Source organism: Nymphaea colorata, chromosome 3, assembly GCF_008831285.2.
Source record: "Nymphaea colorata isolate Beijing-Zhang1983 chromosome 3, ASM883128v2, whole genome shotgun sequence".
NCBI lineage: Eukaryota > Viridiplantae > Streptophyta > Magnoliopsida > Nymphaeales > Nymphaeaceae > Nymphaea > Nymphaea colorata.
Genome location: NC_045140.1, coordinates 14,917,788 through 15,058,460, shown reverse-complemented (window position 1 = coordinate 15,058,460; position 140,673 = coordinate 14,917,788). Strand labels below are relative to the sequence as shown.

General features: G+C 39.6%; 12 protein-coding genes across 29 annotated transcripts in view; 6 read left to right on the top strand and 6 right to left on the bottom strand.

Annotated features, from left to right (window-relative positions):
• The window catches only part of LOC116251352 (probable xyloglucan endotransglucosylase/hydrolase protein 6), a 3,350-nt gene extending 1,157 nt beyond the window's left edge, over positions 1 to 2,193 (top strand). The window contains exons 3-4 of the mRNA XM_031625566.2: positions 394 to 590; positions 1,521 to 2,193. Coding sequence (XP_031481426.1) covers positions 394 to 590; positions 1,521 to 1,911 — 588 coding nt within the window. The 3' untranslated portion in view covers positions 1,912 to 2,193. The remainder of the gene's footprint in view (positions 1 to 393; positions 591 to 1,520) is intronic.
• A 5,731-nt stretch (positions 2,194 to 7,924) lies between these two features.
• Positions 7,925 to 10,573, bottom strand: LOC116250783 (uncharacterized). The gene has a single exon (XM_031624715.2). The coding sequence runs from the start codon at positions 10,210 to 10,212 to the stop codon at positions 8,311 to 8,313; it is 1,902 nt and encodes a 633-aa protein (XP_031480575.1). The 5' UTR covers positions 10,213 to 10,573; the 3' UTR covers positions 7,925 to 8,310.
• Positions 10,574 to 11,686: 1,113 nt separating this feature from the next.
• On the top strand, positions 11,687 to 15,700 carry LOC116250802 (uncharacterized). Of its 3 annotated transcripts, none has more exons than XM_031624739.2 (9): positions 11,689 to 12,019; positions 12,125 to 12,359; positions 12,523 to 12,587; positions 12,746 to 12,810; positions 13,015 to 13,101; positions 13,491 to 13,621; positions 13,939 to 14,044; positions 14,316 to 14,569; positions 14,869 to 15,700. In XM_031624739.2, exons 1-9 carry the CDS (start codon positions 11,796 to 11,798, stop codon positions 15,316 to 15,318), a joined length of 1,617 nt encoding a protein of 538 aa, XP_031480599.1. In that variant the 5' UTR covers positions 11,689 to 11,795; the 3' UTR covers positions 15,319 to 15,700. The 3 variants fall into 3 exon arrangements, with proteins under 3 accessions (XP_049933066.1, XP_031480599.1, XP_031480600.1); XM_031624740.2 differs by having other exon boundaries at positions 11,882 to 12,019; positions 12,093 to 12,359; XM_050077109.1 differs by lacking the exons at positions 13,939 to 14,044; positions 14,316 to 14,569 and having other exon boundaries at positions 11,687 to 12,019.
• Positions 15,701 to 16,036: 336 nt separating this feature from the next.
• Positions 16,037 to 44,788, bottom strand: LOC116250801 (uncharacterized). Of its 2 annotated transcripts, XM_031624736.2 has the most exons (15): positions 44,053 to 44,768; positions 41,683 to 42,043; positions 40,758 to 40,841; positions 40,552 to 40,639; positions 40,122 to 40,188; positions 39,609 to 39,651; positions 39,197 to 39,368; positions 38,978 to 39,076; positions 35,685 to 35,753; positions 34,211 to 34,349; positions 19,032 to 19,230; positions 18,201 to 18,361; positions 18,032 to 18,071; positions 16,702 to 16,906; positions 16,037 to 16,255 (listed from the first exon to the last, which is right to left on the bottom strand). In XM_031624736.2, the coding sequence occupies exons 1-14, from the start codon at positions 44,185 to 44,187 to the stop codon at positions 16,746 to 16,748; spliced, it is 1,818 nt and encodes a 605-aa protein (XP_031480596.1). In that variant the 5' UTR covers positions 44,188 to 44,768; the 3' UTR covers positions 16,037 to 16,255; positions 16,702 to 16,745. The 2 variants fall into 2 exon arrangements, with proteins under 2 accessions (XP_031480596.1, XP_031480597.1); XM_031624737.2 differs by lacking the exons at positions 16,037 to 16,255; positions 18,201 to 18,361 and having other exon boundaries at positions 16,798 to 16,906; positions 44,053 to 44,788.
• Positions 44,789 to 52,879: 8,091 nt separating this feature from the next.
• LOC116251138 (RING-H2 finger protein ATL43-like) lies at positions 52,880 to 55,627 on the bottom strand. Its single transcript, XM_031625225.2, has one exon. The coding sequence runs from the start codon at positions 54,879 to 54,881 to the stop codon at positions 53,376 to 53,378; it is 1,506 nt and encodes a 501-aa protein (XP_031481085.1). The 5' UTR covers positions 54,882 to 55,627; the 3' UTR covers positions 52,880 to 53,375.
• Positions 55,628 to 67,967: 12,340 nt separating this feature from the next.
• LOC116249522 (ABC transporter I family member 17) lies at positions 67,968 to 74,157 on the top strand. Of its 4 annotated transcripts, none has more exons than XM_050076482.1 (6): positions 67,968 to 68,136; positions 68,246 to 68,384; positions 68,862 to 68,910; positions 68,996 to 69,319; positions 73,230 to 73,417; positions 73,569 to 74,157. In XM_050076482.1, exons 1-6 carry the CDS (start codon positions 68,102 to 68,104, stop codon positions 73,821 to 73,823), a joined length of 990 nt encoding a protein of 329 aa, XP_049932439.1. In that variant the 5' UTR covers positions 67,968 to 68,101; the 3' UTR covers positions 73,824 to 74,157. The 4 variants fall into 4 exon arrangements, with proteins under 4 accessions (XP_049932439.1, XP_049932438.1, XP_031478495.1 ...); XM_050076481.1 differs by having other exon boundaries at positions 67,969 to 68,136; positions 68,993 to 69,319; XM_031622635.2 differs by having other exon boundaries at positions 68,054 to 68,398.
• A 7,025-nt stretch (positions 74,158 to 81,182) lies between these two features.
• Positions 81,183 to 95,130, top strand: LOC116250073 (villin-4-like). Of its 2 annotated transcripts, XM_031623442.2 has the most exons (25): positions 81,183 to 81,948; positions 82,071 to 82,132; positions 83,631 to 83,752; positions 84,866 to 84,965; positions 86,917 to 86,985; positions 87,092 to 87,328; positions 87,431 to 87,608; positions 87,746 to 87,878; positions 88,028 to 88,190; positions 88,286 to 88,433; positions 88,526 to 88,626; positions 88,743 to 88,898; positions 89,536 to 89,604; positions 89,736 to 89,804; positions 89,892 to 90,029; positions 90,713 to 90,841; positions 92,170 to 92,317; positions 92,459 to 92,469; positions 92,611 to 92,751; positions 92,864 to 92,989; positions 93,138 to 93,203; positions 93,837 to 94,158; positions 94,243 to 94,454; positions 94,533 to 94,720; positions 94,805 to 95,130. In XM_031623442.2, exons 3-24 carry the CDS (start codon positions 83,697 to 83,699, stop codon positions 94,644 to 94,646), a joined length of 2,886 nt encoding a protein of 961 aa, XP_031479302.1. In that variant the 5' UTR covers positions 81,183 to 81,948; positions 82,071 to 82,132; positions 83,631 to 83,696; the 3' UTR covers positions 94,647 to 94,720; positions 94,805 to 95,130. The 2 variants fall into 2 exon arrangements, with proteins under 2 accessions (XP_031479302.1, XP_031479303.1); XM_031623443.1 differs by lacking the exons at positions 81,183 to 81,948; positions 82,071 to 82,132 and adding an exon at positions 82,173 to 82,356.
• A 508-nt stretch (positions 95,131 to 95,638) lies between these two features.
• Positions 95,639 to 105,052, bottom strand: LOC116250888 (protein OSB2, chloroplastic-like). Of its 4 annotated transcripts, none has more exons than XM_031624865.2 (10): positions 104,327 to 105,050; positions 102,812 to 102,950; positions 99,862 to 99,958; positions 99,067 to 99,161; positions 98,814 to 98,949; positions 97,500 to 97,588; positions 97,265 to 97,400; positions 96,850 to 96,938; positions 96,202 to 96,358; positions 95,639 to 96,119 (listed from the first exon to the last, which is right to left on the bottom strand). In XM_031624865.2, the coding sequence occupies exons 1-9, from the start codon at positions 104,830 to 104,832 to the stop codon at positions 96,233 to 96,235; spliced, it is 1,413 nt and encodes a 470-aa protein (XP_031480725.1). In that variant the 5' UTR covers positions 104,833 to 105,050; the 3' UTR covers positions 95,639 to 96,119; positions 96,202 to 96,232. The 4 variants fall into 4 exon arrangements, with proteins under 4 accessions (XP_031480725.1, XP_031480726.1, XP_031480724.1 ...); XM_031624866.2 differs by having other exon boundaries at positions 95,639 to 96,071; XM_031624864.2 differs by having other exon boundaries at positions 96,212 to 96,358; positions 104,327 to 105,049.
• Positions 105,053 to 106,597: 1,545 nt separating this feature from the next.
• LOC116251538 (uncharacterized) lies at positions 106,598 to 113,096 on the bottom strand. Its single transcript, XM_031625865.2, has 4 exons — positions 112,978 to 113,096; positions 110,046 to 110,469; positions 107,458 to 109,967; positions 106,598 to 107,031 (listed from the first exon to the last, which is right to left on the bottom strand). Exons 2-4 carry the CDS (start codon positions 110,410 to 110,412, stop codon positions 106,939 to 106,941), a joined length of 2,970 nt encoding a protein of 989 aa, XP_031481725.1. The 5' UTR covers positions 110,413 to 110,469; positions 112,978 to 113,096; the 3' UTR covers positions 106,598 to 106,938.
• A 4,184-nt stretch (positions 113,097 to 117,280) lies between these two features.
• Positions 117,281 to 121,903, top strand: LOC116250944 (E3 ubiquitin-protein ligase CSU1). 4 transcript variants are annotated; one of them, XM_031624950.2, is made up of 4 exons: positions 117,298 to 117,433; positions 117,814 to 117,965; positions 119,553 to 119,849; positions 120,888 to 121,903. In XM_031624950.2, exons 3-4 carry the CDS (start codon positions 119,611 to 119,613, stop codon positions 121,558 to 121,560), a joined length of 912 nt encoding a protein of 303 aa, XP_031480810.1. In that variant the 5' UTR covers positions 117,298 to 117,433; positions 117,814 to 117,965; positions 119,553 to 119,610; the 3' UTR covers positions 121,561 to 121,903. The 4 variants fall into 4 exon arrangements, with proteins under 4 accessions (XP_031480809.1, XP_031480810.1, XP_031480808.1 ...); XM_031624946.2 differs by lacking the exons at positions 117,298 to 117,433; positions 117,814 to 117,965 and adding exons at positions 118,193 to 118,332; positions 118,418 to 118,504; XM_031624949.2 differs by lacking the exon at positions 117,814 to 117,965 and having other exon boundaries at positions 117,281 to 117,433.
• Positions 121,904 to 122,318: 415 nt separating this feature from the next.
• Positions 122,319 to 128,977, bottom strand: LOC116249703 (nuclear intron maturase 3, mitochondrial). Of its 5 annotated transcripts, none has more exons than XM_050076509.1 (3): positions 128,774 to 128,977; positions 123,096 to 125,695; positions 122,319 to 122,988 (listed from the first exon to the last, which is right to left on the bottom strand). In XM_050076509.1, exons 1-2 carry the CDS (start codon positions 128,883 to 128,885, stop codon positions 123,357 to 123,359), a joined length of 2,451 nt encoding a protein of 816 aa, XP_049932466.1. In that variant the 5' UTR covers positions 128,886 to 128,977; the 3' UTR covers positions 122,319 to 122,988; positions 123,096 to 123,356. The 5 variants fall into 5 exon arrangements, with proteins under 5 accessions (XP_049932466.1, XP_031478775.1, XP_031478777.1 ...); XM_031622915.2 differs by having other exon boundaries at positions 123,096 to 125,692; XM_031622917.2 differs by having other exon boundaries at positions 128,597 to 128,890.
• A 7,629-nt stretch (positions 128,978 to 136,606) lies between these two features.
• LOC116249788 (uncharacterized) lies at positions 136,607 to 139,591 on the top strand. Its single transcript, XM_031623053.1, has 2 exons — positions 136,607 to 136,899; positions 138,720 to 139,591. The coding sequence occupies exons 1-2, from the start codon at positions 136,818 to 136,820 to the stop codon at positions 138,905 to 138,907; spliced, it is 270 nt and encodes an 89-aa protein (XP_031478913.1). The 5' UTR covers positions 136,607 to 136,817; the 3' UTR covers positions 138,908 to 139,591.
• Positions 139,592 to 140,673: the final 1,082 nt, after the last annotated feature.

Sequence of the window (140,673 nt, the reverse complement as noted above, 5' to 3'; positions counted from 1 at the left end):
TCTTTTTTTCCCAACACCCAGAATGAAAACGGTATTCGTGTTCTCTCATATTGATTTCTGGCTACAATGGAATTATCCGAGTCTTTGACAAACTCCAAAACTACCACTGTGGTCCTTGTTCATCTTAAAGCAACGTTTTCTGCTCCCACCTACTCTACGGGAACATTCATTTTTAATGTTAGAATTCCTCATGATTCCTTCTGACCACTAGGACATTTTGCATTGATCCGCCACCAAACTAAACTGCTAATAAATGCCAGAAAACACAAGCTACCTTGGATCTTCTTCTTTCTTCTTCATCTTCTTCTATTCCATATTAATGTCTTTGTGTTTAAAATGATTAAAACACCCATATCTCTCTCTCTCTCTCTCTCTCTCTCTCTCTCTGTGCAGATGAGCTCAGACAAGTTCGACACCAGGGATGAGTTAGACTTTGAGTTCTTGGGGAACAGGACCGGCCAACCAATCACGGTGCAGACAAACGTGTATGCCAATGGCTTCGGCAACAGGGAGCAACGAGTCAACCTCTGGTTCGACCCTTCTCTTGATTTCCACAACTACACCATCTTCTGGAATCGCGCCCACGCCATGTGAGTCTCACTCTCTCTCTCTCTCTCGACAGTAAGGGCATACGTAGTACAGACAGGTGACATTACTCGTATTATAACTTCCACACCTAACTCCATCCTGTATTCCACAGCATCTCTCTCTCTCTCTCTCTCTCCATGTCCATCCCCAATGCCCCATGCATAGAAAAGAACAATGGACTCGGAGTACAATTTTATTAGTCCATTTGCGTGTGAGTGTAAAGAAATTAGAAGTTTCGGGATTTTCTAGATCTTTTGATTCCAGAAATTTCATGATATTAGAAATAAATTAGGATAGTGCTTTCTAGTTCGGGACTTGGCGTCGAATTATTAAAAGGGCGTTTGAATCGCTGCGGAACAGGAACTCCACCATTCCTCAGCGCGTCTTTAATTTGAAGGTCGGTGTTAAAGTTAAATGGAAACGGGACCTTCATTTCTTAATTGATCTGGATGACTCACACTGTTGAGGTCAGAAGTTCCACATTCAGTTTTCATGCGGGCATTTTCCAAAACATTTTGTGAACATTTATCCAGTTTTTTCTCAGATGCCATAAACACTACAGAAAATAGAGTCCGACTTAACATGATCTGGCCAAATCGAGTTCAGGTTCGGATTTGATTTTTCAAAACCAGACCCAGTCGGACTAGCTTATAATCCAATTTTTACATGTAAATTGGGTTTAATCGGGCTTTCAGACTGAGAATCCGGGTCAGAAAATTTTCACCCTCTCACTTATTATACTCTAGCATGACCTATCTATTTCTGGGAGTTATTAGTAATAAAGGCCGTAGCAAGTAGTGCAAAAGTAAATACAAGATTAAGTTCGTCGTGGTGGTTCTAACTTTACTTCTTTAGACATATATAATTTCCTCACGTAAATGACCGTAATACCCTTAATTTCTGATTGATGAACATCCATGATCTTCTTCCAGATTCTTGGTCGATGACGTTCCGATCCGGGTGTACAAGAACAACATGGACCGAGGCGTTCCATACCCGATCTCGCAGCCCATGCGTGTCGTGTCGACACTATGGAATGCCGATAACTGGGCGACACGAGGCGGGCTCGAGAAGATCGACTGGAAAAATGCACCCTTCCACACCTACTACCGAGATTTTGACATTGAGGGGTGCGTGGTTCCCGGACCGGCTGGGTGCGCCCAGAACCCAAGGAACTGGTGGGACGAACCAACTTACCTCCGGCTAAACCCAGTGCAGGCTAGAAAATATAGATGGGTCCGCCTCAACTACATGATCTATGACTACTGCAGAGACACCTCAAGGTACCCGGTTCCACCGCCGGAGTGCACCGCTGGGATATGAGACGAAAACAAATGTACCCGCTTCTACCTTGCCATGAATGAAACTCACCAGGCTCTGAGTTATACATGGAATGGAAGATCTTGGCTGTTCAATACTATAGTTGGAGAAGTATTTGTTTATTATAGAGTAGGTGAATGAAATAAATGGGTTTCTTTAGTGCACTACGTAGGCAGGTTGCTGGATGAGGGCCGTAGTCAGGGGCCTGACCATGTACCACGTCCTGGGGAGATCTTACCTTACTATGAAAATAAAATCTCTCTCTCTCGAGTTTTTTCTGTTAAATCTGATCCCAGGTAAAACGGTACCGATGAACCTGTTTGTATGATGGCTTTGCCTTGTATGGTAAATGTTCCTCCTGCCAATCGCAAAAGGATTGGCAATAATTGTTGGGTGGGCTCGCCCCACTAATGGAGAAAAGCAAAAGAGACAAGAGAGCCACAAAATCTAAACTCGGTCCCGATAAATATCTTCTGGAGCGGACAGGACAGAACAAAAACTTGGTCCATGTTGTACCCCTGACAAACCCATACCCCGGTGTGCATTACAGGCACCTTCTTTCTACTTATCATCTTTTTCATGCTCCTCCAGCAATAACTAAGCACTCCAGCTACTAAAACCCTTGGGGGGTCCATCCTGCTCCGCCACTAAACACAGGTAACCTTCAAGGTTCTCATTGCCAATTAGGGCCCTGTATGAGCCACGTCGGGCCAAGAGTTTGGACATTTGTAGCTATATCTGAACTCATTTTTAACGGAACCAACCCCATGCATTTGCCCTGAAGCCAACACAAACTTCAATGATTCTTCATTGCCAATAACTAGTCTAATATTTTATTAAATTTAAACAAACATTGCATAACATCCGGATCACAGCTTCAGATATCCCTTGTCAAGCATCCGTGAGTTGGAAAATGTATAAGCCCCTTCCAAGTTGGTTCCCAATTTTTGACACTAATTTTTTTTTTTTAATATAAATAATAGCAGATGTCATGATCAACACCAAATCAAATCAAATCTTTATTTATTTCAAAAATAAAAACAATTGGACTCAAACAACTAAAATAAACACAAGTCCAAAACCGACGCAGTGTCCAGATTGTCAATGCTGGTCCATCACAAGACTGAGGTCGTCACTCCATGAACCATAATCTATCAAGAACCACCTGTAAAGATGGAAAGAAATGTCAGAATTTATCTGAATTTGAAAAAATCCAACTATGAATGAAACATGGCCCAACAAAATAATATTTGATTTTGTAAAACAAATTCATATAATGGTCTTATGAACCACAACCATAAGGCTTCAAATCTTAACACATATTAGAGTTACGTCACAGAGGAGTGTGCGAAAATAGTGAGCTCACGCGCACCACTACTTCCCGAGACGAAACCAAACACTGGGTAAAAAACAAGTTCGCACTCGCATATACCAATGCATACACAATCCACATTTCGCCTACGAAATTCGAATGTGAGAGTTTAACATTACTAGACATGTCCAGTACCACTCACAGAAATCACCCTCTCGTTTGGTTTCCTAGACATAAGTAATAAGTCATTTTCTAACTTAATTTAATGGCAAACAAGCAAAGTCGAATAGATAGAAAACAACACAAGGAATATCACTTCAAGAAATCTGAATAATAAAAATATAATCATTTTTCAGAAGCAAGAGAAATATATTTTAAATTCTTAGAACGTGACTTTCATCCTCTAATTTCCAACTTTATTTTCAGAACCCTTTATTTGAAATTTTAAACAAAACTAAGGGCAACAAGAAGAATAACAGTTCGTTTTTCCAACAAAATTGCAAACAAATTTATAAAAAACTCCTTTTAGGCTACAAATACTTTGATTTTTTTTTTTTTTGTCGGAAGGAACGGTAGGTATAAGAGACAACTATTCTGTAGTCAGTTCTTCAGCCGTCACAGAAGTGGTTATTCAAAAATTCATATCTCTTTATCGGTTTTTTCAAAAATTATGAAATTTTACAAGAATAATCTTTAAAATCAGACGAATCCAACGAGCTCTTACTCGACATTTTTCAACACCGGAGCTGACAGCGCTGGTTGCCGAAAAATGATTCAGATTCTGGTTTCTCAGGAAAGCGTTCCAACAACAGGCAGTCACTCAAAAATCTGCATCTCCTCAACTACTCACCCAAAAATTATGAAATTTTACGGGAGTAATCTTCAGAACCAGATAAATCCAGCAAGCCCTTACTCGTTATTTTCTTACACCGGAGCTGACACCGATGTAGTTTTCAAACTTTCTGTCGCAGAAAACGCTCCAGCGATAGGAAGTTATTCAAAAATCCATATCTTTTTATCGGCTGATCTTTTACAGGTAGATTCTTCAGAAGCAGACGAATCCAACGAGCCCTTACTTGAAATTTTTTGGCACTGGAGTTGATAGCGCCGAGTGCCGGAATCCGGCGCAGTTTCAGACTTCACTGGAACAAATCCCCTGACTCCTGCCATCTTCGATTCCTTCTTCGTTTCAAGTCCAATCGCATCAAACTTGGTAGGAAGAACCACATGTCCAAATCCACTGCACCGATCTCTGCAACCACCTTCCTTGCAGTTTTTTTTTCAACATTCCGACCTTTCTAATCATGTGCAGCTGCTCACTGTTGCTCAGCTTGTCATCAAGGGACAAATGAATATTTCAGGATTCTTTTCACCCAGATCAGATTGGGTTCTGTTATGTGTTATTATACAAACATACCAAAACACAAGAACTGCATGTTTTTAGCATTGTCAAGTATCCCCATGCGTGTCTAATATTGCTAACTACAATATGAATGAAAATCATAGAATACGAAGCAGCCCTGTATTATGCTGGCTTCAACCGTACACTGATTTACATAGGTCTAGAGTAAGGTCAAAACAAGACCGTCTCCTTTTTCCGTTTATGTTATGAATGACATATTAACAGAATGCCCGGAATCTTTACAAATGTAGGGCAGAGACATGATAACCAAGAGTTTGTCCTCCTCTACCCTGCGTATACTAATTCACTCGAGTAGCAGTTCTGCAGCTCTTACTATGACCAGGCCCATTCATGAAGGAACCTGTCACCGTAGTGATTCATGTCTTTCCAACGTGCAAGAATGTTCTCACTCCGTCGAGCTACCAAAACACACATTCCACTATTTAAATACACAGTCGCATATTCTTATATATATGTATATACTATTTATCTATGCATACACATGCATACCAATATATAGATGCATGTATGTATACACACAGACCTTCATAAGAGCAAAAGTTTTCTTTGCTGAATTTACAGTTAAGTGCTACATGCTACATAAATATCAGTTTATATACTTCTTAAATTTTAGATCTCATCACGTCACATTACATGTTCAGTCACCCTCTGTCATAGGGCTAACCATACAACATGCTTCCGTAGAAATTCTAATTATAATCTAAATTCGAGGAGTAATTTCATAATCATATTCAACCATTCATTTTACTGTAATGCATACAAACAAATTCAGTCTGACAACCTGCTTTCTACTCTAGGCCTGCTCATATACACATTATATATTTACCGTTATACATTTATAGTCCATAATCATACCATACATGAAATACATGCTGCATACATAACTGAATGTTCTCATACCTTTGAAAATGTGAGATAAATTTTCACCAGCAACCTCTATGCTTCAGGTTCTTTTTGAGCAGCCAACAACTTTAATATCAACTAGAAAGAGGGCAAAAAAATGAGGACGTCCCTCTAGGAATTCTTCAACCTCTCTCATGAAAAGGAATAGCTCGTCCGTTTTTTTTTTCCTCTTTCAATTAATATATCAGTTACTCCTCCAGCCACCTCCAGCCAGGTTTATCCTTAACCCATTCGATTCTTTCCATCGCTGCACCCTTGGCAGTTTCAGCTATTTCCTAATTTTCAACAATCATTTAATCTACTATTTATAACCCCCCCCCCCCCCCCCCCCCCGCCCCACCATTCTAACGTTTTCACTAATTAAAGAAAAGAAAGGAAAATCGTGGGCATTACAGATTTTGCTTCCACCATGCTCGATTGCCCACGAAGCGCTCCGTGTCTCACCGCGGTAACCTCATATCAAAAGAGTGTCCAACCGAATCTCCTTTTCTTCACTCCAGGCTAAATATTTTGACTGCAGTGGAAAAAGTCCTAGATGTGTTTGGCAGCTCACAGTATGGCGAGGAAAACCCTTGGCAATCAAACATGGCCTGGGACAGTTCTAAAAAATAAGCTTGTTTTCGTGTGTAACCACCATTTGAGCATACTAAAATTTGAATAAGAGACCTTTACTAAGAAACAGTTGCCCACCATCTTTGATCAGTTGAGTGCACCGAACAGAACGCGTTGCTCGCAAAAGTCTCATAAGCACAAACATCTGAACATAGGTAAAAGAAAAGCAACGTTGTCAACAGGACGCCCACGTCAAGGGCAGAGAAGCTATAAGAATAACGCGTCTACAAGAACGGAGCCAAGCAGAACCGATCAATCGCGCATAGCGAAACTAGAAAAGTTCAAAAATGCTTTACAGGTAAATAACAACATTGAAAATTTTCAGCGTGGAAAGTCATCAATCACAGAGGCAAACACGATTCAGGGAACGGGAGACCCCAACTTTCAATACGACCAAGAAACCAGCTAAGAGGAACCGAAAGTGACCATAGTGAACCAACACTGACACAAGCAGTTGCTATTTAATGTTCCACGAGCCTGTGCAGCCAGACAAAAGATTAAAAGAACAACGTAATTTACATAAATAATCATGTGATTCGACAACCAATACTCTGCTGAAGATAGAGCACCAAAACCCTCCAGTTCAAACAACTAACATGAACATGAAGCATTTATGCACAATCTGAAATAATAAAGAAGATCGTACATGTGAGAAAGAATACATCAAAGAGACTTGCCATCAGACTTGGAAGAACTAAAACAGACTACAAAAGAAACCGTGTTCATCAATAAACAAAGATTTGAGAGATGACAGTTTAACGACGAACTAGCCGGATGGCTGGTTACACTACCATTAGGTTTGGATTTGAACCCCAGGCTTTAGCTGCCACCAATCCCATCGGGTATGTGTGTGTACGCACGAGATGGAAAAAAAGTGCGAGAGAGATTCTAATAACTGGAGAACCGCGTGCATGACCATGCAATGGAAGCGCAACAAGAAAATAAAACATCCGTTTGGTTGGACGATGCATCCGCTGACAAGAACGCCATTAACAAGTTCGTGAGGAATTTGCTCTCAAACATTATGAACCTCTCGGCGTTCACTTGAGCTGTTCCAGGGAAACAGTTTCGGCCTTTCAGGCAAAATCCTTTCTTTTTCAGCGTCAAAGCATATGAGAAGGTTTTCCAGTTAAATTTGCCAAACCTGGTACTCGAAGTATCCTCTGAAATCTGCTGGATTAAATCTTCAGCCATAAAATGATAAATCTAGTACATAGCACACTCTAGCACCTCACAAAATTTCATAGTTTCGAGTATCGAGACATCTATCACGTTTCTGCATAAAAATGTAGAACAAGAACAATCTGCACCAGCACACATTCATTATTCTGCAAAGAGGAATAATACTAACGAAACTGAGAAAAGCTTGATATAAGCGCTTAAAATAGCAAGTAGATGACATGTCATCCTTGGAATTTGAGTCGCCATGGTAAAAAACAACATGAAGAATACAGGTATGAAATGGCGGGGATTCAAGAGAGATGACAGGGGAGACCATATGAAACCTGAGGTTTCCATGGCCTGTCCCCCTCAACATTTCTTCTAGCATTTGGAGGCCGGAAAAGTCTACACGAGCTTCTGGCAATTCAAATAATACGGTTAACAGTTTCAAACTGTGAACTAAGTGCAGAACCATAGAACATTTAAAATTGTGTTTCATAAAAGACAATTTTGTCCTGAGAAAGGGTGTCTGCAAAAGAGCACCAAAACAAGTAAGACAATGAACTTGCAACAGACTCTAAATAAGAGTTTGCGAGACAATGTCCTGAAGCGAACCAGAATCTAACTATTGATTCATAATCATCTAAAAGATTAAAATTTTGTCAAAAAAGGAGTTTGTCCAATTTGACCGTCACGGTGGCGACAGTGCCATAAAAACAACAAGAGAAATTGGTAAAAGGGTAATCCCAACGATTGCACCTGATAAAAGAATAACGAACAACGGATCCATCTGCATCACAATCATCATTTTACCTCTATCACAACAACAGAAAAAAGTCAGGCCTTCCCACATCTCATGCAATGCAAATGAAGGGAAAAAAGGGATAAACAGACAAACCCTTAACAGGAGAAGGATGGATTTGGTGGAACAGGAGAAACTAACCGTGCTACTCATTCCTATATTATTCAAATAATTGTCGTGATAATTTCTCTATAACTTCCATATTCGTTTGACGGATGGTGAAACACTCTTCGGAACCTTCCGACTCTTCTTCAGTGAACTAGACCGCTGCTTTACTTTCTTAGATTTGGGAGACTCCTTTACTACACGGATCGGTCCAGGAGGTATTCCTTTCTTGAGTGCACTGCCTCTTGGAGTCGCTGATGGAGGCAAGCGCAAGCTCTGAGGCGGCAAGGGGCTGTGCGGCTTCCAGATGAGGTTATTCTTCATGGCAAACCTCACCTTCTTCGCACTTTTATCCCCACTCTTCCCAGTGGCACTCGTGCTAATTCCTTGTGAAACTGGGCTACCATTCACATCCTCACCAACGCTCTTGCTTCTTTTTCTCTTCTTTGACAATGCACCGACCAACGAATCAGGTGAGCTTGACAAGCTTCCTTGCTCACTCAGATGAGGAATCTGTCCGACCACTCCATTAACACTTTTTCCTCTCTTTCTCTTCTTTGAAGTTGCATGCGCTTGTGAATTGGGCGTAGCCAGCTCAGTTGGCGTATCCAAACTCATCCCAACTTCTGCTGCTACTTTCTCAAACTGCTTTTGCAAATTGGATATGACGGTTTTATCGAGTTGTATGGTATGACACGCGAGTTCTCTATCATCATTCTGCTCTGAGCTTAGCTTTCCATCATTTGATTCACGAACACAGTTTGAATGCAATCCTAATGAATCCTCCATCTCATTGGAAGCAACCCTTTCTGAATCAGCAGAACAAGCAGAAATTTTTGATTTTTTGCTCGCTGCATTCCATTTCTTGTCAGATGACTTTGTTTTGTTCGCCTTCTTAGCCTTCTTCTTGGTTGACTTCTTTGTGTTCTTCTCCTGAACTGTTTCACACACGACCCCGGTCTCATTGGGCAATGTCGATGCATCAGACTCCCGATTTCCACCAACAGAATCAGCCTCAGGATTGGTTTCTAATCTATCTACACCACCATTTTCATGCCCTGGATCTCTCTCACAAACGTGTTCTTTCTTCGCAGGTGGAGCCTCGGTATGAACTTCCACGCCCTCCGCTGACTTCTCCAACCTCGCAAACGCCTCGTGCAGATCAAACAATGTCTTACGATTGTTCTGAAGGGTTCGTTCAGACGATGCTGACTCAAGAAGCCACTTTGAAAGCCCTATTTTCATTGCAATTGCACCGTACTTCGCTACCTCCGCATTAGCACCCACACCATCGTCCCCACCTCCGTCCTGTTTCGCCTTCAAAAGAGTCGTTGCGCTGTGCAACAGGCAGTCGAAGACGTCAGACTTGATTTTCTTCACTAAGACCTTATCGTGCGACTTTTCTGTTACTCGAAGGAAAGGCCTGAGCAAAACCTCAACGATCTCCAACTGCAGCGGCAAGAACCCCTCAAGTTCCTGCAGGAAAATTTCCGCGATATGGTAATTGACGCCGTTGGCCGCGTAGTCGTCATTCGATAATAAGGATTTCTCCTCCAAGATCCCCATCATCCTCCCAACGACTTGTGCATCCCACTGATTCTTCTTCAACAGCGCGAAAAAGCCGCGCATGAACCGGCGGATCAACATGTAAAACTTGTCAAGGCGGAGAAAGTCGATCCCGCTCCACTCACGGCGGATAGTGACGATGAACCACTCGAAGTATCGAGCAGCGAGGGGGAGGCTGGGAGCCGCGACGATCGAGGCAAGCCGATCAGCGAGCTCGATCTGGAACGCTTGCTTGTCCGCGTGCCAGAAGCAGTAGAAGAGGCCCTTCCATATTCGCTTCATCTCCTCCTCGGAAACGTCCTCCTGCGACTCGAGCCATGAGCGGAGGACGCGGACCGCCTTGCCCCTGGTCGTCCTGTCACTAGAGGCCAGACGCTTTGCGATGGCGGCCCCCGTCAGCGCCGGATCGACCGCGTCCATCGCGGCGGCGGAGGAAGAAAAAGTCAAGCGGGCAGCACGGGGCAGAGGCACGGGCGGGCACCGAAGGGGCGAGCTCGAAGGCGGAGGGAGGGAAAGGTCAGGCGGTCAGGCAGGGGGAGAGTCAGAGGCGGGCACCGAAGGGAAGTACACGGCGGCGGAGACGCGGAGGGAGGAGCGGTAGCCCGGCTAGCGGCGGCGGGACGGGAAGAACGGAGGGAGCTAATCCATCCCGACGAAGCGCGAAGCGTCCGGCGAAGAGAGAGAGAAAGAGAGAGAGAGAACAGTCGGCGAGTGTGAGAGAGAGGCGGTGGGTTTCTAGGGTTAGGGTTCCACGAGCGCAAGAGGGATGGTGTTCTTCTTTTTACGCAAAATTAACGCAAATGCCACGTCTATACGCCTAAATTAACAATAGTCCGCGGTGCCTTAGAAAATCACGTTCGTGCCATCGCGAGAGCCCCACTCTTTCATCGTGAATCGTGATCCAATTACTCGGTGAACCGTTTTGAGCGGTCGTTTTTCTGGTAACCAGAATCTTGCGAAAGAAAAACGATGAATTTTTTTGTATGTCCCCAAAAGGGGAAGGAAATCCCCGTGATACTCATAAAATTACTCTTTAAAATTGAGAAGTGCAGAAAACTCCTCTTTAGAAAACACAATAAAGAAAAGGCAATAAATGTTAGAAAATACAAGTCTAACATATATTATTTCCCGATAACTAAGGTGGAGTCACACCGAACCTTATGGAAATAATGCTGTGTTGTTCGGAGTGCAGTGTTCAAAAAAATGTGTTTCGAAAAAGGACAATGCAGTGTCTTGTTATTAAACGCCCCACTAAATTTCTAACTGAAATGAGTTATGAGTTTTGAATTCTTGACATCGTTTTTTGTGACTGCCGACTTTAGCTGGCAATCTTAGATCCACTTAAAGATATAGTTTAAAATACAAGAAATGCATGCATTTTGGTACCATCACACGACATTCGTAATGATAACGCCGAAACTTTTAAAACAACCAATATTTTATACATGTCATTCCTTTCTTGCGGAAGCATCTTGCTTTTTCAGTTGATTCTCTTACCAGAAATTACTGCCATGGTTGATTTAACATTTCCAATAATCATCTTCATCTTAAGATTTATGCTTCTAGAGTTCAGAAAGAAGCAGACAAAGAAGAAGCAAGAATGAAATGGTAGAAAACTTGAAACTTAAATTAACAGTTTCACATTTTGCATTTTCATTCTATCACCCGCTACTATCATGTGAAGAGACGGTGGAAAAGAAGTTCTATTTTTTTCATTTTGAGGACGGAGTTTGTTGCCATAATACTTGGAAATCAGACTCAAATTTTAGTTACAATATTGAATAATTGCATTTTTCTTTATGTAAACATTGCGGTTTGATGGACAAAATACCAACGTCCCGTTTTCATACGTTGGTAAAGAGCGGTAAAGGGTATAAACGAAAATGTGGCCGAAGAACAGCGCTGAAATGTTTTTGCCTTCTGAGTTCGGGGGAGCGCAATCGCAGAGATAAAGAGGCGCCGGAAACGAGCGGTCCGCTTGGCGTCTTTTTGGCTGCCCAGCGATGTGCTCCTCCATCCCTGGACTGAGCGTCCCAGTTCCGACGGTCTCCAGGAGGAAGGAAAGACTTTCTCGAGAGGCCAAATCCCAACCCTCAATCGGTCATATGAAAGAATCCAAACTCTACCGTCTCCGTCATCGAAACAGTCGCTTCGAAACCTTCGCTGTCTTTGCACACTCGACACCCAGGCTTGCCATCAGAGCAATTTCGGCGTCTTTTAGTCTCAGGTGCGCCAAGGACCCTTGGATCACTTCTCCCCGTTTTCCCTCGAATTAATTTTTTAAATGTCGCATCGAGCAGGTGATATTCGATTCATGGGTATCTGTTTCCAGGTTGAGTTCTTCCTTCCTCTGGTGGACGTTGAGTGCCGGAGTTATTGCCTTCGCTCTCTTCAGTCAGGAGTTCTCCGGGAGGGCCGTTGTTGATGAGCTTCCCCATCGTCCGCCGCGATACCCATGTGAAGATGTTTCTGGATACTACTCACAAGTAGAGCTTGCAGAAGGCGTTAAGATGATGGAGCAACTGAACCTTCTTATATCTGACCATCATCCTCTAACATACAAAGAGGTGCTAATTCGACTCTACAAAATGTGGTCTTGCAGTTTCTTATGAATTTATGGAGAAGAAGCGGAAGAAATGGAGCTTCCTTGAACTCCCTTTTTTTCTATTTGCTAGTGTGTGAATTCCTCTTCATGAACCGGGATGAAATGCTGAATTGGGTTTCAAACAGGTTTGGGATGCACTCGAGATTCTTGATGCGGCTGATGTGGAAAACCCAGATGCGTCCTCCGACATGTACAATTACCCTTCTTTATGTCGCTCTGCTGTCTCGTTGGTCATTGGCAGTTCTTTCTCTGTCCTTTTTTTGTGTTTCTCGACATTTTCCGTTGGAGATAAGAAACGCTGGATCGATACGTTCACTCTTTGATATTTCTTATCTTTTGCATCACCAGAGTTGAAATCTATTCCTTGAGAGCTGTCCCAAAGTCTTTGGCAGGAAAACTTGAAGGATGGAACAGTCAGTGTTTCTCCTTGTATAATATTCCCCCTGATCTTTTGCTTTTCTTTTCTGCTCTTTTCTATTCAGTGGTTCTTACATCACCTTGTGAAAACCTGTGCTTGATTAGTCATTACTGAAGTTTGAGCTTGAAATTTTTTTCATGCATTTGTCGATACGATTCGTCTTCATTTTGTTAGACTATTGCTTTGCTTCCTGTTGCAGGAGAACACCTGTGGCCTCGTTCTTATGGTTTAGCACGTGGTCCTTCATTAACTGATCTGCATAATTTACGCCCTGCAGATGTAAATGGTATGACGATCATATTAAATGTTCTTATAGGAGCTTTACAATTATTAGTAGGAAGACAAACTGTGTTGTTTTCATCATTTTTGCGCTAAATATTTTCCATTAACTCTGTTAGGAGTACAATTATTATCTTTCCCAGTTCCCACCTCATAAGTTATATTAAAAAACAAGGTAGTTTCCTTCGTTGGTGCAGGTAAGATAGTTTATGAGATCGCAATGAATCTTTGATTCTATCATGAATTCGACCCTCTAATTCTTGTCTAATTTTCTTATTGATGATTGTTTGTCTTTTCTTTTTCCTGCTTGTATAATTCGTGTCTAAAAATGCATAGCAGAGAAAACCAATTTCATTTCTCTTTCTGTTCGGTCAAGCTTCAATGTTGTTTCCGCAGTTAATTCATCAAGAGGAAACAAGTTCTACGGGGAGTGCTTGCATGAAGATAATTCCTGTTTGAGACCTGCAAATAGTGAGGCTGCTCCAGATACAGAAGCAGACAAAGAGAGATGGGCACCACCAGTGCAGGTTATAAATTATTATCTTATGCCTCGACAAGTATGTTCCTGAAACCATGTGTTTTATTTTTCCTGAGGACTTCTATGCAGATGGCCTTCATAACGGTTGTGTACTCTTAGCTCAGATAGAATGAGATGTCGACCTTAAGTATTTCCAAATGCTATATAATTGTCACTGTTGCGTCACAAAAATGCATACTGAATGACCTGAAGTTTATTATCGGCAAAAAAGACTGAACAACTATTTTCAGTCACTTTGACTACATCATGCGTCATGGATGATGCAACAGGCATTACTCATAGTAAAAAATTTTACATGATATACAGGTCCGCGGTGATATAGCAAGGTCACTAATGTACATGGCAGTACGTTACGGACTACATCAACCTATTGGCAGCCCGACCCTTCAACTTTCTGATTCACCAAGCATCGGTAAATGAGTTTCTTAGTTAAAAGAAACCTAGATCATGAGATGGACAAGTGAATTGTCCAAACAATCATTTCAATGAAGTGAATTCTGCTATAATTTGGTCCTCAGCGCTAGCTATATAGAATCAGGTTATTCTCTAAGAAAGCAGCATCAGTCCATTCTGTTTTGAGAATAAACATGGAACTGTTTAGCGTCAATATATGTATTAATTGTATCTTGCTCTATTGTGTAAACGTACCTTAATCGCCGATCCCCTGATACCATTTCCAACAGATGGTGCAAGAATGGGGCTTCTTTCTTCACTACTCAAATGGAACGAAGCAGATCCTCCATCAAAATCCGAGCGGCTGCGGAATAACAGAATTTGCAGTCTTTACCAGCATAACAGGAATCCTTTCATTGATCATCCTGAATATGCTAATATGATATGGAAGACTCCTGCAAGGGCAAACTCTGTTATTGTCTCCTCATCGAAAGGATGGATAAATGAATTCCATTACAGAAACAAAGGGAAAGACCTGAATGAGGTTAGTCCTAACATAGGATGAACTACAACATTCTTCTGCTTTTCTAGTGGGTCCGGTGCTTTTCAACATCACCATTTAATCCAATGAATTGTGGGTTATGGTGCTAGTCAGCCACATCTCTTTAGCCCCTTTGCCGTCAGACTTCCAACTTCACCAACATTTGGTGTGTCCTTCTCTATCGGCCCATCTGATGCTTCTCCTGCACCTTACCTTGTTCAATTTTCTGTCAAACAAGTTGATCAGCCAGCCTTGTTAATCAAGTTTTTCCCATCTAACCCTTTTTTCCCCCTGTTATTCAGTTTGTTGAAGTTGTTGTGAGCTCACTGATCGACGCTTCTCGTCTGAAACTGGTGCTTTACAATGGAGCTAATGGGAAGATGTACAAGTCAATACCACTGACAGGTGAAGCTTTCAGCATAACCAGTGAGGGATCGGAATTCCTGATCTACACTGCCCCTCTCAGCTTGCAGAACGGACCTGCCGATGGGATCGCACTGGTTTCATGCAGAGATGATGGCACCGACGAAGTCATCCAATTTCTTTCCTATGAGGGTGTCACAACAGCAATTGATGGACCTGCGGTAGGCACTCGGTCGTTGGAGATAGGCGTCAGAGAAACTGAAGACTCATCCAAGCTAGGTTCATTGGGATTAACAGGAAATGGTTTGAGGACATTTCAGTGGAAAAGATTCACAACCAATGGGTCGCCCGGCCGGCTGAACCCTGGTCAGGATCTTGGCGACCCATAGGCGTCAATTCAGAACGCATGAGATGTTCCATCACATACTTGAACACAGCAACGTGTGCACCGCCCAAGAAGGAAAGTACCTTTCCTTATTTCGGCTGCGTTATTCCATGACGAATATATGCCAAATTACAAGCCGCGGTCGATGTCCAACACCGCGAATTCCTGTGGGACCAGACCAGATATGTTACTCATTCAGAACTGGGCGGAGAGGACCATGGCTCCGAGTATGCAGCTATTATGTAATTACATTTCGATACATAAACTTACTCGAGGAATGCCTATTCAGTTTTTTTCTTCTTAGAAATTAATGGCATGGTAACGCGCAGGGCTTATCTGGGTTTTGCTGACTGCATATCATTCCCTAATATAATGTTGAACAACCATTCTCTGTTTTAATTGCCTAATTGCATATGTTTGAGAGCACGACGTGTTTACCTCACAATGATCTTTTTCACTTGAACCTCATACCTTTTGCCTACGAATTTCCGTCCCTTGCATTGTTCTTCATAACAGATTGAGATTCAAAAATAATGCCTTTTATCGTTGCCTTCACGTCTGCATACCAGAGAAGAAAACCGTCATGGCCATTACTAACTTTTTCAAGTGGGTTTTCAAAATAATGACGTAATGACAATTCAATAAAATTATCATTTTTACAAGAGATAATCAAATGTCACAGAGCTTGGGGGTCTCACGCAAAGATATGGCTAGAGTTTGCCTTGCAAATGAAAATGCCATTTTCATATTAAATGAGTTCTCTGGTTAACGTAATAGTGTGTTTTGTTTTTTCCTTTTACAGAAGTACATCTCAGCCACCAAGCTTTACAAAGATGAGACCATACAAAACTCAAGACAAAATTGACAGAGTTTGAATCTAAGGCTGAGACCCAATCCAGCGTCTGCACTTTGATACCGTTGGTCACCAGCTGTTCTTCTACCTGTAAATGATGTCAAAATTAACACCCCTGTACCCATATAGCACACAACACAACCCACAGAAAACACAACGTTTAAACTTTAAACTTTAAAGCAGTGTAATTAAAACAGCCTGAATCTTTAAAGCAATTTAATAAAAATCAGTCTGAATCAAAAACCGAATTCTTAAGCATACTGCAGCTTCTGAACCTCATTTATTATGAAAAAATTGGACGAAAAATGCAAGCCCTCTGTAACCCCTCAACGGACTAAAATTTTCAAGGATGTACCAAAAGGCAATTTAAAATCCAGTATCCGTATCGAGAAACATTTAGATAAATACATAAAATCCAAACCTCCACAACAACGGTGCTTGATACAGTCATATTGTTTTGACAGAGGAAGCATAGAAAAACAGAAATACCACATGGAACGTGAAATACAACAATAAAAAGGAATATTTGCTTACCAATCAGTAATATCTATCGGCTGAAAATCTTCCAAATTTAGTTTTCATTGTTCATCGTCACTGTCCTGCTCATATATCTCATACTCGTGATCATCATCAATATGAGCCCTGTTTCCAATTTGGTCATCATCACCGCCAACCTCAAATGGAAATCCATTCAAGAGTTCCTGGAAGTAGTTTGCAGCATGGACTGCTGCTCCCATATCTGGGTTTACATAGGAAGCCACAAATTGTGAAGTATGAAAAACAGTTAGCGTTATCTAAATGACAATAAAAATCAAACCCCTAAACTAAAAGTCCGAACAAATGACGTGATGGAAGCTAGAGATCCAAGTCTCATGTTCCAAGAGGTTTAACGCCCTTCCAGGGCTCTAAGTCAAACAACTAAGGAATGTAACAGATGAAACAATCGCTTTGCTTCATTGCCTGTGGTTCTAGAACTCAAGATAGCATAAGATGACAACGGGAGGCAAGTGGAACCGCTCCAATCAGCAGAATAAGATGGTACCGTGGTAGTTGAAATCAACCTTTGTAAAAATAAATGCACGTCAACTCTTAGACAGGCAAATCTTTTACTTCAGCAGTATCAAAGGACTATACACCAAGATTGCCACATTTAAACCGTGAAACTCTCAGATGAAGCCAAGCAACCAGTTGGTTGCTCAACTACATGGCATCATCCTTCTATACTTAGCTAAAATATTCAAGCAAGGGTAGCTTACAAGTGGATTTGTGCATTTCACCTGAAAGTCAAGCGGTGGTAATCTCATGTAAGACTTTTTGGACAAAAACCTTCAGTTATAGCATCAATTAACTTCCTTTTCGTTTTAGGGATATTTAGGTTCTGAGACAGCAGGAGAGAAATCCTAACCTCAAAAGCAACAAAAATTAGATTACTTCTTACTATTAGTTGTATTAACTTAAACTGTTCCAACTAACTAGAGTTCTCAATGAACACTTAACTTACAGAGGTAACACAAAAAATAGACAGATATCATAACAAACAGAAACGCCAACAGAACACTTTTTAACCTCTTAAGTAATCTAAAAATAGAATGAAACTAGGTGCTGCCAAAAAGGTGAATTGACGAGGCAAACACTGATTGAACTGAGAAAATGAATGACCAAAAATGTCCATTGATGGTATTGCCTGGTATCAAAGACCAACCTGGCAATCACAGTTATGTTCAGGCAAGGTTATTCCTAGGTGGTGCTTCTCCCAGGAAAATAAAAGCAGAGTGCACAAACTATAACAAGGAAGAAGGCAGCAATCAACTACTAGATAAAATTTCAGTAATAAACTTGGAATTGCATTTTTTTTGAAGGATACATGGATGCTGCGATAAGGAGGGACCTCCGTGTTCACCACCCTGTTGAAAAGAAAGGGTTTGTCAACTCATATTAGTAAATAAATAGAAAGTTCATATGGGGGAAAGATCCAGATTATCCCAACGTCAAGAGAACAATGTACACTAAAACTTATACTCCCTAGTCCCTACCATGACTAGTGACCCATCCACATTATATCCTTCTTCCTCTTCTTCTTCTTCCTCTTCCTCTTCCTCTGCTTCTTCATCACCCAGTTCACCTTTATCATCACCATATATGAGATCCATATCTCCTGTCAATTCTTTTATTCCAAAAGTATCACCTTTAGGATCTGCAAGACATCTCTACTTAGTGGAGTGAAGGAGGATCCTCACCAATTTAGTGCAAAGGAAGTATACATTCTGGTCACTGCAATACATGATCTAAATAAAAGTGGGTCAAGGACTCAAGATACATATTCTAGGACAAGTTCATACAGCAACATTTCAGGGGATCAAGTAGCATTTGCATACCAGTGTTGTAAAACTTTCCTGCCGGTGCATATCAGCCGATACATATTAAACCGTTTGAATTCAAAGATAAGAATGTAAGGTGATACAGGCCAACATGTGATGATATGTACCAGCTGATACAAGTCTCAACACTGTTATTTACAAGACAGGACCATGAGGACATCTAGGCTGGTAATTTGAGCAAGAAAATTCTCCAAGTCACAGGGAAAACCAACATAGCAACTCGGTGCTATTAAGCCATCAAATAACGCATGAGATGACCCCTTCCATAAAAGGACAAGTTTTGAATATCAGAAATAAAATGTCTTCATTGTTCTATGGTATATCTCAGGGTGGACTTCTTAATCACGATTTACAAAACTCTCTCATGTTTATGATCTGATTTTAATTATCTAAGCTCTCATTTTATAGAAAAAATTCTGTCAGTGCCTATATGCACCATGACAGAGAAAAATAACAATAAGTAATGCAAGCAATATCGCCCTGTACCTCCATCAGCAGGTTGAAGATCCTCATCATCAGACAAACCACCTTCAAGATTTCCTAATTTTTTGCAATTCTCAAGGCGCTTAGAGACATCCTTCAGCAAATTTTTTGCCTCTGGACTAGGATGTATAGAAAGAAACCTTATATGAACAGACAACCTTAGCCGACGGAATCTGTTTCGAGAGAACCATCCTGTCCATCGCTGCATAGAAGAAATTGTGCTTCCATAAGAATCTTAATGGGAGGACTTTCTGATGAAAATACATAAAAACTGTAAATTGAGAAAAAAAAAGTCTATTTTTTATGACAAGTACTCGATATTTATGTACTTAACATGAATACTAACAGATAGCAAGGTAAGTTCTACTCTTCAACTTAAGAAGTTTCACATAAAAGATAAATGAATTACTCTTAGTCAATCATGAACATATTAACACTTCCTTACACAAACCTCTAGGAAGAAGAAAAATTAGAATAAAATAAGTAGATACTGTTGGCTATGATGTTCCAGAAGCACCATATGAATCACTGAGAAAGATTTCATGAAGCAACAACATTAGGCAAAACCATCATGGACTTAAATGAAGGCCATAATTGGTGATAAGAAAGATGATCGAGAATCATGCCATAATTCTACTACAGAAATGAATGGAATCTATAGCCAAACATTGTTGAGCTAAACTTCGATGACAATGATGGTGAAGCCCAATAGTTGTGCAAATAGAACCGCTTGATCCTGAATTACAAGTAATTTCCTGTGGGCATTTGTTAAATGATTGGTGTACTGCTGCACAAATGGCCTGCAGGTGGGCTCATTTTTCAAAGACAACCTGCCATGGTTGAAAAGCAGAAAGAAAAAAGCCAATGAAGGATTTCAACGTTCAAGTTGAGAGAAGGAACTTTTCTTCAGTATCAGAATGTAAAACAAAAAAAAAATGCAAGAGTGCAGCCTTTTCAGATTGCATACTAAGTCACATGGGTACCGGTATGGTTCGGCTACAAAGACAGGTACAAAACGGCAACTTTAGAAAATATGGGTACAGAGGTATGGCTGGATATATACATATGTATATATGCAAAATAACACAAAAAAAATTAAAATGAAAGCAACATTTAAATAAATAAAGTGATATAAATAAAAATATTACATGTTAAAAACTCTAAAAAAGAATGAAAACTGAGTTGGAAAAAATTAGAACAAGTCAAAATAAGCAGTTTTAATTTTACACAAGCATGCCCAAGTAACTACTTTGAGTACGGGTTGGCGACACAGGTACATGTACTGAAGTATCCATGTGATTTAGATTGCATATAATGTATCTAAGGGCATATTTATCGTGCTTGCATTCCACTGTTCAAGTGGGACCCCAGTCCATATTTTGGAAAAAGTCTGGAATGGCAACAAACACGAGAATGTAATCCTGGATTTTAGATGCAAAACATGGATTCCTTTCCATGAATTTCAATCCACCCGTGAGGGGTGCGATTGAAATCCCTGGAAATCTTTTTTCCTGTTAGGGATTGTTGATGCAATCTCTATCTCTCTCTCTTCTTCGGCTTCTGTCTTCTTTTCACTGTTGCGAACCTGTTGGAGATGTAAGTCTTTGTCTATCAAGAGCAAGCCTACCAGGCCAGCTTCATCCGGTTATCCCCCAGCGGCGAGTAAGCATCAGCTGGGTTCTCCCCCAATGCCTTTACGACGGTGAAGATCTTCCTGTCAGGGTAAAGAATCGGTAGGGAGTGGGTAATGAGCAGCAAGCATACCCCAATCATGCTGGCCACCAGGATGGCTAAGATGACCACAGACCACCTTCGAGGGGTGACAGCAAGGGTGTGTCCTTTGTTGTCTCTGGAGTTGCAACCCTATAAATGTGATATGTATATATAGTTTTGAAAATATCGCAATATTTGTGATGCTGATATATATATATATATATATATATATATATATATAGTTTCGAAAATATGGCGATATTTGTGATGCTGATACACATCTATGTGACACGGATACGGCAATTTGGGTCACGTACCAGTGTCGACACTCCGACACACGGATCCCGACACTTGGACACGGCAGGATACGTTTTGGATCGGATCTGGGTTAGACCCGATCTGAACCACTTTCATAACCCAATTTGCCCTCGATTTCGTTTTACGCTTTACCCTCGACGGTCGACCTTTACCATCGACTCCTTACGGCAACGAGCTCCGGCGATCGACGGCGACATCCAGTGGCGTCCGGCGGCAGACATGTAATTGTTTTTGTTTTCTTTTTGATATTAGAAGTTTGGGTTTCATGCTTCATTTGGGTTTTTCTTGCCGATTTGGGGATGTTTTCGTTTGAAGATTGGACGGTTAATCCGTCGATCTTGATCCTATTCTTCAATGTTATGTGCGATATTTTCTTTTTTCGTTTGATTTGGGGATTTGGGGATTTTGCCGATTTGGGGATTTTGCCTCAGTGCTTGTGGTGACCGTTGCCAACAGTCACTAGAATGTGTCGAATGTTGCCTGCTCTCATTGAGGACTGTTTTACATTATCCAGAAATAAATCTGCATGTTTATACTTTGTTGTATTGTTTTATTTCATGTTATGTTTGTTTGAGACTTTCTTTCTTATGACTTATGAGATTGTAAGAGTGAATTATTAATTTAATGTTTTTTTATTATCATTTTTAATTTTTTAAAATATAATATTCACCGTGTCCGCGTACCCGTACCCATACCGTACCCCTACCCGTGTGACATAGATACACATATATGTTTACAACAACAATGAGATTTGAAGTAAAGACATATATACATTGTATATAAGCATAAATAAAGTTTACTAAACAAATAAATACCAAAACATACAAAAAAAAAATACAAAAAAATACGAGTGCCATATCATCCCCTACATGCCATATCACTTTTTTTCCATTTTTTTATGCCAAACAGTCTTTTTTTTTTTTTATTTGTTGCAAATCTACTTATCTTTTGATGTTTGTGTTATTATTTTCCCACTTATTTTATTTTTTTCTATTTTTAATTTTTAATTTTTTTTAATAAATAACATTTTCCCCCTTTTTTCCTGTATTTTTCAAGCCCACCATATTATACCCAAGAAAAACTTTGCCGTTTAAAACTCCGAGACGTTATTTGCAACTACGAGCGGGACCACGATTTTTGGCAAAACTATTGTGCTTACTTACAAAATCAAATGAGGCCATAAGAAAAAAATTGCATGTTCATTGGCTTTGCTCATGACACGCCATTGAAAGTTGCGAGTGCTTTGTGGGCTACCCTGCATTGTTGGCATCCTCCAAGGGATACCTCATCCTGTAACAGCTTTGTCAGTTTCTTTCCCATGATGCACATTTTGGTCGTCAGTTGCTTTTGCACATTGATTGGTGGTCAGCTTAGACCAGCCTAAAATTAGATAAGATAAGAGGAAGATAGACTTGCTACATGAGCTACACAACTCTCAATAGCTAGAACGGGTCAGCAGGGTCCTTTTCGTCATGAAGTACAGAAAGCACCTCGAAGAGACTAGATGAAGTCAAAGAAAGCAAGCACAGAATACAGTTGCCCTATACATCACTTGACTTTGCAAGCGAACCTTAATGCAGATGCATAGGTGACAACGGATGTGTTCAGAAATTTGACGCCTAAAGCTCACAAGCATATGCATTGGAGAAAAGAAGGAAAAGAAACACTACCCTTTTGGCGTCTTGCATTTCTTAGGATCCAATTCAAAAAAGGTATTCAGTAAACCTTTAAATCTGCTGCCAAAGGTTTACTTGGTGGTGGAAAAACAAAAATGTTCAAAACCTCTAGCATTCATTTCAAGTCATATTTAGTCTTTTCCTGGACATCTGTTGTGGAATGGTTGTGTTTCCTGTATGTGGAACCTACGACATATATACCCAGTTTGTGTGAGAATCTTCACTAAAACATCACCGAATCACGTCTCTCCGTCTGAAAATAAGGAGGATGGAGAATAGAGAATAGAAGAAGGCAATGAAGGTAAGAGAACCGGCGGCCAATGCAGCCACACTATGCTTGATCTCTATTATTAAAACATAAACCTAATTAGGTTACAACAAAAAGAGGAATAAAACATGAAGTAATTACAAGAGGTGCCACCACTTAGACGTGAAGACATAAAAACGAAGTGGATCGGGTCTGAACAGACCCGATCCAGACCCGATCCCTTTTACATTGATGCGTACAGACTTAACAACCCCCCTCAAGTTGTGCATGAGATTTGATCATGCACAACTTGTTTTTCAAATCCCAAAAATGCTGCCCTGTAAGACCTTTGGTAAAAAGATCCGCTATTTGTTCACTGGTGGATATATAAGAAGGCAATATCTCGGCTTCTTCAACCTTCTGACGAATGAAGTGTTGATCAATCTCAATGTGCTTGGTACGATTATGCAAAATGGGGTTGAAGGCAATTTTGATGGCGCTTTGATTGTCGCATAGCAATGAGGACTGAACAATAGGTAGATGAAGCTCTCCAAGCAAATGTCGTAACCATGATGCCTCAGCTGTCCCTGCAGCCATTGCTCTATACTCTGCCTCAGTGCTAGATCGTGCAACGGCACGCTGCTTTTTACTGCTCCAACAAATGAGATTAGAATCAAGAAAAAGGCAGAAACCTGAAACTGAGCGTCGGTCATCAGGATCTCCTGCCCAGTCTGCATCAGTATAAGTATATATGCTATGTCCAAGAGAAACATTGGGACACTTTGTATAGATCAATCCATCCCCAAGAGTAGCTTTGAGATACCGTAAGATCTGCTTAGTAGCATCCATATGTCCTTCTGTGGGTGCATGCATAAATTGAGAGATCTGATTTACAGCATAGACTATGTCTGGGCGCGTAAAGGTAAGGTATTGTAACATACCAACAATGCTGCGATAGAAGGTAGGATTTGAATAGGCAGCAGTTCCATCAAAGGCAGCCAATTTAGTGTTTAGAACACTAGGAGTAGTTATGGGTTTGCAATTAATCATACCTGCCCTGTCCAAAATATCAAGAGTATACTTATGCTGAGTAAGAGTCAATCGATCATTTGCTCTATCAAGTTCAACACCTAAGAAGTACCGAAGTTCGCCGAGATCTTTCATCTTGAATTCTTGCTGCAACAGATCCTTAACATAAGATATATGAGAAGAAGAATTCCCAGTTATAACAATATCATCTACATAGATAAGTAACCAAGTGGTAGCTTCTTCGGTATGATACATAAACAAGGAATGATCTAGAGAGCTTCGTAGAAAACCAGCTTGTTGTATATGATGAGAAAACCGATCGAACCATGATCTAGAAGCTTGCTTCAGCCCATATAAAGACTTGTGTAACTTACAAACCCATTTTTGAGGATCATGAGTATTGTAGCCGGGAGGTTGCTCCATGTATACCTCTTCCTTAAGAATCCCATGTAGAAAAACATTTTTGACATCTAACTGATAAAGAGGCCACCCATATGAGACTGCAAGAGAAATAATCACACGTATTGTGCCCATCTTGATAACCGGACTGAATGTTTCATCATAATCTTCCCCATATTGTTGTGTGAAACCACGGGCCACAAGACGTGCTTTATGTCGATCAATGCTACCGTCTGGCTTATATTTCAGTTTGTAGACCCATTTGGAGCCCACAACATTCTTATCAGTTGGACGAGGGACAATCTGCCAAGTCTGACACTCATGCAATGCTGCCATTTCCTCATTCATAGCTTCAACCCAACATTTTTCCTTACTTGCATGGTGATAGGATTTTGGTTCGACCTTCTTGCTGACTTTTGTCATAAACAATTGAAAATCTAAAGAAAAGTTGTTATAACTTACCCACCGATCAATGGGATGTCGCACACGTTGGGACTGACGTGGGGCTGCATTAGGAGCTGATCGCCTAGAGTACACAAGGCCTGAGAACCGACTATGTATAGGTGAATCATGGGGTTGTGAGGATGAGGGCATGCTGTCCAAGGAATCTCTCACAAGTGTCTCAGCCTCATTAACATCTTGCTCCTTGTGCTCAATCAAACGGTCAGTCCCTTGTCTTAGGATTTCAGCATGCAGCCAAGTATCATAAATCTCATTTTTATCCTTGAGTGTCATGCAAGTAGCCTTGGGATCTTGTAACCTGTTTTCATCGAAAACAACATGCCGTGAAATATGAACACGCCCAGTTTTAGGGTTGTAACATCTATAACCCTTGTAGTTTTCTGCATACCCTACGAATCTGCACAAAATAGCACGATCTTGTAAACATCAACATGCACATAGCAAACACATCCAAAAACACGCAATTCCTCATAGCGAGGCTGCTCTTGATGTAATAAAAAATATGGGGATTTGCCATCAAGCAAAGCCAATGGCAGTCGATTTATAACATGCACAGCCGTATGAAAAGCCTCAGTCCACAATGTCATGGGTAAGTCTGTGTCATGCATCATGCTGAGCGCGCTTTCAACAATATGTCTATGTTTCCGTTCAGCAATTCCATTTTGCTGAGGAGTATGTGAGCATGAAATCTGTCTAGTGATCTCATTATCTAGTAGATACTCAGTAAATTCATTAGAAATAAATTCACCACCACCATCACATTGAAAATGCACAATATTACTGGAGTATTTATTTCGAACCAAGGCATGGAATTGAGTAAACAAACGGAAAACTTCAGATTTGTGTTTCATGAAGTGTATCCAAGTATGTCGAGAATATGAATCTATAAAAATGACATAGTACCTACTCCCAGAAGAAGAGGGAATTGGAGCATGCCCCCAAACATCAGAATATATGGTGTCAAAAATCCTTGAAGCTCTTTTATTAATTGACTGAAAAGGAAGAGCATGGCTCTTACAAAGATGACAACTCGAGCACATGTTGGACTCACTGACTGAACTCAGACTGGACTTATCTAAGAGTCCGTCTGCAACAAGACTTCGAACAAAAGACTGACTACAATGAGCTAACCGACCATGCCAAATGGATGGCTTATTATATTCTGCGACATTGACTTCATTATGACTTGAAGAATATGAATCTGGAGGGTGAGGTTTGGACAGCTTTGGAGCTTCTTCAAGGACATACATATCTCCTTTGCGAGTGCCCTCAGCGAATGTCTTCTTGATTTGAGCATCCTTGACATAAACAGAAGATTGTGTGAATTCAACAGAGGAGTGAGTATCATCAATAAGTTTGGACACTGAGATAATATTTTTCTTGACACTTGGAACAACAAGGACATTCTTTAATGGAATGGAAGAAAAACCCATGGATATTTATGCATTTCCAATGTGCGATATTGTGTGATGGGAACCATCTCCCGTGACTACTGAGCCTTGATCTAAATAAGGGGAAACACTAGAGAGATTACCTGTGTCACCAGTAACGTGGGCTGCTGCTCCAGAGTCCACATACCACTCTCCTTGCTCATTTTGCTTCAAGTTAAGTTTGGATAAGGCTGTCATTAGAAGTTGCTGCACGTCTACTGAAACCTTTGAAGTTGGATTTGATCCAGACGAGGATGGAGCTGACCCCGCTACTGTCCTATTCTCGCGCCTGACCTGACTATTCTTGTTCTGAGGATTGTGCCAACATTCTGATTTTACATGCCCCTTCTTGTTGCAATAGAAGCATGTCGGGATTCTCCTAGATGTGGCAGAGGTAGTATTCATGCCTGGCGGTGTTTGGAGAATCCCTCTTCCCATGCCTGTCTGAGGAGTCCAAGAACGAGTGCGATTTCCTTGCAGTGCATGAGTTCCTGTGATCAATACATTGTGGCTATTGGAAGGAACCAGATTATGTCGTTGAACTCGACTAGCTTCATGTTGAAAAAGCTTGGCCTTTAGATCTTCAAAAGATGAGAGAACAGGTAAGACTTCCAAGGCTGTGCAAAAAATATCAAATTCCGTTCCCAGTCCACTCAAGGCTTGTTGGACTTTGTCTTTGTCGCTGACGGGATGTCCAATTGCAGCAAGCTGATCACTAACACTCTTGATTTCATTCAAATACTCCAAAACTGTACGCGTCCCACGCTTGATAGGAGGCAGATCACGAAGAACACAGATCATGCAAAAGATCAGGAAAGAAGATCAAGTCAAACAAAAGTCAAGAGCAGATTAAGATTCTTTGAAAGAAATAAGAGTTTATCTTAATCCCTTTTTTTCCTTGCTGTGAAGATCTAGCTTATCACGTTCCTGTTTCTTTGCTCCCATCTTCTATATATAGAGTTGTACCGTGGTTCTGAAATATGAATGAAAAACAGACTTTTCCCTTCTCGTGGATGTAGGCTTAAAACTGCCGAAGCACGTAAATCCCTCTTCTCTCTCTCTTCTGTTTTTATCTAGCTTTCTTTGCTCTTGGATACAATGGTTTTCAACATGGTATCAGAGCAGGTTCTTGAGAGAGAGTGCTTCATAGTGTTTATTGTTCCTAAAGAACGCTAGTCACCAGAAGTATCACTCTGATCAGAGGATTGTTCGTTAGTCTTCTAAGTCTGATTGAAGACAAATTACAGAAGAAACCAGAGCTTCGCCTGAGAACAGCAATCCTTCTGGCAAGGTTCTGCCTTTACGGTAACAGTTTTTTTCCTAAATCTCAGAATTGGGGATTTTCTGTTAATTGGGGATTTTCTATGCTTCGGTGATGTATTCTCATCATCGTCTGGATTAACTTCACCATTCATTGATTCTCGTTGGAGGAAGAGAATTTCTGTTTAAAAAGAAAAACAGAGACCACGCGAGGAAGTTCGTTTAATCATTCTCTGGCGACGTCGGTATTTTTTGGGATTTTCAGTTGTCGAGCAGAGTCCTCTTGAATCCTCCCAGGTCCTTTGGTAGTCATCTGTGACTAACGACTGAAATTTATCACCCATGCCCAAAGTTGTTTGCGCTCGGTGTTTTTTTGGATCTTGTTCAGTTTGATCTCTTGTGTATTTAATTTTTTGCCCTGCTATTTGAGGAGTCGGTGTGCTTTTTTCTCTGTCTTCATGGAAGAATCTAATCAAAGCAGCAATGTCAAAGAAAATCCAAGAAACAACGATCATAACGTCAACACGTTGAAGATTACATCTACTCTTCTCAATGGCAAAAATTACTTAAGCTGGGCAAAAGCTGCTCGTCTGTTTCTTAGTGGACGATCAAAACTTGGATTCATCAATGGTTCTATAAAACAACCTGATAAAGATGATCCAAAATACCAAGAGTGGGAGTCAGAAAACGACATGATTATGTCGTGGTTAATCAATTCTATGGAGCAGTTCGAAGTCAGATTTGTATGGAGAACAAAACAATCTGGCTCGTATTTATGAAATTCAAATGGAAATTTCTAAGCTTACTATGGGAGATAAGCCAATTCAACTTTATCTTGGTCAGCTACGAAGTCTCTATGATGAACTCTTACAATACCGACCAGCCACCTTTGATCCTGATGTTTATAAACATAGATTTGAAGAAGATAAGATCTTCAAAGTTCTTGCTGGTCTACCTGATGATTACGAAGCAGTTCGAAGTCAGATTTTGATGACGTCTCCTCTTCCAACATTTAACAATGTTTGTCAGACCATACAAAGAGAGGTAGCCCGTCGAAAAGTTATGAACGTGTCCTCAAAAATTAGTAGTGAAGAAAGTCTTGAGAAAATGGCATGTTATGTTAACAATAAAAAGGGAGACTCCAAACTACTCAATGATAGCAACAATGGCCAGAGAATCCGAAGCAGATTCAAATGCAATCACTGCAAGAAGATTGGACACACACGTGATAGATGTTGGGAGTTAATTGGTCGTCCAACGAAAGAGAAATCATCATCCAAACAATCAGATCTAGCCAACTTTGTGACCAAGGAAGATCTTGAAAAATTCTTTCAAAAGTTTTCAAAGACGAATCTGGTTTCATCTCAACCAGTTGAATCTGAAGGTAAGAATCATGCTCTTATTTCTGTTTCTGCTGCTTCAACTTGGATTGTTGACTCTGGGGCCACCGATCACATGACTGGAAATTCTTTTAAGATTACTAGTTTAGACAAAGAACAAAAACAACACGTCTTTACTGCAGATGGGTCTCCTATAGCAGTTGAAGGAGTTGGTAGAACTACTTTTCTTGAAAAAAATATTAAATCTAGTGTTCTCTATGTTCCTAAGATATCTGCCAGTCTAATGTCTGTGAGCAAATTGACAAAAACTCATAATTGTTTGGCTATTTTTTCTTCAAAGGAGGTGATTTTTCAGGATCGAAACTCGAAGAAAGTGATTGGTAGAGGACGCGAGAATGGAGGTCTCTATATGATAGATACGTGTGATGCTAGTTTCCTTACTTACAGAGAAAAAGAATCTGAGTACCAAAAGTGGCATGCTCGCCTTGGACATGTCTCTGATAGGAGTTTAAAGCAGCTGGTTCCTAATCTCACCATTGAAAGCAGGGCATGCGATGCTTGTGAGTTTTCCAAATCAACAAGGTTGCCGTTCCAACCTAACAGTGAGAGATCTTCTAATTTTTTCAGTTTAGTACATTCTGATGTGTGGGGGCCTGCCCCTGAGGATTCTTATGCTGGTTTTAAGTATTATGTTTCATTTATTGATGATAAGTCTAGAATGACATGGATCTATTTTCTCAAAAATAAAAGTGAAGTTCCCACATTGTTTGAGGAATTTTATAACATGGTTCTCACTCAATATGGTTCTAAGATCCAAAAGCTTCGATCAGACAATGGAGGAGAATATGTTAATGACATTCTAAAAAATTTCTTGAAAGAAAAAGGCATCCAACCTCAGTATACATGTGCAGGAACCCCTCAACAAAATGGAGTTGCAGAACGAAAAAATCGTCAGTTACTCAATATTGGTCGATCTATTATGATGCATATGAATGTTCCTTCACGTTTTTGGACTGATGCTATTGCTACAGCTTGCTATTTAAGCAATAGAACTCCAAATTCGAGTATAGATGATAAAATTCCTATTGAATTTCTTTTAGGAAGGACAGTTTCAATTCAACATCTCAAAGTTTTTGGGTGCAAATGTTATGTGCATGTTCAAGAAAATTTTAGGAACAAGTTTCAGAAACGAGCTACAAAATGTATTTTTCTAGGTTATTCTAGTAGAAAAAGAGGATACAAGTGTTATGATCCTATTTCTCGGAAACTTCTTGTTGCTCGTGATGTTAAGTTTTTTGAGCAGGAGCCATACTTTGGTGTCTCAATTCAGGGGGAGCAAGTAAGTAATGAAGATTTGCAGCACAGTGAGCAGGTTCAGCCTCTTGTTGATGTTTTTAACAACACCTCTGTTGTTGATCACCAGTCTATAGAATCTAACCCCATAGATCATAGAGAGGGATCTATCATGGAAGAACCTGAACAAATATTCCTAGAGATCAATGTATCTGAATCAACCCAAAGCCAAGGTCCTGAGCTACCTATTCGTCGTTCCACTCGTAATACCAGACCACCAATAAAACTGAGTGACTACTACACCTACTTGACTGCAGGCAAAGTTCATTCAATAGAAAAATATGTAACATTTCAGACCCTATCTCTTCCGTACCAAACCTATGTGTTAAACACTTACTCCCAAACCGAACCAAAAACCTTTGATGAGGCAAACAGGGACAGTAGGTGGAGAGAAGCTATGAAAGAAGAACTTACTGCGTTGCACAAAAATCAAACTTGGGATCTTGTTCCTCTCCCTGAAGGAAAGAAATTGGTTGGATGCAAGTGGGTGTATAAACTAAAGTTTAAAAGTGATGGGACAGTGGAACGGTTCAAGGCTCGTCTAGTTGGAAAGGGTTTCATGCAAACAGAAGGAATAGATTACAATGAAACATTCTCTCCAGTTGCCAAAATGAACACCATCAGGATTTTACTTTCTGTTGCAGCTAATAAAAGGTGGGAATTAATGCAGCTTGATGTGAAAAACGCTTTCTTGCATGGAGAACTTCATGAAGAAGTTTATATGGAAGTTCCGCAGGGTGTTCCAAACCCAAGTGGGTATGTCTGTAAGTTAAAAAAGGCTTTATATGGGTTAAAACAGTCTCCTCGTGCTTGGTTCTCTCGCTTAAGCGATGTTCTTACTCAAATTGGTTTTAAAAGAAGTTCAGCAGATTATACCATGTTCACCTATACTAGAGGATTGAAAATTGTTATCTTACTTGTTTATGTAGATGACATTATTTTGACAGGAGATGACACAGAATTCATGGCGCAAGTCAAACAACTCCTTAATAAGCAGTTCGAAATCAAAGATCTAGGTGTTTTAAGGTATTTTTTGGGTATTGAAGTTGCGCACTCTGACAAAGGTATTTTTATTTGCCAACGGAAATATATTCTTGACCTATTAAAAGAGACAGGATACATTGGAGCTAAGGCTGCTGACACTCCTTTGGAACTAAACTGCAAACTGCGTAAAGAAGATGGAGACATTGTTGAGAATATTCAAGGTTTTCAGCAACTTGTTGGTAAACTCATATATTTAACTGTGACCAGACCTGATATTGCTTATGCTGTTAGTTTAATAAGTCAGTTCATGCATAAACCAAGATCCACACATGTTGAAGCTGCCCATAGAGTGTTGAGGTATCTAAAAGGGACTCCAGGAAAAGGAATACTCATGAAACGTGATCAACAACTAGAAGTAATCGGATACGCCGATGTTGATTGGGCAGGAGATCCAAATGATCGCAGATCTACGTCTGGTTACTGCACATTTGTTGGAGGAAATTTGGTAACATGGAAAAGCAAAAAACAAACCGTTGTAGCCAGATCAAGTGCTGAAGCTGAATACAAAGCAATGGCAGCTTGCACTTGTGAACTTATGTGGGTCAAAGCAGTACTAAAAGACATGAACATTGAAATAAAGAAAGCTATGAGCTTATTGTGCGACAATATGGCTGCAATATATATTGGAGCTAATCCTGTCTTTCATGAGCGCACCAAACATATTGAAGTTGATTGCCACTTTATTAGAGAGAAAGTTCAAGATGGTACCATCACTACTCCGCACGTTAAAAGCGAAAGGCAACTAGCTGATATCTTCACTAAGAATCTTGCAAAGGACAAACATCTTTACATATCAAACAAGTTGGGGCAGATTGATATCTGCTCACCAACTTGAGGGGGAGATTGTTGGAAATTTCTAGAAGGGAATCTAGTGCGCCAAGATAGGAGGCAGATCACGAAGAACACAGATCATGCAAAAGATCAGGAAAGAAGATCAAGTCAAACAAAAGTCAAGAGCAGATTAAGATTCTTTGAAAGAAATAAGAGTTTATCTTAATCCCTTTTTTTCCTTGCTGTGAAGATCTAGCTTATCACGTTCCTGTTTCTTTGCTCCCATCTTCTATATATAGAGTTGTACCGTGGTTCTGAAATATGAATGAAAAACAGACTTTTCCCTTCTCGTGGATGTAGGCTTAAAACTGCCGAACCACGTAAATCCCTCTTCTCTCTCTCTTCTGTTTTTATCTAGCTTTCTTTGCTCTTGGATACAATGGTTTTCAACCTGTACGCATCAATGTAAAAGGGATCGGGTCTGGATCGGGTCTGTTCAGACCCGATCCACTTCGTTTTTATGTCTTCACGTCTAAGTGGTGGCACCTCTTCTAATTACTTCATGTTTTATTCCTCTTTTTGTTGTAACCTAATTAGGTTTATGTTTTAATAATAGAGATCAAGCATAGTGTGGCTGCATTGGCCGCCGGTTCTCTTACCTTCATTGCCTTCTTAATTGTAGAAAACGTGCTTCCGAGACTTGAGAATATGTTGTAGCAAGGGTAGACCACAACTCTAGGGCAGTTAAATCATCATCAATACCTCCCAATACCTCCTCTGACAAGGTAGAAGTGATATAAGCAACAAGAGACTGGTCGTGAGCCAGCCAAACTTCATATTCGGGATTGCTCTCAGGAAGAGTTTCATATTCAAAACTGATTTCACTTCCAGCCGAGGCCCCAACACCTTTATCTCCCACGACTGTCTTCTTTATTTCACGGTTAGCATACTTTGGAGGTGCTGGAGTAGTCCCATCGATGTGCCCATACAGTCTATGGCTCTTAATAAATGGGACAATTTGGCGTTTCCAAGTCAAATAATTACTATGGTTCAGTTTTTGAGAGATGAGTTGTGAGAGAAAACTAGAGGATAGAAGAGAGGGAGCCGGCTGGTCCATGATTGAAAAAGAGGATTAGAACACGATTTGGGCAGAATTTTAGAGGTCACGATAGAAATTAGGGCAAACCGTGTGACTTAGGGCAAAAAACAGAATTTAGGGCAACAGAAATTAGGGCAAATCGTGGGATTAAGGGCAGAAACAGAGTTTGAGGATAACCACGGTAGAAAATAAGATTTAGGGCAGAATACTCCAAGCACGGCAGAAAATAAGATTTAGGGCAGAATACTCCAAGAAGAAATCACTCACCGGAGGACGATGTAACCTGGCTCTGATACCATGTGAGAATCTTCACTAAAACATCACCGAATCACGTCTCTCCGTCTGAAAATAAGGAGGATGGAGAATAGAGAATAGAAGAAGGCAATGAAGGTAAGAGAACCGGCGGCCAATGCAGCCACACTATGCTTGATCTCTATTATTAAAACATAAACCTAATTAGGTTACAACAAAAAGAGGAATAAAACATGAAGTAATTAGAAGAGGTGCCACCACTTAGACGTGAAGACATAAAAACGAAGTGGATCGGGTCTGAGGTGCCACCACTTAGACGTGAAGACATAAAAACGAAGTGGATCGGGTCTGAACAGACCCGATCCAGACCCGATCCCTTTTACATTGATGCGTACAGACTTAACAGTTTGTACTCTCCTTCTCTGTACACACCCATGCAGACTCACACATACACAAACAGAGCACTTACCATGCACTAAAATCAAACATAAGCAAATCAAATAAACATAAAATATTTCATGTGCCTGTATTTACATATTTAAGAATGACAGTCACCATGAATACAAATTAAATTAATGACTGCAAGCATGTCAGAGCACTTACCAGGCACCAGAATCACATATAAGCAAAAGGAACACAAAATATTTCATGTGCCTGTATTTACATAGTTAAGAATGGCAATCATCATGAATGCAATTTAAATTGGTGATTGCAAGATAACTAAATTGATTGTACATGTCAGAAAGCAGTAGATACAATGAATTTCAAATGCAAAAGCAGTTAACTCACATTGCAACTGCTTTGTTTGGTAGGTTTTCTAATCTCTTGCTGAATATACTCATCATCAAGTTCATACAGCTGAAGACTAGAGAAACTTTTAGAAGGAAAAACTCGAAACGTGCACATATCCTTCCATGTTTGCTTTCCCCTGGGAAGAAAAAATATTTCAACATTTAACCACATAACTTGACAGAAGCAAACAAAAGTAAAAATGATGGAAACTATTCAAACATCAGATTCGCATTGAACAAAGAAGACAAGCCTAGTGGACTAGTAGTGACTTCCAAAAATAATTTGTGATCACGTTTAGTGCTTGTTGACCATGGATCTCCCCGAACTACAAATCTTTCAAGTTAGGCAAAGCATAACCTAATTCATAATTGTGGCACATGCAAATTACTTCAGCAAGCTGTATGTGTGCATCTCTCCCTCCCCCAATGAAAAGAGAGGGGGTAATACACTGCCACAATTCTACAAGCTTGTTGCAAGGAATCACCTTTTAAGTCCTTCAATTAAGATCAAAATGTAGAGGCAGCGTGCAGCAGGGGGGGGGGTTTAGGCGAGACAAAGTACTTGACTGTTAGAAAGCATGCAATTTTGGGCATGCCATAAACATTCCCCCCTAAAAGTGCAACTATATCCTAACTTAGATCACCATGTATTGAACTCATATCATGATATATGTACTCAGTGTGGGGATGATCTACAATGAACGCACTCCATGAAGGAGATGATCTACAACATAGGCACTTACAAAAAGACAAGCCATTTGACTACATCAGTTGGCCTTTTTGTATCTGGGAATTGTGCCTTGTATGCAAATCTTAGATCGGTATGTATTACCTGTGGAACAATTTAGCATATATTGACAATATACTAATAGAGGATTATTCAACAAAACTAGCTAAGGAGACAAAAGCATTTTAGCCTTTTGTACATCTGAATGAAAACTTCATAGCGTTAGATTCAAAAAGCTACAAACAAGGTCCTGCTTCTAAGCTTCTTAAGTGTAACAACAATTAATTTGGTAAAATGAAATACCAGGGTTAGATGGGCTGGCTCAACCTTGGGCCAAACTAGGCTAAGCTTAAGAAAACTATTTAAGCTGAAAATATGTCCAATAGTTTGAACCCAAGACCTACACACACACACACACGTGCCACTGTGTGTGTGCATGTATTTCATACATGTAATACTGTTAAATGGGCAAATCATTTATTTCAGCCAGTTCTCCCTTCAGCTCAAATTCAACTCATCGAATAAACAAGTCAAGCTCGAGCCAATCTTAAACAAGTCAAGCTCCAGTTTAGTCCAAGAAGCTTGAAAGGTTGTGCAATCCTAAATGTCATACTTTTCCGGTGAAAGTAAGTTGTTCAAATTGAATTCCACACAAATATGCATGTAAATGCATGCAGAATCAGACCTTGTAAAATAGTGCATACAGTACCAGAACAGGAGGAACAAAAATCGCAGTTAAACTTACTCTCCATCTGCTCCAATAATCTCGAAGCTCCGCAACTCTTTAGGAACTCTGAACTCAATACTTTGATATCTGCATGAAGATCTAATCAAATGAGTATATAATCCTTTCTCATTAGTGAACTAATGATATCTAAGTTCAAACCAATGATCTGTAGATAATTTCATTAAACAAAATTTCAGGGTCAAGAAGGTCCAATATGAAAAGAACAAAAAGACATAAAGAGGTAAACTTTTTTGCCGTTTTGGTATGCTGGTGCAGAAACAAGTCCAGAGATTAACTGAATCATAGTGTTAGTCACTTTAGACACTAATTTCATGGTTATTGTGATTCCCCAGAAACCTTTTGTTCCCTTTCATCCATTAGCAGCAGTATAACTGTATAACTCAGAAGTGAAAATACACTCAGCTGGATGAAGTATCAACGCAATTGGTGGTGGAAACCCACTTAAGTAGCCAACAGTCTTTCACCATCTGAGCCAGGATGGACATCATTGCAGCTCAATTGACTCATACAAGACTGACAATGGCCAAGAACCAACCTAATATGCAATGAAGTGAACTGCAAACAGGCTTCACGTACACCGCCCTTGTCAGATATCACTTTCCCACAAGCTCAATTGACCATAAGGGTCTCCTAAAAATTTCATCAGCACACATGAGAAGAAAGATGTGTAAGACCATACCTAGAAAAGGAGTCAGTGCCCATGTAATCAGAAAAAGAATCATTAAAACACTAGTGAAGTCTTCCTATTGACAAAAAAGGTCTTCCTATTGACAAAAAAGGAACCTTAGAGGAAAAGTCATGAAGCTGGTCCAATTATGCTGATTAACGAAATTAATGAAAACCTCAACCTTTTAATCTCCACATCAACTAAAAGGATAGGAAGAGACCCTGAGGAAGATTTCAATGTATATGATGTGAAAGGAAACCAATAACAGCCTTCATAAAATAGAATGTCCATATCAATTGATAATTTCTTTGAAGATGAAAGGATCAGAATTCTGGAAATGCAGAAAAGCAATGCAGAACACAATTGTCCCGTAAAGATATGTCCAATGGCATAGAAGGTCCAATTTTTGAAAATTACCACTGGGATCCTGGCAAGTCAATGAAGGTGATTCTTTTTAGGCTTATATTTGATACTCTTCTCTTCAATGTTGTAAAAAGGGTATCGTAAGCCGTATCGGTCTGGCTTTAAGATACGCTGTATCGCAAAATATCGTAACGTATCGTAACCATATTTTTTTTTAATAAATCAGAAAAAATAGGAAAAAAAATTCAAAAAATTCATAAAAAATCAGTAAAAACAAGAATAATATGTTCTTCATAAAAAACACATAGATTTATAAGTCATAAGGTCCATAAGTCTATGAGATACCACATCAAAAAACAAGTCTTAAATGTTATGTATTACATCACAAGATGATAATGAAATTGTGAAAATGTTCAATGTCAATACATATATCAATGAAAGCACTCTCGACTCTCATTCATAATCTTCATCATATTCATTCTCATCTTCATCTCCATCTTCTTCTTCATTTTCATCTTCACGATTTAAAAAAAAAACTCTTTCCTCCCAACGAGAATCAGCCACCCACGCACAAATCCATGGTTAATCGATGATTTAACGATGGAAATCGATAATTTCCCTCCACGACGGCACAATCTCTAGGTTAAAAATGAAGAAGGGTCGGGATTTTATAAAAAAAACTACGAAAAGGAGGGTTCTAGCCCCCATTTTTTGAAATCAGCCCGTATCGTAGATATGGGGCATGTATTGTATCGTATTTTGTAAAAGATACGTATTGTATCTTACGTATCGGCCCTGTATCGTACGTATCATACAACACTGCTTCTCTTAGATGAAATACTTCTCAAGAAGCCCAATAGAAAAAATGAAGCATTTATACATCTCAAAACTCAAGTAACTAAGGGAAGTGGACAGATCCTGATGCAAGATGAAAGCATAACCAAATTTTGTAATTGAACCCAATTAGAATTTTTAGTATTTGTAAAATGATCAAGATCCGCAGTCCATCCCTTTCTATATATAAGGGGACATTGGATCATTTTGTAGACCGTCAAGAAGTTGAAAGAAATGAAGTGTGTTGTTAGTTTTCTTCTATTCTTCTTGTTTGATTCATCAATTGCTTGAGTTGCTTGAGTTTTAGTTAGTTTAAGTTTAGTTTTAGTTTAGTTGTGAGTGCAGTTGGATTAAGATTCTTTAATCTTGATTCTTATTGCATTAATTGGTATCAGAGCAAGGCTTTTACGAACATGAAAGACCAAGTTCAGCAAACCTTGATGCTGACCGTAGCAAGGCAGGAATCTGATTTATCTTTCATTAGACAGGATCTTGCTATTGTAACCAGGAAGATAGCCGAGATCTGAGGAATGCTCTGTTCTATTTTGCAGAACACACAAGATCTTCATGGACATCCTCTCGCGTTGGGTCAACCGTTGTCTTTTTCAACACATAAGCAGACGACTCCGCCACTTCACCATCGGACAGCGGTGAACCCAGCCATGGTTGAGGATGAGCGTCTGAAGGAGTGGCTGAGGCTGGCCGCTGCATAGCCGTCAGGTAAAGGATTCGGGAGCTCATCCGACGGCAGGGGAACAACTTCTGTTTCGTCTGCCTCTTGTGCAGAAAGGCAAGAGATTTCCCCGCCTGAGGCTTCCCCACCAATGGGTCTACCGTCCACTAGTGGGCAGGGAGTGGTGGATGCCGTCACCATTAAGGGAGCCAGAGAATCTGACGCCCTGCCTGCCGCCGGTGGAGGCGGTAGGCCAGCCACTAGCAACAAGGGAACTTTGCCGCCCACGAGTGCCCCATTCTTCAGTTCGCCCGAACGAGAGCAGGTGATTGCAGCTCTTCTCGAGCTGCCGACAAGGAGCCCCGTCGTTGTTGTGGGAAGGCATCTAGAGGAGAAGCGTTCACCAGCGTGCACAATTCCAGCCAAGAAAGACGTCAAAATCCCGCCTGCAGCAAAGGAATGGCCCCTTCTCCACCTGTCGCTTGTGGGCAAGGCCTAAACATGTTGTTAGTTTTCTTCTGTTCTTCTTGTTCGATTGATCATTTGCTTGAGTTTTAGTTAGTTTAAGTTTAGTTTTAGTTTAGTTGTGAATGTAGTTGGATTAAGATTCTTTAATCTTGATTCTTATTGCATTAGATCCAAACTACATATAAGTTTATCACCAACCAAACAAATGCATGTATTAAAAAGTAGACATAGTACAGTATTAAAAAGTAGACATAGTACAGCCTAACACAATAATTAAAATCTTACATCTGTGATTCTGAATCCTTCCTTGGATCGTATCCTTTTCTAATCCAGAACCCCCGGAAGGGTCCGGTAGCAAAGTAATATGCAGATCTGAGAAGAAGCCTGCAGTAATGCCAGTTACAATTGGCAGTTAACATTAATAGCAAGTCCAAAACAGAACCATCAGGATTTAATAAAGAAACATCAGAGATGGCACAAAAATAATAACTAGTTAACACGTACCTCTTCATCTGATCATTAGACACCTTGAGGCCTTTCTCGAGAAATCGGACATGCAAAGAGCGCCTAGGCCAGATAGGGCGCTCATTGAACAAATCTGTTATGGCTGAAAGCCAATCCCAGTCAGTAGAATACTTTGAGATTTTTTCCATGCAGTTGATGGGACCGGGGATATGTGTAAATTTTAAGTTGAACAAGAATTCAAAACTTATATCTGAACAGTCATCACATAACACCTTTGTGTGCTTACAATGAACATCCAAAGGACCTAAATTCTCATTCTCAGCACAATATGACTTTGAACCATTGTATGACAGAGAAATTCAGCTAATAGCAGAACTCACAAGATCTAAGGATAGACTGCCTGAGAAATAGTAAAGAAGCAAATTTGTGAAAATAAAGGCTATCAGGATATCTTTTATATCAAAATCAAGAGCGAAACATGGCCCAATATCCATCTGCAAAAAAGTTCAACTTCTAGTCAGACACAACTGTAAAATCCGCCAAACCATGTCCATGAAAGGAGACAAAGATGTATCTGGACAAAGCATTGTTTGTCCACAAGCAGTGACAAATCAGCAGATTGAAGATGATTTGAAGAAAACGGTAAAAGACTAGGAAAGATAAAGTAGGAGGTAGTTGTTGCTCTCAAACAATATAAAAGTAGCACGACTTGACAATCAATAAGCTAGCAGTGCATGAATATCACTAGAAATGAAACCTCCTGCACAATTAAGAAACAATTATGAATTGCAATGTACATGGATTAACATGTTACGTCAGCAAAATGACTGCATAAACACAATTTTTTTTCTAATCTATCTAATTATGACTGAATGGCAATGAATGCAAGGACAAGCATGTACGTGGCTCATCCGCAAATGATCATATATCAGCAAAAAGGTAGCATAATGTATCAAACAAGTACCTCCCAGTGGTGCTGCATTGCCCTCTCCTGTTTTAGTTTTGAATTTTCACTGCCCAGTGGCCTTAACCTGGGAAAAGAAAAATCAGTAAGAACGGGAAATACAAGACAACAATGAGATTTCTCTGAAAAAAGCGCACCAAGTCTACGCCAGTTGGCTGGAGAAGAAAGATGTGACACACGACACAGTACCAGGAGAATTAAAAACAGACTAATTCAACCCACAGATACAAAAGACAGGATAAAGAAAACCAGATGGTTATCCAAACTGGAAAAAAAAAGGTAAGGACACAAAGAATCATTAATTTCCTTCTGATCTCCTTTCTTGCAACAACTGAAAAGAGATATGAAAAAAGGAAATAGAAAAAGGATATATAGAGAAAACACTTGAATCATCCTAAACTCCTTTGGAAACAGGCATTATAAGGCTTACACAAGATTCTCAGGGATGTCCTTCTGTGAGAACAGTGGAGGTACCAACATCATTAGGTCCTGGTCTATATCCATAAAGCCATCCTTATCTACAAAACAGTAGAACCTCTTTGTATGATGAGATAGAAATATAGAAGTAATGTAACCACAATTTATGCTTTCAAAGACTTGGGTAAACAGAATCCATAAGGAATGTGACACAAATACCGAATTGTGACTGCACCAAATGCCTCTTCTTTCTCTTTGCAGCATGTGCATGAACAGGAAGAACGTGTTGGTAATCTACCATACCTGGAAGAACCAAAAAAATTAGAAAATGTATCACTACATAGAAACCCTTACCTTTGCCCTAATTAACAATAATTCTCATCAAAGCATAAATAAAGTTGGGTGTCGGGCCAGACCCGGGCCGCAAAATGAGGCCTCATGCCAGCCCGATAACTTTTCGAGCTATGCCAAGTAGGGCCAACAATATTTATTATATTTTTATATATTTTTCACTATAAATATTACATTTATATATTAAATGTATATATTTTATATATGGTTTCATTATGATCAGGTTGGGACGGACCAAGCCAGGCTTGGGTTTTGATGTTTGGGCCCAGCCTTGGGCCACAGGCACAGACTGTGGGCCGGCCCAATGCCAAGCCTAAGTCACATGGGTACTTCAATAACGTCCCTATAACGTGTTGTTTCACCGACAATGCAAAGCGGGTACTAGATACACCTGAGCCCTCTTAAAGCGAAACTGATCCAGACTACTTAGTTTACAGTTTTACTTGATTTAGTTTATTCTAACTCAGTTTTCATTCTTTTATTTGAGAGATATTGTGCATTAGCATGTACTTGTTTTTATTTATACCACTTGTTTATTTAAATGTTGCTTTCATTTTGAAATTTTTGTAGTTTCTTATATATATATATACACCCTCCTGCTGTATCCCCATACCTACATTTCTTAAAGTTGCCGTGCTGATACCTGCATCTCCATACCCGTATCTGTACCCATGTGACTTAGTGCTCAGCCTAAGCAATAAACTTACTTTATCACTCATATACAAAAGATATGATCATTAAATGAAATAAAGCAGTTATTGAAGACTTGGTAGCAAAGTTTGTTGAACTTCACCATCAAAATGGTATGCATTAACCACCCTAGCTACGATATCTGCACACAGTTGTGACGAAACGGTTGGTTCATCATATCTTGCATGCTTATCCTCATTAGCAGCTGTAGGTTCAGTTTCAGATACGACAGGGGTCTTGCCACTATCCTTTCCTTCATTGGCATGTTCCAAATTGGTGACTTCAGCTTGCATAGACTCTGAAAAATCTTTTGCAGAATCAACAGTTTGAGCATCAGCAGATTTGTTTCTAGATAGCCTAAGCAGAAGACCTTTGCAGTGACGCAACTCTCCAAATGCAGGATGTGAATAAGGGTCTTCAGGTCGAAAATGGAGCTCCAAGTAATTAGAGACTGAACTTCGAGCCTGGAAGAAAAAAAGCATGTTAGTACACCAAGCCTAGTGTTCCACATTAGGAATAGCCAGATTATAGTGACATGTGTCACTGATCAGTTTACAAGCAACATAAAGAACTAACTCACTGCCAGCTTTTGGACGTTTAGCAAGAAGTCGGGCACACACACACACACATATATATATATATGAAAGTTTGAATCTGCTGGATATTGGAGTTGGATGTTGTTTGATGGCTACACACACACACACACACATATATATATATGAAAGTTTGAATTTGTTGGATGTTTGAGTTGGATGTTGTTTGATGGCTAAAAATTAAAAATGTATTGCTAAAAGACGGTTGCCTCGGGAGCATTAACGATAATTTATGCTACAAATTGTTCATAGTGATTTAAACAATGGTTTATGCCTTTATGGTATTGTTAGCGATAAATTTTTATTTTTTAATCATCTGGCAATGGCCAGCATGTAGCATGAATCCTTATGGTATTCATGTAGCATTTGAATACGTGGAACTAAATACCCGGGTATCAGCATCGGGTAGTTTAGTACCGGGTACTTTTTTTGTGGAACTTTTGTTCCATCTTCCATATACCTATATTTGTTTGATTTCATTTTTGTTCCAAGTATTTTTAACACCATGTTTGTTTGTGCATGGAACTTAAGTAACATATATTTCCAACAATACTCAGCAACAACAAATTAAAAAAGGGTAGATGTGAAAAATCATTTCTAAAATTATGCTAAAAAGCAAACCGCCGCATCCGGCATTTAAAGTTGCATATCCTTGTACATGAAGAAAATGAAACAAAGTGTCAAGTTCTTTACTATTATTTATTAACTTAACTTGGGTAACTGAGAGCTGAAATGTAAATGAAGGTCATTAGATAAATTGTTGGTGCTTAAGCGAGCCGAAGGGAAACACTTTTAAAATAAAATATAATGAGTCTGAAGTTAAAAAAAGAAATCCTTAATTAATTTAGTTTCAATTTTATCATTGTTTTTAAATTTTTTTATGATGTTCTAGAACATGAAAATGCACATGAAAATATAATTTTGAAATGGTGCAAATTTGAGGTAAAGATTTTTGGAGATGGAAACCCTTTTCATAGATTTGTTAATTTGTTTATTCTTGTATTTTCTATTTTTATCTAAAAAACTATGCCACAACAGCGTCGACTACAACAGGGAAATTGGGTGTCCCAAATCCCCGATTGTGTTGTAGGGAACGGATGAGATTTAGGGCTTTGAAATGTCCAATATAAGCGGAGAATGAAGGGGAATGGAAGAGGAGAGGATGAGGCCATTTATTCTGTTGCAGGCCGTGCGCAAGGAGCTTCCTCAGCTCTGCCTTGCTACGGATGAGAGAAAGAAAAGAGGGAAGATTCCTCTGTACCCTAACAGCAAGCACTCCAACGGGAAAAAAAAAATTGCCCAGGAATAAAGTTCCACCTATCTTGGTGGAACTTTATTGCTGGGAGTAAACTTCCGTATCTGCAGAAGAAATCCCGGGTTTTTAGTTCCGCGTTTGTTTTATGGTGGGACTTTTGTTCCACCTCTACAATAGAGTTCCACCACTTCAGAGGGGCGCTATATATGTAACGAGAAATATGAAATTTTACTAAATAGTCCCAACAAGGCAAAAAAAGAAAAAATGAAGTACCGAATAGCAGAACGAACCGAAACATAGAAGGAAAATCAAGCGCGACAGCAAATTGACCAAAAGGGAAAACAACAATTGAAGCAATTACAAAACATATAGATCTAAGGAAAGGAAAGCAATAGAGTTGAGCTTCAATGCCTTCTCACCAAGTTCATCGGCCAACGCAAGCATAAGGTTTATAATCCAGAAGAATAAGAACCCGAAGACCGGAAATGACTCAAGGAATGACTCAAGGAGAAACGTAGACACCAAAAAATCCATAAACACAAGGGGGAATTCCACGGAATTCATGGATGGTAGAAAATGAGAATAAAACAAAACAAACTGAGAGAGAAGCAAGAAACCCTAGAACCTTGAGAATGCCGTCGTTGCCGCCGAGGGTTTCGATCGCCCGGGATGTAGAAGAAGGGTATCCCGGATAGTGTACAGCAAAGGCCTCATCCTTCGGGAGGAATCCCGAGACGCATCCGTTGCAGACGACCCCCATGGCCGACGGCGGAGCTCCGCTTCCTAATTCTGTCTGCTGCTCCAGCGTGGACCTTTTTGCTTCTCCGGCGAGGAGCTATGGAACTTGGGAGCAAATGACGTCCTGTTTTTTCGTTGGCCTTCAAGAGGAATGCGATCGTTGGCTCCGCAACTCGCTGTTGCCGCCCCTTCGCGCGTACAAAAGGGATCTCGAATCTGCTGTACGTCTGGACCGTTTCGTTTCCGAGTCGTTAAACTAGGTCGGGTCAAAATTAATGTCCAAAAGGAGAAGGCCACTGCAATTTGCAGTGTTTTCTGCAAAGCGGAATTGATGCTCTTCGAGTTCGATATTGACAAGAGCAAGACGCGAGAAGCTAAGAAAGAAAGAGGTTTGACGTTCGAATCAATGGAAGGAGAATCCCACCGTCGGAACTCAACTATCCTAGAGTATTGCGTCTAGTTTTACTGTCGAATCTTGTTTTGTTACACTGATCGTACCTCTAGATTCTAGAATGTTGAGCAATAGAAAGTGTATGGTGGAGAGCAGCTAGGCAAAGGCGCCATGCATCATTTATGAATCTTGGCACCTGGGTGGACCATTCAATTCAGATTCTAGATGGCATGAAGCTATGTAAGTTGGGCAAAGGGGACGAACCGGGCTCATATCCTCCCTCTATGGATGATGCTGCTGAATTTGGAGCAATGAAAGGACCATCACAAAGCCACTACAAAAATACAAGCTTAAGAAAAGAACTTTAGAAAGCAGGGAGACGAGTGCATTAAAGATAGATCAAGTCCTCCCAAGCCACTCGGAGTGGAGATGATGAAAGTTAACAGAAAATTAAGAAGAAAAAAAGGAAAGCTTAGACGTTTCTTTATTGCGAAACACGGCGGCGGCCATCCAGTGGACAGAAGGAGAGAGGGTGCTGGTGGGTTGAGGGACACATGTGGGAGAATGCCGAACACGCAACATGAATTTATGCTAAAAGAAAACGGGCATATCAGTTTCTGAACGTCCTTAAGGAAACAAAGCCTACTATTGCCTCCGAGCTCAACATGCTGTAGCCAGCTAAATTCAGTCTCTAGGAGGATAACATTTCACTCATGAGACCCATCATGGAACAAGAGAATCTTACGGGCTTATAGAGACTCTGCTCCTAGCCTGATAGCTTCAACAATGGTTTCCATCATTAGCATTGGAATGTCCTTAAAACTGATGTGAGCAAGGCTGTTAGTAACTTCTTTATAACATGGAAAATAGTAAAGAATGTTATTAAAATTTACATTACGTTAATTTCTAAGGAGCCTGGTGTTACTCAAATGAACAATTTAGGTTATTTCTCTTTGTAATAGTCTGCTCAAGTTCATTAACATAATCATGGTGAGGGGGATGAGATCCAAATTAAGTTGTATTATATCCAAAACCAAAATATCTTTATGCAGGGTCACTGTATTCAAGATAGCTACTTGCTAAGCCAAGAAGTTATTCACAATTCTTGTCCAAGGCAAATGCAAATCAACTGCATCGAAATTGACCTTAGCAAAGCTTATGACCGAGTATACTAGAACCTCTAGAAAATGACATGTTGTGCTTAGGTTTCTACAAGGATTGAACTGATAGAGTGATGACCATAGTCTCTACCATTTCTTCGGCTCTTTTTTTGAATGAGAGAGAAGGTTCTTGGTTCGAGAATAAAAGACTGTTGAGACAGAGGGCTCCTTCTTCTCCACGATCTCTTCATTATCGCCATAGAGATGCTCACAAGTAATGTGGAAGCCCAAATTTTGACAAGAAACATACATATACCGAAATTGGGTATGAAATATCAAACTCCCTTCTCCATAGCTCATGATGATGATATTTTTGTTCTTTGTTGATGGCCACAAGAAAAGCTTTAGGTCCTTCAAAGCTTGTCTAAAGGGGATGGAAAGGAGTTGGACTTATGGTTAACAAGTCTAAGACTCCATTTTTGGCTTCAACGTAAAAGTGCATGTCATGACTGATCTAGAAAATGAATTCGGTTGAAATTCTGATTCACGCTAGGAATCGTGTTGAAGAGCAATGACAGACCTTAATCCCCAAAGCTAATCAAAGACTAGCTACTTGGAAGAGGAAAATCCTCTCTTTTGTTGGTAAAGAATATCTCATCAAGCGTGTCATTGTTTATTTGCCGAGTTATTGGAGTCTTTATCATTTGTATCTCTCCTAGTATGTGTAAATAGATCAAAAGAACACGCACGGATTTCCTATAGGGATATAATGAAGATGTCAAAGCTTCTCACAAAATCAGTTGGTCCAAACTTTGCCTTCAAAAAACTGAAGGGAAAGTAGGACTCAGACAGCTCCATGAAGTGAACCTTGCCAATTTGGCCTAGCTTGTTTGTAGAGCTATGGTACTTGACTCTTCGTGGGTTGCTATGATCATGAAAAGGTGTCTTGCCAGGAAGAGCTTGTGGGATAATGACTTGTACATAGCTAGAGATTCCACTGTCTAGAAAAATATATTGAAAGAATGACATCATTTCAAAGATAAGATTGCTTGGAAGATTGGAAACAATGTGAAAGCAAGGCATGCATATAGCATCAACATGCTATCTATGTCGTAAAGCCATTGAAGACGAAAAGCATGTATTCTTCCTCCCTTAACTTTCTCGCTGAGGAAGGAATAGAAGATGGTATAATCTTTTTGCAGGCTTACAATGGGGATTGTGAACGGAGAACAGTTTAAACTGGTGCAGAACACAGTGAAGAGCTTGGGAATCGACTCCTTTCCAGTAGCATGTTTGGTAACCTGAAGACTTTGCTGTCTTTTTATAAAACCAATGTTTGAATCCATTTTGCAAAACTCTGCAACGAATTGGCGGTAATAATTCTCCGTCGATTTTAAGGGAGGAAGAAAACATTGGTCATGCTATCATTAACTAAGGAAGGTCACTATCTTGCAATTGTTGATGAAAATAATGCAAAGAAGATCAATATATATAAACTGAAAAGGGACTATGAACAACATACATTTATTCAAATGCTGCCACAGTAACAATTAAGGTCGACGGTGCTTGCCCTTCCGTAGAAAATCGAACCGATGCTTTTGAGTCTCCCTAGCTGAAAATCAAACTGATTTTTGATGTCGCTATGGGTTGTGAAAATTGGATCCAACCCGGACTACCCAACGGCCCGATATGTTCATGTAAAATATGTTGTCAATTTCCATACACTGATTTGGAGTGATCCAAAATGTGCGTATCGGATCCGAGTCGATTAGCAGCTCCCAGTTTCTTTATTGCAGCTGACTGAATGAATCCCTAATTTAACCCGACTCATATACTGTATCCGATTCATGGGATGTTCACATACTCATATTCAAATTGGATTCAAATTGAAATGAGGAAAATTCTATATTATCTCTGAACCCGATTTGAATGACTTTCATTATGAAACCCGCACCCAAATCTGACTTTTAAATGCACAAAGAATCGACTCACAAAGTGTAGGAATATTAAACTGCCACCGAATTTGAATTTGAATTTGAATCTGGATCTGATTGTATATTTATTAAAAACTGAATTTGATCGGGTGTGTTGTTTCTTAAATCTACATCCAATTCGATTTTTAACTGCGCTTTATATTTTTTTCCTATGCATTATATTTATTTTGGAGCAGTTTGGTTGAAAATCAATCAAAATGTGGTTCATTAACAACTCACATAAGACTTTCTCTAACTTGTCAAAACACTTCATATGAATAGATGGAAATTACCATTTTGCTCACCCAGTTAGTTTGCCTCCACCAGGACAGTCCTATTAAGTTTCTTGTCTTAGGAACAGGAACGACACATTTAGTCCTGTATCAAAAATTTGAGGACACATTTTATCACATAAAAGTTTAGCTCCAGTTCCCTCGATCGCCGAGCTTCGTAGCGGAAGCTTGCAACTCGAGCGAGGGCACAAGGGGTTGTGGGACCGCATGTTGGTCATGGATCGGTGAGGGAGGAGGAGCATTGATCGGCTCGCCCTGATCCAAGCCGGGAGTACGGCGCTGCGCGTCCGGTCGAAGGGCTGGGCGCGCTGTGCTCTAGGGTGGAGGAAACCGCGTGAGGCTGGCTTCACAGAGCAGCGAGTACCTCCCGCTCTCGGCGGTGGAAGGATAACGAGCCGTTGCTTCCCTCCCTCGCTTACCCGACCCTGACCTTCCATGCAAGGACCGCAATCCTTTTTGGGTGCGTTTCCTTTTTTCATTTTTATATAGTATCCGATCCGTTTTCAATGTGATTCCTAGAAATCGGTTGACCATTAATTATGTTTGCTTCCTCATTTCTATCGATAAATATGAGGCGCTTTCAACCGACAAAGTCGAAAAGAAAATCACTATCAACAAACAAAAAGATGGAAGACTTGATTATTTCCTTTTTGCACATGATTTTGAGCTAGTACGTTTTTTATTGTTCATACGATCCAAAAAAAAAAAAAAAAAACGTTTCTTAGACTTAAGAACTTCAGACACAACATTCACTCATCACCGCTTCTCACTTGGCCTTTTGGGCCCGAGAACTGTTGGAGCTAAAATGATGATACTGGTGAATTTGGAGCAATGAAAGAGCCATCTAGCGGTTGATCACAAAGACACTACAAAAAACAAGCTTAAGAAAAGAACTTTAGATAGCAGGGAGACGAGTGCATTCAAGAAAGATCAAGTCCTCCCAAGCCATACGGAGTGGAGATGATGAAAGTTAAGAGGAAAAAAAGAAAGCTTAGACGTTTCTTTATTGCAAAACACGGCGACAGTCATAAACATGTACCCAGTGGACAGAAGGAGAGAGGGTGTTGGTGGGTTGAGAGACACATGTGAGAGAATGCCTAACACGCAACAAGAATTTATGCTAAAAGAAAACTGGCACCAGTTTCTGAACGTCCTTAAGGAAACAAAGCCTACTATTGCCGCCGAGCTCAACATGCAGTAGCTGAAAAGAATGATGGTTAACGACATACACATATGATAAGGATGTCAGCGTCATGATAAGGATCATTTGGAAATGATCATGGCAAAAATCAAGATGATGGTAAGGATCGTTTGAAAAGAATTATGGCAAAAATCAAGACGATGGATTATGGAAATAGTTACAACAAAAATCAAGGAACGGTGTTGTTGATAATGAATATCTTGTAACAACTCCTTAAAATAAGGAGTTATCTCAGCTGTAATGCCTATATAAGAAATTGGCATACTTTATCAATTTTAAGGCCGATGGCCTTCCGTGGGCAAAGAAAATATGCTCCACGTTAATCTCCTAAACTTTTTTCTGTTATTGCTTTATGTTTTTCAACAGTAGCCAGCTAAATTCAGTCTTTAGGAGGATAACATTTCACCCATGAGTCCCATCATGCAACAAGAGATCAATTTTGCCATCTTACAGGCTTATAGAGACTCAGCTCCTAGCCTGATAGCTTCAACAATGGTTTCTATCATTAGCATTGGAATGTCCTTAAAACTGATGTGAGCAAGGCTATTAGTAACTTCTTTATAACATGCAGAATATCAAGGAATCGACTCCTTTCTATTTGAATGCCTTAACTTTCTCGCTGAGGAAGGAATAGAAGATGGTATCATCTTTTTGCAGGCTTACAATGGGGATTGTGAACGGAGGATAGTTGAAACTGGTGCCGAGCACAGTGAAGAGCTTGGGAATCGACTCCTTTCCAGTAGCATGTTTGGTAACCTAAAGACTTTGCTGTCATTTTACAAAACCAATCTTTGAATCCATTTTGCAAAACTCTGCAACAAATTCGCGGTAATAATTCACCGTCCATTTTAAGGGAGGAAGAAAACAATGGCCATGCTATCATTAACTAAGGAAGGTCACTATCTTGCAATTGTTGATGAAAATAATGCAAAGAAGATCAAGATATATGAATTGAAAGGGGTTTATGAACAACATACATTTATTCAAATGCAGCCACACTAACAATTAAGGTCGACGGTGCGTGTCCTTCCGTAGTTAAAAACCAAGTTAAAAATTGTTTGTTATGATTTTTTTTTTAACACCTACGACGTAAAAGCCTGTATGCGCCGGTTGTTAGGTCATGCAAACAGTAGAGGCCTTTAAGATTCGAACCAATGACCGGCCACCTGCCAGCTGCTAGCTAGACGAACCCAGTGTTCAAAGTCTTTCTGTTTAGACTGTGGAGGAGGAAACATTGACGTAGATGACAGATTTAAGTTAATCGCAAAACCAGACTAGCATTTCCACTTTCGAGTAAAACAAGTGGGTGAAGCGGCCTTTGCTACTATAGAGGAAAGCAAAGTATTTCTGAAGCATCCAACGGCTTTTTACTTGGAAGATACGATCGAAGACAGTTCCGCGGACAACAGGAACATGTTCAAAGGAAGGCTTTTGTTAGTTGTAGGCTGTCTGCTTTTACCCTACCAGCCAATACGGGACCTGTCTGTTCTTTGCAATCTTTTCAAAAATTTTTTATGGCGACTCAGTGGGTTGAGCCTTGGAACAAAGTACTGTCTAAGAGGGGCGTTTGATAGCAGTTAGATTTGATTGTTGGGACTGTTCTCCTTGGGCGCTTGCTCACTAGGGTGTACTTTTTACCTCAAGTACTGAGAAAAGTTGAAGCTTATCTTCCTCCCAAGATTTAAAGTTTGTAATGTAGAAGACCTAAAGTTTTTGTTTTTTTTTCCTTTTTCTTTTTGGCCTGGTGTACAGCGAGGAGAAAAGTTATCAAACCAACAATTACGTAAGAGTTGGGCCCCCATGCGAACATTTACGCTCATTGTCCTCTCAAGTAGTTGATTTTTTTTTGTACTTTATTAAACACAAAAAGAACAGAGGTTCAGTTTCATTTCCCTCTTTTGCTATCATATTGTGCTTGTTTTATAAATCCTTACATACGTACCCATCCATACAACAAAGTTTTTGATTAAAAAAGATGATGTAAAACTTTTTCTTTGATCGAGGGTAAGCTCCGGTAAATAAGTCTCAGGAAGGCAACAACTTCAGAAGTTCAAACAATAGAATAATGAGATTGAATCTGGTTTCTAGGTCTCCAGCTCGACGTTTTTACCTCCTGTATAAAGTACATTTAACTCATTAGTTTACTGAAAGAAAGTTTAAAAGATTGTCCAGGTCATATGAGTAAGTGGGGGGAACACAAATTTGGAAGGTAAAATCTTACTTTTTTTTGTGAACTATCATTCAGATGTAAAAACCATAACACCACGATTGAATAGGAACACATAAGAGATGCAGCTGCATCAATTTTTTGCTGGAATGTGCATAGCCATATGTGAGAAGTATCAACGAGTAAGTGGCTCGAAGGATTTAAACCAGATATACTCTTTACCATATCCATGTTATTTGATGTTGACATATTTGAATTCAAACACGCAAGATGAAAAGTTTATAATATATACATGTCCAAATTTTTAAATTTGATATCCAAATCCAACTTTTAAATTCACAACCAAAACTAAACCCGACTTTTACATATGAAAATGAATCTGAGCCAACTTCCAAAAGCCATGGATAATGGATGTATGATATTAATTCAAAATTAAATCCGAATTCCATTGGGTATCTACGAATTTGAATCTAAATCTAATCTGGTGACATAATTTCTTAAATCCAAATGCGATCTGTCGTCTTAAAACGAGACGCTACAAGCTGATACATGAGAATATGTAGCAGCTGATGGACTCGTTTGAACCGATGGGTACACGAACTTGCTCACGTTTCTGTCACCTGCATTTCATGTGCAACGGGACAGGACAGGACTCGTGAGCAAGCAGAAAAAGGGATTGGAGTTCACCAACTTGGTCACGTTTTCATCTAACAGGCAAACACGACCAGCAGTTATTGGCAGAGCCTGCATTGGCCCCCATTGGCCTATGGCTACTACAATTTACGGATATCGATGTTGCTCACCAGTATCACATTGATAGCTCTTTAAGGCCAAAAAAGATGTCACGCTCTTTCAGATTAAAAATTCACATTGATGGCTCACTCAGGGGGGGAAAAAGAACAGTTAAGAGCATACTCCGCCAAAAGCCATGTCAGAAAAAATTAAATAATAAATTACCCGCCAAAACTTACATTCCTTTTATAAATTTGTCCGTGAAACGTTCTGCTGCCAACGCCGTGACGGCTGGCCTGAGATCATAATTATCGGAACAGAAAGAGTAAGAAGTGTGCGGTGAATGATGCAGCAGGGAAAGGATAACGTGTGAGTATGGGCGAAGGGAAGTAAAAAGCGACGGCAGAGGAAACTGATGCAATAAAAACTGGGAGGAAGAAAAAAAGGACGAAAAAGTGTACTCTTTAAGCGAGAGACCAGATGCTGAAAAGAAAGTACCATTCTCATTAGATGAAGGCAAAACTTTAAGAAGGGGAAATACTAATCTAGAAATAACAAATTTATATATGAGTGTAACCTTTTCAGTCTGTTTCTTGTTGGAAAATGCAACTAAGAATGGCCGGTCGACCTAAAGTTTAAACGGCCGAGACTTATCAGCGTCGATTGGATGGAATAATATTAACTGCGCCGTACCCCGTAAGCAATCAATCACTGATGAGGAAGAAGCCAAGGGCAGGGAAGTCATTAAACCCATCAGCTTTCGGTTTGGCGCAAAACGGGAGTTCTGTGCTGGCGGGAGAGGGACGCTGCCTTTCGATGAGGGGGCAATTTTCCTTATAATAAAACGAGAAAAGTGGAAAACAGGAAGGCGCACAAAAATATTATAAAAATCAATTTTAAAATAGAAAGGTTTCCGGGACCCGTCGACACCACTTCACGTACATGATCGCATACAGGACAAACTTCGTCGGTGGGCCCGGATCCCGACATGCAGGGCGCTTCACGACGCCCTATCCCACGCCCCCCCACCATCTTCTCTTGCCCTTTCTCCTTTTAAAAGAAAAAAAGAAATCCCCGAATAATTAAATATTCCACGTCACCCACCCCCACTCTCTCTCTGCAGGTTTGCAGGATCCCCGCGCACGCAGAAAATTGCACCGCTCACGTTTCCCTTGCTTCGTGCTCCGACCCGAATTCCGACTCATCAGCCCTTCGCTGCTCTCAGAACCACGGATATGGAGTCTCCCGCGATTCTCAGCCGTCCGATCTCCGTCAGCACAGAGCTTCTTCCGCCGGGTCCCGATGAGCTTCTCGGCTCAGATAAAAGGTCGACCCGTCTTGAAGGTCCGAGGATCACGAGATGCTGAACCTGTTATGCCACTTGTTCTCCCCGGAAGGCCGCCCCAATAACCTTGCTAACCCCGTGATCTCAGACACTGACCGTGGGTTGGGGCTGTTAATCAGGCCCGATTTGTCAAGGAATCGATTCGGAACCGCAACCTTCAGCCGCGCCTCCGGCGATTGCCGCCCCTCCGGCGCAGACACGAGATTCTCGGGACCTGGACAGGGTTCGGATGGACCGAATCGGTATTGGCCACCGCCCGCACCCGAAATAGAGTCATTTACAACCTCCAAGTCGACCTCCGGAATCGGAAGCTCCCCCGCCGCCGATTCGGCGGGTTCTCTAGTCAGTTCGGATGGGCTGACGCTGCGTCGGCCGCTGTTTCGAGACGAAACCACGTCGTTCGCAATGTCCAGGCGTACCTCCGGGACCGGATGCCTTTCCGTCGATGATACGACAGATATTCGACTCGGATCGGCCGGACCGAAGCTATACCGGCCGCTGTCAATAATCATCTCCGATCGAAGGAAGAGCAGGTCGGACGGCTTCATGCCACTCCTTTGACCCTCGAGGGCCGAAGAGTCGGAGACGATGATCCTGTGGCTGAGACGCCTCTCGAAGCTCTCGCGGTCCGAGGCCGCCGCGTCGGGGAGGAGGAGCACGTCCTTGCGGATGGCTCCGCCTCCGCGATCGAAGCACCCGACGCTCCTCACAGCATCGACGATCCGCTTCCGGCCGACGCCGCCGTCAGCTGAGACGCGCGAAAGAGATGAGGAACCAGCTGTTGAAACGATGTGCGAACGAGTAGACTTCTCTCCGGCGGAGGAATGCCGACCGGAGACACGCGCGGTGGCGGCGGGGATGTCGACCTCTTGTTTCGGAGGAGGATGAAGAGGAGGGGGAGGAGGAACGGCTGCTGGCTCGAGGACTTCTTCGATGATGAGGAGGACGTCCTCCGGGTCGACTCGGTATCGGCAGAGCGGGCATGTGGAGTGCGATTCGAGCCACGTATCGACGCACTCGACGTGGAACGCGTGCTTGCACTTCGGAAGTAGACGGAGGATCTCCGCCGGCTCGAACCGGTTTAGGCAGACGGCGCACTCAAGCCCGTCCTTGGGCCCCCGGAGAGACGCGAACCGGAACACAGGGAGCGAGTCGATCACCTTTCTGTCGACGCCAGAGTTCCGGCGGTACGAGGAGGGAGCACCGCCATAGGCGTAGCTCGGATGCCCGGCGCGGGCGATCCCAGCACTCCGCTTGCAATGCTTCGCGTACAGAAGGATCAGAAATGTCACAGAGAAGATAGTCGTGAGGACGCCGATGATCACCGCGATGCTTGGGCGGAAGGGAGAGAAGTTCGACTGGACGACGGGCGGAGGCAGTGATGTTGGAGAGGGCCGCGACGGAGAAACAGACGGCGGCGCAGTCTCCTCCGCCACAGCGAACCGCATGACTGCGACGACCAGCAGAATGCAGCGGACAGAGAGCGGAAGGAAGGTAATAGCCGTCGTCCTCATCTTCTTGTTCTCCTTCTCGCGCACTGGATCACCATCTTCTTTTTACTACTTCTCTCGCTGAGCGATAGGCATCACCTGTTTCCTGTTTGTCTCCTTGTTCTTAATCCCGATTCCGGCAAGAACCCCTGGATGCATCCCGAACCAGAAGAACGCGACTTTAACTCCGATATTTCTGCCTGCTTTCCTCGGAAACCCCTTCGAATCTGAACCGTCTATCGGATCAAAACCTTGAAATTCAACCCTCCATCTTCCTTTCGCCTTTCCCCACCTCCCAAAAAAAGAAGGTAAAAGGGGAGAAAGAGATGGGGCTTCAGGCCTCTTTCTCTGTTTGTTCGCTGCTCGAAGCGTTTGAATTCGAGAGAGAAAAGAAGAGGAGAAAGCGATTGCTGGGAAGAGCGCGATAGAGGAAAGGCTTCTTCAGCGTCGCAGTTAGCTGCCTTTCTCTCCTCTCCAGCGACCTTTCGTTTCTTTTCTTCCTCTTTTCAGTTAGTTTGGAGAACAAGACCCTCTCTCTCTCGTCCCCTCCAGTCTCAAGTGGCAAGTGATGCTCGCATCCCATAACGCCACTCCGATTTCACCTTCTTACCTCCCATCCATAGATCATCTTCTAATCATGGACCCCGTATTTATTTGAAATGACGGTGTCCGTTTCCGATGACGAGGGATAGAAACATTTTAATTGCTAGACCAATGAGTTCAAGATCTAACTTCAACCACGAAGCTGGATCGGTTCATTCAATTTCACGATGGGTCCTACCTTAGCTGATACCAATTCATGTGATTTTAGTAATGAATCTCGTCGGTGTCTGAATTCAAACTAAGTTCGGGCCTCATATATAGTTGCATGATAATTGCGTGCAATTATTGAGATTTGATAGTTCACGTTTGGCATCTAAATCCTTTTTTAGCTATGGATCGGATTGAACCGCATCCGAGTGATCTAGTGTGGAGTTGGGTCCGTTTATTTTTAGATACCCGACCCAGAGAAATACACTCCCTATACTTCTGAAGACTTAAGATTTTGTTCTTCGATTTATCATAAGAATATTGAAAATGATGACATCAGAAACAATAATGCAAATATAAATAAAAGCTACAAACATACTGCGTCCATGTTGCAATCATGACAATGAAAATAGGTGAACAAAGTAGACAACTGATCGAGATGAACTGTGTCTAAGAAAATCAACTCCAGATTGGATTCTATTTTCAAGAAAATTTTTGGAGAAAACAAAACTCGTGACGGTGACATGCAAATGCAAATTCAGGCGACTTCGAAGATTGATAGCCAGATTCAGCGGCCCATTTGCGGACCCGATCTGGAACCTGGAAAAGCTTCATACTTGGATTGGATGTGAGAATTTTGAATCGGACCGGGACCGACCTGTGGAATGACCTCCTGTAAAAGAAAAACATGCTCCCCCTCTATCTCGACTCTGACTGTCTCTATTTACGGGATCAATTTTAATTTTTATTGGGAGATTCAACCATGGAGAAATGAGCCAAAAAGGCTGTGCAGAGGAGGGGCTGCCAGGGGCCCGGGTACTCTGGTTCTGGGGTGTGTTTGTGTTCATGTCGCCATTAATGAAAGATGGCGACTTACTTCTCTAAAATAAACCTAGGGCGAGGCATCCATCTCTTGCCTGCTATGGATCCATTTGCATTCACTCGTCCCCAAATTGCAGGTGCCACATCCATGTCTTAAAAGCGACCCTTCTCTCTCCCTCTCGCATCCCTAGAACAGAAATTTGGAATATTGCATGGCTCTCGAAGTTCGAACTTTTTTTCTTTCTTATTTATTTACAGGGGAAGGTTCTGTACTCGGTACTCGGCGTCCAGGCTTTCAAAGGTTCAGAGATTGGAATGGTAGCGTTGGGTGGAAATTGGAATATCCAATTCCTGTTCTTGCTTTCCATTTTGGGTGTTTGGGAATATGAAGAGCGATGGTCCCCCTCCCCTGCCTTTGGTTCTTACGGCGAACACGATGGGTAGAAATCAACGGTGAAACAGAGGAAAAAGGAGGTGTTATTTTCCAACGCAGAGGCGCACGGGGAAAGATCACGTTGTGGCGATATGCTCATCAATGCGTGCAGAGTCTGTCGTCCATGAGTTGGTTTGGTGGTGCATGCTAAATTGCACTCATATTTTCACTAAATTAGGCTGGAACATACATGTATATATATATATATATATATATATATATATATAATCGGATTTGCCCAGTTCAAAAGACCACACGTACTGTAAGTTTCATACTATTTCTTATTCTTTTCACTAAAACCCAAAAGAAGAAACACCCTAAACTTGTAGGGGATTGCCTCAATTCGCTTGTCAACTTCATCGCCCGTTGCTTATAAGGCCGTTTCATCTCTTCCTCAAATGTTTGTCAGTGGTACACCCAAAGCGCCCGCGACTTCCTGGAAACTAGGACTTCTGCCTGTACTAGCAAAACCTGGAATTGTGGGAAGCAATGGAATCACTCTTCACAGTGGTGGTCCAAGTTTCGTTTTGTCTAGTTTTTTGGGAACCATTTGGCTATAAGAAGAAAATGTAGAACATGTATTGGTTCCGTATTCTATATCTCTTACTAAACTAATAGGATTTCCAAACATAGAAAATACTGTGATCTCTATTGCAAGCTGCCCTCTTGAGCAAATATTTATTCCTAGAGCTTGGACGATGCTGGAATTGGTGTGTATCAGCTGGTACACACAGGAATTAGGGGTTGTAGATACACAGAGTTGGTAGCGATAGCTTCCAAGCAAGTTGGCTTTGGTGGAAGCCATGGATATGATGGATTGAACATGCCAAACTTATCGCTTGCCTAATGTCAACAGGTGGGAACCCACTGCAACAGACTAGACAACAAAGGCTCTATTAGACCGTCTGGACTCATACTCTTCTTTACTGACGCGACCATCAACTTTTCTAGAGCAATTCCTAAAATCCGTGTATTGTTTGGAGGAAGGTGACTACTCTGATGGACAGTTCCTTTCTCATGGAGTGCAACTCGCCTTGGCAGTAGATTGGGAATCAGAATTACTATCTTTAGTTGATATGCAGAAACGGCCCTGTTTGGAAGGCGAAGGAATTCTTGTCTCGGCTGAGAAAACAAACATGGAAAGCAGAACCAATGTGGAAGATACAGCTCTTGCAGAGAAGGGTGGGAATTGATGAGACCTTTTGGATTCTGCAAAGTCCCAAAATTCACTCAGCTTTTGTTTGATCCCCTTACTCCTTGGGAGTCCCTTTTTTGTGTAACTCATGGCTGTGGATTTCCATTGGGGCAGGATGAGGGCCCGGCCCTGATTGGAGCCTTACCTGGATCCAAAAAGGACCTGACTTTTCTGAAATAATGGCGTAAATACTATTTCATGTTTTTTAAAAAGTGTCAGCGACAGCCTATACTGCTTTGTTTATTTCTCAATTATTGCTAGCTCCTGTACTTGTGCACAGCTTGATCTTTATCTTTGCTTGGGACTTTTATGAGTTACCGTTGGATGTACTTGCGTTGGTTCTATTCTTTGGTCTCTAAGCAATTAAGTTTCTAACCTACCCACTTCTTTAATTTTACCAAGCAAACCAGGATTGCTTCTGATCTAGAAAAAGTTTACTTAAATGTGATGAAACTTTAGCATTTAGATTAAGGTATCAGCCTGTTTTGAAAACGAACTTTTATATTATACTCCTTTATTATTATGTTCTTTAGATGTAACGAGAAGAATTCAGGATCGTCAAAATTTTTAAACACAATGTTTGAGATGGTAGGAAATGAAATGATGGGTTCACCTCACCGGCGAAATCGCCCACATAGATCTCATCTATGCCGTTGAGCTTGAGTAAGTCTTGTTAAGACAGAGTACTTTTAGGTGTTGCTCGCAAATAAAGTTTTCATTAGATCACAACAACCCAAGGACGTGTCCTCGCTTATTCACGGTTGAGAGACTCGATGAAAATCCACCATGATATCCGGTGGGCATAATTTTCAACAGATCGTATGATCGATCCTTCGTACTCTGAGCTGAGAGGAAATGGAGCAGCAACAGAGAGGAGGTGCGCGTATGTTCAGGGAACGGAATCCAAAGTGGGAAAGATTTTTGGTGAGCTATTTTACGCGTGGAATCCAGAATGCCCCTCTCCTCTGGCAGTAGCATTTGGCCATTTACATTGGGAGGGGGTACGGCATTTTGCCTGGTGGATCAGAACTGGGATTTCCGCAGTGGTGCTGCTCAAGTCTCTGTGAATATTTTCTTGTCTCGCGCCCGGTGAGACGACGCGTGTTCATGTAAAATATTGGGTTTTTCAATACTTTATTTATTTTGAATCGACTTATACTGTTTGAGTTACAAGTTGAGATCAATCCAATTGATTTACACAAATCGATGGTGCCCCCGCCATTTCCTGCATCGATTTTTTGCAGACCCCAATTCAGTCAAACATACCGTTTCTTTTGTTCTTTTAAGAAGTTGAGAATTCCTATGCGAGACACAAGAACTTTGGCGTCAAAAAGAGGAGCCATGAACGCACCAAATAATTGGTTGCCAGTGGCTTTTGGAAAAAAAAAATATTCAAAATTATGAACTTAGCTGCAACTCTTGTGTTGCTTTTTGATTCGAGGCTGCATAAGAACATGTGGTTTAAACTTAGGATCTCAGCAAGTTAAAAAAACCTTGCATTTAAGATTAGATTTAAATTCATGAATCTGAAATCCTAAAATTTTAGAATACCACAAATCTGAGATCTGCAGTGAAACAAACACAACCTTATGGTGAAGAATGTCCTGCCAAATGGGCCATATGGATGCAATCCCTAGAGTAGGAAACCTAGTTACCAATAGCAAAATCAAACATTATTTAATGCATAAATAAGCTTTACTAGGACTTGGAATTTATTAAACAGCTTATTAGATCCTAAGCTTTATTAGGACTTGGAATTTATTAAACAGCTTATTAGATCCTACCCATATATTCAAGCATTCAAATTATTGAAATGGAGTCTCCCCCTTGTCCTGAGTCTCTTGACCAAAATCATCATAGACAAAGCTGTGCTTGACAAAATTGCAGGGTTGCCTAATACTAACAAACATTCCGAGAATTGGAATCGGAGCTCTGTAGGTCCAACTAAAATTCTGAAAATGTCATATGAGTCTGAAAAATAAACAACGGAATTTAAACTGATAAGAAAATAGAAGGAGACATGGAGAAAGGCAACTGATTAAGTGGTTCGATCGAATAACTGTTCCGGCTTTTACATATTAGCAAATCCTACACCACGATTCATCAAATGGTATCCAAAGCTATGGATTGTAAAAGTGGGGACCCTGTCCTGGATCGAGAATCTCGATCCAGCATCTGTTTTATAAACAGTCATCCAAAAGTTTCTGCTTGGATTTAGATTGGTATCGGTTTTTTCTTTATGATCTGGATTAACTCTCGTCAATCATTTTGTCATCAGACCCTAAAGACTAAATTAAGAGTATTACAACAAATTTTCAATGGAACAGTACTTGTATCAGAGTAGCAAGAATTTAAAAAGATATTTCCAAACGCGTTGTCTCAAATCAAATGCTAACCTAGTAGCGGAGAAACATATGGTTTGGTGTAGGCGAGTGCCCACACCAGCCAGTAAAAAATCTAATTGTGGTTTCATTATGAAGAAACTGGACCCAGGTCCAGGCACCTGTGATGCCCACATCAAACACGGTTCAAATGCTCTTCGGCCAAAAAATCATGGCTCCACCAATGCCTCGACAAGATGTTGCCTGTTCATAGATGGTGCTCAATCGGACATACGAAATCTTTCTTCGGATTTCATAAAATAGTAATGGAAAGAGAAGCACAATGCGAACCCACAACGTACTTAATTTCCGTGTCATACTTCAAACATCAGACAACCCCGGCTTTAGGTGATTTGATGGTTTAACACTTTGATTAAAGAATGAAAATTTCAGGATCATAATTCTTTCCCAAACTGAAATGGGATCAAAATTACATGTTTCAGTTTCTTAATTCCAAAAACAAAAATGCCGAACGCCCCCTTAGTGAAAATTTCATCTTCCCATCTTGCAATTGTACTGTTTCTTAGCACAAAAGCCATGTCATGTATGATCAATGCCGGAATTGATAGGGTTAGAAAATTGTTGACAAACATCCCCAGCACGCCCTCGTGGGTTCCACTGTTTCAAAAAGATGGACATCGGATTTGCACGACTTGGATTCGAATTCGAAAAATGACAGCACCCATGGGCCTCTCCGGTTCCGATCCGGACGACTCCGCCACCCGACACTGCCTCATGGCGCCGACATGCTCTCGGCATCGCGTCAGATTCGGTTTGGAGCTTCCTTTCAGTCCGTATCTGGTTTGGACATTTCTGGCTTGGATATGGATCCAAAACACTTTCGGACGACGGAAAATGGACTATAAGAACATGATAATTCATGGCCCAACTTGGTTGTGGTCCATGTCTAGATCCACAGCCGTATGTACCCCCCAACCGGTTCATGATCCACCAACTATAGGTCCACATTCCTGAACCCTTAATTGTTGTACTGCCTTCCACCTTTTCGTCGATTACTTCTCAACAATCTGTCAACAAGATACCAGAAAATTGAAAGAACCAAAAGTGAATAAGGAAACAACAATCCCCCGATGGCTTGGCATCAGGAAGGAGTCAGGATTTTTTTTCATGGGCAGGCCAAACAGTCTAACTTTTGGATTCAAGTGGAGCCAAACTGAACTTGAATCCAAATAATACATTGCACAACTAAAAATTTTCAATTTTTTCAATGTCTTTTTTTCTTTTCTTTTTTTCTTTTCAATGTCTAACTTTTTCAATGTCAGTTCAAGTTTTGAATATTAAGAGTGTCAACCCTTTGCACTGACATGCGAGTTAAAGTATGGTCGAGATAGTATCAAAAGCATGCTTTGTACTCTTCAAGGGACAAGGAGTTGGTTGAGAGCTTCAGCTTTCTTTTGAGTATAACTTTAATTCGAAAACGTGGGCATCAAATACAAGATCGATTAATTGGATCACTCCGTTAACTTGCTGCAAGAAAATGCATTATCAGCTGAAGCTATGCGTCGCTGTTGCCTGTTAGGTTTCATTGGATGCTTGCCACGAAAAGGTCGATATGCCCAAGTGGTAGTTGTTGTTTGTTTGGTCTTTTCTGAAGGAATTAGCAGATCTGCGAGGTGAACCAGCTTTAGAAAAATGACAGAGATAATTGAATTGAACTGCATCTGATGTATCAAGTTGGTCCTTCGTTATTCCAACCTGTCGGAAAGAATAAAAATTTAGGAAGAAAGGAGAGAAATATCAATTTTAATATTTGCTTCCGCTGGTGCAAGGCTGCCAGGAGATCAGAGCGCTCCCATCCCAATTTATTTTACGATCCATTTGAATATCTGCTGGTCTCTGACATGATATTAGATAACAAGGAAATGTGAGACGTGATAGATCCCAATGGTATCAAAATCAGCATATTCAAACCGAACTGGCAAACTGATTCCATTGACACATATATATATATTCTGATTCAACCGCACCGCTGAATCAAGCGATTCACTGGCAGCATGGCCGGTTTCGTTTCAAAACAGGTTTCAATTGGTCCTTTAATGTGATTTAAAATCGTTGTTGTTGTTGTTGTTGTTTTTATTTGGATCACATTCAAAAACAATTTTTGAATAACCTAGGGGTTGTCAGGATTTTTTTTACAAAACCAGGTTTTGTCAAAACTGGGTTTTCCTCAAACCTAATTTTGGTGAAACCCCAAACACTCCAAAAACCTGATTTTGGAGGTGAAAACGAGTTTTATATTACTTAGTTTTTTTTTTTTTTGTTAAAAAAAGTTTCTTTTTTAAACGTACCTTTCCCCATAATTTTTAAACCGTCTTAGAGTGTACACCAAATATGCTACCAAGCAGTGAACATGCACGTAATCCACAAAAAATCTCCGTTGCGTCCTTTGCCTAGCAATTAATGTGCCAATAATAAAATCTCTAATGGTAGAAGCATCGCAAATGCGTAACAAAAGCGTTTGGTATAAATAGAGGTACATATATAACTTTTAAATAGAAGCACATACAGAAAATATTCCAAGCATCTTAACGACTGTATTAGTATTCCATGAATATGCCTTAAAAATTGATTCTTCATGATTATTAATGCAGAATTCCTATTAATCCGTCAATGGCAATGCAATTAAACCTGGGATTTTCCAGGAGAACCTAGGTCTTGTGTCAATAAATTCAAGGGGAAATTCCTGAATATTTTCTTCTATATTGATGTTTCCTCAGCTACCCAAGCACGTCCCTGATATTAATATTTTTCTTCTATCTTTGTAGAAAAACAATCAAAGAAAGCAAAATGAACTAGGATTTGCGTGATCTGATCATTAAGACCTATGTCCGCGGCAGCAACACCATTCCTAATTTGATTTTCATTAGTTGTGCATCAAGAATAGATACACACCATAATACCTCACCTCGATGGTGATACACACAAAGGAAACTCCTCTACTAAATAGAAGGTAGAGGCGCAAGGTAAGAAACATATGAAAATTGGAAATTCTTCACCTCAATTTCTCAATCACCGGTTTCCAAAAAAACAATAAGATCACCAATGGGTAGAAGAGAGCAATGGCCAAGTAAGAGCAGCGGACAAAAGTTGACGAACAAGGGAGAGGTGTTGCTGCAATAGCAAATAAAACTTCTTCAACACTCCCCCTTAAGTGGGGTATAGATATTTGCACATCGCCACTTGCTTGTGAAGTTTATGATGTCGATCCTAATTTAGACCTTTAGTGAGACCTTCTGCCAGCTGATCAACGCTCTTTGTATACGCAGTACATACTTGACCATTCTGAACTTTTTCATGAAAATAATGACAATCATGAGTTATTATATATTCGGTTATTTCATGAAATTTGAACTTTGGCCTTGATTGAATGATATCTTGATTGTCGCCATGCATGGGAATAGAGATTAACTTTCAGTCCAGTTTCTGTCATAAGAGTCTTAATCCAAGTGAGTTCACTGGCACCAATAGCTATAGCTGGATATTCTGCTCTTGTACTTGTCCTTGACATCACACTTGGCTTCTTGTTTTTCCAAGTAACCATATTTCTACCCTCGAATACACAATATCATGTGGCAAATTTTCTATCTTTGCAAACTACCCATTCGGCATTTGTAAACCAACAATTTGGTGATATGACTGTTCCTTTTGTACCATAGCCCTGTTGTGCAGTCCTTTTTTCTAAGTACTGCAATCTAGGATTAATGATCTTCCAATGATCCTCTTGAAGAGCGTGCATGCATTGACTTGTCAAGCTAACATTATATGTAAATAAGTTTTCCTGCAAGTCTTTGATATCCTTCCTCTTAAACGATGGAATCTTCGGAAGACACTGATTTTGGGACCAACCTCAATAGAAGTTTCAGTTGGTTTGCACCTCGATCTTGTCCACATGTCTAAGTAAATCCAGAGTGTATTTACATTGAGATAAGACCAACTTTTGCTGAAGTGAGCTATTTCAATGACAAGAAAATAGAGAAGTTTCTCAAGTACGGCTGCACACAACTCAAGTCTAGCTCGAGTTGCACCAGCTTGAGCTTGACTCGACTCAAAAAACTCGAGCTCAAACTCGATTGGAACTTGAGTCGAGCTCGATAGAACAAGCCCTAGCTCTACTCGAAGATACAACGTTGGTCTCGAACTCGACTTGTTTAGCTCATTTAACTCATTTATGTTAAGCATGTATTATTTCTTTTAACTTGATTAACTCCTTTAATTGGCACTCATTTAACTGTTATCTTATTATAATTCAAAATCCATTATATAGTTCAGTCGAGTTCTTACAGCTTGAACTCAACTTTTTTAACGTTTTGAGCTCACGTTTGAACTTGAGCTCGACTCATTTATGAACGAGTCGAGTTGAGTTTTGATGAGCGATTCGAGTCCTCGGGTTCCTTAGGCAGCCCTATCGTCAAAACATTTATCTCAAAAGCATCATGAAACTACTTCTTAGGTTTCAAGATTTTTCTTTGTCTGCTCCCATCAAAATGATATCATCTACATATACATAATCAAGCGGTCACCATTTCTTTCATGTAAAAAAAATACAATGATGAATCAATATATCCATAGTCCACTATTTAAATAACAAAATATAAGTCTTATTATGTAGCACAACATGTACAACTTCATTACACAACATGTTGATCTCTATAGTATGCATGTGGGCCTCATTCACGTAATTTCAATGCCTTTTCCCCTTTTTACTTGTACCGCACAATTTTCATAGGTAACCAACAACATCTTGTCATGCCCAACTTAATATTCTCCCCCCAGAACAATATGATGCCCTTGCATATATCTATAAAGTACATTGTTCACACATTATTGCACTACTATTAAGAACATCAGTGAACTATTTAACCCTTCTTCTTACTTTGGAAGCACATGATCCACACGTTCCACCATGTGTCAATGTTTCTCATGCATATACGGTTATGAATCTTTTCATATTAACAATTTAAAATGTACATGAACTACACGTTTTATCGTACAAGTACATTTCCATGACTTGATTGTCCCAAGTCTATTTCCAAATACTTTAAGCTAACTCTGCCCACCATGTTTTCTATAACCTTCCGGACTGGTCCAAATCACCTTCTTTGGTTGAAGAATATATATTCATATCATTATATATTATGACACATACACGTATACATGAAACTAGGCAACTAGTTCAGTTGGGTAAACACATACTGAAAACAACTTAAGTTGAATAAAAACTGTTTTATCTTCTCCCAACTCGACGAACAATGCTTCACTTTGCCCCAATCTTCATTCTTGAAAAGGGAAGCAACCTAAAGAGATGTCTTCTGTCTCTTCCTAATATCTGTAGGCCCTCTCGTAAGGCTGTTGCAGCAAAAAGGTTCCTTTCTTTTAAATGAACAAATGTGTCTCTCCACCATCTTCTTTTCCATTTTCCATAAATATTTTTAGTTAATCTATTCTTACCAGAAAAACAACTTCCGACCCAAGGAAAGAAGTGAAGAGTACTACGGATTAAATGCTTTCATGATCATGTTTATTAAATATATTATTTTTATTCTCATAGCTAGCATTATACAATTGTAATATTCATGGACTTTGGCTTGTCAAGAAAAATGAATTTAATTTGTAAAAATTAAGTGGACTATAACCACGGAAATGGATGGAAAAAAGTGGGTCCATATATGTGGAAGAAGTGATTGTGTCTAAAAAAGACAATCACTTCGAATGTAAACCATGTAGCCACCGCATAGCCTGGAGATAAGTAATTAATGGCTCGTACTTTTATTCGAATGCAGAGTCTAAAACTTAGGAGGACGCTCTTTCTTGAAGTTGGGCATTCAAGTTTGATGTAGAGAGATTCAGAGTGCTTGTTGAGTTTCCTTTTTCTCCTTTAAATTAAGAGCATGTTGCCTTCGTATATGAAGCATTCTTATTCTTCAGTTTTTGTGTTGATTCTCTAGGAATTTTTCCAATTCCATTACATGTGTTGTTTGGAATTTTCCTATTTATGCCTACCAAACAAATGACCTCGATTAAAAAGCTAACCAACATATGTTGCTTGATGAAAAGGCTGTCGCGAAATCTGAATGCATGAGAACCTAGCTGCTATGTACAAGAAACTAGGAAGTTCTATATGATTCATCTTGCCAGACAAGGTAATATTTTTTCTAGTATCCATGAGATGAGCTTCTTGTTTCATGTTGGCGTTTTTCCTCTGATTTAACAACTACCAACCATTTGGCTTAATGAAGTTTATATATAACAAGGAATTTGCTTGCAAGAGGCTCCCACTAAGAATATACAACTCCATGAAGAATCACTGGAATGCTACCAAGTAATTAGAGAAGGCAGCTCTTGAAATCCAGTTCTTCTTCCTCTGATCGCAGCTGCAGTGGTGAATGAGGTGAAAGCTGTGAATGTATAATGAGAGACAAAGGAAATTGACAAATATTTTCACCGCCTTGGAGCTAAAACAAGACACTAATGATAGCTTGTATATGCTTTTAATGACATGAAAATTAAGATCGACTCTTGTAGAATTCAAATGTCACACAAGTTAAAGCATCAAGGGAAACTATGACCACCAAAACTTTTAGGAGGCATTTAAATGTCTTTAAGTTTTGATTCTAGAACTAAAAATTCTAGAAACAAAGCTTCACCTCAAACTGGAATTGGAATAGAAATTCCAGTTCTAATTTTCCTTTATTTTCGATGTATGGAATTTTGATTCCAAAATTGAAAATGGCTTGTTTAATAAAATGAGAATTAAAATTTTAGAATTGATGAATTAAAACCATCATGGCATGTGCTCTAAAGAGGAAAAAATATTTAAACGATCAAACAAAATCTTTCGAATATTGAAATAATAAAATAATGAAGAGGGAGAGGGAGGATGGGGAGGGTTCATCTGAGGAAGGATGAGCTCGGTGCTTCCATGGTGTGGGTCCCACCATGCCTGCTGCCGCGTCATCCATTCTTTTAGACTTTTGCTCCCATTTTCGCCTCCTGCCCGTTTATCGTATTGCCGTACATGTATCACTATCATGTGCCCCTAATATTTTACAAAATTACTAATATACACATGTAGACATATGTGGCTTTCTTTTTTTCCTATTAAGTGCTTGTGAATCTCGATCCATTCGGAACGAAAGGACTTGGTGCTTACTTTATAGTTTTCAGATGAAAAATGTCATTCAAGTTTCTAAAAGGCTTGACTTGAACGCTGAAGTCATTATAAAATCCTGCAAGAATTTAGAAAATAAAACGCCAACGTATTGAAATCCGTGTTGTTTTTTTTTTTTTTTTATCTGATCGCGAATAAGATTCAACTAAGCAAGGATCGGGCTTCAATATTAAACCCATTCTATCTCTTTTAGTTTCGATATTTTAAATTAGTTGCTTCCTTCGTGAAATGTCCTGTCCGCATCTTTCTTCAAAAGTCGCAAATGCTATTTATTCGCATCTCTCGAAGAGCTTTGCACTCACTGTGTGGAAGTCTCGGGTACCGAGGGCTTTCTCCCCAAAGTCGGACCCATTTTCGTCATCGAGTACTACGGGGGAGACTGGTGGAAAGTGGAGGCATATCGAAAAGGGGAGACGACGCCGAATCTCCACTCTCTTCTCCACAAGGGGAAGGCGTTTACTTGGCCCAGATGAGATGAGAGAGACAGAAAGGCGTCGAGGTTTTAACTGGTGCCATTTCTTTTGCCGCACCCCGCTCAATTGCTTTCCTCCTGTATTTATTAGTTCTACAACCTTGGCGGCTCTACTTGTCTCTCACCCATTTCCTTCTCATCATCAGTTCACCTCCGCGTTCGTTCTTCCCTCAGCACATAGACAGAGGGGATCCGGCTTGCTTGCTTTCACGGATCGGGATTTCAGATCTGCTTTTTCCGTTGCAGACTTTTGAAGCGGAGTCTGCTTCTGGAGCCTCAACATCCGTCAGTAACTTCCGGTTTGTTGCTGCATGCTTGTTTGAGATTCTACGGTCTTAACATCTCTTTTCGATTGTTTCCATTGCTTTCGCTTGGTATTTGTTTCTGAATATACAAATGTAAATATACGCTTGGGAACTTGAAGCGCTTTAAGGCGTAGCGATTTGAAGCTTCTATCTATCTGAGGAGGAAGGCCGATCGTATATTTCATCGTCAATTTTCTTTCATGTTGTTTCATTCATTGGATTATTTTTCTTCTTCTTTTTTTCTTATATTTTTCATATTAGCATATTTGAATTGTATGATGTTTTAACCTTTACAAATTATTTGTTTGCTTCTTTTGTTTGATCATATATGGCCCCTAATTAGTCACGTTCATGTTATTCTTTTCTTTGTTTCTTTGTTCTTCTTTACTTTTTGTTTTCTCTCTTAGCTTTTCGTCTTTTTAATTTGTCCTCGCCTAATCATCTATGTGATCTCCAGGTCCTTACGCCGCACGGTTTCTACATTGCTGATATGGAGACAACTCCGGGTAATCTATTAGGTTTTTGTTCTCTCTCTCTTAGGTTTTCGTCTAACTTTCCTCTTCTTCAAATTCGACGCTGGATTTTCAGCAGACGAGTTTCAGCATTTGCTGATCAACGTCGACAACGGAGAGCTGAGCTCTTTGCCGAAGATTCGAGTCCGGAACCTGACGAAGAAGTCGGACGCCGGCGTCCCTATCCTATCGAACGTTTCGCTGGACGTGCCCAGGGGGCTGGTCGTCGGGGTCATCGGGCCGAGCGGGAGCGGGAAGTCCACGCTGCTGAGGGCACTAAACCGACTCTGGGAGCCACCCTGCGGCTCGGTCTTCCTCGATGGCGAGGACATCATCGATCTCGACGTGCTCAAACTCAGACGCAGGGTCGGCATGCTTTTCCAGCTACCCGTTCTATTTGAGGGTGATTTCCTTTTCCTTCCGTCCTTCCGTACCACAATCTTCCTTTTTAATTCTTACGGTATTAGTAATTCTGGTGAAACCGTTGTTGAAAATCTGTTTTCCCTGCTTTAATCGGTTGTCTTGAGGTCTGGGCGGCCAACGACGGTTCAGCGAAGGAACACCCACAAAAATCAAAACGGGGACGCATCTTTTGCATCCCTTTAGCTAAGCTCCTTGAAGCTAACGCTTAATTAAAACTAAAACGGAAGATAGTAGTATATTGTTTAAGCTACTCGCTTTCGCTTATCAACGAGAGAAGGCGAAGTTGCTAAAAACACTTAAACTATTGGCGATAATAAAAGAGCACCTAATTTTTTCATGCTATTAAAAGAACAACTATGCTTTGCAATATTGATCAAAACAACGTTTCGTCCGTCGACCTTACTTTATTACTTATTTTGAAGATGATGTGACAAAAAAAACAAAGTTACACTTGATAAGAACAAAGTTCATGCCAAGTATTTTGTATAGCTTCTTTAACTATGAGCAGTAGCATTAATTAATGAATCAATTATATCCAAATCAGTTAGTTTCTGTTAATATCTGAAATAATGATGTTAACAATCTTTTTCTTCATTTTAGAAATCTATTCGATGAAAATCTTATGGTGTTAACATATTATATTGAAGTGTATTTTTGATATTTTATTCCGATAGGTAAATAGTAGCATTTTTGCTGATTTATTAGCAGATTTGAATTTTTTGCTTAAAAAACTGATAAATAATTAATTATTGTCACGTAACAATAGCTCTATATTCCAATTTGTGGTTATGGTTTTTTGTTCATTAAATAGAGATTTTAATAATGGACTAAAAGATTTTAGCATGAGAACTAGGTCAATGGTTCAAGTAGCGCTTCCTTTTAAGATGATCTGGTGAGATTCGCCCTTTCCTCAGCTTGCGTATGCCGCAGAAGCAAATGGCAGGTATATCTTAGCAAAAAAAATATTACATTTTTATTTATTAATTTAAATTGAAAATTTCATTTAAGACCACCTTTTGTCTATAATTTGAATATAAGTTTCAAGTTACTAATTTGCATGATCTGGGCTTGAGTTTTTCTGACAACTGTCAAATAAAGGTGGCTTTACCATTTCCCTTTGTCTCTCTTGTAAAAGTATGAACTAAGATTTTTTTTTTTTAAAAAAAAAAGAAGATAAACTTGTCTCTTTTTGTAAAAGGTAAAAGTTGTTTTTAGTTTAAAATGGCAAATTTCAGAAAATACAAGCTTTATCTTCTTCAAGTACATCACGATTTAACTTGAGCTCCTGTTTTATACAGTTGTGTGCAAAGGTTATCAAAAAATTAGACAAATATGGCCCATATTTGAAAATACCAAAAGGTAGGCTTGTACTTCAAAATGTCATTAATTCAAAAATAGATCCATAAAAAAAGTCGAAATCATCCTCGTAGCGTCAACCAGTTATATTACCATCCACCCATGTCACATGACTAATTATACCGCTCTATTTCGTTCTTTTATCAATTTAGAACACTTTAAATTATTTTTTAAGTTCAACAAAAAAAGGGCGCTAAAGACTGAAAGGCAATAACATGTATTAGTCAATAGGCATTGTTGATATGCGGATAACCTACTTGACCAACATTGGACTTAACGGTGAGTACTGTAGCAACAAACTCCGTAGGAAGGATCCAGCAGAAGGTGGCTAACCTGCCTTGCTATTATACAAAATTAATTGCCATTATGATGAGGATTTTTTTACTAATTTGTCTCATATATATATATATATATATATATATATATATATATATATATATATATATATATATATATATATATATATATATATATATGTGAATGTCTATTTTAAATAACTAGAGTCACTCAACTATTTTACAAGGGCCATTTATAAAGCAGATAAATGGTTAGAAGAAAAATAAGAAAAATAATATGAAGACGAACTTATATATACTTTTTTCTTTTAATCGAGCAGACTTGATTAAATAGCTAGACGACCCTAAAAAAACAGAAAGAGAGAAAGTGATCGCTAAATGTTTTAAAAACTTTGGATTGGTTATCATATATTAGAAGCTCTGTCAGGTCACGTGGCTGCAAATAAGGTTTTATATCGAAATGCCCCTTATGAAAATTAAGAAGCTGCTAATGTTTAGCAATATGAACAATTTGAATTGACCAGATTCATGAAACATTTATTACAATATATATAAATCTACCCAAATTATACTTAAGGTGTTCTGTTGACATAAGATGGGATCAGTTTATCCAGTCCCCTACCTTGTCTTTTAAGAAAATAAAATAATTGTTCACAAATTAGGTTTGAAACCGCGTAGCGCAAGCCAGATTCATTGCACACTGTACCTGGCTCATAGTCTTTGAAGATGATCGAAACCATTGGCAGGAAATAAATCTAGGGACTGGTCAATATGCACCGATCTTAGTCACACTGGTTCTTATAACTTGTTGGCCCGCGCCATCTAGTGCCTAGGGACTCTTGGAACTGCCGGTTGGCCGTCTCTGATATCTAAAGATTGATCGTAGAGGCGCTTCAAGATGACTTTTGGTCGCCTGTAGACATCCAAGGATCTGCCACTTCTCAAGGAAGGAACTAACCAAAAAAAAAGGTTCAGAGATTGATAAAGAAAGGATCGCCCATACTTTTTTGCTTTTTGCCATACGAAGATGGCATCTTAGCGGGCGGGCGGTCTAACCCATTTAGATGGTAAACTAGATCAAGGATGGCTCCGATCAACTTGGTAGATTATAGCTGGAGGGATGCACTTTGATTACTGAACGGTTCTTCCGGGCGACGGTTTTGAGTCTGGGCATGTTTTGTTAGTTATGTAGATGGAGCTCTTGGTAGCTATTTCACTAAACTATGTATATATTATATATTAATCATGCAGAAATTTTATTTTTTTCCAAAAGAGGTTGAGTCACTTGATGAGTGGATCATTCCTTGTGGCTGTTGATATTGGCCGACATTATGCTGGATTTTCAGAAGGTATGAATTTGTTAAGTAGATTATAACGGACCTGTTGCACATGCGAGCAGTTTAAAAGAAAATTCAATTCTTTTGAGAACAAGCACGCACTGCTCACCTAATTGAATGTGGTCGTTTGAAGTGCCAGGGTTAAAATTGAGGAGGTTTGAAGTTTTTTTCCTGATATATGTTTCTGACTGTACTCTTGCAATGTTCATCCCTCCTGCCACAAAACTAAAGCGATAACGAGTCTTTTTCTCTAGTGGGGGAAGTGAGAGGTAGTGGGGAATTTTTTTATCAGGACCAACTATTGATAAGGCACGGCCGTACAAAGTGTTTGGTACATCAAAAAATACATAGATGAACATATGCTTTAACCTTTGATGGAATAACGAATACATGTTCGGGTGTCATGTTTACCTCTTAGGGTTGCATCAAAAGAGATTGTTAAACCCAAAAAGATAATTCAAACTTACGTGTTTTCATTATACCACTAAGAAAAGTTGGGTGTTGTAAAATTTTAATATGTTTATGAATCTTCTATGAGCGTACACATTGTCATGGTTAGCGAACTAAAAGTCGAAAACCTTTTTATCTTGTCTCTTTCTGTTCTAAGCATTACATCTATTATTTTAGGAATGAAAGGAGAGAAAATTGTTTTCTACGATAAAAGAGTAGCTTGCAAATTGGGCATATATAGGAAGACAAGAAGTAGGCAAGATGTAATGATCAAGTAGCGGACTTCTGTGTTAAGCTAGAAAGTTGAGCAGAAATAAGGGACAGGTAGGTCACGTCAGTTGGGTTTCCTTCTACTGGATCCCATTAAAATTTCCTCTCATCCTCAAAGAGGTTACCTGGACAGCTATTAGGCCAAGGTTTATGATTCGTCCTTGGGTTTCATTTTTTACAGGTACGGTCGCGGAGAACGTGAGGTTCGGACCCGGTCTCGTGGGGAAGAAGCTGACCAACGATGAGGTGTCCAAACTCCTAAACCTGGCGGACCTGGACTCTTCCTTCGCATCAAAGAAGGGTGCTGACCTATCGGTGGGTCAGGCTCAGCGAGTCGCACTGGCTCGGACGCTAGCTAACGAGCCCGAGGTAGGTCAAGTAAACCCACTGTCGGTGAAAAGTTTTCATCTTTTTCTAGGTACAAGACAAACCGCTTTTTGGTTGGGACTGCTGGCCGCTCGGATTTATGAACGAGTAAGTTCGATCAACTCCTTTTTTTTATCTCTGTCGTCCATGGCAGGTGCTGCTTCTAGACGAACCCACCAGCGCCCTGGATCCTATCTCGACCCAGAACATCGAGGACGCCATAGTCAAGCTTAAAAAGACCCGAGGATTAACGACCGTCATCATCTCCCACAGTGTGAAGCAGATACAGAGGATCGCTGATCTGGTCTGCCTCGTCGTCAACGGCGAGGTCGTCGAGGTGCTCAAGCCGGATGAGCTCTCACAGGCCGAGCACCCCATGGCTCGAACGTTCCTCGAGCTATCCTCTTGACATGGCAAATTAAAGGAGAGCAATGAAGGCTGTCAGTTTATTATGGCATATTTCATTGGGAGTCCTGTAAATTTTGAGGGAAGAAAGAGGTATGTTGCCTATGTATTATGTTGTGGAACACGATCAAGCTACCAAACAGCTCGGCCCATCCATAAGCTGGGACTGGGCGAAAGATGAACACAGGATGCCAAGTGCTCAACCTGGTTGGACTCTTATAAGCCTACCAGTCAGAATATTCTAAATGAAGTTTCTACTACAAATTTAAAGCAAAGCTATGCGTTTGATTTTACGGATAGGTCTTTTTCAGAATTCAAATTATGTTCCCCCTAATAAGTTGTGGAATTAGAAATTAGAATCTTGTCGTTTCAATTTTGAAATCTTTGCCTCAGAGAGAGACGAGCCAGCTCAAGCTGAAAGACTTTATGAGCTTGAGCTAGCTAAGCTTTGATCTTCTGAATAGCATCGCTCGAACGTGTTACCATTGGCTCCAGTCCCAATACATGTTCCATGCAATTGGAGATCATTAAAGTTCTACACTCACATACACACACATGCGTGTATACATATAAGGGAGCTCAATGATGTACTGTGCGTATGGTTAAAATTTAAAAATTTACCAAAATGTCATAAACATTTTTTGTCATAATCCCTTTCTAAAAGCACTATAAGCCATTGTTAATACTTATGTGGTGACTATTTTTGGCAACAGATTTTAATTTTTGGACATCTAATATCTGGCAAAGTGTGTGTATTGTGTGTCTTATAGATCAAGCAAATACAATACAGAGTCATGTGCCTGTTCTTACCTTAGTATAGCTACGAAGGAGTACCTCAACTGAAAATGTTGAAACACTAAGTCATAACAAAAAGAGTATTGCTATGTGACACACCCAAAAATATAGCCTACTAGGTAATCCCCCCATCTAAAATTCAATTTGAAAATAAAGATAGCTAATTACCTTTCTTAATGCGTTCAAAAGAAAGGTAGCAACTAAATTAGATGACAGAATAATGTGGCAGAAGCAACTAGCAGGCTAGGTATTGGTAAAAAATTGGAGGACTTTTAACAAATAAATGATAATATATAGTTTTGCAAGGTTGCCTTTTAAGAGAACAAAGGTACCGGCATCATGGATCTGTTAGAAGACGAATATGGCTATAGAGTGTTGGCTAGTACTCAAGCCCCACTTGTTTCCATGGTGCTTTGATGGCCAATTTGTTGACCAACCGGAATGCTGGACACAAAAACACCCTTAACATGGAGGACCATGTGCAAAACTTGTGTATCTAGACATTTCAAATACATTTAGCAAATGGATCAGTTTCGGATCTTTTAGATACAGAAATTCATATAAAGTTCAATTGAATAAAGAAACGGGAGAAGAAAACCCAAATTCATAACCAAACAGTTCAAAATTTCACTCTAAAGACCTTCTATACATACAGAAGTTAAGGGATCGGATGTCTGATAACTAAGTAAATCTCAAATTGAATCAGCATCGATATGGACATAATAGATCACAATTCTCTTTAAAAAGGCATCTCCGAGGAGGTTGCAAGGAACCAAGTTCGGCATGGATTGTCCGCTTGGCCTTTGTGTCTGCGGTCTTGCTTATAATAAGTAAGAAGATGACACAACAACGAGGGTTTGTCTCTAATATTTCTGAACTGCAAATTGGAAAGAGGAAGAGAACTTGAAAGAAGAAGTATCAGATCGAAGAAATAACTAAACAGGTTTAACAAAAACGGGGTTAACAAAGCAGCGAGAGGGCAAAGAATAAAAAGTAGCAAACATCTAGCTTGCGCCAATTGCATGGATTCCAATAACTTGGTATATATGAACAAGCGTCTATTTAATGAGAATGACTCGACACAAAATTCGAAACTCAAAAACGAAAGGTCTAACAAAAGGTGCTCCCTCTCGTCCAAGTTTTGGATCCGCAGTTGCAGTTGAGGGCCTGAGGCTGCTGTTCTCATATTATGACCTCAATTAGAACTTGGATAGATACAAGACCTGAATCGCCAACCCAGGAACCAGTATGAGGCGGATTGGGGCCTGCAAGCTGCGTGTGAGAAGTTCATACTGATGGATTCATAACAAATAATTCACGTGCGTGGTCAGGCAAGATTCATTATTTGTTTGTGCTGTGGGAGAATGAGACAAACAGGCGTGTTCTAGTCTCCCTGTTCCCTCCAACACTCTGAGATGGAGGCAGCTTCATGGCCGGTCCCCAGATGCAAGAAAGCCAGCTAAACTTGCGGTGGCCCCATGCGGCCACACTTCCCTGTTCAGTGCCTTCCATCCTGCCTTGCTTCTGCTCCGATAGTGTGATACCACCGAACCTATTGACATATTCATCAGTGTGGGTGCATGAATCGGATTTGCTTCAATAATTTTTCTTTCTAAGATTAATGACATGATTAGCTAATTCTCCATTGTATAATAAATCAAGCAGGGAGAAAACTAGAAAAACAAGGAGGAAAACTTTGTCCAAGTTGTTCACCAAGACAAAGAAGAAGACATGGCTTGTCGGCGTCGATGTCGCCATGCTTGTTCAGGAAGTATATACCCCTTTCAACTCCTTCAGATTCTTCAACTAATGCATCGCTTTCTCTCGAAAAGTGTCGCTGCTGCCATCTCACAGCGGTATAGCTTCCTCACCATCCATTGACTACGTCACCAGCATCTCCACCTGTAAGTGGTAGGTCCTACATGACACAGAATGGACGGTGGAAATATTCTCATGTATCGTGATTTGGCAGACGACTTGTTCTTCAGGACCATATATATCATATGCTTTAGTTAGCTAGGCAAGGTTTGGAAATGGATCTGATATACTGCAGTTATCAATATGATTTTGCGTCCATGTGGTCGGATTTGGAAAACAAATTTGGATATGATTACTAACAAATAAAACTAATGTTGATGAGATCTGCAGCACAGGCAAGTGGAGGTCCACAGGCCACAAAGAGGTGTTGAGTTCTCAAATGCTGATGGAACTCTAAAACCAACTGAATTATGACAGATATGAATGTCGTTCTTTGTCTGTTCGCTATTCAAAAAAAGACATTGGAGTTCTTGTAAGGCATGAACTCCCGGATCATGCTTTATTTCATGTCATTTTCAAATTATGGTGTATACTATCATGTCATGTACAGTTTCTTTTTCCATGGAGGAATTAAGCACTACTGCTGTATACATACTCTCTCGATGCATGTCCTTCGCAGACAAAATACTATTGAATATTTCGTTCTCAACATAACAATCTTATTGCCTACCATCACTCTTCCGGCAAAGAAACTTAATTCTTGCTCCCAAATACCGCACATATCTTTGCCCCCAACTGCACGTCTATGTTGGCAAAGTTGCCATTTTTCTTTCTTGGGCTCAAATAGTCACAAACATAAGTGAAAAGTTCGGTTCACCCTTTTAGAAAACAACAACAGGTAGGAGGAGGGTCCTCACATGGGCAGCTGGCCTCCCTGTAACTTGTTTCCTTTCTCATGCTTCGGCGGGAAAAGAGAGAGGACGGACCCCACGCACAAGTTGTCATCCAGCGACCTGTCATCCGCTTGGTCCCACATCGTGGTTGTGCAAGCTAAGCGTTGGACCCCACCCGCTTACTAATTTTCTGCTTTTCAATATAATCTTACCGAAATTGGGCATTCACCTGCATATAGTTTCAAAAGTAAAACTCGTTGAAAGTTAGGCTCGGAGAGCATGCATGTGTATAGATACGCACATCTAGAACTATAAAATAATGTTTGAATCTTTCTAAAAAAGACACCTCATTTTTCTAATGAATAAGAAAACCCTTCTTAGGAATCTTGTTTCTCTGGTATATTGGCCTCTTGTACAATATTTAAAATGAGGTGTTCTTTTAGGACGTACTTGAGGCAATTGAAGACCCTTTTGAAATTTTAGAAATTGTTTGGTAATAGTAACATATTGTTTTTGTTTTATATACCCACTTTAAAAATGGGACAGATTTAAAACATTGTTTCAAATGTTTCATGAATCTGTTTTATTTTTAGAGACAAATTCTTTAAAGAATAATGATGTGTTATTGTTGTCAAAAGACCCCTTGTTTAGCACCCATAGCATATTGTTATCATCTAATGATCCTGCTTTAAAATTTAGAGTAGATTTATAAAACAATACAATATGTTATAGTGTCTAGTGAATCTACTCAAGTTTTGAAGCAGTTTTATTGAACAATGTAAATTGTTAGTGATGCCAAATGGCCTCTTAGGTCATTAACCAGTGAAGATGAATCGCCGTAAAACCGCATTAAATTGGCAGGGCAAGAGCTAGGAACCATCCAGTACATCGTTGGTTAGGTGAGTCAGCTTAAGAAGGGCTGGGTAGTTGAAAAAGAGAAAGCGGCCTTGAATATGTTATTTGAGAACAGCTCTTTCGGGCTGTCCAACAGGTCATCTCTTCTGGCAGGGAAAAGAGAGAGGGGAGAAAAGCGATGGTGCTCTACATTGTTGTTCCTTGGGAAAGCAAACTCCTTCCCTGACCTGGGCGTCGGAAAATCGGTGGTTCGGAAAATTGTTCCACTGCCTGATCATATATATATATATATATATATAAAGCCGTGTCAACGGTGCTGCCGGCGGACGGACCATGCTTCTAACCTTTTTTTCGCTTCCTTTTTTTTTTTTTTTTTTTTTGGAATGTGAAAATTCCACTAGTTCGGCGTAATGTTCGCTTTCGGTGGCAGATATTAAATTTTGAAGGTTGGGAAGTAGAGGGACTCCAATTATACCAAAGATTCACCAAATCTTTGACGTGCTAACAACCTTGACACTTTTAATTTTTTGCTTTGCACGTTTAGCAATTCCGAAATGCAATTTAATAGGAAAAAGGGAAAAAAAAAAAGAGGTTGATATGATAGTTAAGATTGTCAGAATTAGTAGTTATGATGGTCATTTTCACTCTTGTTGTATGTGCATATACATATTGTTCATACATATAAAGTAGATAGAATTTCTTAACTTGTCAATTTTTTGAAATATTTGATTAAGACATCTAATTTATCAATTTTTTGAAATATTTGATTAAGACATCTAATTTATGGTCTTTTAACTTAAGACTTAGGGTGGGCAACAGACGGGTGGTCGGGTATCCAGCTTGTTGATGGCCGAGTTTGGGTTGGCTATTTGACATTCACGTTAGCTTGATAAAATAAATAAATTAATTAAAAAAATATATCGTATATTAAACTGAACTAAGTATTGGGGGCCCGACTTTGCTCTATATATGTATTTAAAAACGATCCTTTCATTTTTTTTTATTTCTCTTTCTCTCTCTCTCTCTCTCTTTATATATATATATATATATATGTATATATATATATATATATATATATATATATATAGAGAGAGAGATAGAAAGAGAGAGAGAGAGACTTGATGGCAACATACAAACTTTTGATGCATCGCCAATGGTTCTCTTAGAAACTTTTTGTGTCTAATTGATGGCTCTCTTATGAACACTTGATACGTCAATTTATATTTCTGAGTTATTAAAAAATGAAATATTAATAGTTTCAAATATGGTTAGACATCGAACCGGGTACCCAACCGGTATGAAGTTGATGGTTTGACCCTACTCGATAACTAAGTGGTCCGAACTTGAATTGCTGCCAAAGGCTTTGGGCCACCCCGAGCCTGACTTTGTTAGACCTTGAGCTGGGCCCACCTAAGGCCTTTCGACATTCATTGATACTAGAAGACACTATAGTGCCCTGTGTACTCCAATATTCACAACTTACCAATTATACTGTAGAAGATAGATCTGCAATTACTATTAACTTTTGATTTCCCACAAAGAATCTTCAAACCCTTTGAGAGATGCCTTTGCTTTCCCAGGCAGATAATGTAAAGCATGATTGTCTTTAGTGGCCCTGCCAGTGGGGGAGCTGCCTGTCCCGTCCCAAACCTTTTAAAAACTCACATATTTATATATTAAGTAAAGTTTGCATATTTCTGCCTATGTCACCAAAGTCTATGGCTTTAGACACTGCCCTTGAAACCGTGTTTGAATATAATCACATTGTTGACAAAATCTCTCATATGTAGGGCAGTCGTGACAAAATTTTAGATGGGTCGTCTTCTACACTCTCATAAACAGTTACACCACAAGGAGTGCAATTATTTTCACTGCAATTTTCGGTAGAAACAATGTAATATTTGACAAGAGTATGTAGCCCGAGCCATGGGATATGAAAATTTCAGACCAATTAATGTCCGACGAAGCATTTTTCTGCGTCCTATTCATTTGACTTCAATCAACACCTAGAATCTCGCAAGATTGAAAGCTAAAAACTGCATTGTCCTTCCCTATATGTAAATATAAAAGATTTTTTCCATTGGTCAACAAAAAGTTTGATTTTCTTTTCTGAAAAAAACTTAAAAGAACTAAAGCTAGAAAACATTTTTTTATAACGTAACAAACGCTACATGCTGAAATCTGTCCGATTCACTTTGGTTTGCAATTCAAGTCTCATGATTCTAGGATCTAGAAATGACTGACTGCACTTGAAGAGACAGGCAAAAGAAGATGCCTAACACGATATTAATTTGAATAAAGGAGACATGCATAAAGCTGCATCTATTAAAAGGAAAACCCTTTTACTACCGAGCCAACTCTGCAACATGGCAACTGACCCTACTTATTAGGTTAGTTTTTATTTATCTATTGAATCTAAGGACTGTTAAAAGTATATAGTTTTAACAGCCCCACATGCCACTTTGCCCGAGGTGAAAACTGAAAAAGTGAGAACGGACAATAGCGACCGTTAAAGAAGGAACAGAAAAGAAAAATGTCATATTTTGGTGCCCAACAGAGCCCTCTCTCCTCGCTGCCCATGTGCTCCACCAGAATCGGTTAAATTTAGAATGACCTTTTAAAAAATCGACTGCAACTTATCTCAGTTATTTTCACGTTAGATATGCCGTCTCTCGCTTTTGGATTTTGGGCAGAATCCGATCCGGTCTCTCACAGAGAATGGTAGACGGATAGGATCGACGCCCGCACGCACATGCTTCCTTGGTCCACCAGCTCCTCATAATTCCTCTCATATAATTCGAACCGAACACCAACATCTCAAAACCCGGATCCAAAATTAGGATTTGAGAAATGAATTCCCGCTTCTCCCGTGTGGCCGTTCTTCTCTATCTCTATCTCTCACCCACCCGTCAAAGCGCTCCATTTTAAGGTAAATAGTGAAAAGTAAAAGGAAAAAATGTCTGGAGAATTTTGAGAAGGCTCAGCCGCTCAGGTTTCTTCACCTGACTGACCAAAATTAGCGAGGGAAAGTGGTGAGCGAGAAGAGAGAGAGAGAGGAAAATTATGGAAATTCTAATTTACCCCGGAAGAGTTGGTTACACGCCTTTCCTCATGGCTCTCTCCCGCTTTCTCTCTCTTTGCTTCGCCAGATCTCTCCTCCTTCTTATTCTTCTTCTTCGTCTTCTTCTTCTTCTTCTCCTCCATCCCATTCATCCTCCAGGATTCCCAATCAGAAAAGTGGGAGAACTCAATTCTCTCAAATCTCCGTTCCACCCTCGCCATTCCTTTCATTTATCGTCATTTTTGTCACTCTTATGGATTTATTTTCCTTCTGATTTTTACCGGACGCGAAATCCCTCTATTTTTTTTTCGTTTGTCCCTGCTTCATTATTTCCCCTATTCTACGTCTTCTCCTGTCGTTGCCCTAACCTTTTTTTTTTTTACCTCCTCTGTTGAGAACATCTATAGTTTTTACCTATTCTACTTTGCCCTTACTTAGATTCTTTCCTTTTTTTTCCATCTCTTGTGGTAATTGTTGCCAACCTGATTCTTTTACTTTCTGTTTTTACACTTGGCTTAGTGCATAAATACACATTTTGGAACTTCTCTCATTTTCTTTTTGGGAGGGTGGAGCATTTTGATTTGAGAGGAGAGTGTGCGTGGCGGGCAGGCATTATTTTAGTATACCTTTACAGTGCATCATAGTTCGTCCTTTAGACCAGCCTTTGCTTCGTCTAGTGATAAGCATCATTCCTCTTTCTCTCTTCTCTCTCTCTCTCTCTCTCTCTCTCTCTCTTTAGGCAATTGGTTTTGTTTCGTTTCTCTTGGGTGGGGTTTCAACTTTTTCACCGACTTTTTCCTTCTTTTTCGCTTTTTTCTTTTTCTTTTTCCTTTTTTTTTTTTAATTTGGTGGCGTGGTTCGCGCAAGTAATTATTGGAAGTTTCTTCAGAGACTGCTTCGTCGGATTGTCGCGGGGGGCGGTTTGGTCGGCGATTGAGACGAGGAGCTTAGGTACAGTCCCGTTCCTTTTATTCAGAAGGAGAACTTTTGTGTTGGATTGTCATCTTGGCGGCAAATTCTCAGCAATTCCCCGAGGTGCTAGCTATCCGGGAGACTGAGGATTCTGTTTCATTTTTGCAAAGAGGGTCTGGTTTCATTGGATTGTTATCTATATTGAGACCGTCAAATTGTTTTGTTACAATTCCAAGATGAAGCAGCCTGTTTTGGTCGCAAAGGTCGAAGATCAAGCACAAATTCCTTTCTTCTTTCGTTTGTTTTTCCCCTGAACTTGCAGTGTTTTATTTCTTCTTTTAATCATCTAAATTGCCATTAGTGGGAGGTGTTCAGTTTTTTTTTTCCCCTTCAAATCTGGTTTATGAACACGATCGCGTTAGTTCTCCTTAGCGTCATATTAGCTGGTTGAAGCCTTACGAGGATACGATGATTCTAACTGAGCGTAATAGTTATATTTTCTGTTTGCAAGTTAGATGGCGATAAGAATTCTGTTTTGTATTGTTCCAATACTTGGTTTAACCTGCATCGTGCTGGATGACTATTGATAACAAAATGAATGATCTGGTTGAAGTTACTTGGTACCTGTTTGAAAGCATCAACTAGACAATGAAATGAAGGCAAGGGTTAGTGAATGAAATGCTTGATGAATAGTCTATATTTCAAAAAGGTTGTATACTTAGCATATGTTGCTATTATAGTGGAAAGTTTGCTCTGTTCTAATGATTATATTCGCTTTGCTAAACTACAAATTTATTATAATATATAAGAACATTCTGATTTGATGGTCAAACTGGTATTTGTCTTTGGTGTCTAACACGAGGCCCCTCTGTTATGATAGTGCTATTCCGTCCCACATTTCCTATTCTATCTATCATATGTTGATTGAAGATGATTGTTGGGGTTAACATTTTGATGAAGAGGAATTATGTTGGATTTGACATGCTAGAACCTCCTGGAGATAGATATTTCCATTCCAGAGAAAAGGGGAGATCGAAGACATTTCATTGTTATTAATATTTTGTTATTTACCCATTGTGTGAAAGGACTCGGACTAATTTTAATTTTTTTTTAATTTTCTTTTAATTTGAAATCTCATATGTTCTTCAAGATGTATTATAAATTTACTATGACATACAGAAGGTTTGTCTTGTGAGAATATATCTGAGACTGAAATTTGGGTCTCTGACTTGGAGCCATGTAAAATTTATGGACATTGTTGAAAGGACCATCATGTTTCAGGGTAGTTATCACAGAATGTGGTTCCACTGGGGTTCTAACCATGTTCATCCAATACTATTGACAGCTTATGTACCGGGTGTCTAAGTTTGGTAAATATGCCACAGTAGATAACTCGTTAGAGGCCTATATCTTTTTTATTTTGGTTATTGGTGGTTATAAATAGTGTTTTGATTAGCAAAAATAAATGCTCTCATTAGAGAAAACATGTTTTCTACTTATATTGTCAATGTAACCGTTCATGCAAATTATGTTGCAGGCAACTTAAATTTCTACTTTTAAGACTAATTTCGACCTCAGCACCTCTAACAATTCAAAGATCACAATGTCAGTTTCAATGAGAGATTTAGATTCTGCTTTCCAAGGAGCTGGACAGAAGGCGTATCCTTTTTCCCGGGTTCTCTTTCATAATGTTTCTGTTATAATTTAAGCTATAATATTTGTGACTGTTACCTTCTTAATTTTAGGTTGGATGGTTTGCATTGGGGTTTATTGGGAAAACGGCTAATTTTCTATAAAAATTTGTGGTCTTATCATGCATTTTTGCACTCTGTCTAGCTGGTTAGTAAAACTAAGCTCTTAACAGAGCAAGGATGTGTTGGGAAGGCATTTGAAGAGTTGAGGAACTGATGGAATTTTCAATTTCTGCTTGCAGAAAGTGGAGTTATTTGATTTGCTTTCTAGGTGATATTGCCTATTCCAGGAATTGGATGTTCCCATATCTCCATCTTTCTGATTCTTTGCAATCCTAAATTCTGGAAGGAACCTTAAGACTTAAAAGTTTTGGTGGTTAAGCAAGAATTAAGCAGATTACTTTGCTTACTTCCTCATGGATTTGTACAGACAGATTCCGGGGAAACTTTTTCTATTTGATGTATGATCTAAATTTTAATTATGTCAGATCCAGTCATAGTGTTTGTCTTCACTTTTCAGATTTACATGTTTCATTAATGGAAATTGTTACTTCCAAATTATCACATCCACCTTTTTTTGGACAATCTTGGTGATATTAATTGGATGCAGAAAATTTTCTTGGTTGACCTTTCTACTGACGAAATGCTTATTTTTAGATTATGATTTTGTAATCATCATCATCTTATTGATGTTTTGCGTGGCAGATGATTTGGTTTTCCTTCTACATTGGTCAGCTGCTTAGGCAGCTGTGTAACTAACTAGTGTATAGCAATTATGCTGTATGTCTCTTTGGTGATCTTGATAAACTTAAGCAATATACATTCGCCTAATATTGGAGATAACATCTTGTCATTTTCTTGATGCATCTTGTTATGTTTTGAATTCATGAACTTGCTGCATGTCTAATTTCTCTTCACATTTACTTTAGAGGTTCTTTCAGAGGAACACCAGATTTGTCATACTAATTTAAATTTTGTTGGTTTGTCTAAGTATTGTAGAGACAGGAAGTTATTTTCCAGATTTGCCTTGTCTTATTGTTCAACTTGCTACCTCTAGATTCTTTTCCTTGACATTTAGTAGAGGGCTTGAGATTTGGCGAATTGAGAATTTCCGACCTGTTCCTGTCCCAAAGTCCTTGCAGGGGAAGTTTTTTACTGGAGATTCTTATCTCATCTTAAAGGTATAAGATTCATTATTTTGTTAATTCCAGTTTCATCTTCTTTTCAACCCTTACACTGCATGAGCTTAATGTCTTCCACCATATGCACTTTCATGGTAGGAAAGCTAGCAACGTCAATACGGGGCTTTTTGGGCTTTTTGGTTTTTTGGTGGGTGGGGAGGGAGGAGGAGGGGAAGTGGAGGAGGTATGGGCACACAAACTTCTCAAATTGCAAGTATCAAGGGATAGATAATCATTTTTTGATAATTTTATCCCTTTAACACTAATAAAAAAGTCAATTTTCCTTTTTTTTCTAGCTTTTAAGGACAACTAGATAGAATATAAAGTAAGTCTAGGTTTTTTTTGAAGTTAGTACTCACTTTTTGTACTTTTGTCAAAGGTAAAGGAACGACTTTGTAACAAATAATATAAGTTCTTATTTGTCTATTACTGATAAAAACACAAAAACACTTTGGCCAGAAAAAACTGCAAAATATCGCCTTTTTTAATTAAAAATCGACAAAATGAAAGAAACACGAAAAAAACATGTTTTTCATGTTTTTTTGCATCCTTTTTTATATGATTTGAATAATGTTGTTAGCAGTGGTATGCCTGTAATAGTAAGAAGTTTTAATGTCAACATCAAAACAAAGAAAACCTAGACTTCTTTGGACTTTGGAGGAGACGAGTTCAGAGATGTTAGAGAAGAAGAAAACGTTTCAGTAGGAAGATGACTCATTCTAGTGTTTTGATTGACAAAAAATCGTCAATGGTGCTGAAGGTCTTGCCAAAACCCTCAACCGTCCTCACCAGACCCACCGAATGCCAGAAGATCTTGCTGTAGGTATTGCTGCAAGCCTAGAATATTGGTATAAGATAAGTATTCTGCTCATCCTTTTTCAACACAAGTAAATCTTGTGCACGGCTTTTTTTCCAACATAGTGATGTGCAACGCTTGTTCGGCCCCATCATTCTTTCATTTTCTGCTGAAGATAATGTTCGTTTCAGAACGCTTGTTCGGCCCCATCATTCTTTCATTTTCTGCTGAAGATAATGTTCGTTTCAGAATTTTGAAAATCCCTAAATGCATGTATACTACCCAAGCTGCTGCAATCATCTTATTAGTTTCTCATTTTTCTATTTTTTCTTAACTTTTAGGAAATTTTGTTAATTTTCTAAAATTTACCGTTTTCTTCCTTTTTTTTTTCCGAAAAGAACAAGCTTGTCGTATTATACCTGAGAAAAACCTTTCTGTTTAAAACCCGAAAACGATATATGTGACTGTGATATAAACATATATATTTTCTATATTATTATCAACTGAACCTAGTCTTCTTTATTTTCATGGGGCGAAATGTAAAAAATAAAAATAATTTAAAGGCCACTTGAGGAAGTTGGGGGGCACTGAAGTAGTTCTTTTCATAGGAAAAGCTTCTAAGTTTGGGTACGGGTCAGCTAAGAAAAGTTATAAGCTAGGGTGGTCAGTTGCTCACCCTAACCATATGTGGATCTGCCTTGACATGCTCACAGAAAGCAGAGAAATACATATCAATGCATACATCATCTTTCTGTAGAACTGCTTGTGTCATCTGTGCCATTGAAGCTATAACAACTTTGTGTCATCACTACCTATATTCTTGGAGTTGGATCGTCTTGCATGTTTAACATTTATTTCATGGCATAGTTATTTCTTAACTCTAATATTGGGATATGCTTACTTAATTTTCTCTTTTGCTGGACACCTTATCCAACCGTGGCTTTTTAATCTTTGAATGCTATGAAATCAAACCAGCATTGCCGTGTCTTGGTTCTTACCATTGATGGGTAGATCAATTACATGTATTGCTGATTTAGGAGTGCTTCATTCGTTGTTTTGCAAGATTCATTTTACAACAACATGCAGGAGATAAGCACCTAATGCTTTCTCTGTTTTTTTCTCTTGCATAAATCGATCCATTTCTGTCATATACAGACTACAGCTTTAAAAGCTGGTTCTTTTCGGCATGATATTCATTATTGGATTGGCAAGGATACAAGTCAGGTAAGTCCATGAGATGTTTTTCTTAAATCTTCAGGGAGACAATTATCGTCTTTGAGGCCATTATTTTAACCTTTTGTCAACCTTTTACTCTGTACTGCTTAAGCAGGATGAATCTGGCACTGCAGCAATAAAGACTGTGGAGCTGGATGCTGCTCTGGGAGGTCGTGCAGTCCAATACAGGGAGGTGCAAGGTCATGAGTCAGAGAAGTTCCTCTCTTATTTTAAGCCATGCATTATACCTCAAGAAGGGGGAGTGGCTTCAGGTTTCAAGCATGTTGGAGAGAAAGAATTTGAAACTCGCTTGTTTGTTTGCAAAGGAAAGCATGTTGTACATGTAAAAGAGGTAAGTGATATTGTGACTCACTATAATAAGTATCTCATATCTGTTGGTTGTTTGCTTTTTTTCTCTTTAAGGAGAGAATCCCTGAAGTTTTGAGTTGCCCAGGTCCCTTTTGTTCGATCATCATTGAATCATGATGACATATTCATTCTGGATACGAAGTCGAAAATATTCCAATTTAATGGTTCCAATTCTTCTATACAAGAGAGGGCGAAAGCTCTTGAAGTTGTTCAATACATTAAAGATACTCATCACAATGGAAAATGTGAGATTGCAACTGTGGGTAAGTTGGAGATTTATCATCGTGCCCAAAATGATTGAACATGAATAGATCAATAGGCTGACTTAATTGTGTAATTTACTAATTTATAGTTAGTAAAGTTCAATAGATTGATTTCACTTTCATAACTTCTCACATAGAGGATGGAAAATTGATGGCTGACCCTGATTCTGGAGAATTCTGGGGCTTTTTTGGTGGTTTTGCTCCACTTCCAAGAAAGGCAACTGCAGAAGAAGATGTCCATAGTGAACCAGTACCTTTAAAGTTGTTATGGTAAATGTTATTTAATTTTAATTACTTAATTTCATAATAATAATATATTTTACTAGCTTAAATCATAAAGTTCTTACACTCCACAACTGTCTCCTTTACAGTTAAAATGCTAAAAAAATTCACTCCTAAAACTTTGTCTCTTTGTTTAGCATAGAGAATGGGAAACCTGTGCCCGTTCAGAGTGATTACTTGAAAAGAGAACTATTAAAGACGGAGAAGTGCTACCTGCTGGACTGTGGGAAGGAAGTTTTCGTTTGGATGGGCAGAAATACTTCTCTTGATGAGAGAAAGGGTGTCTGTTCTGCAGCTGAAGTAAGATTCCAACCACTTGCCTTGGATTTTCTGCAGATTGTTTCTTTGGGTGCAATCTGTGAATGAACTTAGCAATCACGTTGTTTTTTATGCAGGAGCTTGTTGCTGGTCCTAGACATCCAAAAGCTCAAATTATAAGGATCATTGAGGGGTTTGAGACTGTTATGTTCCGGCAGAGATTTGACAGTTGGCCAACAGCCACAGAGGCGACTGTTTCTGCAGATGGTAGAGGCAAAGTTGCAGGTAGGCTAGCTTCTTATATGGAGTAGATTCTCAAATAGCTTACTTATTTTAGTGGCTTTCACTTTTCATAATAACATTGTTCAATCCTGCAGAGCTTTTGAAACGCCAGGGGTTTAATGTCAAGGGTCTAATGAAAGCTGCTCCTGTCAAGGAAGAACAAGAAGCATTCCTTGATTGTACAGGTAACCTACAGGTATGGTTGCTACCACCAAAATTTGACATCTTAACATTGGTGACATGTTCTGTTATGTTTGCTTCTATGTCGTGTATCGTTACACTCTGATGGAAGTTTTATTCTTAATATCAAAGGTTTGGCGTGTGAATGGTCAAAACAAGACTCTGATTCCACCAAATGAGCAGTCAAAATTTTATTCTGGAGATTGCTATGTCTTTCAGTACTCATATCCTGGAGATGATAAAGAAGAATACTTAATCGGTACATGGTCTGGGAAGCAAAGCATTGAGGTAAAAAACTTTCAAGTACTTGTTTGTTCTATTCTAGTTCTTTCTAATGTCTGATTCACGTTGACTCGTTGAGGTGAAGCAGATATCTGCAGTCTGTGCAGAATGCCTTTCAGTACCCTGATCTAGAAATTGCTCATTTTTTGTCCAAGCAAGAGAAATCAAGTACCATATTTCATGCTATGTTATCACTTATCTGTCACTGCTTTAGATGCAATGGCAAACAATTTGTTCACAAACTGGGGAAGTGGACATTTTATCCATAGTCCATACATGTGTTAACACTTCAGGACATGAGTGCAGCCTTAGCCATGTCAAGTGTGGTGGAATGCGCTCATGCAATACACACACACAGAGTTATGCACCCATGTCCATGCGATGTAGATCTCCACAAAGTATGAAGATTTTTTTGTAAACTCTGAAATTCTAACTAGAGATAATTTCTCTCTCCATATGTGAATGTGTGTGTGGTTCATTTTTTGTTGATTTATGTTGTTAGTCATGAAGAATGTCCATCCTTAGCAATTAGTGGTTCAGTAGTGGTTCTACTTTGGTAAGGATGTTTTGAAAAGTGTACTGCCAATAATTATTATAAATTTTTATTATGCACATTTATGAAAGCATTAAATGTCCATTACAGGAAGAGAGAACATCTGCAATCTCCATCATGAACAAAATGGCAGAGGCATTGAAAGGGCAAGTTGCTCAGGTACTTTATTTTCAAGAAATCCTTTCTGTAGGCATGTTACTCATAATCATAGTCAGGATATCAGAAATCATTTTGGGTTTTCTCTTCTTATCAAGGTCTTCTTTCCACAGTTTCTAACTATATTCTTGCAGGCTAGAATTTTTGAAGGAAAAGAACCCATGCAGTTCTTTTTGATTCTTCAAAGCTTTATTGTATTCAAAGTGAGTCACAAAATTGGTACTGGACTTTCTATTTTTGTTGATCATTGTTCTCCATTGAATGACTATGTTTTCAACTGAAATCCGTAGGGTGGAATTAGCAAAGGATACAAAAATTATATCTCTGAAAATGGCATTGCTGATGAGACATACTCAGAAGATGGTATTGCACTTTTTAGAGTTCAAGGTTCTGGACCAGAAAATATGCAAGCAATTCAAGTTGAACCGGTACTGTTCATCGTCCTTTATTGTTAGATAACAGTTGGTACTGCATTTTGTTTAGCATGTTTTGCACACAACATTATTCCTGCATTGGCATCTATTTCAACCATTGATCAAGAAAAGCTTGTCAGCTGGAGCATTAAATCCTTAAGCTTTTATTCGTCATTGGTCCTTAGTATGGACCAAATCACTAATCTTATGGTTCTAACTTCTAACCTAAACTGAGTCAGCTCATCCTTGTATATTTTTCTTGAGCACGTTTGGAGATTCAATAATCCTTTGTAATAGAATCTCTGTTCTTGGGGCAGTCACTTCTCCAGCAAAGGGTTTAGGAGAAAAATATTTTCACCTAGTGAGAGAAAATGTTCTCTTTGACTCTCTGTTAGTGCTTTTGATGCTGGCAACTGGAAATTCTACTAAATACTTTCAATGCTTGAGGTTTTTGTGTTCATTGGTATTGCCTTGCCAATAATTATTTGTCTAACAAATGCTTGTTTCTCTCCGAAATGATTATCAAGCTTCAACATCTTAATAACAGGTTCTTATTTATAGCTTAGGGTGGAAAGGGGAAAAATGCCTTGAACATCTGCTTCTCATTCACTTTTGGGGGACTTCATGCTTTCATTTGTACATGATACTTTTGTTAGGCCTACAAAATTGATATTAGCATATACATTTCTTATTACCAGGTGGCTGCATCTCTGAATTCTACATATTGTTACATCTTGCACTCTGGTTCCACAGTCTTTACTTGGTCTGGAAGCCTTACCACGACGGAGGACCAGGAGCTTGTGGAGAGGCTATTAGACCTAATCAAGGTAAATTACATGCTGTGATCTACACTTTGCTGAAAGAGATGCATCTTAAGAATTTTACTATTGTTCTTTGTGAGAAAAGAAAAATGTCATATACAGAGCTCTTATTGATGTTGGCATGAAGGTATCTTGACTGTGCATTTAGGCCTTGTCATGCATATGGGAAATTTAAACAGGCTTCATTTTGGAGGTTTGAGATCATCTTGTAGTCATTGTAGAGATAAGGTTCTGCACTGTCATTATTATCAAAAAAATAGAATTCCAAATTGCATTGGCAAAGCCGGGTGAAGTTCATGTCTTTGTTTTGTACCATTTATTTCTTGTAAGCTGTTAATTTATTTGATGCCTACTGAAACCGGTACAGAGAGCTGCACTTGTCAAATTTACCTTTTTTATACTAAAATGGAAAAAAAAGAACTTAGTTCAGAGTTCAGACATTAGGTGTATGCTCAAAATATCAGGGATGGGAACTGCCCAATTGGATGGGTATGCAGGCTGTTTAAGCTTCCCATATACAATCATCTAGTTACTAGTATATAAGCAAATATGGTTCTGAATGAAACACATTTGTTCATGTAAGAGATTTCAAATCTTCACACTTAGATTGTGTTTGTTTCACCGTGGATCTCAGATCCATGGTGATATGAGATCCTAGGATCTCAGATCCATGGATTTAAGATCAGACAAACACCCCCCCCCCCTTCTCCCATCTGACCTTAAATCCATGGTTTTTAATATGTAGCTGTAGCATGCATTTAAAATCCATGCTACAAGCACACCTTTTTTTGCAGCCTCAGATCTTAGGTGGAGGCGATCAAATGCAACCTTATTCTCTGAAATTACCAAAACCAGGACAATATGCTGGACTAGAACCATACCTATATTCAGAGTTGGCTGATTTGATGTTTATTTTTTTTCTTTCCTGGACACAACAGACAGAAGTCAATCCCAGTTTGAGAAAATGGTTTGCCATATTAAACATGTCAGGATTCATTTTGGTTTGATCGTTTACATTTTTCAGTTCACTTGTCTATATTTTTCCAAGTCACGACTCCAACCCTATATTTCCATATGTTACATGTGCCTGGTTATACACCCTTTTCTTTTCATCTTTTGCCGTATCAAATGGTGATGGTCAGGTTGGACACCTCAGACACCTGCCATTGACTTAAACAGACGTTATGCTGTATTGTATACCTCCATAATCTAAGCTAATTATCAATGAACCACTATTATGTGGTCTAGTCTCTTCGTATCTTTGTTATGAACTTCATTTCATGAATATGTTCTTTTTGGTAATTTTTACCTGAAAATGTCATCTTTATTTGCAGCCAAATGTTCAGTCCAAGCCACAAAAGGAAGGTTCGGAGTCTGAGCACTTCTGGACACTACTTGGAGGAAAAAATGAATACCCCAGCCAAAAGATAGTTGCTGAGGCTGAAAGTGATCCTCATTTGTTCTCTTGCCATTTTTCCAGAGGTATGATTTAGAGTGTGAACTCTATAAAGTATAATCTGTCCTTTTTTGTAGTTCTATCTATATTATACTCTTATTTTGATCATATGCTTAACTAATTATGTGTTGATACATGGAACTGAGTGGAATTACAATTCGATGCAGGAAATTTGAAGGTTTGTGTGCTCTGCCTTCTTGATATGTTCTACTTCAGTGGTTCACTTATTAGTTCGCAGAAAGGGTAGATCCTAGTTGTTTGTTTAATCAGAAACAAGTGAATCATTGACTCATTGGTCAAAAGATCTCTCCTTGTGCAGGTTACGGAGATATTTAATTTTAGTCAAGATGATTTGATGACAGAAGATGTATTCATTTTAGATTGCCACTCCAACATTTTTGTCTGGGTTGGCCAGCAGGTGGATTCCAAGAGTAAAATGCATGCGCTAGATATAGGAGAGGTAACTATATACGTTTGAGCACTTGTGTAAGATATCTCCTTGTGAACCTTGCTTTTTTTTTCACCTTTTTTGTCTAACACTTGTTTCACAAATTTTGCTTGCTCCCCAACAGAAATTCCTGGAACAAGACTTTCTTCTAAAAAATCTGTCCCGTGAAACACCAATATTTATCATTATGGAAGGTAGTGAACCCTTGTTTTTCACACGCTTCTTCACATGGGATAATGCAAAGTCAGCGGTAAGTCATGTGCTTTTCAATATGAGTTATACTGCTGCTACTTGATATATCTATGTTAAACTGTTTAGTGTTTATGGATGGTCTTCTTCAGTAACAAATTGATGATCAGTTTTTGTCACACTCACACAATTCTGTGCTTCTATTACAGATGCATGGAAATTCATTCCAGAGGAAGCTTGCTATTTTGAAGAATGGAGTCACTCCATCTCCAGATGTATTTCTCCATTCCCTCCACTCAATTGCATCTAAAGCACATTCATCCATATACCACTGCACCCCTATTTAAGAATGTCAACAGATCGAATTTGAATTGGATATATGCTTTACCATATCTGATCTATCAGATGTTCATATATTCAGATTTTGATTCCAATTGGAATATGGATGGATACAAGTTTTTACCATGTTTGAATCCAGTTTTTCAAGTTCACAATCCAAATCTGATCCAAATCCTACTTTTATTTTTACATTTGAATCCTAATCCGACTTTTAAATACACAAATATGTGGATACTGGATATAAGATTTATTCACTGAATATCCATGAGATATTAGTTTAAACAAAACCTGAATCTAATTGGATGATTTTTTTTAATCCGAATTAGATCCAATTTCTAAATCTAATATTAATTTTCTTTCCTTATCCAACTTTTTTGGAACAGTTTAATCTGATATACAATCCAAAACGATTCATTGACGTCCTTACTCATATTTGCAGATTCTCAGTTTTGCTTTTCCATTTATGAGAAAAAAGGTCAAACTGTTGGTTGTGGGAGGCTTTGTTTTCATCTTTGCATGTAACTTCTGGTATTTGAAGAAATTTTAACATATCTCACTGCCATACTCAGAAGCCCAAGAGGCGGTCCACTGCACCATATGGAGGAAGATCAAGTGTTCCAGACAAATCTCAGCGTTCAAGAAGTGTGTCTTTCAGCCCAGACCGTGTGCGTGTCAGAGGAAGATCTCCTGCCTTCAATGCACTGGCATCTGCTTTTGAGAATCCAAATGCTAGGAATCTTTCCACTCCACCACCTATTGTGAGAAAATTGTATCCTAAATCAGTGACACCAGACCCTGTCAAGCTTGCTCCCAGCAGGTCAGCAGCTATTGCTGCCTTAACTGCTTCATTTGAGACGGCAAAAGAGAATATCATAACTCGATCTTTCAAAGGTATATTTACAAAGCAGACACTATTGTCACTTAGAAGAGTTCATTACTTATTTGAATTTAAATATTCCCCTTCTTGATGAATAGCTGCCCCAGTGACGCCTCCAAAAGCTTCTTCACCAGACAGCAGTACCAAAGAGAAAGTTCACTCAATGACTAGCAGAATTGAAGATCTCACTATACAGGAAGATTTAAAAGAAGGAGTAGAAGATGAGGAAGGACTTCCAGTTTATCCATATGAACGCCTAATAATATCATCAGCAAATCCAGTTACTGAAATTGATGTAACCAGACGAGAGGTAAAAGCTTCCATTTGCCAAAAGTGGTTGTTAATATGGCACATCCGTTGTTGCTTATCAGTATGTGTAACTTTGCAGACTTATTTGTCGAATGAAGAATTCAAGGAGAAATTTGGCATGACTAAAGAAGCATTTTGCAAGTTACCAAAGTGGAAGCAAAATAAGCATAAAATGGCTCTTCATCTGTTCTGATTTTACTTCTCATTGATTGTTGCTGGAGTTCCTCTGAACCTTCTAGTAGGTCTTTGGTCTCGGTATCTATTGAGGTAAGAACTGACATATAGCTCTTCTAGTACCAATTCTATCATTTTTTTTCCACTTTAATTGAACCAATTATCTTCCCTGAGCAGATCAGTTATGATGGAGCGCAGATGCTGTCCTTTTTGAGCTGTTTGTCCTCCGTGAAGAGCACTTCCTTCGAAGGCTAGTTACTCATCCTTTTGCAACCGCTATTACCATTTTTTCAGCTGCTTGGTTTTCCACCCACCCCAGTACAGGTTTTTTGGTTGGGATTGTTTCAATCTTTTAGGGGGAAAAAAAAGGAAAAGGATATGCGCCATAGCCGAAGTTGTATGTCGTATTCTGCATTAAGAAAATTGTGTACAGCAAGTGTAACGTGTGGTGCCAGTCTATACCTCGTTAATTTTTTGTGACAATAAAATCTCGATTCTTTCCCTGTTCTGGCGTTCTTTTCCTCTTCGCAGCTGTTCTTGTGCTTCATTCTTTTGATGGCTATGACTGAGTGGGCCTTTTCCTGATTATGAATCAACTAGTGAATTTCAGACTGATAGACATGGCTACAGGAGCTTCTGAACAAAAGCTGGTCTATTGATAGTTTACAAATAGCAGAATCTTGGTGCACCTGGTCTGTTTAACTACTCCGACATCATCCAGATCCAGACTGGCTACAGACCTTCAAGCTGAAAAAGGATTTACACTTTTTTGTGCATGCATGTGGACTTTTATGTCACGTGTGTATATCCAATATATTTAAAACGAGCCGTGATGTGAATACCGTATGTTTTTCCAGAAAACATACTATTTCCTGAGAATGAGACGTTTAATATTGATTATTTTTAACCCTAATGCCAGTTGACCATTTCAAATAGAGATGAAATTATACTAAATTTTATGATACAGCGTGTCTAGTTATGTAAATAAACAGAACTTCCAAAACCAAGAAAGAGAATGCCTAAAGCACGTTAAATCTATATATAAGCCTGCTGAACTCAATCATCTTGAATTTAGTAGCTTCCCCTTGCGCGTGCCAGCCATCGGATATTAACCTCGTAAGAGGACACAAATTGAGGGACGCAATGTGCACATGGATATGGTCTACAGGTACGAATTTCCAAAAACTTCTAACAAGACCCCGTCTGACAATAACAATAGCTTTACATCTGGGCAGCCTTCATGCTTCCGTACAAAGTTGACTGGTAGTCAATTGCAAAAAAGAGGAAGCTAGGCTCAAACGCTGGACCAGATGCTGGTAGGATACTTTGGACAACTTCAACAGTTCCAGCACCAACCATCCACGTATCACATTTACAGAGTGGTGCAACATGTTCTGGAATTTCTCTTCTCCATTTCAGTAAAACCAGAAGAAGCGGTTGCCCACTGTAACCCAAGAACGGCGGAGATCAAAAGCTTGGACTACAAAAGACCCTGTGAGAATCACAGCATACAGGACTCAGCAAAAGTATAGATCTGATGAAAAGTTATAACTCTGAAACATTTAAATGTCTACCTTTCCCCACCTGGGTGAATCTGCAACACTGCTAGAAAGAGTTATCTTCTACGGCACTGTCAAGTGTTAACTTTGATCTTGCCCAGTCTGGGGAACTACCAAGCCACAGTGCTTCGCCACTCTCTTTGTGCTTGAAATCTGGTGCTCTAGGATTTGCCTGCAATGAGACAATGCAGGGCAAAAAAACAAGTCAACTTTGCTGATATATATACCCAACTTTGCAAGCACGTTCATATATGCAAGAATACCATAGATGATTAATCAAGTCTTTATGAATTTTTTTAATTATTCAATTTGGAACCCAGGTAATGAGGTAAAATTAGAGAATAATTTAGAAAATCCAACATGAAACGGACCGGATTTGAAAAAAAATCAATCCATACTTTATATTCCCTTGTTGTACGAGATCATGACAAAACATCTTTTACGACAACTGCAAAGGTTTATTAGCAAACACATTTTTCTATAGTAATGCCTATTTACTGAAATAAATTTATCATGCTGCTATCATTTCGAGTTAGTGAAAACATTGCTTGTAACATAGAGATGCTAGCAAAAGAAAAATGCATGTTCTGCATCACGATATGCGTACTTTGAAACATGGTAGCACACAACTGAGCGGGAATAGAAGGTACTGTACACAACTACCTTTGTCAATCTGTTGTCCCACCACCTATCTGGGTTATCAATCAAGTCCTTCCAGGAATCCTCAGTGCCTACCTTTGTTTCATTTTGGACTGCATATACATGACAACAATATCTGAACATTTTTCCTAAAAAGAGTAACTATGGTAGTCTACATTACCCTTCCAACTGCAGAGGAAGAAACAATAAAAGAAAAGGAGGCTGCAGGTTGTTGAAACACTTGTAGGAAAACAAAAGAAACAGTGCCTAGGAGATCACCCGTGAATTTAGGACTATTTGATCGAGCCAGTAGTTGGTACTGGTTCACTAACCAAGAGAGCAAAAGGCAATTAAATTTCTTGGCGCATTATACAACCAATCCTGGAAATACAAGAAAAGAGCACAAGGGATTTGGAGACAAAAAGATCAGTTCCTTTACCTGTTTTCCATTTTATTAACTTTTCGCAAAAATCAGGAGAGTCCAGAGCTAACGTAACTGATGGTGGTGTGGTTTCACCAATCCAAAGTGCACGTCCAGATATTCTGTGTTTGAAGTCTGGCTGATTGGTCTTTGTCTGCACTCAAGATTCAAAAGCAAAAAGATCAGGATAACGTAAGTGGGAAATCAAGAAGCTTCTAAAACATTAGGAGTCCACAGCCGATTTTCTTCTAACCTTGCTGTTTCTCCCGTCTATCCAGTTACCAGGATTTGAAAGAAGGTCCTCCCACAGCTTATTACCAAAAATAGAGCCCGTCTGCTTGTCTGCACGTAGGAGCAAAGAATGCATTTGTTTATCATGTAAACCGTATCAGACAACGTAATATAAAGGAACATGACCCTGCTACTTCATGGGCCAGCAATGCACAGTGCAACCAAACTGATAATAAGTGGGGCAGTTTACTTATGCATTGTTTGAAAAGTGTTTACAAGAAGTTGAACATTAAGTCAAACAGAAAACGGGAACTGCCAGACAGTCATTGCTTGTTTGACAATCAATTCTGGATGTTCCAAGTGATCAACCTCCAAGCACATGCAATTCCCATCTGATCCATGATCAGATATGAAGTTACCAGCTGCTACTTGACTTAGGATAGCTGAAGGGACAAGACAACCTTCAAAGCCACATAAGAATTAAGATAGATTTTAAGTCTGATAACACATTGTATTTGAACTTTGACTGCTCTTGTAAAATTACATGGTAATGGTTAAAGAATAAGGAAGCTCATCTGTACTTTTTTCCCTTTCCAAAGACAAGCCAGGGATCTTCAGATTCTTCACAGACCCCTTACTGTGAATTAAGAATATAAACTGCACTTTTAAAGCAAGAGTATCAGATCAGATATAATGGGCTGCACAACTACACAGACCTGGCAACCTCAAGCAGAATCAATTCCAACCCTATCCATACCCTTGTCTTATGGACTCCCATTTACAGGAACTCTCCCAGCAATCAAAACCACCATCCACTACTCTGGATAGTGACAAGTCCTGATAGAAGATTCATTCATATTCATTAATGATAATTCCTTTTAGGTCAAACTTGGTCAGTTCCAGATACCGTCTGAGTGAAAACCAATCAGATCCCTCAATTTTCTCCACCTTCTCCAGCAGAAACGACCCCCACCCTTCCCACCAAAAAAAAAAAAACCCACCACCTCCAAAAGAAACAAATGTAAATTAAAGAAAACCCGCCTTTGTACCATATCTGCTGTTACAGAAATATATTGAACTTTTAAGCAGGTACGCAGTCTTATTTCACAACTTCGCATACTTTTCCAGAAGGACAACCTATGGGTGAAAAGTGAAAAGGTATGTTGCAGAAAAAATTTCACATTCTCAGTAAGTTTCCACTCTCTAAATGCCTTTTTCAAACTTACAAGAAACTTTGAGAATAGTTCCTGACAGAAGTAAAATTGTAGTGACTAAGTTACCATTGAAAACATGGAACAATGATATGCAATCACATCATCAAAAGGTCCCAACTTGCCTGTGTCTAATTGCTCCAGTTTCTGGCAGAAAGCAGAGTCTTTAAGAGATAAAAGAACCTGGGACGGTGTTGATTGTCCAAGCCAAAGCACTAGATTATATTCTTTATGTACAAAGTCAGGTCTTCTAGGATTAACCTAATCACAGAAATCAGGAAAGGACAACAACTAAGCAAGAGAATCACCAATAATGTGTTTATGTTAAAAAAAACAAAGGATAAGTCATAAATGATAAATCATTTGTTACTGTCCAACCTTGTCGTGTCGTGTATCCCACCAGTTATGAGGATTTGTAAGGAAGTCATCCCAATGACTTTCAGAAATCTTCAATCCTCGAATACTACTCTTCTCTGAAATAGAAAAGAAGAAAAAAAAAACATTGTGAATTAAATACGCATAAGACAAGATGCAGAGTTGATGAAAAAAAAATTATACGTATGTGTAGGAGAATATATATATATATATATATATTGTCAATGAGGAGCATAAACTTAAAATTTGACCATTCTTGGTCATAAACTGTGCTTTCTATTAATTGAAAGAAAAAAGTAGCAAAAACAGAAATCTGATACAATCTATATATCTTTATTGTTTTGATTCTTTTGAATAAGATAGGGAAACTTGTGACCAGAGAAAATGAATAACAAATTGTTGTCCTATTTGATGTTCCGGCTGTGTAAGATCATGCATCCAAACAACAATTCTTTTCTGCTGTTGATAAAATTTGATTGCTATTACCAGAAAAGTTTGTTCGATATATCATAAGTTCAATTGGTTGAACTTCACTTTCTCATTCAAAATAGTGAAAAATCAAACAATAGATTTGTTAGAAATAGCAGAATTCAATCATCCAAAAGCTTCATTAAAGTGCTGAAATTTTCATGAATCTTGGCATAAATGATAAAACCATAGTTTCAAAAGGTCTTAGACTTCAGGACAAGATATCAATGTAGTGTTTTGCTTTTATAATTTCAGCACTATTTCTTAGATAAGACCCACTCCAAGGTGAAACAAAAATTCCCACGACTAATAAAAGCACGAGAAATTTACCAGCCAAGTGAGTAGCATGAGGTAGTCTTTTATGCAATGGCTCAGTCTTTCCCCCTTCAGGTTTTTCCTGTATAAAGCTCAGACTCTGTGCCATCACCTGACATAACAAGATGATGGGTAAATGAAACTACATTGAGGCTGTGTTAGAACTAACTGAGCAACAGAACCTTCCATGTAAGATGTTGCCTAGTCACAAACGGAAAATAGGCCATCAATTCAAATCAAGGAATATTCAAAAATAGGGTATCATTCCTTCAGAATAGAGCTACCAATATCCACACAACAAGGGAGTAAGCTTTTCAAGCACCTTCATTTGGAGAAAGATGAACATAAAACACCAATCTATGGATAATCATGATGGAAAATTAGGCTTATTCTCGGCAATAAGACTGGCAAAGTTCAACCTACGCCTAGTTTACTTTTCAACAGAGAAACATGATAAACATGATTCAGAAGCCCGACCAGTTCACATCAGTTTGGCAAGTTTAATGTGGTTCAACAGAAGGCAAGACAGTACACAATGCCAAAATCATGAAAGTGTAGAATTACAGACACCCAACCGAGAAGTCCTATGACTGCAACTTGGCCTCTTGGGATAGCCCATTATTATGTTGTTCCATAAGCTAGTTTTTAGTTCCTGCAGTGATAGGCCAATGGCACAGTTTGGCATGCCAGTGTCCCACTCCCCTTTTCACAAGCTACAGGTTACCAAGATGCTACTCTTTGATATCAGTACTAAACATTTAAAAAGACAACCAACTAGACTAAGATCAAGCTAGACTTGATAATAATCATTCTCTCAATTTGTAAAGAATATTTATAACACATATAGAAGGAAAATTAAAAAAAAAAAAAAGATATACGAGAGAAAGCATTGAGTACTCTATCTCGATATTATGTCCTTGGAACGCATTCAATATGTCATATATTTCTACAAAGTATAAACCATAGAAACGTTCCAGGCTCCCAGCCCATGATGATGCTAAAAACCACAAAAGGCCAATTTCCTACTAGTAAAGAAATATGTCTACAAACTGAAATCCTGGCCATATTTGGCAAACCTGGTGAGTTCACTTGGCAATTGCTCGAGTCAACCAGGATAACCAAGGGACTGGGTCATGAGTCATGTACTAATCCAAATGCAACTGAATCCCATAGGACTCAGTTCCGGATCGACTGAACAAATCACACAATTCAGAACTATTTCATTCAGCACTTATTCTAGTTTCTAACTATTACCCAATGGCACAAAGAAATAAAATATAGTGGCTTACTAGAAATAAATAAATCCAATGTATGTTGTCTATTAGCTGTTACTGTTTTGCAGTTGCATTCACAAACTGTAGTTATTTGATTGTATTTACTTGATAGCCATTTGTTATTTTATAGGCATTTTCCACCTTTTCATCATTTTGTAGTAAAAATACACTATAAAAGTTTATGACCTATCCTGGCCGAGTGGCCGAGTCCACTCACTTACCCATCAGCTGATTCAAGTCCGGTTCACAGGTTTGTTTAACTACAACCCTACCTCACAGCCGTTGCTTGAGTATATGGCAATTGTACAAACTAACAACAGAAAAAGAGAATGTTAAACCAAAATTTTTACAGGAATAATTTAGGAAACCCAACCGATGCCAAATAAAGAAATAATAGCATTAAAGAATAATAGCAGCAAAGCACAATAATTAGAAAAGTGCGTTTAGAACAGAGAAAAATAAACCAACTTGGTTGGATTACAAGAACATATAGGCCACCATTCAAAAAATTTACCCAAAAAAAAGAGCTCAAAATAACTACTCAATTTTGGTGGCAAATAAACCATATATTATGGGGCAGTGAAATGATTGCTTTTCTAAGGATTTCATTTTGATGTTTTTACAACTGGGCACTGTCTTCTATAAAATATCCAAGATTGCTTTGTAGGACCTAGCTTTCTACCTATCTTACTTTAACCTAACCAGAACATTATTTGCATTGGTTCAGCTGCACTAATCAGCAAGAGAGAGAGAGAGAGAGAGAGGCTTAACTGCAATCAGCAAGTGATTGAAGGATCAAACAAAAAAGAGAACATATGGAAAATGGGTAAAAGAGAAGATGGATCCTGGGTCTTATGTAATTAGGGATACCATAAAAATATGAGATCAGTTGTCCATACTCCATAGAACTATTTGTTTAAGGGGAAAAGGTTATTACGAACCAAAACTTACATTGATGTCATATTGTCATACAAAATAGCACATCAACAGAAATGGTTACAATTCAACCATTCAATGTAGTGGAGATGGTTCAAGTAGCCTAAAGAAAGTCAACTTTCCTAAGCAAAAACATTTCTTGTGCCAAAAGAAAACAAAAGGAAACAAAGCAAACCGAGATCAAAATTGTCAGCAGAAAACATTGATGCAGAGATGACAGTTCATCAAAGCATGTCCCTGTTCAATACAGACAAAGCCATATTGTTTGAAATTTGAATGTGTGTGCAGGAAAAGTGCTCCTCCACAAGCACCTGACAATTTAGCTATGCCATCTTGTGAAAAGCGTATCATATCTCTTGAACTAGGCTCACCAAGTCACAAACAAGCAGTTAGTGAATGCCCATCAACTAATATGAAGGAATTTTTCAGATGTCAAAGTGTGTGGTTTGCATGTAGCAACTTTATAATTCTACAACCTAGTAGACAAGCACTTATTCTGTAGAATCATTCAAGGTTGACTTAGCAGACTTTCAGTTCAAATTCTATTATTCAGCTTTTAAAATTGTAAAATAGGCAATCAAGTTCAATTTTTGCATCCAAGGCACTTCATGAGACCAATCTCAGACAAAAGCAACGATCAAAGTCCACTAATATGGTAGTTTTTGTTCCTTTACCAACCGGATTCTCAATCACTTAAACAAAGATTGAAAATTACACAAAAAATAAAAGGAAAGCCACTAAAGTTAGCAGCTAACATGAAGAGTAGATACGCGATCTTCCATAACAATTTGTGGTGAATCTGCACTAAGCTGCCCAGAGATATGGATGCGATCATCTTCCTTAAGATGGCAAGCCGCAATTCCTGCCAAGTCACCTTGAAAAATCACAGGTATCCTGCTCCAGCCAAGAATGAAGACATAAGAATCCTCATGAGCATAAACAACAATTTTCAGTGACCATCTATGCATTACAAAAAATGGGGAAAAAAGGTTCTCCAGAGAAATATACCAGAGCAGAAACCCATCAACTTTGTAAAGATCAAATGTCATACAAAGAAAACAGAACATAGAACAGCGGAACCATATGCTATTAGAATGTGTATGGACTTCAGATGCAACCAACAACGCTACTGGAACTGGGGATTAACATCATCTAAATTCCAAATCTCTGGATAGACCGGTGCATCCAAGAACCTTCTCTGACTATATTTGAAGCTTACCATGTTCTGCCAATGGATCCAATTAGAAGAGTTCGCACCACCATAGTGGACACATAGAAGGAAAAATTATGGAATCAATTTGTAAATTTGCACAGAATATGTCCCACAGTCCCAGTGAAAGAGAGTAAACATAGATGGCATGTACAGGACGAAAATGGAAAGGGGAAAATGCATACGTTGACAGGCAAGTATTTGTGAGAAGGAGTGTAGAATATCGTCAACAGACGAAACCAGGCTAGCCAGCTGAATAAGTCGTTAACGACAAACGGATTTTACTCCTTCTTTGGTGCTCCCAGCTCTTGAGCATTTTGCTCTCTCTGGTTCTCCATTACCGTGCATACACTAGGTAAACTAAGTGTATTGGCCGAATGCTTTGATTTTCCTACCTAAACGAGCCCAAATATGTGACAAGATCATGAATCATTTGGATGAATAACCACTAAAAAATTGCTAATTAGTTCCTCCAATTAGCAATGAAACACATGAAGTCACATGAAAATAATGAAATTCGAATGAAACAATTACTGACTTGCTCCTTCTCCCCATAAACCTAAAATTCCAGAATCTGTAAAAGAGGATAGGTTTGGAATTTTCTTTTGGTTATCACAAATGCAGAGCTCATAAAATCACACAAAAATATCAATCTGAAACTAGACAAAACAATCACAAAATAAGTACTAAAAAATTAGAGGGGATTAAAAGTTCGAGGATAGAGCAGAAAATCAGAGTTTTAGAATTCTGTTTTCCATAAAACAGAAACATGGAACAATTTGAAAATCTATCAAAACTCCGTCAGAGTTGCAAAATCCTGAAAAGCTATGGGTTGATTTTGCAGAGACCTAAGAAGCTTCATACAAAAAATTGGACCCAAATTCTATTTTTAACCACTAGTAGAAAGTGAAGAACTTTTGCGCTGAAAAAGGAAAATAATTGTCTAAAAAATCAAATAAAACTGTAAACTACTTAGCATGCAAAAACAATAAAGAAATAATGATCATCCGAATAAGACGAGCATGTTCCAATCAAAGCCCAAGACGCAGATGAAACCAACCACAGTTGAGGAAAGTTTGGAGTCTTTTTCTGCTCGAGGATGGCAATGGCGTACGCAGAGCCATCAGGAAACGTCTCGAGATGGACTGGCAACCCCACGCGGCCGATTAGATTCACCGAGTTCGCAACCTTTTCCTGCCACGGGATTTCCGCCGGCCGTGGATATTCTTTCTCGTCAACTCGAACCCTGTCCTGCGCGGGAGCGCCGGGAAACTCCATCTTCTTATCAGAATCGGACAACGAGAAAGACACTTGCTTCTCACCTTCCAGGGGGCTTGTGAGCCCTTGGCTCTTTGAAGAATCATCCATAGAGAAGCCGCCGTGCACTTCTTTCGGCGCCGAACCAGAAACAACCGGCTGTCCCTCGCCAGAATGGGGAATACTAGCCTCGTTACAAGCTACGTAAGAGGAACGCAGGATGGTAAGATGCGGAAGTAGGCGCGCCCGCGGATCATGACGGCAGGCTACAGTGTGAAGCATTCCGGCGAGCGCTCGACGGAAACTCATGGTTCAGACTTCAGAGAGAGAGAGAGAGAGAGAGAAGGAGGGGTTGCTGGGGTTAGGGTTCGAAACTGAGAGCGACCGACGTGCTTCTCTCTTCTTATGACTATGCATGGGGTAAGGCGGTACCGCCTAGAGTAGGCCGAATGAAGCCTCAGAAGCCGTCGCCTCAAAACCGAAAAAACAGAGGAGGTAGACGAGGGGGGTTCGACCGGTAAGGTCCCCCCTTCTACTTACCCATACCATACATAACCATCCCAGCGTAGTTGGACAAATTAGATGAGATGAGACCAATATTGACCCAAAGCAAGGCATTCAATTTGTCGTAGGCCCAGAGGCATTGAAGCATACGCCTAGTAGTCACTGAATAATTAAAATATATGAAATTAATAAGAAAATGAAAAAAATACAAGTTTTCACGATTATACAACTAAACAACAATACATGGCAACATATAACCACTTGTAACAAACCTCATGAGGTGCAAATTTGAGATACAAAGCTAACTGGGTTAGGTGCTTTCTATAAACCTGGACAAGGAATTAGCCTAAAATTTTCAAAGTTGAACTAGGTCAGAAGCTAAGTATGCTAGCGTTGCATCCTTGAGCATGGAAAAAATCAGGGTCTTCCTTTTTTTCTTCCATAGGGGTACTTTGTCATTTTATATGAAAAATTGAACAATCATTTATTATTGACTAAACATTAGATGCTTTTTTGTAAATTTTATAAACCTTGTATAAATCTTATTTTATAGGAAAAGAATGTGAATGCCTCTTTGGCCCTAAAGCATTTAATTTTTATTTGTCTCAGATCAAGACCGTAATTTTCCATTTCTTGTGGGATTTAAGAAAAGAGCAAGATGAAACCTATATTTTCCGTTGTATTAACCGGAAAGCACAAAAAGGTCGTTCCACCATTCACAAAGATCTCCCGGTTTTTTAATAATGAATAAGCTCGTTTCAGCTTCAACATAATCCAATACAACCAGAAAAATAAACATAACAAGATCAAGAGTTAGTACAAATGTTTAACCCGGAAGACTCCATTTTTTGCTGGCTGCAAAACATTTTTGTCGGTATGAAAAAGGCTATACGAATTTATATTCCCAAATTTCCAATAATTACATAAATGGATCTTGTGTTGTTTTTTTTTTTTTTAGATCCAGACATAGAATAAGGTGCAGATTCATGAACGGGTTGCGGATGGAGTGTCTTTGCTTATTTAGGCTGTCCTGCATCTGGTATTAGTCTGATTTCTTATGTGATTCGCTGATCCATATTCAACCAGCTTACACGCACTAAGTTCGGTTTCCCCTCCTCTCCCGTGCGGTGGATTTCGTTTAAGGTTATGCCACTGGTGCCTGCAGAACAACGGCAAGCGCACGACTAACAATGGCCGCCAGACAGAAGCTTATATTCGGCGTGCGCATGAAGACAGCTGTTTCTTCGACATGAGATGGACAATAGCCGAGAATCTTCCTGGCTTGTAGGCATGTCGAATCACTGTTGTTGGGATGCTTGATGCCCTACTGTAGTTCTTCAAATTCAACAAAAATCAGCTGGCAATTTCTCCAGCATTAGAAACAAATCAACTCCAGCAACAGAACACTGCCTTGCTGCAAGACCCCCTTTACATTTTCTGTTTTCATTCATGTCAATGAAAACGAAATTGATGGATTCAAACATATTTTCCGTTGGTCGACTCAAAGTTTTCCAGTTCCACATACAACAATCTAGAGAAAGAAGTGCTTCAATGCATTGAAAGCATGACCTGATGACAAACAGAAACATTTACCAGCAAACTAAGCTTTTTCACAACGGGAAACTCCCAAATGATACTGAAAGTATACCCATTTAACATATTTACTATATATGACATCTTACAAGAACGAAGCTCACTAGAGTCCCTTTTAACACCATTACTTTGAAACCGATCATATCACCTAACGAAAAGCTACAAAAGAAGGCTAACAGAAGAAAGTAAACAGATCATAGAACCAGCTAACCTACTTAAGAACCTGCAAACAATGAGAACTTATCATGTTGCTCTCATTTGGAACAAATTTTCACTTGCTTCGCTCAGAAATTTCGGCAATATTGATCAAGTCAACCTTTATCCACGAAATCCACGAATCCAATCCCAGACACCACAGCATTCTTGAAAAGAAGCTCGCTTACAAGTCAGGGTTCTATCAGAATATTTATCCTGAGAAGAGAAAGCATAGAAAGTAAATACTATTTGAAGTTGAAAGGTTTCATATGCAAGGTTTTGTGCATGGACAAATGCAAACAAGTTTAAGCAACTGAAATGAGACTCAACAACAGGAGGGTCCGAGGACAAATTGAACCCAGCAGGGACCTGGCAACTTGCAAGTCCGATTAATTGCTTGATCAAACTACCAAAGAGTACAAATTGATTATTTAGTAATTTTAGCAAAAGATTCTTTGCTATTTCATTATTGGATAGGTCATGATAATGTTAATCTAACTAATCAAAAAGGGGCCTGGCATTGAAGCCTCATGCAAACATGTTAGCCTGATATTTAACAAGCATATGAACCATCAGTACACCTCAAGAATTATAACATTATGGCAGCAATAATTAACATAAAAAATATAGTATAGAACTTACCGCTCTTACCTGCTCAGGCTGCACTTCATCTTTCCTAATCTCTTCACATTCCTTTGCCAGGCACTCATCAAATTGGCCCACCAACTTACTGGCACCACGAAAATGAAAATCATAGCCAGCAGATCTGGAAGCCGTGAACTGATAAGGTTCCGCCCATTGTTTGTCTGCTGTACTAGAAGTTGCAGTATATTCAACTTGAGAACTCAGTAAAGGTGAACTTCCATCACACGAGGAATGTTCTCCAGCATGATGTTCCGACTCAGAAGCTGAAGAATCAGCAGATCCAGTGAATATTTCTTCCTCACTCCCTACAGTTTCATCAGTATAACTAAACTTTTCCTGATCTGATTTGGCTGTGGCTACTGTTTCATCAACAGTATACACCATTTTGTACTTCTCACTGATGTCAAGTTTGCTCACTTTACCCGATTGGCCTTCTGAAACTCCCCTTGGCATCTCAGTATCATTAGGTTCTGCACCAATATCCTGGGAATTTACAGAATCATGACGATCAAGCCAATCATTAATAGTAGCTGGATCTGATTCAGTTTGGTAAACAACAAATGAATGATTTTCGTCAAAAGGCTCCCTTTGCCTTTCATCAACTCCTGATGAAGAAGATGATGAGATAGATCCGTCCTTTTCTACTTCACCAGTCACAGCTCCATACCCTGTAATAGGGCTGCCCCCATGCTTCTCAAAAGGAAAGTTAGTTAAACAACATGTTTCATGTTGTTCATCAGCAAGATGCATATTGCCAGAGTCCCCTGGTTCAGCCAGATCTGTAGGATCAACCTCTTTCTCCTTCATACTGAGGTTTATGCACAAGGTATCTGTGGTACCACACACAGGACTTTCATCCAAATTAACAACAGAATAAGGCACATGTTCAAGTCCCATCTCCTTGTCCACTTCAGAGTACGATAGCTGCAGCAGTTCTTCAGTACTTAAGCTTGGATCCCATTCAATCTCACCATCTCTTCGTCGAAAATAACTAAATGGAGTGAAAAGATTGTCTGATAAAAAGAAGGACGATATGTGATCGGAGCTCAAATCAGCCTCTTCCAGGTTTGCTTGTCCATCGCTTTTCAAATTGGATCCATAATACTTTACATGTGCAGGGTCAAAAGATTGATCAAAGTAGGTGTGGTCCTCAACAATTACAGGACCAACTCCTTCAGCATTCCCCTCCATCATAGAAACCTCAACAAATGAAGAATGTGCAAAATGTCCAGAATCAGAAAACTTGTTGACACACTGAATTGTCTCAGGAGGTTTCCCCACACCTGAAGAACTAAATTGTGGTGAACTGTTGAAACCTCTAACTAAACCACAAAGGTCATCAAACGGTCGAGACTCTTCCAGCATATTTACTTCACTAAATTTTTCATCCAGGATAGCAGATGTGGTTTGAACCTCCACCTGATCTGTGGGACACAAATCAGAATTCTGGAGCATGTTAATGGCAGAAGCACCGACCCCAATCTCTCTTGCAACATCAATATGTTGATCCCCATCATCAAACAGTATATCTGTCTCATGCTGCACAGTGAAAGATTTCATTCCTGAAGAGGATTCAACTAGAGAGCTTTCCAAGACATTCAATGCTTCAAAGGAAACTGTTTCAAAAGTTCTTGTATTTGTGTCCTCCATCAACAGCTTTCCTGGCTGTGGCATGACCAAAGGCATCTTGGAAACTCCATCTGCAATCTGATTCTCTATGCTGGTACTCTGATGGTGAATATTAACAGCATTTTGAGTTTCTTTATCTCTTTCATCTACTTTAGAATCTCCATTGTGTCTACAATGATCATAATTAACTTCTACCACCTCAAGGTCGAGCTCATCATCAAAAACCTTGCCCTGAACATGCTTATCCACCAGCAAGCTGTCATGCTTGCACTGCTCCTCAAGCTCTTTATCAATTCCACAATTTTCATGGTCTAGACAATGTTCTTCAGGAACTGATGATTTCGCTTCTACCATATTCTGGATATTGCCTTCTTCTACGTGGTCACTTGTCATCAAACTTTCACTTTTAGAGTTATTGTCAAATCCAAACCTGGATGAAACAACAGGCATGATGAGATCATCATCAGGAAATGTTTCAGCAGCATCTACAAGTCCTTTATCAGAGTGTGATGCCACCTCAAGAGCCTGAACATGGTACCCTCTATTCAAATTAACATGCTGATAACCAAAATCAACCTCATCCTCACAACACACATCTTTTCCACACAAATTTTTATCATCCAGCTTTGCGCCAATGTCCACAGCAAGAGAATGATTACCATTGTTTATATGAAGTTCAGGCATATCCTCATCCATCCTAGCAACAACAGTTGCTGACTTGTTTGAAGCAAATCTTTGATCTTTTGTGTCCAGATTCAATTCATTTTCTTGAATATGTGACTCCTCATGAGGCAAAAGTTTCCCGTTTTCACAAATGCCTTGATCACTCACCTCCTCGGACAATGTGCCGGAACATGAGTCCGCCAAGTCCAAATATCCTGCAGGATTAGGACAACACAAATTAATACCGGCTATGGGAAGGATTGATACTACTTTGATTGAATCAGAAATTCCACCTTCTGTGCACAAACTTGCATTACCCAGCTCCATGTCAATCTCTGTAGAAAGAGAAAGTTGCTCACCACCATCAATTTCACCGAAGCCACCTATGCTATCATATGTCATGGTAAAAACCACCACTGGTTTGTTGGAAGTAAAGCTCCCACCTGCACCTGGATTCAGTTCATTTTCTAGAACTGGTGACTCATTAAGAGGGGAAAGGTTCTCATTGCTGTCAAGCCCTCCATCTATCATCTTCTCGGGCCAAACATTGGAGCTTGAGTCTAGGTGCTCATAAGATTGCATGGGAATAGCATTGCTAAAATCACTAATCACAGCAGGTTTAACAACGGCATGCAAACTTTCCATTGGCACTTGAGACATGGAAACATCAAGACCAGAATCTCTAGTATTCTCTTCACCAACAAGCACCACAGTTGCCTGCTTGGGGAAAAAAAAATTAATATGACAGAAATACAGAAAACCAGCTGCAACAGGATCATATCATGAATAGGCAGGTTTTCTTAAAGCACCGTAGACAAGCTAACATACAACTTACTAATGAACAGCAATAGTAATATCCTTGTAAGCTAAAACACTTTTAATGCACTTCACCAACTCACGTCCAAAAGGTTAAAGCCATGTGAAATTCTGTACTGTTTGATGGGCCAAATCAATGCCAACCATATCTAAGCGATATAACACTGAGAAACAAAAAGAGATAGTCCAGTTAATTTCCCAGTGGAAAATGTAGCTCCATGGAATCAACAACTACTCATGCGATAAGGTGGAGATCAAGCAGCTGTTTAACAACTATTTTCACAGCAATCTAATTCAGAGTGTGGTGGCAAATGGGGCAAGAGGTGGACCAGTGGTATACCCGGGGGACATATGAAATTTACTCCTAAATGTTAATATTCTAACGACATAAAAAACTTTACAGAAAACGGCATGTTAGTCAGTGACACCCACAAAAAGGTCACGTCAAGTACCATGTGAAATTTAGTAAAGATCATTATTAATCTTAACAGGAAAAGCTGGTTTTGAGTAAATCGTTTTTCTATTCTTAAGCATCTGTGGTTATTTGTGGAATTGAGTGGAACTTGAAAATAATTCCAATAAGTTGAAAAAAGTTCCATACAAGAATTAGAACTACAATCTGACTAAGCCAAGTTCAAGTAAACGTTGTAAAAATCGGTTTCTGAACCAAATAGGCCAGTTTAACCATTAATCGGCCATATTAAAGAGATCAATTATGTACCAATTAATTAAAAATTTAAAAAAATAAAGCATTTAAAAAACAGTTAAAAGGTGGCACATCGCACCCTTGGATCGGCCACCAATTATATTTGAATCGACCGAATCAGGCCGATTCAGAGAACACTGGTTCTTAATCCAAGCCCAGGGATATTGATGACCCATGCCCTTTTTCCACACCCGAAATAAAATGAAAGCAGAAAGACGCTCATAGAAACGCCTAGGAAAAACGAGAAAACAAATATATGCTGTAGTGTGGATGAATAGCATCCATCGGGTCAACAGTTGAAAGGATATAAAAAAAAAAAAAAAAAAGGTGCACGCAGCACGCGAAAGATTTTGATGACCTTCCTGCTTAGTATTGGCAAGAAAAAAAATATCAAAAAGAACAAAAGCAATTCAAATGACGAGTAAGAATGGCTGAATCAACACCATCACGATTCGGACAAGCGCACCATCTTGCTTTGGGTAAAATCCGTATCCATCCGTTTGGGTTTCGCGTGGCTACCTTCCGTAGAAACAATGTCGGGAACCAAATTTCATGACCACTGGGTTATATTAACCTATAGTTCAAATTACATATTAAATTTCTAAGAACTGCTAAACCAGAGCTAAATCTATCACTCTATTGGATGACATCTAGTAGCCTCTGATCACAAGAATGGTTAATGCCAAACTGCGCGCCTGTACTCTGACAATTTGAACCACCACACAAGCGCTCACTTGGATTATAAGCAAAACTAGAAGCATTTCTTCATTCATTCTCTCTCTAAATTCAGACAAATTTTATGTTAGTTAGCTCGGCATCCTCGAAACCAGGATCACCACCTAAAACATATAATAAAAAACCAAGAACTAGAGGAATTCATTTCTGATATTCTCGAAATAATGGAGAAAAAGGGGGAGGAAACAGGAGCTCGCGACTCTATTTTATTCGGAAAACAGCAGAGAAACTTCATAAATCATGTGAAAAATATTCAGTCGAAAACCAGATTTTGAAGGGAAATACTCGTGAAATGTTGAAATAACCATGATCTTCATATCGGACAAACAAACTCCAATAAACTTCGCACGAAGAAAAACAATATATACTTTCAGAAAAGCAATCGCCGACTGAATTAACAGAGAAGCGGAGGAGGAGAAAGAAGAATTCTCGAAACATTGATTCCTCATCCTTTACATAACACCGAGGATGCAACATCCCAATCACTCGAAAGCAGAAGATACATGCAAAAGCACATTTCAACAAACTAAATTGCACATGACACGCCAATGTTTTAGGAAACTCGAAAGTCGAACCAGACAACTGATCTAAAAGCTTTTAGAGAAAACTAAATTACAAAGCCAATAGGGAAAGGGAAGCATGAGGACTGGCTTCAACTCACCATTACCGAAAACTCTGCGCAGGGCGAACCAGGAATTCGCCTCTGCAATCACGATCACCTCTACACCTGACCCCAGAAAGTGCCTAGAAAGCAAGGCGGATAAAAAAAACTCGCACGTAAAGGCGACAATCCCGAGTTGTGCAAGAAATGGCGAAAGAAAAAGCAGAAGACAACAGAACGAAGAGATCTCAGACTGGTGAAGAAATGAATTCTTTAATGGCAGAAGGATCTTCAAACGCAGAGCACAGAAAGAGAGAGAGAGAGAGAGAGAGAGAGAGAGAGAGAGAGAAAAGCTGGATACGCGTACCTGAGAGAAGGAAAGGGAGGAGAAGGAGCGTGAGAATTTGTTCCTTCTTCTCTCCAAGCGTATTCCACCGGAACGCTTATGCAGAGGGCAGGAGGGATGAGTGACGACAGCGCTTGCCGAAACTGCCCTCCTCCTTTCAATTTAAGTACGCATTATATCCCAAATCTTGATAGTCAAAAGCGAGTGCTGCTTTTTGCCGACTTTCTCCTTGATAAAGGCTAAAATGACACGGGGCTCCTGCCCCCCTTGGCCGGATGCCCTCCTTTGGCCATCGGCGGCGGAGTGCTAAAAATGGAGCACATTGTTCAAGTTTCAGACTTTGCCAGTTTTTAGCTTGTTGTGTTTGTTTTAACGGATGTCATGGATCTAAGGTCTGCCTTTTTTTTTTAACATGTAACATGAATTTAAAATTCATTATTTCAAAGTACACCTTTTATTTAATGCACCCCTAGAATCTAAGATATAAGTCTTATCAAATGCAACCTTTTAACTGTCACTTATTGTATGTTTGGTGGATCCAAATTCATGCACCGTTGGTTATAAAAAAAATGCATGAATTCACCTAACAAGAGTATTTGACAATAGGAACATTCGAGACTGATTTTGTGCTTAAATGTTCCATTGTCAAATGCCCCTAAAATGAATCATGTCTTGAAAACATTCAGTTTGTAATTTCCAGATTTTACTTCTTTGGAAAGAAAGATGTTTTTGAAATTAGACGTAACATAACTAGTTCAGGTTTCTAAAGCAATCTTTACGATCGTCTTGTTTAAAAACCTAACAACGTTTTCCCAGCAATACTAAATTTCAGTCACCTGGAAGTGTAAAGTTTACCTGAAGATTAGCGGAGAGGTTCTTTTTGTCCAAACTGCGTTTGACATGAATGGGACGAGTGAGCGAGGAGATTTTAGTAAATTGAAATTCAGGAGATTCTACGTCAATCATGGACCCGATTTCCCGCCATCGGAGGGTCGTATCAAAAACACTAAACTACCAATATACCCTTTCTTCAAACACTCGTCATTTATTTAAACTCTAAAATAGCCGTGCCCTTTAAACAAAATGACCAATGCATAAGATTCCTCGCCGAGCCAGGGCTTGGATAGTCTCGGCGATTAGCACCATCTAACATTGGTGTTTTTATGAATCTATCCTAAATTAATTTAATGGACAAGAACAACGATGCCAAACGATCTCCACATGTTTCAATATCTTGGAACTTATAAGCCGTTCAAAGGTTCTAGTGCGGGTGGTTTAGAACTGGTGAGAACCAGACAATGGTAAGATTGACTATGTCCCGAGTTGTATATACTATATATTTGGGAATGAACAAGAGAACCATAAAAGGGAAGATTTGTATTGATTTTTTGTTTTGGAAAAAAAAAAATCTTATTTTGTTGATGAAGATAACTAGTATGGTTGTTGCGAACTGTACTTGCTTAACATTCAATGAGAATAAGTACCATTAAAGGCTGGGAGCAGGAAACAAGAATAAATTAAAAGCCAGATGCTCGATTTTTCACATGCTATTGTTCTCGTAAGATTTATTGCTCATACCCACCTCTAATTTATTGAAAGAATAAATATGAACCATTGGGAACCATATAACATTGTTCATGCTTCGAAGGTTGCTGTATACATTGATCCTTCATAAATGGGGCAGGTATGTTTGTGCACATTGATTGAAGAGCTACGTATGGGATTTGGAAGAAGAATTTATGAACTGAGAAGGACGAGTCACGAGCCGCTGGCTGCGTTTGTCTCTGCGACGTGCAGGGAGGATATTTTCGTAAATGAGCGAATGTCGGGCACGGCGGTGGCGACACTGCGAATCCAATGCGATTTTTCATCGCAACTCTCGGCGGGCGAAGGGCAATTTCAAAAGATAGGGGTATATTAGTAATTTCTCATCGGAGACGAATTCTTTACACCACCGTAGGCGGGAACTTCGACGGTGGGGCTCTCTTTTGTTTTTGAACGTCGCTCCGCGCTACGCCGGTTACGTGCGTAGGCCCATGACAGAAACCGTATTGGCGGGTATGGGCCCATCGCGCGATCCAAACCTGAAAAGTCGACCCGGTTTTAAATTTTAGAACCAACCCAATATTCGTTTGTGCATACTTCAATCCTAAAGCTGTTGAATAATCTGCAAAAAATATCTCGAATTCAATGCGCGTGGCCTGTATCGGGTAAATTTAATCTTTTGCTTATAAAAAATAATCAATAGTTAGTTTAAGACGTAAAGTTTTGCCTTAAAAATATGATGAAAATCAAACGAGGTCGTCAATCGTGATTCGTGTCATGCATGACGTGCCATGCTTACCAATAGAAAAGCACAATTCCATATACTAATATTTGAATGCACATCTTCAACAAGGCCCAATTATATAGACTTTGGTGTAACGCTTTCTCAAGAAGTTATGTCCTTTGGAAGGTGCTCTCAGTTTTATTAAAGAAGTAACAAAAAACATGTTTAGATTTATATATTTTGATTCGATGGCTTCGATTGCACTAAACATAAAACATGTTCTCCTTTTAGCACTAGCAGCCAAGAGTCGTTCTTGCAAAATTTTCAGATGGGGCAGGAGGAGCCCCATCTGTTAGTGCTACCACGCTAATAATCTTGTGTGCATGGTTCCAATTTTATCGGATGTTTTTAGTAAAACAATAACTTCGCAATCATGTACCCATTTTCCTCATCAATTCCATCCGAACTCATTACTCTCATGTCATGTTCCAGCTGGTAGCTTAATAACACCAAAACGAATAAAAAATGCACAACAATAAATGGTGGCCTTCACTCCAGAGGACTTGCAGCAACATAAGAAAGACAACCAACCAAGCGGCGAACAAGAACAAGGAGAAATAGATGTTGCCAAACTATAAATTTTACCTGTTATATAGCAACTACACGGCCGAATGCTCATCCTGCGTTTGGTTTACGTAACACAGTGTTTTGAGGACACTCTGTTTTAAAAAATATCTGCTGCTGACCGCAGAAGTAGGCTGAGTACTTGGCGACAGACTAGCGTCCATCTGTCCATCAAGAGCAGAAAAAAAAAGCGTTCTTAATCAAAACGCACCAACCCCTGGAACGAGAAGCTCCAAAATGATTGAAGTCGAACCCTCAAAACCTCCCCTTACTCGACAAAAATCAAAGCCTCCCTGCTGCATTCTCTGTTCTCCCCTCGCATTCTTGCGTGCAGCCATAAATTTGCTCTCTCCTCCTCAGATCTGTGCCTCTTCGCCAATCCGCCGCAGATAACCATCTCTCTCTCTCTCTCACACACACGCACGTCGCTCTTTGTCTGTCGTGAAGAACGACCTTGGTATCAAATTCAGTTCCCAGAGTTACATTTCGTCTGCAAAGAAGCTTCTGTCTGAGCTCAACAACGCTTTCAAGAAACCTGTTACTGGATTGAAGTTTTTCATGTTCACTCACCTGGTAAAATTCATGGTACCATTATTGCTGGTGGAGATCAGTTGCGCTTATAACGCCACCAAGAAACAGACCTATTTTGATTAGTTGATCTGGTCAGCAAGCAGCCAATAAGTATTCTATCTCGATTGACCTGAGCCATATCTGCACTTTATTGTTGCAGGCTCTTGCAGCAAGATATTAGTTCCCTCATAGGCCAGCTTTTCAAAGTTACACGGGCATCAAAAGAACGGAACGTCAATTGTGTTGAGTGGGGATGAGTAGATTGGGTGCTTTTAACTAAGCAATGTGAATTCTTTATTGACAATCCAGCAACTGGTCTTCCATTAGTTTCATTGGCATTTACTTCAGCATCCCACTTTTTGATATATTTTAGATCTTTTTTAAAAAAAAAATCATGAGAAGTGATTGCCTAATGGCTCTGCTCCTTAAGAAGGTAAGGGGAAATTTTTTTGTTACTTCAGCTTTTTTCTGTTGTAGATCTCCCAAAATCAAGGAGAGCCAACTGTGAATGATGTGATGGAGGAAATGAACACAGCTCCGCAGATCAATGGCTGATATACTCTTTCCATATTTTATCATGCATTGAGAGAAAGAAGAAATGTTTTATGAAGTGTTTTCTTTCTTTCCATTGTGAATTTTAAGTCGGGTATGCATGAGGATATGTTATACATGTCCATCTCAAGGTATAAACAACTGTGGAGATAACACCTTGTCTCTTGTTTCTATGTCTAAAGCTACCTCACCATGGTACGCCGCCGGGTCGACCCGCGTACCCATACCGGTACGCGGTACGTGGTGGCATGTTTGGATCTGGTTTTGGGTCGGAACCAGATCCAAACCATATCAAAATGGAAGACTCGACCGTGACACGCGTCTTCTCCCTCTCCGCCTCTCGAGCCTTCTTCCAAAGGCCGGTGCTTGGCGATTCTATTTTTTTGGGCAGCGGCAGCGGACGGCGACCGGCGACGGACGATCGGTGGACGGCGACCGCGACGGCGACGGAGGCGACGGGCGGTGAGTGGGCGACGTTCGTCGTTCGGCTTCTTCCTCGTACTTGTTAGGGTTCCTCTTCCATGCATTCGGTCAATCGGATATGCATCGATCCCCTACTTTTCTTCCTCTTGATCCTCTCTGATTCATTTTCGTTTCCATTCCTTTGATTCATTTCTTCATTCATTTCATTTTATTCATACATATGTTTCCATTCCCTCTCTGATCCCCTACTTCCTCCCAAACTGAGTCGCTTGGAGTCTCCTCTCTGATTCATTTTCGTTTCCATTCATTTGATTTATTTCTTTCATTCATTTCATTTTATTATGTTACGAGAAACCCTTTTGTCATTTTTGCAAATTCATTCAGCTATAAGTAAAGTGGTGGATTATTTCTTCGCTCAGATATATAGCTTGGAAGTTGGGAACTCAAATTCTGATTTTAATGGAGGCAAGCCATGATCTGTCCCTTTGATTGCGGTGGATTATTTCTTCTCTCGGATATGTAGCTTGGAAGTTGGGAACTCAAATTCTGATTTTAATGGAGGAAAGCCATGGTCGGTCCCTTTGATTTTTTTTTTTTTTCACACGAATTCCTATTTCATTTGCTTTTTATTGTTAATTTTCAATTCCTTAGTTTGTTCATTAGCTAAGAAGTTCGATAACAATTTTTTTTGTTTTTTTCAAAATTTACAATTTTTTAATTAAAAAAATAATATATTATACTCGTACCCGTATCACCCATATCTGTACCTAAAGTGGCATAGGTTTAAACCGAAAGGGGTCATCCGGGTTGGGTTGCGCCTGGTCCTGACCCGAAATTGTCCTCTCATGACGTGCACTGGTTCTCGCGTCTCGCGGGTTGCATAAAGGGTGTGTCCTTCGTCTCCCTTTCCGTCCGACGACCGGGCGACAGGGGCTGAGGTTTGCTTATCTGTTTGAAATCTTGTTTGTTCATCTGTTCCTTCTTTTCATCTCTTGTTTATTGAAACTTTTGTTGATTTTGCAGTTACTTGGCTTATTTGATCAGTGGGAAGTCTTTAGGGTTTTTTACAATTCCTGTTCTGTATGCGCAATTTTATCAGACCTTGTCATGGTTCTCTCTCTTTTTCTCTCTTCCCCTTTAGGATTTTCTCTTGTTTATTGAATTTACTGTTATTTGGTTTATTTCCTTTGATAAATAGGTTTGAGTCTTTTTTTCATTTGATGACACGCTTGTTCATATGCATCTTGGCGTGTTAAGGCTAGATCCCCGCCTCTTTCTGTTTCAGATATGCCGCTGATGCCTTAAGAAACGTAGTTTTTTCTTGGCACGAGTTTATATGTTTTCAGATTTTCTAGTCACATACTTGCATCTGTATTTTTATCGCAAAGTAGTTGAATTCTCTTCTTGGTGTGTTGGTTCCCGCTTCTCAATTTGTTTCCTATTCTTTGTGTGTTGCGTATCGGTTACATGATGTGGAAAACGAAACAATAAAACAGTTTAAGAAATGGTGCAGGCTGCAGTCTTCGACGGAGCTGCTCTGATTTCGTCAGAATTTTTGACAACTATGTTGGTTGTGATTATACTTTTTAGCGGTGTGTTTAATGTCCTTTTGCACTGTGAATTACGTAATGATTTTTAAAGCCAAAAGAAATTTGTTGTGTAATTGCCTGAACAGAGATCTATAATAGAATACTTAAAGACAATTAATGAGCTTCACTGAAGAGTGCAATTTGCATGATTTTTTGTCAAATATTCATTTCCTGAACTAGCATTTCATGTTTTTGGTATGCCCAGGATCTTAGGTCCGAGATTCTAGGTGATCCCAGCTCCTCGGATCTCAGATCAAGGGCTTCTCAAAACCAATGCTCGCCAGCAAAACCCTTTAATTCTTTATCAATGTTGAGAAATAGAGAATTGCGCTAGTTGCTTGGTTTGACATTGGTGATGGAATAATATGCCTTGTTTAGTGTTTTTGCTCATCGGACGAGGCTTTGTATTATTGTGTTTGGTTTTGTGGATGGTGATTTTCTATCCTTATATACAATAGATTGTACCATCTAATGCATTGTACCATAAATTTTACTATCATTGTTCCACAGTCAGAAGCTTTCTGTTTGTTCATGTTTACTTATTCACGTATTTTTTATTTCATTATCAGCTTCAGAAAGCCTCCAATTGCTTGCTGGTTTATTTGACTGTTACTTGATTGAGTAAAAATGCCTCAGAGGCATTCAAAGAACAACAACGATCTTGCGTTCTTCACATATGATGAGAAGCGTAAGCTTGGGTATGGGACTCAAAAGGAAAGGCTTGGAAAAGACTCCATAAAACCTTTTGATGCGTGCTGCCTCTGCTTGAAGCCCTTTATTGATCCCCTTTGCTGCCAAAAAGGTCACGTCTTTTGCAAAGAATGCATATTTGAGTGTTTGCTGGCACAGAAAAAGGATATCAAAAGGTTTGTCCTGTGGACTTGCTAGTTTCAAAATTGCTTTTCTCAATTTTGCTATAATTATTTTCCGACTATGTGCCATCGGTATCTATTTACTTTTTCTGGGATTTACGTTCCCCTGAAAGAGTCAGAAAGGTTGCCACAGATTGAAGATCTCTTGTTGATTTGGTAATCAGAAAAGGTGACATTACCCTGGTTGGAAGCTAGGGTTTCAATATATCAGTTGCTCATACCTTTTCCATTGCATGATTCTATGTGCTCCTCCAGTCATTGAGATACAATTTCCAAAGTCCTCAGTTCTATTTACAATCTAGATCTATGATTGTTTGTAGCACCAAGAAAGCCTAGTCTCAAATTGGTCCAACGTCAACTTATGTAAATTCTTATGACATGGCAATGAGTAACATAGTTAGTAGCATTTTTTGGTGAGAAAAAATGAATAGCTGTACTAATAATGACGTGAGCAGGAAAAGGAACCGGCAAAGGACTGTTGAACATATGTTCCGGCACCAGCTCTGTTTTTTTGGCATTGTTTGTTTTGTTGGTCATTTTATATTTGTGTGATATATGAAATGCTTTAGGACTTGGGCATGTCCAATGGGTTTGTGATCTCCTTGGCATGATGGCCTGGGTATTTAGGGGACCCTGAAACGTGTTTGCTGCAAGAGATCCCACGTGCATCGGTGCATGGCTTTGGTCTTAAGAGAAAAAGTAGGAACTTGCACCAATTTTTTCCTTTGGGTGTGCAGGCAGTTGGGTTTAATCAGTTCTATGTGCATGGTTGGTTGTGCTTGTTGTTCCAAAGTTGAGTCACTATTCATTATTCTTTTGCAGAAGAATCTCATTTCTGAGTTAGTAGGATATTTTGATTTGGAAGCTGTTGAGCTGTATCTTTTAGTTGCCTGCTGTTTTCGGACTACTTTGGTCCCATTTCACGGTGTTGAATGAGGTTCAGAAGCCATGTTCTCCTGCCAAAATTTATTTGGAAGTTAAGTTCAAGGCTGGTACTTTAGATCTAAATGTTACCATTTGTCCGACTGCTAGGAAGCTTGCTGCTCATGCTGCACAACAAAAGCAAGAAAAAGAGGAAGAGAATGAGAAGGCAATGTTGCGTAAGGCCCGAGAGATCGATGCCTTTGATCAGCAGAACCATGGAGCTGTGCCTCAGTACAATGACAGAAACCATGCACAGGACAAGAATGGCTTCCATGGGGCAAACAGTGTCAAAGTGACGTCATATGAAGAGGAAGCTCTCCGCACCATGAAGGCATTTTGGCTGCCTTCTGCAACACCGGAAGCACCAGTGAAGTACGAGGCTCCTTCCACGGACACCGTATGCCCAGAAGGCAGAGAGAAGCTCAAGCTTAAGAGCTTGTTCCCCTTGTGCTTCACGGAGGAAGGCAGTGATGATAAAGCCAGTCCACTGAACAGGAACTTCATGTGTCCGAGCTGCAAGATCACTCTAACTAACACGGTTACACTTGTGGCTGTGAGCACTTGTGGCCATGTTTACTGTAAGAAGTGTGCGTACAAGTTTATAGCAGTGGATAAAGTATGCATGGCTTGCGATAAGGAGTGCAAAGAGAAGAACTTGGTTTGTCTAGTGAAAGGAGGGACGGGCTTTGCAGGACATGGGGACCATTTGGAGGCAACGGATTTCAAGCATCTGGGCAGTGGCTCAGGGTTGGGACTCGTCAGGCCGACTACCAAAACGTAGTGGAAGAAATGGTGGTGAAAGTTCGTGTCTTGGCCATTAGCAGTTGGAATTGGATTCCAGGTGGAAGCATCCATGCACTGAGAAAGTTGGTACCGTTGTGATCAGAAAAGATAATGTACTATAGTTATGCTCAAATTCTGTGCTTTGTTTAAGAGCATAAATGCCCCGTAGGCTTTTCATCAGATCCATTCCGTGTGAGCATATTTGTATCCTGAGGATCAATTGCCTTCTAAATCTTGATGTTTAAGTTTACCCTTTAGTACGGTTTATGTGGTCGACTAAAAAAGGTTGACCTTTTTTATTTTCTCGATATGCAATGTCCTTGAATCTCTGTGTGTCTTTACGGGCAATGTAATTGACTGATTGGCTGACTACGTTGGGTGGGGGTGTTTAATTGCCCGGATCAGATGATTTGGTGGGGAAGGGTCAACTCAGAATGTTTACACGTGGATTTCTGCACTTAGATTTTTTGTTCGGGCAATCAAACATGGCGTGGCATGTTTCTTGGGCTGGATGGTGCCTTGAGTAAAGACGAGATCGGAGTGCCTGTGACAGTCGCGTTTGAGCTCTTTTGATGTCCAGCGGACGATTAAAAGGTTTCTTATAGAAAACTGGATTCATATAGATTCTACCTTGAGGAGCACTTAAAATCGAGCTACTACTTGTTTTACCTTGGATCAATCTTATGGTTGATTCCATCTGTTACCGTACAGTACAGAGTTACTGAAGATGGGAATAATCACTTATAACCATTCATCTTAATAATCTAATAATAATAAGCCGATGACTAATCTTTATGGAAAGGAGAAGCACATTTTACTACAGGTCTGAGGAAGGCCCAGCTGTAAGGCGTACACTCCAAAATTACAATTTACCTGATCCAAATAGACGTGGGTCCAATCATGTTGCTGCTGTTACACCCAAGTGCTGAAATAGTCTTCATTTCTGATGTACAATGTACCTGATTGTGGCCTATAGTCGTTCCAAAGTAAATCAATGAGGTAAGACAAAATTTTGCGGACACAACATTAAGGTATTAGAGTAAAATTGGTAATATTGATGCATATGCTACAACCCAATTTGGATTCGCCATTTACTGGTAAATTGATATAAATGATAGACGATGAAAAGCCATCCAGTAGATGAAGCCCTGAAGCGAAATGTACCAGTTTCTTGCAGAAACAGCCATCGCCTCCCATAATTCTACTTTCAAATTGAGAATGCAGCTCCTTCAGGATTATGTAAGACAAGAACGTAGATGTAAGATATCAACATGCTAAGCTATGTTTTCGCGCAAGCATACCCCAAGCAAATCCAGCATGGACAGAGAGCAGGAAAAATAATGCGTTAGCACCAAAGATTTCACCAAGAGTGTATCTTTGAGCTTTCTACTTGCTCCACAAGCAAACAGACGGGGCAATCTTACACCTGAAATGACAGACGAAAATGTGAGACCAATTGTCACTGAAATCATGCATGAATGGTTAAACAACAAAAAAGCAGGACAAAAGAAAGGAACAAAATTGAAAAGGTACCCGGTATATCTTTTGGTTTACTTGGCTTGCATGCCCAATGATCATCAAATTCATGAGATGTCGTCCATGAAAATCTAAAGGTCCAGGTCGTAGTGGACACTTCATGATGAAAATCTGCCGCTATCTAGAGACAGAAGAACTGCCCTGAAACGAATGGGTACAAATAAACAAACTCTTGTGTCATCATGCTGTTCCATTGATGGGTGAAGAGAATAGCAGCTGAAAGCATGGGGCTTCATGCTCCTATGCATTAGCTATGCATCAGTGCCCACCAAAACATGAAGTGCAGTCAACATCCTGGAGAGTTATCCTGCCCAAGTACAAGTCAGTTATGTGTTGTTTGCACAGTGGAAGACACTTGCGATCTATGCTTTCTTGAGTGGCAGCAACCCCAGAAACCCACTTTTTCTCATCAAATGGATTGATATTAAGGCGACTTTGAAGCAACCGCACTCGATATGCAACAGTATCTTTCACATTACAGAAATGAGCTGCACAGTAACTTGGAGGCTCGTCAGATGCCAGCCTAACAAAAGCCATGCATAAAAGTCCATCTACAGGTTTTGGGTCTGAAAGATTTTTGTCACCCATCATTTTAATATCATTTTCGATAGGAAAGTAAATTTCCTCAGCCGCTTCTGCAGAAGAAACTTTCAAATCTTTAGAATAATGTTTGATAGCATCACGTTTGGAGGATTCATGTTTCTCTGCCAAGGTCAGGATGCATGAAAATCGCAAGTGGTAATTGACAATTGTTTTGACTGTTCTAAAGTTATGACAACAGCAATAGAAATCAAGCCATCTCATCCCTATGCCAGCATACCACTTGACGATATCAGCATCTTCTAGAGGAATAAGCAACCTGATTGGCCGGGGACGACCCATTGCATTTGTAAATCTTGCCAGCTTAACAGAATTTCTCATCAGTTCCAGTGGTGCATCAACCTTCATACACAATTTTGTAAGATCATCTACGGTCCTCTTGGAGTATCTGATATATTCATCTTCTAATTGTGTTTCTTCTGTCAAGGTTTCCTTCATTTTTTCAGGATTTAGATACTTGTCCACCTGCACTTGAAATTGGTCATAAGCATCAAGAAGATCTTGTGGCAACAGATCTCTAACAGATTGAGAATGTAGAAAGTCGCCAGAGGTAAGTTTGTGATGCCACTCCCAACATTCATCAGGTGAGTCCAAAAATTCCTGAATTACTTCTTTGGCCCAAGTTCCAAACATTTCTCTAGCTACAGGAGCCACAGTTGGTTCACCTTTGAAACCACCACTTCGTTTATATTTCTTAAAAACGTGATTGACTATTTTCATCCCCAACTTCTTTCTTCTTGTCTCCAGTGCATTCCTTTCCTCCATAGCTCTTGCCTGTCGCTGTTTGATGTACTTCTTCTTTGCTCTGATTGCTTTCTCAGACAATGGGGGTTGCAGCACAGAAGGAGGAACAACCTGAAATTCTAGGCCAAGAAATTCTATCTTTTCAGAGACAGCACTGTGAATTGCAGTGTTTAGTCTATCTATTTTCAACCCCAAACTACATTCTGAGAATTCAACTAGCAGGTCCTTCACCCTCATAGTAAGTATTTTTGATCCAGAACATATTACTAAAACATCATCTAAATATCTACATGCAAATAATTTCACAGGTTTGTAAAACATATTGTCTAAGCCCTTTGAATCCCTATATGTTACCTGTTCCCGAACCCAATCTTTCACACCGGATGGTGCTTGAACCCCAATTTCACCAACCAATTCAAACCCCGGTCTTGCCCTGCTAATTTGAGATCGCAAATTCTGAATTTCTCTATCTAACCCATTCAGATAGATGTTAACAAGAATTGCACTCAGCCCACTTTCCTGTAAAAGACCTTTTCCCATATAACAGCCACCAAATTCAATACAAACTGCTTCAGATAGAAACAAATTGCTGATCAGGTCCATCAACAAAGAGTCGGAGATCTTTTCTTCCATAATTGATATCAACTTCTTCACTCTCAGATCATCAAACTTCTCATGCGAGAACCTTAGCCGAAACCACCAATTTGGATTATCAACGGATGTTTTCAAGTATCTAACAGCTGTGTGGCGCCCCATCCCTACGCGACCCCCATAAGCAAAAGTCATAAACCTTTTCTCATAGATAACCTCCAAAACCATTCGAATAGCCTCAATCACAACTTTTAACTTTAAATTGGGAAGAGCGAGAGACTCCCCCTTTATCCTAATAGGGATCATCCTCACACAGTGTAAGTCCATATTAAAGTTACCATCTTTCAGTTGCTGACATGTGTTCTCGATCCATCTCCAATCGATCCCCCTATATTCAGAGCAAAACAACAAGTGGCGCAATTCTCCACCTTTTCTACCCACACTTAGGTTCTCGCAAGCAGCAAATAGAATGCTAGGGACCGCAATCACATTGCTTACAAGATTGTGGAATCTACCATTCTTATACTGCTTCAAAACAAGGCTTTCTATATCTTTTTTGCTCTTCATCTCAGTTGTACCACAATAGAATCTCCGTGCAACTTGTGAACACAACCCAACTCCAATCTCATTAAAACCAAGTCGCTTAAGCATGAAAGCCACTGCTGGAAAAATTTGAGCAACCATTAGCGACAAAAAGTCACACAAATGTGAATAAAAAAAATATGATAAAATGATACACATTTACTTGAATTCCAACCATTAGCTACTAGATTTCCCTAGCAAGACCAGAAGAGCCAATATTCAGAAAAATCAGCAGGAATTCTGAAAACAGAAAAAAGATTGACATGATAATGCGAGCCTAGTCACAGGTTAGTGGGCAAAAAAAAACCCCTAAAAGCTCACCCTCAGTTGGGAGAAATTGAAGAATCTTTTGGACAAGGAGTTGATAATAGATAAGAAAAAACCAAAATCACAAAAGAAGACAGACTTTTACTCGTTTCATCAATGAATTATCAAATTCTAATAGCAAAATTGCAATAAAAAGATTATCCATAGAAAAGAAGGTGAGAAGCAATGTAATGACGTTATGCGGACATACCATTTAGTGGAGAGCAGCTTGTTAGCGTGAGATGATCAAAGGAGAAAAAGGGTTTGAAAAACTAAAAGCCCTCAGAGGCCGTGTGATAACTGTCCCACCAGATGGAACCAACAGAATGTTCTGTCCACCACACCACTATCCTGTCCGTCCTATCAATGGTGTTCTCTGTCCACTCTTTGATGGTTTTAGGAACAGAAAACCATGCCCTTTTTGTCCGGTGTTTGTTTCACCTATATCCATTTTGCCCATCCTATCCTTTCTATCCAATATCTGTTTTTCATTCTGTTTATTCTGTCCATTCCATTCACAGTTTGTTTCTTGTATAGCCCTTTAGGTCCATTATGTCCACAGTTTGATAACAAGAACACTCTGTTACTGTTAGTGAGAAAAAAAATAAAAATATCATTCTTAATGAAGCCCTTTCTGAGTATGAATTGTCAATTTGTTATGCATAGTTAAAGTACATATAGAGTTATAGACACACATAATTAATAAAGCAGCTACAACAAGGACAAGGCCACACATATACATAGCTAATTGCCTAGTTATCCTTCCTACTTGCTTCCTATATGGTCATTTCAGTTACTTGGACAATTGCTTGCTTGATTGCCTCAATGAGTTCAGCATGTCTAGCAAAAGTCTCACTGTCAAACTGTGATTTCATTAATCATGAGCTGAAAATAAAAAGAGATTGGAAAATAAAGGAGGGCAGTAGATGAGGTCTGACCAAGTTCCAACTTCCTATGCTCTATCTTGTGCTTTACACGTCTACTATGCAGCTATTCATATCTTCTGCGAAAGAATCTGCAAATGGTAGATCAAGACCATCGTACAGGTATGGCTTAATAAGTTGGATATAGCCTGATAAGTTGCTGTCCAAAGAAGATGGCTGACATTACGCAATTTGTGTCTCTTTTTATACTAGCAAGGGAAAAAAATGGTGTCTTTTGTTTTCTAGTTATTTTTCAAATAAGAAAAAGGATTTGTTCACACTTCGGATGGTAAAGTGGACGGTTATAGACCAAAACAAACAAAACTGTTTTAAGCCTTACAATCATAATTGTCTCTTTGATTACATGATGACAAAACATGATTGTTGCTAGTAAGATGTCAAGGCCATAACATGTTCTTCTGCATCATCCCCATTTCCTGTTTTATCAACATTTTTTACTAGATCACTGCTTTTCATTTGATCATCACTATTTTTTGCTTGATTGATACCAATTACATCAATGATATCTGTTGCAATACCTATCGTTTTCCAGTAGTTCTAACAAAACGAATGCCATGACAAGGCTTACTGTTACTATGCTCTACTGTTTGCTTTGCACCTGCTATGCACTGCAGCATTAGGTGACACTAAAGATCAATGTTGCCATTGTCCATCATGAAGATAGAGGTTCAAACAAATTTTCATTCAAACAAACTCTAAATTATAATTTTGCAAAGAAGTGGACAACAGGTGCAGTGGTTCATATGGATCAATTTGACTGCATACCCCCAACTAGTAACAATGATGGATGCATTTGAAGTTTTAAACAACCCAATATATTTAAATGACAAAGCCATATTTATCAGCAAAATTAAAGGATATCGAAAACGATACTAAGAAGTACTGGCAACCAAACTATATGTATATATGTGTGTGTGTGTGTAGACACAAATACATACATTCTACGTGCTAAACAATGCAAATAGAGTGAACCTTATCAGAATACTGATTCAACTGTGAACTAGAGGGATATCTGAAAATTGGCTCATGTGTTTATTTCACATGCCTAAGCTTTGTTAAGGACACAAGCAATCCATAGGAAAATCTAAGTTTTATCAAATTAAAGTCCTTGGACAACCCTGAGATCCGCACTTAAGATCCATGCTTTACTCAGTTGAGTTGTCAAAAGGCCCGATGTAAGGGGCTGCACGCATGCCAAATCTATCTTAATATCATACAAAACTTGAAAAACAATAACCAAAATATTGCATAGGCTCAGTCATTGGAAATACATAAATTGCAATAAAGACACTTCAAAATATTCAACTCTTCAAATTCCTGGACTTGAAGAGCTCAATCCTAACTCCTTAAATAAATGAAGATCCGTTGGCAAGGTTCTTGTCATTTTAAGCAAACTGATTGTGCTCTCCGTTGAAGCCAAAATCTAGAATCAGAGTAATAAAACAAATCAGATTTGTTCTGAGTTCAAGGTTCAAGACATGAAGCTGGTCACACACACACACACACACACACACACACATATATATATGATAGCAGATGGAGGAAGTGGTGGTCCTTTATGTTTGATATCAGCAACTTCGTTAGCAGGACACCCACTTGTGAAAAAGGTACATGCATTATATTGAAGCAATTCTAATGAAGGCATCTGCGACGTTTCATCAAACAATTTGTCCACACAAAATGCTTTTTTTTTTTTTAAATTGTGAACAATGGAGGAATGGGAAAGGAAACCTGAAAAGGATGAGAACGAGAGACAGACGGGCACCGGGTGAGAATCGTTTGGTTAGCCGTGGGTTGCACAGAGAGAGAGAGAGAGAGAGAGACAGCTGTGCGGGAGGATGAGAACGCGAGACGCGTTCAGTTGCGCTGAGCCTCGGGAAGGGCGCAGAACAGGGGAAGAATTTATACCGCTGCCCGGCCGTCGGGCGGACGGCGTTTGATAGAAAAATTCGCGCGCTGCTACCAAACGGCCTCCCAGGTACTTGCAGGACGAGCCGGCGTTGTCAGCCGTTGGATCCATCAATCTGACGGTTTTAAACTCCACGGTCCAACCGAGTCATGAGGTCTCAGGTTCATGGGCAGGTGCAACCTGGTCGGGCTTCTGCAAAGTTTGGATGTTATCAGCCTGGATCCAATTACGATGTATCAATAACTAATCTGCTGCATTGGAGACACGGTTCAATTGGATCTGGATGATCAAGGTATTTCAGTTTTCAAATCATAAGTTCGGGCCGCATCCTTTCTTCTATCTATATATATAGACAAAGTGAAAGATATAGAGAGCAATTAAAAGCATCGCTCTTACAGTAGTAAAATGATAAAAATCTGATTAATTTTCTCGTATAAAAACATAAATTATGTAATAAGGCTTGCGTGGTATTGTTGGCCTATATGCAAACTAGTTAACTACAAGAAAAGGGTGAGTAATTCTTAATAACAACGGACCTTCAAAAGACTGTACCATTTTATGGATTTGATAGACCCTGATCCCCATGCCTAATGCCTTATCGAGAAAACGTTAGCAAGGACTTGACCTGTAAGAACTTCATATTGGAAGCAGTATACCTTCCTTGTCTGTGTTGGAGTTCATGAACTTGGTGGATAGGTCGTCTGCAAGTAACAAACCTTGTGGTAGACTGAGCAGTTGCCATTTGAAGAAAGAGCCCAGGTCTCCAAACGATCCAATGGCAGACCCTTGGATTTGAACCCGGTTCGAAGCTCTAAGAACACACCTTGAATAGTGACCGATGAGTATTGTCACAGTACTGTTTTAATTTGAAAAAGACGTACCGTGGTTTAGATGAGTGAAGGCTGCGCCGACACTTTAAGCTGAGCGCCTTGTGCCGGTTTGTAGTATTTGGCTCTCTTCCTACAATCGCCTTTACGACGATTCCGCAGAAAAGACCTAAGAAAGTTTGCTGACCAGATAGGAAGAGACGAACCATAGTGGAAATCAGCGGCATCAGTTGTAGAACCTGAAGCAGTATTTGAAAGACAGTGGAAGAGCCAAAATGTTGGCAGGGGGCAAATGCCCCTCTTGAATCTTTTAAAAAGTTAAAAATTTAGTTTGATTCTTTTTTTTTGGGGAAAAACTCGTTTAAAATTTATGAAAATTGTGAACATGCGATGCTAAAATTTGAACTGAATGTATCAATGGGAAACCCAATGTACAGCCCTCGATCTTTTTATCTTTTTCAGACTCTGCTGCAGAATGAGATGAGTCGCCGACCGAGCAGTGGCTGGTAATGGAGCAATTCTAGGCCCGAATTCTCTAAGACACATACAGTTAAAAGGCGCGCAAGGCCAATAAAATCTCAACTAGCTAAGGTTACGGTGATGGAGAGTAAATATTTGTAATCATTAAAGACGAGCAAATAAAGAACCAAAAGCTAAATAGCAAGTTTTCTTCTGACAGTACAGAAACCATTCTTGATCAAGAATGGAAATCTTGCTCCACTTGTTTAACTTACGATATACAAACAATTGTCTGTCTGATCATAAAAAAAACTCTGAAACGAACACTTTTGAACTTGAAAGCAAGCTGAGCGCAATAGGTTTCTGCTATGCAGAAAATTTTAGTGAAATTTATACTCATAATCTGCTATGACAGTACTACCCAATTGTGTAAGCACCATGTTGTCTATATATAAAAATATGTATGAGTGCGTGCGCTTTACTGGTTTAGACAGGGACCGTAGAAATTTTTACCTTACACTGAAGGCCTGCAGGAAACATGAATCACGTTCACTGAACAATTAAAAAGGATCAAGGATCCCGTGTAGGCTTATAACTTTTTTTTTCTCCTGCAATTAGATTCTTTTTTTTTTTCCTGAACGAGTTTGAAAAGGAACAATGTGTGGACCTGTTCTTCTCTACTTTTCCTTTACAGAGTAATATACATGAAGGCCGAATCAAGGTCATCGCCTGTGGGAGGGTGCCAACCGGCCATTTTCGGGCCTCTGCGCAACGACACTTAAAACTTAACCCGTTTGGGTAGGAATCAGAGAAGCTTGACTTTGCCCCGCCGACGTAGCTTCACTTCACAAAGCATCACCAAATGATAGGTTGGATCTCTGGATTCTCTGCAGGTCAAAAGAGCTTGTTATCATATGCTGCAGCATATTCCACTGCAAGGATTATATGCTGCAAAAGCATTTCATTATTAAGTTGTCCTCAGCACCTCTTCTTTCTGATAACAACAGCAGCAGCGATAACATCAACTAATCATAGCTTCACCATAAGTAACACTATATAAGAATAACAACAATAATAATGTAATGCGAATGTGGTAGCACGAGTTACAGGATGCAAGGAATAAAACGGACTCTTTAAGCAGTTGGTTCGCTCGAGAAAAAAGCAAAAAAGAAAAAGCCAAGTTATTAAAGAGCTTTTTATCTTTCTCGGTTCTTCAAGGCCGATCAGACTAGCGAGCTATGTTTATAGGATAAGAGTGTCAGACTAGGAACCTCTGGAGGCAAATTTAACTATAAAACCGCTTATTTAATATGCTTCATGTGCATGCATAAGTAAAGTGCAATCTACCTTTACAAGCAGCGGTGAGGAGATCATGTGATCACCGTCAGGAAGAGTTCAAAAAGAAGGATGAGCACCTAAACTTTTACTAGCTGGAATCTTCGCCTTAGGGTGCATATATACGCATAGATATGATGGAAAAGTTAAAAACGGTTGAGAGGTTCAAAATTCCGTTCGAAATCCGTCGGCCGGTTCAGGCCGTTTTTCAGAGCACTGCCTGTGAGAGCAATAACACAATAAAATCTTGCGCTTCCTCCTTGATTTCAAAGCGGGGCCATATTATCAACTTCGCCTTACATAAAAAATGATGCTCATGGTCATGGGGATTAAACCATGGCTTCCCGTCTGTCTGAAAGCCACGGCCCCACTTCTTTACCCTTTGAGAACTAGAAAGAAGCATGGTCTAATGAATGCATGAAATATACGGAAAAAGGCAACTCGATCGGGAAAAATCTTGTCCGTAAGAGGACCATCTGTAAATTGGGCTACGTGGATCAGCCTTAAGCCATGGAGGTTGATAGATGTTGAGAGTTGCAGTGCTGCGCTGCCCTTGTCATAAATATAAATTAATTAGAACAGAACTTTCACGCGTAGGTGGGAGGCAGACACAGATTAAAGCATGACCCTAATAATTAACGTCAACATATATTATAGCACTTCTTGAGCATCCATAATCATCATCCACCATGATCAACACCCCATTGTAATTAGTTGGTTTCTCTTTATTCCATTAGAAAACTAAAAGTTCTTTTTCTTTTGTCCTCTTCAAAAAAGTTGATGGAGAAGACGCGGCCATAGACCTACACAGAAAGAGCTGTAAATTAACCTCTACAGTTCTCTACAGTTCAACCTGCGCTTGTATAAGGAGTCATGACTCTACATGTACATGAGATGCTGCTGTAAGTTACCAGAGGCACACTTTTGTGACTTGGGGCATTCTTGGCACCTTAACATTGCTATTCAAGTAAAGAATATGCCTATGCTTTGGTAGCCCATTGATTGTTTCTAAACCAACTCCTCTGGAGAAGTAGCCGCAAGTCAACAATAGTAAAATGCAACTCAATGTATATGGCCGGCTGATGCTGATGTGTAAAAAGCACATTGTGTGAAGAACCTTTGAGGAGGGAGAGAAAGAGTGTTTGCATTGACGATCAGCAATATTTATTCTTTTCTCAGATTCCCAAGTGCCTCCTGAGTCATTTTGCATCTCTCAAATTGAAATTGTCCATCGGTTTTAGTAAAGGCATGTAATATTGAGCATTCAACTGATGATGTCTGTTTCCAGTTATATTTGTAAGTGGGAGTCATAATCAATCTTTATGACTTTGGATTCATTCTCAAGGCTTTTAGTCACCACCAACATGTAGGAAACATTGTGGACCCTCTCCTTCTGAAGGATTATTGCACCCGGATTCTCTTCTATGGGCATGAAATTTTTGGATAAAGCATTATTCTATACGGCAGCTAGCGCAATTCCCGGTTACTTACAACAATATCACCAGTTTTTTCGTATTTTATAGACGAAGCAGATAAATACTGAGACGTAAAAGGATCAAGATGCGATATAATTTCCTAAAACAAGAAAAAGCAGGTATATTGATCAACTTGCAATACGAAATGTATACAACAAGGGGTTATATATGAAGCAGAAAAAGCTCAGCTGTATGACATTTTGCTAGCGATTGGATCACTATCGATGGCACCAACTGTTCATCCTAACGTGAAATAGGAACTTTGGATCCTCTAAATGCTTTAAAATACCAGCATTTAGAGAACCTCTGGTTAATTGGATATCGGATAACTTTATGTGAATCTGAATTCAGGTTTGGATGAAGACCTAGAGCCAAATCTGATGGACTGATTACATCATAGTGGGAGTTTGGGTATCTGTCAAAATCTGATACAGCATAGATTCATCAGCAAAATCTGAAAAGCATTCTACTTCAAGTAGAATTCCAGTTGATAAATCTGAGCCGTTGACATCCCTAATAACGTTGATGGGTCTACATGTCCTGCACTACAACCATGAATATTGGCATCCCACGTGTCGGACACAGGGCGGACGAACAATGTTCGTGGCGGGGCCGGTCATCCGCAAACTTCCACATGGCTGTTTTTCATAGAACTAAAGCTTGAGGACCAAGTACCAACATCCCAAGTGGTAGTTAGTGTTTGTCCATATCAAACCGGCCATGCTCCTTGTGGATGCCTTGATCTTTTGCTCTTTGGCTTTTGCTCCCTCTTGAAAGGAAGAGAGGCTGTAGGCTCAGACTGTTCATATGTGAAGTGAACATGCAAAAAGAGATATGTGCTTCTAAAAGGAAAGCCCTTGGGGCCTCCAGCGATATTAATTGATGGTGAGAAAAATGATTTTGAGACGGTGGTCTTTTTGCTTGTATTAAATTCGAATGAGTCGGATCTACAATTTGATTGGAACATGCAACTCCAAACTGCTGACCTCCAAATTAATCGCCCGTGACGCGCATGACCCACATATTATAGACACTCATTTTATAAGTTCATCAAATTATACTTATTGTGTGCGCCACCCAGCATCTTAAGTTGTCGATTCGAACAAAGAAGCTTACACATTTGATGTTTTGAGAAAGGTATCTGCTGTCGCTAATCTTATAAGGTTAATTTATACATTATATTTGCATGATTTTGCACATATATTTTGAATTACGAAAATCGTGTTAGGCATTTCCGTTGCTTAGTTTTCTTGTATCTAATACATCATCAACTAAACGAATGCAGCACTAAATTTTTTGAGCATACCTTCATGAGCATGTGCATGTATTATCGCTTCTTCCAATTATTGTTATCTTCTTTTGATTGTGATTTGATGTTGATTTAATTAACCTTTTTAAATTTGTTTCTCATGGTTTGGTAGATAGATGATGACTTCGGACCCAACATAAAAAATCAACGCCCACAATGTGCGCAATCTTTTTTGTAACTGTAGATGTCATATTTTATGTTGGGAAACACGTTCTAATGCGTGACTCACTGCCAGCCAAAAGAAGTCCCGTTGATCAAGAACGTATCTTCTTCAATTTGTGCAACTCGGTGCCATTAATTTTCAACTGAAGTGATTTGTTTTTTTTTTTAAAAAAAATCTACAACTGGTTCTAAGAGAGAGAGAGAGAGAGAATGGAGTTCTCTATGGAAGCAACCAGGAAGTTTCACACAGTGTTGGTAAGAGCCAGTGGAAAAAATGTATTACCTACTCAAGTTGTTGTGGGCGTGCGATTTTGACCAGGACCGGACGAAATCGGGCCAGATAAAAAAAGAAAAGAGCTCAGCTACCGGTTCGGTCGGACAGGGCCAAACTTTGACACAATAAGCAGCCGCGATCCACGAGCCATATCAGTCAACTCGATTAGTCTCGCCTCCGGCAACAACTTGACAAAGTTTGGCCTTGTAATGACGCCGACAGTTCAGTTGTTAAATGCCAACAAAACCAAAATCAACTTAATCTCCAACTTTATATCTTTTCCCATGTAAAACTATTTAATAGATGTCATACATTTCCTTTTGTATTGCTAAAGACCATCAACGAATTGAAGATTTTTTGAGAATATTGAAAATTTTTGGCAATTGGATGACTACAGTGCAACACATATATCATTTGCAGTTTAAAAAAATAACACTCATTCAAATTAAACTGACAACCGAGCTTTCATCATCGATCCATCAACCCGACCAAGCACACATTGTTTTCTTTTTCTTTTCTAACTTGCGAAATTCTTAATTAAACAAGCCTGCTGCATATTTCTTTGCTTTTATAGATTTCGACCCCATCTCAATTGAATGAAGATGCTGTGTATAAACACAATAGTATTGTACCGTCAAAAAAGTAATGAAAATTACGTAGATATTTAAAAAAGAAAATAAAAGCGAAGTCGAGATCGTGAGGACGGTTCGGGTGTCCTTTTCCCATTTTCTCCCACGCAGAAGCTCCACGGGAGCTCACGCTCAATTCCACGTGTCCGCCTGCAACGCAGACTAAGAAGCTGACGTGGACGACACGTCATCGTCCGACTGTCGGTGTCGGAGGGGTATCCGAGGCGGAAGACGCGTCCCATCTGATCGGCGATTTAGCCCGGCTTTATTTATTTATTTATTTTGCAAATTGAGTTAATAGTTCGGAATAACGTCACTCGAGTTCATCTAATAAGACTTGCTCGATTCTTATCTAGTCCGACCTTTAAAAGATTTCGCTAATTGAGATTATTTTGGAAGAAGTTCACCGACTCTGGAGATTAGAAGCTAATGAAGGATTCAATTATATTACTTGAATCGGTAGTTGGGAGGTTGGTGTGGGATGGAGTTCAAGTTGGTGAATTTGGTACTCGAAACCAAATTAGACGGAGAGTTCCATTTTTTTTTTTTGTTTTTTGATTCAATCAAGAGATAAGCGGACAAAGGAGAAAGGATTTTTAGGGATCTGAGTCTCATTTAAAGGTTATGTTGCCCTCACGAGATCACTCACCTTCATGGATTGATGAAAAAAAAAGTGCTTTTTGGTGCTGCGGTTGCTGTCATCACCTTATACAGCGCCTTAAAATATCCTACCAAATTTTGGATCTAATTACTCGGATCTTCCAATCTCATCTATGTGATCTTTATGATCCTCTACAAAAAAATAATTCAATCCAATGGGTTAAATAGTTTATCGAGTCCAACAAACTACACAAATGTCGTGTCAGATCAAGAATCAGAAGAACTTGGAGTTAGACTTGAATTCAAACACAAAAAATACAAGCCCAAGTCTAATTTCTTACATGTAATTGGAATGATATGCATACTAAGCGTATCAAAAAGTTCAATACAAAGTGGAATTAAAGGTCGCCGGCGAGTTTTTCAAAGGCTCGCCAAGGGGTACTCGAAAGAGCCAATGAGGTGCGTCCAAGTGTAGAGCGAACAAGTAAAGAAGCGTCGTCGTCAACGGTCAAAATCAGTGGTGTTGAAGAAAGGAAGGCATTATCGGAGCACCAAAAATCTTTTTTCTTTCTTTTTTGAGAAAAACAAAAAGAAATTAAAAACGTGGTGACCTCCCAATGGCCGGCCTTCCTGCCGACGTGGCAAAGATCGAAGATGGGGAGCATCCGATCGGACGGCCTGGCGAAGGGGAAGACGACCTCGGGCCGCCTGGCACGTGTAAAAAGCACGTGCCAGACATGGTTGGTGGGTCTCTCTTCTTCCCTCTGTCTCTGTGTTGATGCTCGCTCGTGTTCTTAGCTGCCGAAAGCACCTCCTCTCCTCTCTCTAATCAAACTACTCTTACTTCTCTCTCTCTCGGTCGCTGCGGTTGATAATTTCCCGATCAAATCTGGCCGTCTTCCGATCCATAATTTCCCGGATATTAGCGATTCGACGGATTCGGGTTCGCCGGAGGAACAGCGGGAGCAGGGAGATGGACTGGTGGCAGAAGATGGTCTTCCCCGTCCGGCGGGTTTGGTTGGCGATCTCAGCTCGCGTCCGAACGAGAAAACACGGTGAGTTCTTCTTCTTTCTTGTTTCCTTTTAAATTGATGGAAGAAATAAATTGGAGGAAATGGTAATCAAAAGGAAAAAAAAAAAAACCAGAAATGAGTCATCTGTGGGATGCGAGTCTTGACCGAAAATCCCCATCGGAGCCGCCACAAGAAAAACTTCCGCTGAAATTAGTTGTCTCATGTCTGTCAAATTTAATCCTTAAACAGGATAAATTCCGGTTCTTCTTTTCTTTGCCGTTGCCATCTTGCAAGATGGATAGATTTATTATTTTCCTCATCAATTTAACGACTGCCGACTCCAATTTATATGATGTTTTTTTACGGTAGTTGATTTTTTTATTGTTTAATTTACTGGTTCTTCTTGGGATGCTGCCTTTCTTTTTGTAAATATTATTTTTTGGGGTTTGGTTTAATAATTGCCCCTTAGGTCCTTCCTTTCCTGTACAAGAAATCCGTTTTTTTCATTTGGGTTGAATTCATTCTGGGGGAGAACACAGACAGACAGAGAACAGCAGATTCGAATTTTATACATGTATTCGAATTTCAAAGTTATTTGTTTGCATCTGTTCATAAATTTTAAAACCATATACCTTTTGGTATTTCGTCTTGAGAAGGAAACGTAATCTTCTCGTTCTAAATTGATACATCCGACACTGATCAGAGTTTTCTCCAGGAAACATTAAATGTAATTTTTTTTTTATTTATTTAAAAGTTTATCGGTGTCTAGAAGTTCATGTCCGTTTCGTGACATTTTTAGCGGTTGGGAGGAATGCCTTTTTGCAATCTAATGCTGAAGCATATGCTTACACGAAGGCAAAGCACCATCCCTCCCGTTAATTATATACATGACCAAGCGGCGAGATCGTAGATCTTCGCGATCCAACGGTGTAGGTCTGTCCGTTCGCTCCCATCCACATTGTAATGTGCTTATTTATCTGCGTCATATTTGTGGTCGGGTCAGATTCAAATCCCGTAGTAAAGAAATGCTGAGAACCATATCCGACCCGTTTTCAATTGGAAAGGCCAAGCCAAGAGGAGGCCTGGTTAAAACGAACGGCCGAATTGTCAAATAGATTCATCAAAGCTTTGGGTTGAATTTAGTGGCGGGGACGGTTCAAATGCATGGCATCGGGCTGTCGCCATCTGGCTGGACCAGACCCATTTGGCTGATGAGCTTTGTGGGCCTTGATCGGTCCGTCCCAGAAGAAGGTGCATCGGGATTCGAACTTATGATCAACCTACAGAGTATGGTTTTGGTTACTACACTGACGACAAAATTAAAATGTTGGTACCAAATTACCTCAAAAGCAATCTTTTGTTGAATATTAGATAATTGTGTAACGCGTGATAATTTGGTACTTTAAAATTCTTTCAGTATACTGCTGTTGCCTTTTGAAAATTTTGGGTTTCCATTTAAGTCGTTTGGTTTAATAAAATAAGACTTGATTTTGAGTGGGGAGGTCTAAAAGTAGGCTCACTGGTGCCAACTTGTATTTTTCTGACCTCTTTCTTTTGCTGTTTTTTTTTTTTCCTGACATAGAGGGGAAAAAGGATACTCGACTTTAACATTTTCTTGAAATGTTCTGTTGAACTGCTCGAGTATAGGAAACAATGGAAACTAAGGATCGCATAGACTCCGTTTGAAGTGAAACCAACGGTCTCATTGAATCCAACTTCTAGCTTTCTCATGTATAAGAAACAATGGAAACTAATGACGACGATTCTGACGCATTGGTACGGTACCTAAAGGCATTAAGATTTGGAGATTTTCTATTATCTTTGAAACCTAATTGACCACGCCGGGTTTTGCTAATTTGCAGGTGGAGGGCTCCTAAAACTGAGAAACGATGTCCAAACATGCGGATATGAAGATGTCCAAGTAATGTGGGAAATGCTGAGGAGATTCGAAACCGAGACCTCTCACACCACCAAGCGCAAACGCCTCTATGAGAGATTGTTCATCTGGCCCAGCAGAACCTCGTCCAGCCGAGCCAAGCTGTTTAACTAGAAGCTTGATCTTGGGCATGTCTAAAAGTGAAATCTATTTGAGCTCTTGACCAATCCTAAAAATATGATGATCTTAGCCTTGGACTCCTCGTGGGTTTTTCTGGATCATGGGAGGCATGACCAAGTTCATGACGTCCTAGCTTCTGTTCGCAGCAGAAACAAGGACTTGGTGAACCTGGTAATGTTGATACTTAGAAGTGGTGGGTGGATTGAAGAAAAGGGAAGTAAAACAACAACCCAAGGTTATTATCATCATTTTTTAAGATGAGAGCAGATTTCCTTATACTGCCCAAGTTTCAGATCTACATATTATTTACTCATATGCTATGTGTTAATATACATGGTGTCGTATGTCCTTTGCTTGTGAGAGTGTAAGTAGAAGCTTCTTCTGCTTATGTTCCAAGTGTTTTAACGAAGTTAGGTCAATTTTGAGATGGGAAAGGATATACTTTCACGTTAATAATGATATACAAGTGTACACATGAGCTGCCTATTCATGTGGGCGTATGAATGTACAGGGGCCCCAGTCTTTCAGGCAGCTGTGAGAATGAAAGTGCCAGTTCTTGGTCTAAGGATTATGTATTCAATAAACTCATGTTATATGCTCTTTTGATCTTTCCTGTAGCAAGTAAAAATGCTTTTAATGATGAAAGAAGGGAAATGTCTGGGACTACCCTAATTATGAGATTGCTTTGTCTGCTTATTGCCTCCTAACTTCTTGTTAAGTGGTCAGTAATGTTAGCAGATTGGTTGTTCAAACATGGTTGTAGCATCAAACTGATCTTACAAAAAAACTTCTTTGGATGCAAAAACCAGGTGTTTAACATGGTTTTAGCTTCATTCAAACAGATTATATGTAATTCTGTGTTCTTGCGGACAAGAAGCCCCCGAAAGACTAGACCAGTTAATGGGCACGCGCTCAGTGCAGTAAAGGCGGGTGTGGGCTGATGTTGGCAGTTGCCCACACCAGGCAGCCCACATAAATTGTCTTATTTGTATATAGTTACTTCCATAACTTTTACTTACAGGTGCCCTTCAAAGTTTATAATTTGACCTACTAGTGCCCTTCAGCTAGACATTTCTGGCTCTGCCATTGGCTCAGAGAAGTAACGTTCAGGTGAGCCCCTTGAAGTAAAACTTAATGATACTGCCTGGAGGACAAGGCTGTGACAGGAGCAATAGGTCCAGATTTTGCACTTGATTCATAGCTTTTGTCTTACCTTATCACTCGTCGCTCCGTCCTTACCACCTGTTCTCCATCTCATCTCACATTTCTGTCAATTCGGTCGTCCATGTCTATTAAGTCCCGGCCCCACGTTTCAGCTCAAAAAGCATCGATTCTGTCAACTCTGCCGAGAAGAACTCAATGACAAAGGAAGGGCAACACAAGATCGTTCCTGTAAAATTTGCGGTAAGTGGTGGCCCTCAACCTGTTCTTTCGTCCTGCGCATGGCATGAGATTGGCAATGCGTGTGGCTAGCTTGAGTGGTGCTTAGCTAATTAAAGTACAGAGGAGGATGAGTAACTTTGCCCTGATGGCCAACCTATTCGTTTATTCTCAAAAGCTCAAGCATCTCCTTTTAATTAGTTTCAGCTGGACCAATTCGATTGAATCGGTCAATGAGCTAGACCATCATCGTTCAAAATAGAAGAATAATGGTATTTTTCTCAGGGGAGCAAAGTTGTAAACCGCCTCTTCTGTCAGGCGTCACCGCCGTTCAAGAAATCAGGCGTCACAAAATGGTGATAAAGACGAGGGAGTGGGAA

What these genes read in the sequence shown, in the direction of transcription:
- LOC116249522 (XM_050076481.1), top strand. Translation starts at nt 68,102, where the DNA reads ATGAGAGAGACAGAAAGGCGTCGAGGTTTTAACTG. An exon ending in CTTCTGGAGCCTCAACATCC is followed by an intron (nt 68,385 to 68,861) that starts GTCAGTAACTTC and finishes TGTGATCTCCAG; the next exon opens with GTCCTTACGCCGCACGGTTT. An exon ending in CGCTAGCTAACGAGCCCGAG is followed by an intron (nt 73,418 to 73,568) that starts GTAGGTCAAGTA and finishes CGTCCATGGCAG; the next exon opens with GTGCTGCTTCTAGACGAACC.
- LOC116249788 (XM_031623053.1), top strand. Translation starts at nt 136,818, where the DNA reads ATGGACTGGTGGCAGAAGATGGTCTTCCCCGTCCGGCGGGTTTGGTTG. An exon ending in CGTCCGAACGAGAAAACACG is followed by an intron (nt 136,900 to 138,719) that starts GTGAGTTCTTCT and finishes GCTAATTTGCAG; the next exon opens with GTGGAGGGCTCCTAAAACTG.
- LOC116249703 (XM_050076509.1), bottom strand. Translation starts at nt 128,885, where the DNA reads ATGGATCCAACGGCTGACAACGCCGGCTCGTCCTGCAAGTACCTGGGA. An exon ending in CGCCCGACGGCCGGGCAGCG is followed by an intron (nt 125,696 to 128,773) that starts GTATAAATTCTT and finishes AAATTTTTCCAG; the next exon opens with CAGTGGCTTTCATGCTTAAG.
- LOC116251538 (XM_031625865.2), bottom strand. Translation starts at nt 110,412, where the DNA reads ATGTCTCAAGTGCCAATGGAAAGTTTGCATGCCGTTGTTAAACCTGCT. An exon ending in TGCAAGTTTGTGCACAGAAG is followed by an intron (nt 109,968 to 110,045) that starts GTGGAATTTCTG and finishes CTAATCCTGCAG; the next exon opens with GATATTTGGACTTGGCGGAC. An exon ending in AGCCTGAGCAGGTAAGAGCG is followed by an intron (nt 107,032 to 107,457) that starts GTAAGTTCTATA and finishes TTCTCTTCTCAG; the next exon opens with GATAAATATTCTGATAGAAC.
- LOC116250801 (XM_031624736.2), bottom strand. Translation starts at nt 44,187, where the DNA reads ATGGGGGTCGTCTGCAACGGATGCGTCTCGGGATTCCTCCCGAAGGAT. An exon ending in GACATCCCTGAGAATCTTGT is followed by an intron (nt 40,189 to 40,551) that starts GTAAGCCTTATA and finishes TTCTTTTCCCAG; the next exon opens with GTTAAGGCCACTGGGCAGTG. An exon ending in TCTTCAACCTGCTGATGGAG is followed by an intron (nt 18,362 to 19,031) that starts GTACAGGGCGAT and finishes GATGTCTTGCAG; the next exon opens with ATCCTAAAGGTGATACTTTT.
- LOC116250073 (XM_031623442.2), top strand. Translation starts at nt 83,697, where the DNA reads ATGTCAGTTTCAATGAGAGATTTAGATTCTGCTTTCCAAGGAGCTGGA. An exon ending in TTGGCAAGGATACAAGTCAG is followed by an intron (nt 86,986 to 87,091) that starts GTAAGTCCATGA and finishes CTGCTTAAGCAG; the next exon opens with GATGAATCTGGCACTGCAGC. An exon ending in TGAAAGGGCAAGTTGCTCAG is followed by an intron (nt 89,605 to 89,735) that starts GTACTTTATTTT and finishes ATATTCTTGCAG; the next exon opens with GCTAGAATTTTTGAAGGAAA.
- LOC116250888 (XM_031624865.2), bottom strand. Translation starts at nt 104,832, where the DNA reads ATGAGTTTCCGTCGAGCGCTCGCCGGAATGCTTCACACTGTAGCCTGC. An exon ending in CCAAACTTTCCTCAACTGTG is followed by an intron (nt 102,951 to 104,326) that starts GTTGGTTTCATC and finishes TGGCTGGAGCAG; the next exon opens with GATACCTGTGATTTTTCAAG. An exon ending in TAGACGGGAGAAACAGCAAG is followed by an intron (nt 97,401 to 97,499) that starts GTTAGAAGAAAA and finishes TCTTGAGTGCAG; the next exon opens with ACAAAGACCAATCAGCCAGA.
- LOC116250944 (XM_031624949.2), top strand. Translation starts at nt 119,611, where the DNA reads ATGCCTCAGAGGCATTCAAAGAACAACAACGATCTTGCGTTCTTCACA. An exon ending in CAGAAAAAGGATATCAAAAG is followed by an intron (nt 119,850 to 120,887) that starts GTTTGTCCTGTG and finishes TCCGACTGCTAG; the next exon opens with GAAGCTTGCTGCTCATGCTG.
- LOC116250783 (XM_031624715.2), bottom strand. Translation starts at nt 10,212, where the DNA reads ATGGACGCGGTCGATCCGGCGCTGACGGGGGCCGCCATCGCAAAGCGT.
- LOC116250802 (XM_031624739.2), top strand. Translation starts at nt 11,796, where the DNA reads ATGTGCTCCTCCATCCCTGGACTGAGCGTCCCAGTTCCGACGGTCTCC. An exon ending in CCAGATGCGTCCTCCGACAT is followed by an intron (nt 12,588 to 12,745) that starts GTACAATTACCC and finishes TTGCATCACCAG; the next exon opens with AGTTGAAATCTATTCCTTGA. An exon ending in AAGGGAAAGACCTGAATGAG is followed by an intron (nt 14,570 to 14,868) that starts GTTAGTCCTAAC and finishes CCTGTTATTCAG; the next exon opens with TTTGTTGAAGTTGTTGTGAG.
- LOC116251138 (XM_031625225.2), bottom strand. Translation starts at nt 54,881, where the DNA reads ATGAGGACGACGGCTATTACCTTCCTTCCGCTCTCTGTCCGCTGCATT.